The following is a 132,006-nucleotide window of genomic DNA, read 5'->3' on the forward strand; positions in this document are numbered from 1 at the left end:
TTATCACCACTTTTAAGGTCCACAGACATGTAATTCCTCCTTACTTCATCACTCCACAGGGAGCCTGTACTCACACACCCTTAATTTTCGAGGATTATTGTTAACCCACATTCTTTCCCAAGATGTCAGGCCCCTCAGTGACTCACAGTCTATTTTCCACAAGTCCTTGGCCTACTTAGTCCCTCTTCACCTCCTTGATGGACTTTTTACCTATTTTGGATGCAGGGAGATGTCTGTGGAGGGCTCAATTAATAGAGTTCAGTGTCAAAACTAGGCTTTATTAATCCTAAATACAGGTCCTTGGTTTGATGTGACATTGGCAAAGATTCAGTGAGCCCTGCAAAAGGAATATTAAAGCAGGTTCATATGCATCTGGACCATCACTTTTAGATTTTAAGCGGATGAAAGCCATTTCACCACAGTATCTATTTACCACAGCTGAACTGTGCAAATGCATGAGAATTACTGTTCCCTTAAAAATTACCTTAAATTTAAAATGTCTTTTTGCTGAGTGGTTTGCTTGGTGGGAACAATTTAGGACTTGTCTGGAGCTGGAGCCCAAGAGTCATGACACGGCTCTGCTGGACTCTATAGTGGCTCAAAGGCAATGATTCCATCAGCCCTGCACGTAGAGGAGTCGCTCTCAACAGCAGCAAACGGCACAACAATGGAAGCATCAAGGTTCCTCCATCACCCACAACTCTTTCATCAATGTCTCCTCAGGTAGCTGGAAGCTTTCACGGGGAGACCTATCACCAGGAACAAAAACGGCCCTCCAATCACAAGAGGCCGTCGGACTGTTAACTCATTTGTTACCCTTGTGAGCTGGATGATGGAAGGAATTGCTTTTCGTTTCACTTTTCCGAGACAAAATTGCTTTATGCCATTTAAGTAGACGCGCCCTGTCTTTGATAGAAATATCGCCATATTGGGTTTTTTTTGGGTGGGGAGTTCCTTTTTTCTCCCCACACTGCTTTTGATGAATTGTTCTGACAAATGTGTTGAGCACTGCTGCATTCTGAGCTAAAGCTAAACCAGGCGGGACATAGATCACTCCAGCAGCTATTAATCTCTTGGTCGGCAAGAGAAAAATAGATTTTACCATTTTAAACTCACACCAGAACCCGTATGTCATTTTATTAATGCAAATGCCACTTTATAGGTGTATTTAAATACACCTTTGGGTTGTTTTTGGACTGATTTCAATGCTGAATGGCCCAAAGCTTTGGAACTCATAGAGGAAATATCGAGATCGATCCAGTTAAAATCATTGATCGGTCGTGTCAGCTTCGGAACATTTGACAGCATGATACTATAACAACAACTGCTTGACTCAGTGGATGACAAGAGGTCTGGAGGAAGACGAGTGATGCATCCACTGCCGCCACCTCCCCCAGCCCACCCCCGCCATTAACCACGCATCCGCCCACGTCATCAGTACACAAAACCAACACTTATGAGTCACAACAGGAACGGCTCCACAACAGCGCCTGCAGCTCCATTCAAATTATGCTGTTGTTTCTATTTTGAGAGCCTTTGTGGCGCTTCTGTCTTAGCCTAGTAAGGGTTAGTTGTTGAAAACCTGACTGCTTTGTGATGGAAAGCAAATTGGATCCACAAGTGGAACTGTGGATAGCACTTATATATGGCCCTGCCTCTTATTGTGGTGAACCTGTTGCTGCTGTTCAAGAGCAGTTTGTCAGCTCAAAATGCAAAGCAGATTGAAATTTCTATCAAAAGAAGGAAAGAACCTTGAGTTATTTTGTGCCGGATGCTTTTGTGCAGATAAAATATTATTTTACGTCCCCCAAAAAGCTGCAGCTGGTTGGCAATGCCGGCACAGAAATGCGACAAAGCTAAAAACAATCTAACTGCATGTTTGAGGCTAATTACTGAACTAAGATTTGTATAATAATAATGCCTTTGTGTGTTTTGCAAGTGAGCCTCTAATTGGGGATCCAAAGGGACACCCGTGGTGCGTCTACGGGAGGGGCCGCTGTAGCGTGGCAGCTGCATCCGACACTGGTGAAGAGGCTGCTGACCCGCAGGGCCAAGCTCTCTATTTAGCTCCATCACAGCCCTCATCTCTGGCCTCGAGCTTTGGGTGCGAGAGTAGTGAGAGCAGCGCCTCACCGTTTCCATCCCATCCGCAACAAAAAAATGGAATCAAATTTTCAAAAATTGTTCATTTCTTTATGGGAAGTCATTGTCTGCGATGCGTTTCTGATCATTGCGCCCTGCTAATAGAAGCTATTAGTCATCCAAGGGCTGGGGGTTTGACAAAAAGGCTCTTTTTATTTTTTTACATCAGGAACAGCAGCCTGGTCAGAACACATTTTAAAACTAGAAATGGGTAAAGAATTTGAGTCCCAGAGGAAGACAGACATCATGCCTTCATCACTTCCTTTTTGGGTCAGAGTCACGTTTTGATAAGAAATTGATAAGGGCCATTTGTCAGTCCCAGCTGGTGTCCCAGTATCATGGCCAACAGTCATAAATGAAACAGATCCTACACAAACTGTTGTTATTAAGAACAAGGAATAACTTCTCATGTTCAAACTTACATATTATCCCTGTTGAATTCATATTGTATCATTCTGTGATTAAACATGGCTAATATTCCTATTTGTTCATCAGCTTTTCCTATTTTAACCAATGTTCCAAAGCATGGCCACAAATATAAACCACAAGGAATTATTAATGTCTCTAGGGCAGCATCAAAACTCCTGTGGGTAGTGATAAAATTAGGAGGTCATGTCATGGAAAATGTCCACGCTGCTTAGCTTAGCAGTCATCAGGTGCATCAAAACACAGGAAAAACAGTGACGGGGTGGCTAATAAGGCGAGAAAGAAGCCTTTGCGTGTTTGAAAGAAATGGTGTTGCATCAACATTGCACTCGCTGCAACGCTGAGAGGAGCAAAGACAGCAGTCACACACTATCTGGCCCCGTTTGTTACCACAAAAACTGGCTCTGCCGCTGATGAAAGCGAGCAAGCTGCGTTTTATTGTGATTAACACAGAGGCTGGAACCCATCTTTAATAAATCACCCTGCTCGGCTGAACCGGCTGGTGGTAGTGGCGGGGGGATAAATAAAACACCTCACTTCAGGCCAACTGTGTGAATCAACTGGAGCTATTATGGTCATGTATCAGCATTTGTTACAGGAGAGATGATGACTTAAGATTTATAGTTTCATAATTCAGTATTTCAGTGTTTAATGGAAACTGGCGCCCTCTAACAATAATTAAGAGAAGCTTTGGCTAAACTTCGCAGACTTCGCTGCAGTTTATTTAGAAATTAGTCGAATTTTAAAAGCGGTAAGAATATTTTGTTATTCAACCAACCAGAAACGAATGTGATAGTTGAAATCACAAACAGCCGAAACCAAAAGCTTCTGGTTCAGTTCCATCTGGGGCTTTTCTACACGTTCTCCCCGATGTACAGTTTGCAACCACAGTCCAAAAACACGAACATCGGGTTGACTGGAGCCTCTGTGACGGACTGGTTCCCTCTCCCTGATGTAACCAGGGTTGGCATGGCGACCGCTGGGACAGGCTCCAGCGGCCCCATGACCCTAATTAGACACAAGCTGCAGAAAATGGATGGATTATTAATCAGACATATGTGAAGTTATAATTTACCGCGGGGGGTAGTTCCAGTGAGATGTCTTGGTAATGTATCGACTGCTTGGACTGCGAGGGGATTTTGTGTAGGTGATAAATTTCCCCCGACGCACAAACAAGCCATCAGAGCAACAGTGACAGGTGAACCTGACTCGTCTGAGTCACAGTTCTGAGCTGTTTTTGGCATCTACCGTCTCATTTACTCCAACTGGTGCGCACAAAGACACCAAAAGGACCAGCTGGAGCCCAGCTAGATGCTGAGGGCAGGTCAGCGGCAGATCCCCGGGTCAAAGAAGAGGACGGTAGACCTGAGACAATTCAAAACCGCCGCAGTGGCTGAGGGGGCGTCGCTCAGTGGAGCTTTAGAGACCGCAGGTACAGACCAAGGCCACGCTCAGGAGGAGGACACACACCGCGTTCCAACCCCCACGGGGGGAGGGAGGTGGGCTTCTCCATCTCTGTCTATCGCCATCCACCCTGCTGAGACTATTTCTAGAAGGAGCCGTAATGAGATGAGCCAATTAGGTTTACTTCTAAGGGAATCAATTTTCCCATTACTGTAACACATGCTGGGAGACGTGTGAAATGTTAAAGCAGCTTGCTGCCATCACTCACAGCTCAGGTTAATATAGATCCCATGTTCGTTGAACGTTATTAAGGACAAGGAATGCACCACAGCCACCTTCTTGTGCTCCATTCACTCCATTATTCTCTTTCTTCTGCGAGGAACTCCATGATGTTGTCTTCTTGACACCTAAAGTGCCGTGTCTTTAACCACAGACCCCCCAGAAATAGCTGGATAACATGTCGTCTAAGAGTAGCTGAGAAAACACTGTGAAAGTGTGTGACAGAGCTAAAAATGGGATTTTATGTCCTCACAGCCATGGAGCCTGCTTAAATCGCTCACAGTAGCTCAGTTTATGCAACATAAGATGATCTCTAATAAACCACGTTGTGATGTAATGTAAAACTGCTCATTACCCCACAAATGGTGACTTGGGAATCTCGTCAATGGCGGAGACATTTTCCACTCATGTGGCCTCCGGTAGAAGAGCTGATCAGCACTTGTGCGTTCCTCTGTGGTCGGGCTGAAGCTAGGTCCTGGAAGCACATAAACATTCAGTATTGATGCAAAACAAGGGTCAAAATTGATTTTAAATGGAAGTGAATGAATCTAGCAAAGAGAGCCGCTGGATTTGTGGTGACATGTTTTTTTTAAAAAAAACAGCGCATCTATGTGTGAAATTATTACAGATGCAACGAGGTGCTCAAACAGCCAGCTACAAATGTGCAGCAGAAACCTGCAAGCAGCAAAGCGCAAGAAGTCACACCACACAATTTTCACCACAAACGAACACATTCTGGCACGTCTCAAAATACACCAACAAGCCTCCTGCACATACAGGCCGTATTGGGGGAGTCGGAAAATGTGGTGATTTCAAGGCATTCGAGGAAAACGTTATTAAGGAACAAAATGAAGGAATTGTAGGGTTATTTGGGGACTTCTCGGCAAAGAGAAAGGCACACTAGGGTGTTTAATAGTCCTTAAACAGATGGTGCAGTGTATAAACAGGGCTGAAACTCAACCCAACTCTTCACACTGCTTTAATGAAACCTTTCATTTGCAATAATTAACCTCCATTGCTCCCATCATCTGGTACTCCTCCTCCACCTCTCCATCTTCCTCCCTAATCTCATCCCGCGCTCGTGACGGCAGCTGAGAGGAAATTATAATGCTCCCTCGCCGTCCCTCAGACTCACAGCTTTGTCTTCTGGCTTCTGGTCAAACATTTGGCTTTTTCTGCTGACGCCATTAACAGGCGCACATGCAGGACATGCACTCATGCACAGATACCACCGTGCTTCAAGTTCTGGGTGGTATGAATGGATGATCGATTGTCACTGTCTGGTGCTGGGATGACAGCAGAGCACTGCGGCTCATTTGAGGTGTCAAATTGAGTCATTTACTCTCTGTAAAATGACTCATTTGTATAGTTTCATCTTTGAACATGACCTCCTGATTACTATTGCTGAAGTAAATGTGAAGTTTATTTTGATTCTTTCTTTTGCTATAGTAAAAAAGGTACAACTAGGGAAGATGCTTATCCTAACTAAAGCAGGACAAATGCTGCCAGTGTTTTCTTCACTCTTAAATATGGGTCAACTTTTAACTGGCATGTTTTCTATCTTGTTGCTAGCTTTCTATCTTGTTGCTAGCTTAGCATAGCGTCTGGCTCATGTCATCTCTTATTTTTTTTAAAAATGGATACACATTTGAACTTTGGGTGACAATGTTTTACATTTACTAGTTACTTTTTTAAATGATAAAAGTAAAACAAACATTTTTACAATCCCAAAAGGTTTTTTTTTTTTTTTTTTTAACTTAACTGCGGGATACATATAAATATGGTGATCAGGCTAACTTAAAACATCCATCCATCCATCCATCCATCCATCCATCCTCTACCGCTTATCCGGGGTCGGGTCGCGGGGCCAGCAGCCTAAGGAGAGAAGCCCAGACTTCCCTCTCCCCTAACTTCCTTCCTCTTCCCTCTCCCTAACTTTAAACATAATTATAATATATCATTTTGGTTGATGAACATGGAAAAGATTGTGTTTTTAACCAACCTTTAAAAAATTATATGACCGGTCATGTTCAATGTGTAAACGCAGTCTTCAGTTGCCAGGGGTTGTTTATGAAAAATACTCAGTTTAGACTGATTAAATGATTAAACAAAAACACAACAACTTCATTTCGCAAGCGACTTGATTGTTCGTGTAAATAAAAGTATTAGATGTGCCCTGATTTTTTTTTTAAATATCCGTCTTTTAGGCAAAACATCTGTTCGTTTTGTTGACGTTGCTGCGGCGCTTCAGTGGGACCACATGAACGTGCCCTCATCTCAGTTTTGGCAGGACGCTCGCCTCTTATTCCTCCTCCTTTCTTCTCTTCCCGTCTTTCCCTTCTCCGCGTTCACATCTCTCCGCCCATCATAGCGCCGGCGGTGTGGTGCGCACGGCGCACGGCGTGGACTTGGAGATGTCTTGGCAGCGTTACGCACGACGCCAGGATCGAGACAGCCTTCTGTAGAAGAACAGTTTGAAGGCGATCTGGACTTATTATTTAACTGCTTTGTTTTGGGGAAAAGTCGTCCTTGGCAAACTCCTCAAGACGTAGTTCTGATCCTTTTTCAGATGAAACTCAAACCTCCTCGTCGCAGCCTCGGTAGATCTGGATGACTTCTTTTTCCTCGGGTCACCACGACTGGGAGTAATGGGAACGCTGTAAACACAAAGTGGACAGAACGAACTCTACATAACCGTTTTTTTTTAGATCCCTAAAAACAGGATGATACCACCGTCCAACATGATTCAGGACGACAGTGGGGGCAACGAGGAGGAACAGGAGCAGAATGAGACTCCCAAATCTCCGACTGGGAACGCCAGTCAGCAGGAAACCAAGGTAGGCTGATCCAGTTGTTATTTATTGTTCCTGATATGCATAAAACTGTTTTATTTTTTACTTTACACCACAGTTTCTCTGTTAAACTAGACTAAAATATTGCACAGCATTTTGCCACACAGTTAAAAGTCTAAATAATGTCACTACAACTATCCAGATAAACATAATAAAACAACACAATGCAAATTGTGGGAGTGGAACCTACAAACTAGGCATTATATTAGAAAGATATTAAAGATTTATTGGCGTATATGTTTGCAGTTTACAATGAAGTTGGAAAATAGGCTTTGGTAGAGAACCTCAGCTGCCTCGAGCATTTTGCCATCTATCTGGGCCACAAATTGCCATAAATACAGCAATTACCACAGAAATAGTGGATAACATGTCACAACGGTCGCTACTGATGCTCTGAGACACAGGTAGCTTATTTGATCTATTCTCTGTAAAGTTAAAATGAATACATCTGTTCAACCTGTCCTTTTTTCCCAGCTTCCAGTCAGGATGACAGATGATCTCTGTTGCATGTGAACTCTTTCTTTGGCATGTTTGGTCACTGGGATTTTTTAAGGGACTGAATTTCTCACATAACTTCAAAAGCTGCTGCCAAACAGCTCACTTTATCATACAGCTCCAAAATACAACAAGCCGGTGTTTAAGTGTCTCATCCTTCGCACAGACTGGAAGGTAGAATACATGTATTATGGATTATCCCCCAAAGTAAAAGCCATGTTTGTGTTTTTATTCCTCCTTGAAGAATACTGTGAGGCCTGAACTTCACAAGCGCAAGGTGAGCCTCCACTCTTGTGCAAAAACGTAGCATACGACCCAGCCCATCACAGCACTGTACCTGCATGTCCGTGGAGATAAAAGTTGCCCCGAGTTGCAACTTTTATTGCATTTTGGGCCCGATCGTCACCGCCCAGCACTCATATTTTATAGCGTGCACTCTGTTTTCAATGGCCGCAGCACTGACTGTGTATTTGTGGTAATCGTTTGCTTTTGATCACAAAGTGCCGCCTCCGTCGCCCTCCCTGACGTATTGAACACGGCTCTTATAGATTTGGCCCTCGTCAAAACGCAGCATGAACTCCTCCATGCATGGACGCAGTCTTTCACTTTGATGATGTAGAGAAGTCTCTATTGACCACAAGTCCAGCTGTAAAGAAGAATACTGTAGATGAACTGCCAGCAATAGAGTTGTGGATTTTATTGTTATATATCTCTGTAGGGTGGTATAGTCTGTGTGTGCGTGTGTGTGTGACCTTAATGGTAGAGAAAGGATCCACATTGATTTTGTTTCCAGAGTGTCCCACAGAATTGATTGATTTCCACCACAGCAAAGCAACATTGACCAGCGTTCCTGCACAGTTCGTTAAGGCGCCAAGTTGAAAAATAGCCGCAGCTCACGTCGTAAATGTTTCTATACTCACCCCATTTTCTGTCGCTGCCTGTGGCTTTCAGGAAGAAGGCCTCAAAAAGCAGACTACATGACAGAACACCCAAATATGCGTTTATTTCTTTGCTGTCGTGTCTAAGCTGAAGACTTTAGAGGTCATTGTAGGACTTTTTAGAGGCATTGTCATTGTATGTTAAGATTCAGAGGGTTTCAGAGAAAAGGTCACATCAGGAGCTGCCAATGTGGAGTGGAGTGAATAATATTACTGCTAAAAATGAATGAGACTGATAGACTGCGGCACAGCATGGGGGAAGTTGTCAAATCAAAGACCAGGACCATATTATTTTCCAGGTAGGGAACCTTGAAAAAATGTCAACACTGCATGTATTCACCAGAGAAATTGTAATCATTTCCAACCAGGTTTTATGATTTGAGGATTTCTCCCTCTTCCTACTCTGTCTTGCTCAGTTCTACTTCGACTCTTTCTTTCTGGTTTCAGCTGCAGAGGCTCAAGCGCTCCCTGTCCTTCAAGACCAAGAGCATCCGCAGCAAGAGCGCCGACAACTTCTTCCGGAGCAGCAACGACAACAAGACGGAGCTGCTGTCGGACGTGAGCGGCAGCACCGGCCACCTCTGCAGCATCGGGATGGCTCCGCCCCACAACGCCAACCTCCCCATTCCCCCTGTTCCTCCGGCCATCCCCTGCGCGCCTCCTCCCACCTCGCGTTCACAGTCGCGCAACCCGCTGCAGGTAGACTCAGCGGGTCACTGTTTCATGGAGCACATCTTCAAGAAGCCCACGTTCTGCGACGTCTGCAACCACATGATTGTAGGTAGGGTTGAAAATCCTTCAGATTCAGTGGCTGATGAGGCCGTAGCAGATGGGAAGTTGGGCAGCAGTTTCAGGAAAGGCCCATTTTCTTTAAGAGAAATGGAGCAGAATCAAACAGGAAGGAAGGAGCTGCGTTTCATCACGGCTGAGAAATTTCTCACTTTTTTGTTTTTTGCACGAGAGCCAGGTCTCTCCTTATGGCTGCTGGGCCCGTAAATAGCACCTGTTGTGGCGCCACCTCCACCTCTGTCCTCAACAGATGTCCCCATTTAGCCCCATTAACTCTCAGCACTGAGGGAGCGCTTAGTTTTTATCACCACAGATCACGATAGAGCATCACGGTGATGATGGCGATAAAACCAGATGGAATTAGTCTTTAAGGGTTTGACAATCATTGAGCCACTTATTGCACATTCAAGATGGCGTTAAACAGCGTGAATAATCCCCCAGTGTTTTTCGGAGGTTAAAAAAAGCATTTTTAATTGAAAAGACGGTCTTATATGGGTAATTTCCAAAGAGAAATCCAGTATTTAAATATACCCACCCTTCCTGCGGCAGCAACACATTCGTCTCAGGTGTGACTCAACCTGCTGACGAGCAGAATGGGCTGTTGTCACCGAGGTTCTGGGAGGAGGATTGTGCACGCTGCTGCCGTGCCGCTCGTAATGGGTTTTCTGTCCAGGTTGTCACTTTGATGGAAACGTATACATTAATATAAGTTTACTGGAGCTGTCAAACAAAGCTATAAAGTAGTCTGGATTCTTAGCGACATAGGTGTTCCAAGTGTGACGAGTGTCTGTGTCTCAATGTGCACACAAGTAAAACATTTTAATGCATGTTGTTTACACTGGTTCTGGTGTGTGTTCATGGAGGCACATCCTGGAGCCGGAGCTTGGGATAGAACTCCAGCAGCGGGTTAATAATTAAAGTGTGATGTCAGCTTTGTCTGGCCTTCTGATAGTTCCTGTGGTCTGCTCCTCTTGCTGTGCTGCCCTCTTCTTTTGTCCTGTTTTATTGTTTGTGTGTTTGGGTACATGTGGCATATTGAGGGACATGTATTCAATAGCAAAGTGAGGACGTTTTAGGGAATTGGGGAGAATTGGGAGATTTTGGCCTGTCCATCTTCAATGGGCTGTTTAAGGGTTAAGACTTTTAGGTTTTATGGTTACATTTGGCTTTAGGTTAAGGTTAGGATGAAGGTTAGGCTTTTGTGATGCTTAGGGTAAGGGAAGAAGATTTGTCTGTATTGTCTGTGAAAGTCCTCACAAAGATAGAAGGGTGTGTACATGTGTGTGTGTCCAGGGTCAAAGAGCAAAAGCCCGTCTTCATTAAAACTGAACGGTCACTTATAACAAATGACCACATTTTCATCATTTATAGCAGATATTTACTGAGCCTTCAAGGACAATAGGAGCCTTAGCACACATCTACATCTACAAAATTTATATTTATTTGTAAATCATTTAAAGGGCTTATAGGAAAGCTAAAACCCAAACAAGCAAGTTAAGAGGAATTATAGAACACATAAAATAAAACATAATGTCCATAATGCCACTGAAGTAGTCCAGGTGAACCCGTGACAATTATAAATCAATTGTATATTCAGTTATAACACAACAAATCTATACTAAACATACACATCATCAACCTTTGACAGAGAAGAATGAAAACAGTTTTTCCACTGCACTCCTCCATCTGGGCCTTAGCCTATGTAATTCTTAAAAACACAGATTTATTCCCTGCACATGTCAGCCTTTGATCGCAGACGGATCCATAAAAACAGATTTGTTGCACCTATAAGGCAGATTAGGCTTTATTTCTCTAATTATCCAGATGGGGAAATGTGTTTTACAATGTGGGAAGGAAAAAAAAAATCCAAACCTCTGTGGGTGAAGCTAATTAAAGCCTTCCAATAAAGAGCGCTGCTCAGGTCAGTGTTTTGGGGGAGCTTAAGAAGAAAAGGAGGTGGAGGATCTTTTGTCATGGTGGAGGTTATTTGCTCAAGAAAACAAGGAGGCGTGAAGAGCAGCAGCTTAATGGATCAATGTTTAGTTCTTGTGAGGGGAGAACGCTTGCATGGTTAAAGAGTGGGAACGTTAGTGTGGGAAAGAAGAGGAGGTGATGCCAAGAAGGTCTAGAAGTGGAGACTTGGTGGAGTTCTAATGCCTTTTACCCCCCGGCACGGCCGTGATGCCTTCAGGCTCCCCAGTTGGGTCTGAGCCGGAAGGAAAGCACACGGCTGCACCCCTCACCTCTGGAAGAAGAGCTCAAGTTTTTGTCCCCTGTAGTCAACATGGATGGATGGAGCGAATTCAGACAAGCTCATCACTCCGCCCTCAATCCTTCATTTGCTTCCTGAGATGTTCATCTGGAGACGCGGGCAGTAATCTTGCTTTTTTGCTGACCTTAAGAGCGGAGAATAGCTCTCTGGTTGCTCGTGAGGTGGCGTCAGCGGACTTGATTCGCTCTGACCCAAAAATCCTCACGCACGTTGAGCCCGCCGCCACTGTTGTTGATGTGATCCGCGGCTGTCTGACGCGCCTCTCAGATTTCGTCTCACGTTAACGAACGCCGCTCCAGGCCCGTGTCACTGCGACCCAGCACAGCAACACGTGAGCTTAAAATTGGAAATGCAGAGCCAATTAACCAGCCGTTCCTGAGTTTCAGAGCCTCATGGCTCCAGATAGCCGTGACACCAGTTCACATTACACCCTGCTGAGCAACTATTTCCCCCCCTTTTGGACAGATAAATGAGACACGAGAGGCCCTGCACTTGTACACGAGTGCACCTTATCCCACGTACGCTGTCAAGATCAGGGATCAGGTGTTCCGCTTGGTTTCACACTGGTCATACCGCGTTACCTCTCTCCCCCCGAACAGCGGCTCTCCGCTCATCATGCCGTGTCGAGGAGGATCCAGACCCAAATGCTGCGGCTCTGCTCAGCTCAGAGCTCGGTCACCTTAACCGTGATCAGGCTTGACGGAGACCTAGAATGTGTTTTGTTTTGTTTTTCACTATGTGCCCAACAGTCACTCAATAACTCCCATTTCCACCATCACGTGACCTTTGATTAATCAATAAAGAGCCAGAGCGTAGCTGCCAGGCTGCATCTGATACCAGTACTGTGACGCTCTAACATTCTGAGTGTCAGTCGATGCCCCGCTGCTGCCTGCACGTTGGTGACTTTGCTTTTTGACATTATGCTCATCACCTCGAGGTCACGTGACCCCACCTCTGTTTCTACAGCCTTTATTCTGCGGTCGCATCTTTCGCCACACGTCATCTTCTTCCACACACCTGCAGACGTGGTGATTTTTCTGCACTTGTGACGTTGCGTAACTTGCGGCTAACGAGTCAATCCAAAAATTCCACATTTATCCCCGCAGCTGCAGCCGATACATCATAATAATTAAAAAAAAGTCGAGATGCGCTGCACATCTGTAAAGGGTTGGCCTGGTTTCACGTGTTGGAGATGGCTCGATTACAGGCGGTCTGGTCGAAAAGGGCCTCGCAGAAGTGTGTATCGCGTGTCACATTTGCTAAATTGTTCCACAGGCGATGTAATTCTGAATAATATTTTCCATTTCCTCCATCCCTTTTTGTTGGAGTAAATTGCAGTTCGGGCCAGAGTGGATTGAAGTCCAGCTCCTGACGTGAACGTGAACCGTTTTTTCTTTTTTTTCCTGGGTGTTTCAGGTACGACCGCCAAGCATGTGGTGTTCCTGGCAGGGAACACGGCAAAGCACGGCCTCCGCTGCAAAGCCTGCAAAATGAGCCTCCACCACAAATGTGAGAACAGAGTGGGAATGCAGCAGCGCTGCATGGGCAAACTGGTAAGGACGCACAACACGGAATCACACTAAGAAGCACACGGAAGGGGCAGTAGAATGCCTTCGTCGTGAACCTCAGCTTTATAGACACTGATGTCATTAGCAACCAAAATAGGTTGAACCGGCATTCGTTTCCCACCGGAATGTGCTTATTCAGAAATCACAGTCTGCGTGTGAGCCTGCTGTTACATCTGTGGCAGCCATTAATCTCCCTCATCATCGTTATGTCACCTCTCCAACTGTGCGTTAGATAATGCTAATACAGCAGCACTGACCCTTGCTCGCCACGCTGCCATCAGCAGAAACCATTACTGTGTATCAGGATCGATGAGTTCGTTTTTTTTGGGGGGGGGGGGGGGGGGTTGTTTGCTGAGAGTTTGTCAGCGTGTGAAGCCGGAAACATGGATCAACTTCACTTCCGTAGCTGAAACTCTTGCTCTTTCTGTCGTTCACACTCGTCCCACACGGAACAGCGCGAGGCTGGAGCTCCGTCGGGTCATATTAAGCGTGATTTCCAGCCGTTCCCGCCTTGTTCCTCCGCAACGAAACACATATCAGTCAGGTTCCTTTGCTAAATGGAGGAAATACTGGATCAACACGGACGGCTCAGCGCAGCCTTAGCAGCGGTGGCCAGTTATGAAAGGCCTGGGGGATGAAGCTTGGAGATATGGTCTGTTCTCAGGAGTGGAAAATGAGGTTGAGAGGTCAAGAATAAAAAGGAACGTATTCCCCAGCGGAGAACGGCTGCAGTCAGCTAACTCTATACTTGGACACTTGTGCAATGTGCTTGTTGCTCTTGGCTTGAGAACCTTTTAGCGATTAAATTAAGTAATCTTCGGGACCTGTGAGCGCATCAGCACCTCTTCAGTTTGTTTCTAACTGACTGAAAACACCAGGTTGGATTTATAAGACTGTTTAAAATTAGATGCAAGTGATAGATTCATTTAGTTGTAAAATATCAGTTCCGCTCCAAAAACCCCAGGTGCTCTTAAATCACAATGATGTTTTTTCCTGGTGATTTGTGTTGAAGCTCTTGTTTGACTGTCAGATGTTTCCTCTTGATCTGGCGTGAAGCTCTCACAGGCTGTAAACTAGCAAAAAAGAAATGATGTGGCTGAAAAGAACTCATGATTCATTATTATGTTTAAGAGTTCATTTATTATTTCCTGCAGATTCCTTGACACACATCTGCTACAAATCCTACGACACTGTAGTAGGATTTGTGTCATGTTAGATTAGTTCCAAAAACATTAGCTTCCTTTGCATTTTCTGCATGATATTTTGCAGGATTACTTAAGAATCTTGCTCAAACGAGCAGTCGCAGAGCAGCGTTTCCATTTCAGGCGGTTGTCTCAAGCAGCGTTTGTTCTCCAGCAACTATTGCCTCACCCTGTTTTCTCCTCTGCATCTCTCCTCAGCCAAAAGGCTTTCGGCGGTACTACAGCTCTCCATTATTGATCCAGGAACAATACGGCTGCATCAAAGAAGTCATGCCGATCGGTAATAGTAACCGCTTCCGTTCCGTCGCTGCGCTTTATGCCTCAACTCTCAGCATTTGTCTCCATTCTTCCCTGAAGCCTGCGGTAATAAGGTGGACCCTGTTTACGAGGCCCTGAGGTTCGGGACGTCACTGGCACAGAAAGCCAAGAGGGCCAGCGGCTCCGAGTCTCCACACAGAAATTCGGTAAGAAACGATTTAACTATTTAGACGGGAACGCTGAGAAGCATTGGGAATTCGGGATAAAAGTGCATTTTCCTACATCAAGGCTCAGTGTCTTACACACCATCAGAGTCCTCAGTGTGTCGTGTCTTGTCTGCAACAGACCTTGTGCAGCTGATGGTCTAATGAGATAGGGCCACCGCTGGTCTGTAAACACTACCAATAAAGGCAGTCTGGTTCAGCCTGTGATGAAAAGGAAGTGTCAGTGCAAACACTCATGTTACAGCTCTGAAGATGGTCTGGGCTGATTGTACAGCTACCCCCCACACACCTCCCCCCACCTACCCAACCAAAAAGCTGTACGTGCAGTCTTGGTTTGTCCCTGACATCTGAGAGCGCTTTGGTTTCGACCATTTTGTCCTGTCATGTGCAGATATCCTCTGAGTGTGTGTTTGTGGAGGCTCTTAGCTCAGAGACAATGTGATCTCATTAGGGGATCTGATAATAGTTTCCAAATGGCAGCCCAGAAACAACATGTTTGCTCCACTTTCTTTGATTTTGTTTCCTCCAAACAGCAGGTTCATGTGAGAAAAGTGGCAAATTCGAATCATTTTGAAGCGAGACCCGGATTTGTTTGCGGAGAACCGGCCTCGTAAACTGTCTCTCGGAGTTATTATGTATTGTTTATATGTATCCACTTTACCTAAATCTGTCTTCCCAGTTTTATGTGGTCTGTGTAATCTCTGCAGACCAGCGACTTGGACAAAGTTCCAGAGGAAGTCGTGGCTCACAGCAGCCGACAGGAGCTGTCACGGAAACACAGTGATGATGGTGCGTATCTGTGCTGCTCAGCTGAGCGTCCCGATACTAAAACAGACTCCTTTATTTCTATTACTGCCCACAAAAAGAGTCAGAGAAGGTTGCTGTTTCAGTTTCTTTGCTGTCTGTCACTTGTATTTCACGATGCGTTTACTGTCAACACGACACGGTTCAAATGCACTTTGTGGAAATTAAACACACGGCGTCATGTTTGTTTGTGTTTATGCTGACTAACTTTTTCTTCAGTGTTTGCAGTGATAGAGAATGGAACTGAGGATTTTGACCAGGCTGACATAAAAACAGACAGTTTTCAGGTGAGAAATCTGCTCTTCTTCATATTCTTTTCTCTTTCACTTTAATCACACCAGCATGAGGTCAAATGAAAACATATCAGTTCGTGGTATTCATGTATTTATTCCCGACCCTTTGCTGGGTTTGATAATTAAAAAAGATTTATTTTAGGATAAATATAGTCTCTGACTCACCTCCACAGGTTTCCTCATATAAAAACCATCATATGTCCCCCCCCCCCCCCCCCCCCCATCCCCAGCTGTCTTATTTAAAGACAATCTGCTGCTCGTGTTGTTCAAATGTCAAGGCTCCGTCTGTCTTCCCAGCAACTTTGAGGTTGCACTTTCCTCTCTGGAATGTGCACTGACTGAAACGCTTGTTACTGGCGCGAGAACCGGCTCCGTTGGCTGGAAACTCTGTGCGGTTTCTCTGGGTAACTGGGTCCGTCCCGCGTCCACGAGGCCCCTCCCACGTCCACACGGTTGCATTTCCCAGGACTCTGATGGAAATCTTTTCTTCCTGCCGTAACAAATCACGCCGGGCTGACAACCGTGCGCGAACGTGCGGCTCTGAGCTCTGTCTCTCTTCGCTGCAGTGGAGACGCGGAGGTGATGAGGAGATGGGAGGAAAACAGGAAGAGACAAAAAAAAAACCTTCCCACCTGAAGAGCATTCCATCCCCCGAAGAGCAACGTTGAATGTTTCATGTGCCGATTTCAGAATTGCTTGTTCCCATTCGCACAGCGGGATTGTGGGAAAGGTGTCCTCAGCATCAACGTTCTTTGGACATGGCCGCCTTTCCTACGGTCTCCCAGCAGTCCTGTTTAGATTAGCGTGTTTATCTTGATTGTCAACAGTGGAAAAAGACACAGACATTGAAACATACCAAAAATAAATAAATAAATAACCACACGGGCCACACCGACCCACACAAACACAGACTGCTCTCTGCAGAACAGTTCAGTAGTCCGTCCATTTTGGGGGAGAGGCTGAATTGCTGTTATCGGTCTGGCCTGAACACAGCTGGCAGCGGGCTGTTTGTCTGTCCGCCGACAGACCAGGCTGGTGGACGGACAGATGGCGGCTCTGTGGGGTAATGAGCGGAGAGAAGCACTCAAAACACTACTCCTCTGCCAGAGACGGAGCCCCTCCACTTTGAAACGGGGGAGTCAACTGCCCAAACGGGAGCAGGGGCGGCCATGTTCAAATCCCCATCTGTTGGCACAGTTTAGGTTCAGCGTTAAACTACCCGAAATCAACCGAGAGCAAAACAGTGCTGCCAAAACAGTGCCGAGTGAGGAAGCTTCTGCTCGTGCAGATAGTTTATAGATGGCTTTAGCGTCTTTAGCCGGCCCTCCCACCTACACACTCACAATCCACAGCTCTGGACCTCTGGGACACGTGATCTACCTTAAAGCTGTTCAGCAATTATCAAACATGATGACAAGTTGTGTTTGTCGACCTTTCCTCCGGCCTAAGTGACAGCAGTGCTGGACTCCCATTTTCCTTCCAACCCCAGTTCTCTGTCCGATAGATCAGTTAACACGAGAGGCCGTTTTCTTGATGTTGCCCCGACCTTCTACTGAGCTTTTTCACACTCCCCCAGCATCAAGAACCTCTCAAGGCCAGTAAACAGCTCTTAGTTAGCTGAAATGGGATGCACGAGGTTTATGTTTTTGTTTGCAACCTGAGGCAACAGACGCTCTTAAAACCAACTCATCTATCAGCCAGCTCATCTCGCCAGCGGAACTCCGGAGGCCAAAACACCCTTCATCTGTTCTTGTCTCCTTTCTCTGGCTCTTCATTGGAATTAAGAATGATCTGAGGTTTGATAACTCGCTTTTTATAGCCCTTAATGGACTACTGCCGTCTTAGATTTATGAATTAAAGATGCACATGCCCTCTCTCTCTCTCTCACTCCCTCTACACACACACACGGACGGACGGACAGACAGACAGACAGACAGACAGACAGACAGACAGACAGACAGACAGACAGACAGACAGACAGACAGACAGACAGACAGACAGACAGACAGACAGACAGACAGACAGATAGATAGATAGATAGATAGATAGATAGATAGATAGATAGATAGATAGATAGATAGATGTTCTTCTACATTCTACACACTGAGTACCAAAATCTTCAGTCTACCAATAAAGTGGAGACATTTTTGGGAAGTGAGGACATTTTGTGTGTGTGTGTGTGTGTGTGTGTGTGTGTGTGTGTGTGTGTGTGTGTGTGCGTGTGTGTGTGTGTGTGTGGCAAATCCAGCCATATGTGCAGGTGCTGGTATGGTGACACGTCTCCCTCTTAATTACCTGCAGCCATCTTGCCTTATCTCTTTCACACACAAAATCCGGATCCTGTATTTTCCCACTCACCCCCAACAAGAACAGACTGCATAGCAAATTAAGCATCTCCTCGGTCTGTCAGTCCTCGGGAAACGCAGCCTTCTCCTGCGGGTGCTAGTGCCAAAACAACACTCAACGGTGACAAAAATGACATTTGCGTGTGCGCCGGTGCTGCATTTCCTCCTGGAGCGGGTGTTTACCTGTTTTCATGTGTGTCTGCTGTACAGTTGAAGCACCACCAGCTGGACACGGATGTGTTCAAGCTCAACACCTGTGTGGCCCTGCAGAGCTTCTCTGCACAAGAAAGCCATGATCTGGAGATGAGGTGAGTTAAACACACACTCACACCCCTCACAGTTCCAGAAACGGATTAGTTAACCTCACACGAGCATTCCCATTGAGACTACATCCTAAAACAAGGAAGCTAATTAGTTTTTTTCCCCCTTACCTGAGTACTTGACATCGAACATGGTGGCTTCAGCCAGTGTGCATGATGAAAGACCAAAATAAGGGAGGTGGTAATTAACAAGCATCTTAGGGAAAGCTTATTAATATTGACAGGGAGGAGAAAGCTGTTCACCACACACACAACACACACACAAACACAGTTGTATTTCAGACAGTAAATAAACCACCATCTGCTACAAGCTTGCGCACATTTTGAGTTGAGAGCAGCGTACCAATGACAGCCTCTGCGGATGACATTTTAAATCATTGTCATCGGTCCTGCAGGAGAGTCCATGAATGAGTCGTTCATCAGTCACCAATTAGTGTGTTTATATTTATCCCACTGCTCAATGTAGTTTTACAGTGTTTCATGTTTAGTCCATGTCACAAAAAATATTCTGTGTGTGTAGTCCTGGGCATTTTTACTGGAAAGTACGGCAGATGCTTGCGCCTCCGTCTTTGTGGTGGTGTTATCATATCCACTCTAGTTTGAAACTGGTTTTATCCCGTGCTTAGAGCGTGATTGATAGGATGTCATTTGCACCATACTTAGACATGTGCTCCTGGGAAAGAGCAGATTTGTCATGAGTAGTCCTTCAACTTAAGTACCTATTTGTTCCTGGTTCTGTGAGAAATCCTACAAGGGATAAGGACACGAAGACACTAGCTGGCTCCATCACACACACACACACACACACACACACACACACACACACACACACACACACACACACACACACACACACAGGGTTGTGCACAATTTTCTTTGTGGGGGCCAAATCAGCCGCTTATGCTAATTTTTGCCTGGCACTTTACATGCGTTGCGTTTATTTAAATGTTGGTGAATTCAGCTAAAACCAACCGTGTCTCTATTGGAGCCTTTGGCTGAAAACAGGCACTTGTAATCACAGCACATGTGGCGACAGGATAGAATGATTCATGCATTTCCTGGATCGTGAAGAATCACCACAAACAGTGTTTTGGATTACGGACAAGATTATCATATAGCCAGCACAACAAAACTATAAGCAGTGGATGTTATGTTAGGTGGGATGGAAATATGATATGTGCAGATTTTGAGGTTTCCTCAGTTGGTAAAATGTACATAGTGCATATTTCTGAGCAACTGGTTTAACCACATCTCACCACAAGCAGAGAGAGACCAGTGAGTTTTGTTTTCCTGGCTGTTTTAGGGCTGGAGACAGAATCTTGTTGGCTGACGACTCCGATGAGGATTGGTGGAAGGTGGGTACGATCCGAAAACTGAAAAGTCGCAAAAATTCCCTCCAACAGTTAAGTCGGCTTGAACGAAATCAACATGTGAACACGTTTTACGTGTTCTGTTTTTTCCAGGGGGTAATTGAAGACAGGATCGGTTTCTTCCCAGCAGCCTTTGCACATCTGGTGCAGGCTGGAGACCGAGTGTTCAGGTGCAACAGGACGTTCATCGGCTGTAAGGAGCAAGGCCAGATCACTCTGAAGGAGGGGCAGGTACTGTGAGAAGCGATTTCGGGATCTTCAGCTCAGGCCAACACGTAAAGGTCAAATATTATATTAGCGCATCCAAAACAGCCAGAAGGAGGACATCCCGTTCATATTACCCACTCGGCTCTCAGCTCTCCTTCACCTTCATGCGACTCCTCTCATCTGCAGCTCATCCAGCTGCAGGAAGATTTACGCTTAAATGATCACTTCTGCATGTGCAGCTCGGGCTTTGATTCCCACAATGCCTCTCGGGGCATGCGGAGATTCACTTAAGCCTTAAAACAAGGAACCTCAGTGGAGATAAAACCCAGCGGGAAACATTATCTTTCCACGTTTCTCCGCATTTCATTTCCTGACTAACGAACCTGGGGGGGGGGGGGGGGGGGGGGGCGCTCAGAAATAAATAAGCTGTGATGCTGTTGGCCTCAACTCCGTTATTGCTAATGTGAGTTATTACTGACTTGGATTTGTTTTTGATGAATGACCGCGCGTGTTTGTATTTTCCGGACGGAAATGTTTTCCTGAGTTGCATTTCTCCCCCCCCCAGATTTGTGTGAGCAGCGAGTGCGAACGAGGCGGCTTCATCAGAGTGGCGAGTGGAAAGAAGAGCGGTTTCGTGCCCTGTGACGTCCTGGAAGTCATCTGAAAATAAAAGATAAAATTTAAGAATAAGAAAAAAGGGGAGGATGAAGAAGGAAGCCACAGCGATAGCGAAGCTGCAAATTGGCCTCAAGCATCTGGAGGAAGGAGTTTGCCACATTTGGAAGTGCTGAGGTGTTGAAGATGGGATCTTCTTAGTGTCTGATGTTTGTGTCCCCCCTTCAGCTGTTTAATCCTTTTTTTAAAGGCAAAACTCCAGTTTAAGCCAAAGAAAACGAATCTCACACTTATTACAGTTCATATACAGTATTTCACAGTTACGCTACATGTCTTTGATTTTCTTGCTCTTTCCAAGCAGGTACTCAGTATTCTATGGTATCCCAGAGTATCACCATGACAATCTGCCTTTCGAATCTGTCCAAAATCATCTGTGTCTATAGCTGCAGCCAGTAGAGGAACAATCAGACTGCGTCAGACGCAAAATGATGATTCTAGAATAGAAAACTGTCTCTATGTTGCAGAATCTGTTATCTTTTAAGGCTTCAAATATGTTGTTAATTCATTACTCGGCCTCGTTTTCATTGCTTTGTTCCTATAAAACCCGTGAACGTGGCACATACTGAGGACGTGGGTGATGTAATGATAGGGGCTCGTGCCGTATGATGGGACCATGAATGCACCGTGGCGTCTGGATATGATGCGTTTGCATGCTGCCTTTACTGTGAACGTGATGTCAGGACCACATATGCGTTAATGGCCAGGTGTTGCACGGTGGTAGATCTGATGTCGGTCGGAAGGAATGTTCTGCATTTAAACCCAACTGAATGTCCAGTTTATTGTACATACTGTACATGAGAAAATAAAGTTTCTTCTTTATCACAAAACTGGACAGTCTGCTCTGTAAAGATTTATGACATTTACTTTAGAAAACCCTCATATATCTGTAAGCAGGAATGGTTTACTGGACGGATCCCAGTTTGGCAGCAGGGTTTCTGCAGATTCACCAGTCTCTCCTAAGCAGCTGCGTCTCTAAATTGTCGCTGTAGGCGCAGACTATCTATGGAAGTTGAGACAATCGCAAACACTTTGCTATTTATGTGTCTGCCTGCTTTCCTGTTGTGTGTCTTTAATGATACCGTAGTCATCACAGGAAGTCCCTTTCAGACACGCAAGCTAGCGCCACCTGCTGGCAGAAAACATCCATAGCAGCCGAATATGGCAAGGTGTATTATTTATATTATTTTAAAACGCACAATTTTATCAAAAACTTCCACATATTAACTTTTTGATTACATATATTTTGTTGGTATAATGTTCAAACAAAACACAGAAGAAAATACAGCAGCTGACATAACTGGCCGAACATCTTTGGTTTGGTTTTTTAAAAATGTGTCTTCTCAGTAGTTCTTTTTTTTTTACCATAGATTAAGCGAAACAAAGACTTTTTGGATATGAGATTTAATCACTTTGGATGGTTGCAAAAAAAAAAGAAGACACATGAAGCAACATACTCGCACATTCAGTCCACAGCTTTTTATTCTTCTCTTTTCTATTTCCCCATTTTCCCCAACACTGTGCATTATTTTTTTGGCCTTTGCAGCAATGTGGCACATTTTAATTACACAAAACTTCCTGCAGCCTGACAAAATGAACAGTGAGCTTGTAAAAGTCACATATGGGGGAGAATCAAACCAGACTTGACAGAAAATGAACACTAGAGAATTTTTTTAAGCGACCAAATGAAGATTGTTGCTTAAAATTGCATTAAACACATTAAGTAGAACTCACTCGCTACAATCTGCTTGCTAAGAATTACATAATCTCTTCAGATCACTGTCTTTAGAGCATTCCAATAGAATTTTTATTAAAATCACCCTGATTTTAATGCAATGATTTGGGGAAAGAAAACCTGTTGCATTTGTTTTCACCAAGGCTGAACTTCGTCCAAACTGTCCACTCCTGTTGATTGACCAGACCCTCCCATCACTTGTAAACAACCACGTGTTTCTCCCCTCAGGTCAAAGAATGACCTTGTGACCTTTGCTGACCTGTATGATGATGATTCTTCTCTACGGCTGTGCTGCCGCAAGAAAGGGACACCAGCTTCAGGTATCTGGCCAGTCAGGTGGACCGAACACTGTCCTTCTCTGTCCATGTCATCCCAGGACACCTTTCTTTTCTATGACACTGTTTTTAAACTGTGTTGTTAAACTGTGTTTTTAACTTTGTGTTTCTTTTATTATTGGTACATCTGTGAGCACTATGAAGGAAGAATGTTCCCTGTTTTAGTGAAACAGAACTGTCCAAGCAGTCATGTCTTTCATTTTGGTCAAACCGGGTGTTTCACACAGAAACGGACAATACAACTCATTTTAAATCCATCTCCATCTGGTTTATTAGACAGAAAAGCTGCGTTATATAGGCCACGTTTACAGCGTGTGTGTGTGGGGGGGGGGGGGGGGGGGGTGAGTGGGGTGTGAGTGGGGTGTGTGAGTGTTAGTGAGGGGAAGTGTGATAGAGGAAGGAAATGGTGGACCTGCAGCTGTGGTATTCTGCCTTTTCTACAGAATAATAAAGCATATGTTAACGCATATTTGCAAACATCTGAGGGGTTACATTTGTAGAGCAATATCCTCTAAAAGGTTTAATTCGGTTTTTTAGTTGATTTTATCACCTTGGAGTTCCAAGACTACACCCCACATTCAAAGGTTCCCAGGCTGATCTGTCTATGGTCGGCCCTCCTGTTTGGCATGGGATGTTTTGCTGAGGGCAAACCTTTGCTAATTCGCTGACCAAGTATCACTTATGACAAATTGCTGAGCCTACAAACAACAAATAGCAGAAGATATATATAGATAATATATATTATATTATAGATATAATATAAAGAGCCCCAGAAGAAGAGCTGATGAAGAACGTTACTGACGGGCCCAACCATGATTCTCGCCATTATCTCGGCTCTTTTTCTCATCTCCACCAGTAAGAAAGTCATCTTTTCTGACGCCCGTTGCTCACACCTTTTTCTGAGACGTGCTTTGTGTTGCTTTCAGATTTTGCTCATGCCACCCGTAAACCTGCTCACCATACTGAAGCTTTTCCGATGAGGTTGCCAGGTGTTGTGAGGGCGGTGACTGACCACCACTCAGGGGAGGTGAGAAACTGCCGCTCAGATTTCTGCTGAAGTCTCACGCCAGTACTTTTGACCTCGGTGGAGAATCTTCCCTCCTTCCTTTGGGAGAGATCTTAACGGCGCGAGGTGACTGTTGGCAGGTGTTGCGGGATGAGGCCTTCCCAGGCTCCTGCAGGGTTTGCAAGATGATCGTGTCCAAAGTGATTAAGAGCCTGGGCAGCGATCACTCAAGGGTAATGAATATCATTCACTTCAACACCTTCTCTGCAAATCCTTCACCGCTGACGTTCATCATTATATTTCCTTCGCATTCATTTAAAGGCGAAAATCAACAACCTGCTGAACTAGGTCTGCAAGAAGACGGGACCTCTCAGATCTCTGTGTAACAAGGTCCTCTCACGCTTCAAAGACAAACTGATGTCCGCCTTAGAACAGGGCGGACGACCCCAGCAAATTTGTGTCCGCTTAAAATTATGTAGGAGAAAAAGAACCATTTACAAATAAAGGCCGTCTGTCCGAGGGAAAAGCTGACGCTGCATATGTGTCAGTTTGAAAATGCTCTGGAAGGTGTGAAAGGAAGTCGCTTCAAGCCTGGTTTCAGTTAAAAAATGTAACATCGCAACCGTCTCTCTGTGTGTGGCACATTAACAGCTAATTCTATGCGAAGTCATGAAATTCATCTATATGATTATTGCAGACGGCACTGTCGGGAACTTTATTCCATTTGGCATCCACAAGGATTTGACTTTTAGAGGGTTCATTGTTTCAAGTGATATCAGATGGTTGGATATTAACTTTTCAATAGGACTAAAGCACACAGCTGATGTTTGCCTGCGTAGCGTAAGACTGTGTATTTTGTCATGTGCAGAATTAATGGAAACTTTTAGAATGTAAGATTTTACAGCAAAAAAAAAACCCTCTGATTTTCATAAAATAAATATAAAATAAATACAGCAAATCATTAAAAGCAGTGTTTGAATCATTGTTATGGAAACCAACAAAATGTGACAAAAGGTGTTTATTCATGACTGCATGACATGTTAGGGTGAGTATTGGAACTTTAAAGTAACGTGACATGATTTAATAGATGAATTACATATCTAGAATGTTATCCTCCTGTCCATACGTTGAGTTAGATTTTACATTGATGGGAATTTAAACGGAGAGGCTCTCTGATTTCCTGTAACTAGAATGTGACGTTCTTAAGTGGTTCTGTGAAGAAGTGTGAAAACAGTCCCCTCAACATGTTCATTCTTTGCAGCCACAGTGGTTGTGGTGTGAATTTCCATCTGTCTTGGACCCACCTCTTCGCTTCTGCTGCATATAAAAGGTTCTTCACTAACCTGAAAGGCACTCAGAGCTCCAGCAATGGCAACCTCCTCGATCCTGCTTCTGTGCATCCTGGTGACGTGTTCTGGTAGGCTGCAGCGGGACTCAAACCTTTATCTTCCCCTTTAAATCCTAGTTCAAGTGACTATTTGTCTCCTTAGTTTGGACTGTCCAGGCAAGAAATTTAAAGGTCAGCACTGATGACGACGATGAAGACCAGGACGAACTTGCCATAGAAGCTGGCAGGGTGCGTGCTTGCATTGATTTAAAGTTGTTGTTTACAAAGATAACCATTTGACTTTATTGAAGACCCCATATGAGTCAAAGTCGAACCTGGTTGTGCATACACAGGGACGCAGGGAGTGCTCAGATCCACACTGTTAATGTCAAACTGTATACGTGCCTGTGCACAAACATAGTGGGGTTTTCTCCTATTTGTGCTTTTGCCCGTAGCTTCCAGGTGTGTGCTGGGCGTGCAAGTGGGCTTTAAAAAAAGTGAAGATAATCATCGGAAACAACAGCAACTCAGAGGTAAAGTATTGTACACCAAAGGTGCCGAGAGGTGGAGGGTCCTGCTGGAAGGAGCAGCAGTGTGACTTCTTTTGTCCACTTTTCCAGGCCATCAAGGCAAAGCTGATGTCCATCTGCAACCAGATAGGCCTGTTAAAGTCTTTATGCCGCAAATTCGTGACAAAACACCTGGGGGTATTGATCGAAGAACTCACCACCAGCGATGACGTGAGAACCATCTGCGTCAACGTCAAGGCCTGCAAGTGAGTTCATCGCGCTCGGTTCGTGATGATGGAGCACTTTTATACGTCTAAGTACCTATAAACACTTGCAGAGGGTCTCCAGTAACCCTACAGTCCACACCTCAGCCAAAAGAGGACAGATATCCTCACAATTGTGGTCCAACATTGACATTTCAGAGATGAGCAGGCACATGTGCAGGCAAACGTTTGACGTTTGGTTTTGGATAGGGGTTCTACTCTCATCACTTTTATCTCACCCCTGTTTTCTCGAACTGTTTTAGGCCAAAGGAGCTGGAGGAGCTCTTCCAGAGTGGTTTTTCCTCACAGTTAGAGATGAATGAGTACGCCTGAGGGGAGCACATGGGAAAGGATGTCTTCAACTTCCAAGAAAAAGAAAGATCTTTTCCCAGTTTTTTCTTCTTTTTAAAAAAAATATATATTAGCAACCTGTGCCCATGTCTTGCACTTTGCTAGTGAACAATAAATGATCTTGAGCATTGAACCTTTGTGTGTGGAGCGTGTTCATATACTGGAGCTGATTCTGTGGCTTAAAACAACTGGACATAACACACCAGGCAGGTTTTTCTCCTCAGGAAATCTTTCCCATTTCCTAAAAATAGTCAGATAACTAGGAAATACGATCTTGCTGGTGACGATGATTCGCTTTTATATCTACTCAGACAGAAAAAAACAGAACCCCTAATGTGACAGTATGCTGTTGTCGTTACCACAAGAAAGTTTAAATTGGTCAGGCTGGTTTGCCTACACGTCGCAGGGAAGAGAAAATTACATGAATCTCGTTTGAGGCAACTAAATCAACTGAGATCAAATTCAACCTTTTTGTACAAACAGTTCTGACTATTTATGTAAAGTTAAAAGGAATTTAGACGCGACCATTAATGTGTACTGTCATGATGACCCACCCAGTAGCTGTTTCGCCTACTCCTCCACATTCAGGTAAAACATTTGGGGATGGGGGGTATAGGGGGGCACATAAAAGTCCCCTTTCTTTCTGACACTTTCTTCATTTCTTCCTCCAAACTTTGGACTCCTGTCCCACAATGATCTCGTCAAGGTCAAAGCATCCTTCTCTTCTTCCATCTAGTAGATTTCTTTCATTTTTGCCAACGATTGAACTTTTTTCTGGTCTTTCTCAGCTGTCATGTCGATTGTCTTCTTTCACCATGACTAGTGTTGGACCTTTATGTCATTTTTTTAGGCTTTTCCTATGGCAGACTCTAGCTGTTCAATAACGACCAGCATTGGTGGGATTAGGAACAGCGTGCTGAACAGGCATCCAACAGGATGCAGAGAATGGATTATGAGCCACAACTAGCACATATTAAACAAGTATAAAATATATATTATCTCCATGCACCCGTTGGTAAAACAACAGAAGACAGAATTCTAGTCACTTTAATCATTTTTTAATGGAGCAAATCAAAAAAAAATACTGCACCATGATACAAACACATAAATTAGGGTTTACAGATAAAGGACAGATAGTCTATATACACAGGGTACATTGGAAGCATCACCTTTAAGACATCATAATCAGACATGTAGAGCTAATGGAAACATTTTGAAACGTGTGACCCCCCACAGTGTGTTGTGAGTCAGAATTCTCCCCCTCAGGAGGGGGCTGCGGCAGACAACAGCCATTTGCTGTTTTGATCGACGACGTTATGCGTGCTGCCGTTCCAGCTCTGCTTTAAAGCCTGCCGGTCCAGTTTGTTGAGCACCGTACTCACCTCTTCATTGGTGTGCAGGACAGTGAGCAGAAAGTCTTGCGGGGAGAGCAGAGCGCCCTCTTTCTGGAGGGAGAGGCGAGGCAGGAGGCCACACTTCTGGTAGTAACGCTGAGATGCCTGTTCGCACAGCCAGGACACCGTGCACGAGTCGGCCTCACTGGGGCGAAAAATGAAGACACATTCACTGATAAGAAAAGGACTAAAAGGCACAAGCAGTAGCTTATTGAACACATTTTAATCTATTCAGATTAATAAAAGAGGCAACAACCAACCTTTGAGGAACAGGAATGAGGAACACATCTTCCTGAACTCTGACCCTCACTCTGATTGGCGGAGCAAGACACGAAGGCACGGCGGGAGGCTGACAGATATGAGATAAATGCACGTACTAGTGAAACAGCTGGAGGAGAGTAATACAATATATGTGCAGATTAGAATAAAACAGCATCACAGTGGGGTGCGTTACTTTCTTCACTCAACACTGTCTACAAACGTTGAGTCAAGTTGGTTAGGATTCTAATCTGTGATCAGCTCAGTTACAAACTGAAAATGCGTTTAAAAATACTGCTTCAGCTATATTTAACTGGAGAAAAATGCTAAAATTAAATTGTGATAAAAAAAAATCTACAATTGGTGGATACAGGGCATTAAAATGGACTCAGGATCATTTCTCGTTTTCGAGCAGCTTCATTGAGCACGTATCAAGAAATGTGACAGAACTATGACAGATAGAATCAATGGGAAGTTTTCAGATTGTCTAATATATTCTATATAATGCTGTCAGGAGGCCTGAGATCTGAAACATCTGAGGTTGAATTTCTCACTTGAGCACGTATTTGTGGTGAAGTTGCGTTTGGTCTCATGTCGTCCACCTCTGTAAAGATGGGGCTTTGTGGCCTGCTGACTTCACGCCTTCCGAGTCTAACCATTCCATTATAAAATATATATTATCTCCACGCACCCGTTGGTAAAACAACAGAAGACAGAATTCTAGTCACTTTAATCATTTTTTAATGGAGCAAATCAAAAAAAAATACTGCACCATGATACAAACACATAAATTAGGGTTTACAGATAAAGGACAGATAGTCTATATACACAGGGTACATTGGAAGCATCACCTTTAAGACATCATAATCAGACATGTAGAGCTAATGGAAACATTTGAAACGTCTGACCCCCCACAGTGTGTTGTGAGTCAGAATTCTCCCCCTCAGGAGGGGGCTGCGGCAGACAACAGCCATTTGCTGTTTTGATCGACGACGTTATGCGTGCTGCCGTTCCAGCTCTGCTTTAAAGCCTGCCGGTCCAGTTTGTTGAGCGCCTGAGAGCAAAGGCGCAGATCCTGGACCAGCTCTGATAAACCATCCAGAGCTCCAGTGTCCCAGGGGCCGGACACCTGACATCCTGTGACACAAACGGCTCATCAGCACCCACAGTCTGGCTTGCAAGCCCTGCATTTACCTGCTACTCTGCGTTCACATTACGATCACACTTCCTGTAGTAAAAAACTGTCTTTCCTCTATAAGTGTGTCTGTACCTTCAAGGTTTAGAAGGGTCAAAGGTCGAGATGCTTCCTTGAGGTGCGTCAGAATGTTCTGAAGTCCTGCTGATGTAACTTGAGGATTTCCTGATATGTTCAAGCTCACCAAAGTTGGACAAGATGGAAGGCACCTAAAGAAGAAATGGACTAGATTACGCCCAGAGTTCCCAGTATGTATCAAAGCAGGTACGCAGACACACACATACCTGGCCAAGGTGGCAACATTAGCATCTGTCAGCCCGTTAGCTGCCAGGCTCAGGTGGGTTAGAGAACACTTGTCCTGTTGAAAGACAGATTCTTAGTCTCTACTAAAATACAAACATGATAAACCTCAAACATGTTCAACGCTAGATTTGTTAAACCTCAGACTCAAACGGAACATTGGCGTGTAAACCTGTGAGAGTGCAGAGGTGAGGTGTTGCAATGGCAGGAAATCCACAACACCCTGGCACACTGCTGACAGGTCAAGGTGTGTGAGACTGTGTAGGGGCAGAGTCTTCAAGACGAGCTCGAAGCCAGTGGAGCCCAGAGCATTATGGGACAAAGACACCGATCTGAGGAGACCTCTGCCTGAAAGGTCAAATCAAACAGTGGTTCGTGATCCTGTTTTCAACGTGATCTATACATTTCATGAAGGTTAGAGGCTCAGCAATGCAGACAGTCACCTGCCAGGGCGCTGGCGAGCAGCAAGCGATGCTGCTGAAGGAATCGAGCGGTGAGTTGACAGGCCTGCAGCGACAGCTTCACCAGCACCGGGCAGCCCGACAGCAGGCAGGACAGGGCCTCGGACACTCCGTCGCCCAGCGGGTTCATGCTGAGGTTGAGCTCCTCCAAACACTGGAGGGAAAAGGAGGACGAGATTTCATGTGACCAACGTTGGATTACGTTTGAAAACTGGTTCCCAGCTGAGCTTTTTACCGGAAACGCCGATTGGCTCTGTCCCTGTAATGCGCCGACGGCCTTCTCCAGCCCTTCTGCTGTAATGCAACAGGCTGAAATGTCCAGCACCTGCAGACGGGGCATGGTGACGGTCGTGGAGACCAACTCGGGCAGAAGCTCGTCGTCAAGCCGGTTGCCTGAAAGACGCAGCTCGGTGAGGCTGGACTGAAGTTTCAGGGCGCGGAGGAGCGGCCTGAGGGAGGAGGGGCCCAGGCTGAGCCCACACGCAGACACAGAGGAGCTTCCGTGGACCTCACAGAGCCGGGTCACCTGCTTGTTTTCATCTGCAGGGAGATAAAGAGGTGATGCGTCCCTGCACAAGCTCTAATAGTGCGGCTGTTTGAAGTTCTGCGTGTGTTTGGTTCTCACCCACTGCCAGGCTTTGACAGGCTTTCTTGTAGCGTTCGGGGAGAGGAGGAAGATCCCAGGAACAAACTTCAGCCAGAACCTAAAAACATGGAAACGTCACTGTAATTCTCTCCTGGTAAATAACAAACAACGGCAGGGGTGCGGAGCACCGTACTCACCTCTTCATTGGTGTGCAGGACAGTGAGCAGAAGGTCTTGCGGGGAGAGCAGAGCACCCTCTTTCTGGAGGGAGAGGCGAGGCAGGAGGCCACACTTCTGGTAGTAACGCTGAGATGCCTGTTCGCACAGCCAGGACACCGTGCACGAGTCGGCCTCACTGGGGCGAAAAATGAAGACACATTCACTGATAAGAAAAGGACTAAAAGGCACAAGCAGTAGCTTATTGAACACATTTTAATCTATTCAGATTAATAAAAGAGGCAACAACCAACCTTTGAGGAACAGGAATGAGGAACACATCTTCCTGAACTCTGACCCTCACTCTGATTGGCGGAGCAAGACACGAAGGCACGGCGGGAGGCTGACAGATATGAGATAAATGCACGTACTAGTGAAACAGCTGGAGGAGAGTAATACAATATATGTGCAGATTAGAATAAAACAGCATCACAGTGGGGTGCGTTACTTTCTTCACTCAACACTGTCTACAAACGTTGAGTCAAGTTGGTTAGGATTCTAATCTGTGATCAGCTCAGTTACAAACTGAAAATGTGTTTAAAAATACTGCTTCAGCTATATTTAACTGGAGAAAAATGCGAAAATTAAATTGTGATAAAAAAAAAATCTACAATTGGTGGATACAGGGCATTAAAATGGACTCAGGATCATTTCTCGTTTTCGAGCAGCTTCATTGAGCACGTATCAAGAAATGTGACAGAACTATGACAGATAGAATCAATGGGAAGTTTTCAGATTGTCTAATATATTCTATATAATGCTGTGTCAGGAGGCCTGAGATCTGAAACATCTGAGGTTGAATTTCTCACTTGAGCACGTATTTGTGGTGAAGTTGCGTTTGGTCTCATGTCGTCCACCTCTGTAAAGATGGGGCTTTGTGGCCTGCTGACTTCACGCCTTCCGAGTCTAACCATTCCATTATAAAATATATATTATCTCCATGCACCCGTTGGTAAAACAACAGAAGACAGAATTCTAGTCACTTTAATCATTTTTTAATGGAGCAAATCAAAAAAAAATACTGCACCATGATACAAACACATAAATTAGGGTTTACAGATAAAGGACAGATAGTCTATATACACAGGGTACATTGGAAGCATCACCTTTAAGACATCATAATCAGACATGTAGAGCTAATGGAAACATTTTGAAACGTCTGACCCCCCACAGTGTGTTGTGAGTCAGAATTCTCCCCCTCAGGAGGGGGCTGCGGCAGACAACAGCCATTTGCTGTTTTGATCGACGACGTTATGCGTGCTGCCGTTCCAGCTCTGCTTTAAAGCCTGCCGGTCCAGTTTGTTGAGCGCCTGAGAGCAAAGGCGCAGATCCTGGACCAGCTCTGATAAACCATCCAGAGCTCCAGTGTCCCAGGGGCCGGACACCTGACATCCTGTGACACAAACGGCTCATCAGCACCCACAGTCTGGCTTGCAAGCCCTGCATTTACCTGCTACTGCGTTCACATTACGATCACACTTCCTGTAGTAAAAAACTGTCTTTCCTCTATAAGTGTGTCTGTACCTTCAAGGTTTAGAAGGGTCAAAGGTCGAGATGCTTCCTTGAGGTGCGTCAGAATGTTCTGAAGTCCTGCTGATGTAACTTGAGGATTTCCTGATATGTTCAAGCTCACCAAAGTTGGACAAGATGGAAGGCACCTAAAGAAGAAATGGACTAGATTACGCCCAGAGTTCCCAGTATGTATCAAAGCAGGTACGCAGACACACACATACCTGGCCAAGGTGGCAACATTAGCATCTGTCAGCCCGTTAGCTGCCAGGCTCAGGTGGGTTAGAGAACACTTGTCCTGTTGAAAGACAGATTCTTAGTCTCTACTAAAATACAAACATGATAAACCTCAAACATGTTCAACGCTAGATTTGTTAAACCTCAGACTCAAACGGAACATTGGCGTGTAAACCTGTGAGAGTGCAGAGGTGAGGTGTTGCAATGGCAGGAAATCCACAACACCCTGGCACACTGCTGACAGGTCAAGGTGTGTGAGACTGTGTAGGGGCAGAGTCTTCAAGACGAGCTCGAAGCCAGTGGAGCCCAGAGCATTATGGGACAAAGACACCGATCTGAGGAGACCTCTGCCTGAAAGGTCAAATCAAACAGTGGTTCGTGATCCTGTTTTCAACGTGATCTATACATTTCATGAAGGTTAGAGGCTCAGCAATGCAGACAGTCACCTGCCAGGGCGCTGGCGAGCAGCAAGCGATGCTGCTGAAGGAATCGAGCGGTGAGTTGACAGGCCTGCAGCGACAGCTTCACCAGCACCGGGCAGCCCGACAGCAGGCAGGACAGGGCCTCGGACACTCCGTCGCCCAGCGGGTTCATGCTGAGGTTGAGCTCCTCCAAACACTGGAGGGAAAAGGAGGACGAGATTTCATGTGACCAACGTTGGATTACGTTTGAAAACTGGTTCCCAGCTGAGCTTTTTACCGGAAACGCCGATTGGCTCTGTCCCTGTAATGCGCCGACGGCCTTCTCCAGCCCTTCTGCTGTAATGCAACAGGCTGAAATGTCCAGCACCTGCAGACGGGGCATGGTGACGGTCGTGGAGACCAACTCGGGCAGAAGCTCGTCGTCAAGCCGGTTGCCTGAAAGACGCAGCTCGGTGAGGCTGGACTGAAGTTTCAGGGCGCGGAGGAGCGGCCTGAGGGAGGAGGGGCCCAGGCTGAGCCCACACGCAGACACAGAGGAGCTTCCGTGGACCTCACAGAGCCGGGTCACCTGCTTGTTTTCATCTGCAGGGAGATAAAGAGGTGATGCGTCCCTGCACAAGCTCTAATAGTGCGGCTGTTTGAAGTTCTGCGTGTGTTTGGTTCTCACCCACTGCCAGGCTTTGACAGGCTTTCTTGTAGCGTTCGGGGAGAGGAGGAAGATCCCAGGAACAAACTTCAGCCAGAACCTAAAAACATGGAAACGTCACTGTAATTCTCTCCTGGTAAATAACAAACAACGGCAGGGGTGCGGAGCACCGTACTCACCTCTTCATTGGTGTGCAGGACAGTGAGCAGAAGGTCTTGCGGGGAGAGCAGAGCACCCTCTTTCTGGAGGGAGAGGCGAGGCAGGAGGCCACACTTCTGGTAGTAACGCTGAGATGCCTGTTCGCACAGCCAGGACACCGTGCACGAGTCGGCCTCACTGGGGCGAAAAATGAAGACACATTCACTGATAAGAAAAGGACTAAAAGGCACAAGCAGTAGCTTATTGAACACATTTTAATCTATTCAGATTAATAAAAGAGGCAACAACCAACCTTTGAGGAACAGGAATGAGGAACACATCTTCCTGAACTCTGACCCTCACTCTGATTGGCGGAGCAAGACACGAAGGCACGGCGGGAGGCTGACAGATATGAGATAAATGCACGTACTAGTGAAACAGCTGGAGGAGAGTAATACAATATATGTGCAGATTAGAATAAAACAGCATCACGGTGGGGTGCGTTACTTTCTTCACTCAACACTGTCTACAAACGTTGAGTCAAGTTGGTTAGGATTCTAATCTGTGATCAGCTCAGTTACAAACTGAAAATGTGTTTAAAAATACTGCTTCAGCTATATTTAACTGGAGAAAAATGCGAAAATTAAATTGTGATAAAAAAAATCTACAATTGGTGGATACAGGGCATTAAAATGGACTCAGGATCATTTCTCGTTTTCGAGCAGCTTCATTGAGCACGTATCAAGAAATGTGACAGAACTATGACAGATAGAATCAATGGGAAGTTTTCAGATTGTCTTATATATTCTATATAATGCTGTCAGGAGGCCTGAGATCTGAAACATCTGAGGTTGAATTTCTCACTTGAGCACGTATTTGTGGTGAAGTTGCGTTTGGTCTCATGTCGTCCACCTCTGTAAAGATGGGGCTTTGTGGCCTGCTGACTTCACGCCTTCCGAGTCTAACCATTCCATTATAAAATATATATTATCTCCACGCACCCGTTGGTAAAACAACAGAAGACAGAATTCTAGTCACTTTAATCATTTTTTAATGGAGCAAATCAAAAAAAAATACTGCACCATGATACAAACACATAAATTAGGGTTTACAGATAAAGGACAGATAGTCTATATACACAGGGTACATTGGAAGCATCACCTTTAAGACATCATAATCAGACATGTAGAGCTAATGGAAACATTTTGAAACGTCTGACCCCCCACAGTGTGTTGTGAGTCAGAATTCTCCCCCTCAGGAGGGGGCTGCGGCAGACAACAGCCATTTGCTGTTTTGATCGACGACGTTATGCGTGCTGCCGTTCCAGCTCTGCTTTAAAGCCTGCCGGTCCAGTTTGTTGAGCGCCTGAGAGCAAAGGCGCAGATCCTGGACCAGCTCTGATAAACCATCCAGAGCTCCAGTGTCCCAGGGGCCGGACACCTGACATCCTGTGACACAAACGGCTCATCAGCACCCACAGTCTGGCTTGCAAGCCCTGCATTTACCTGCTACTGCGTTCACATTACGATCACACTTCCTGTAGTAAAAAACTGTCTTTCCTCTATAAGTGTGTCTGTACCTTCAAGGTTTAGAAGGGTCAAAGGTCGAGATGCTTCCTTGAGGTGCGTCAGAATGTTCTGAAGTCCTGCTGATGTAACTTGAGGATTTCCTGATATGTTCAAGCTCACCAAAGTTGGACAAGATGGAAGGCACCTAAAGAAGAAATGGACTAGATTACGCCCAGAGTTCCCAGTATGTATCAAAGCAGGTACGCAGACACACACATACCTGGCCAAGGTGGCAACATTAGCATCTGTCAGCCCGTTAGCTGCCAGGCTCAGGTGGGTTAGAGAACACTTGTCCTGTTGAAAGACAGATTCTTAGTCTCTACTAAAATACAAACATGATAAACCTCAAACATGTTCAACGCTAGATTTGTTAAACCTCAGACTCAAACGGAACATTGGCGTGTAAACCTGTGAGAGTGCAGAGGTGAGGTGTTGCAATGGCAGGAAATCCACAACACCCTGGCACACTGCTGACAGGTCAAGGTGTGTGAGACTGTGTAGGGGCAGAGTCTTCAAGACGAGCTCGAAGCCAGTGGAGCCCAGAGCATTATGGGACAAAGACACCGATCTGAGGAGACCTCTGCCTGAAAGGTCAAATCAAACAGTGGTTCGTGATCCTGTTTTCAACGTGATCTATACATTTCATGAAGGTTAGAGGCTCAGCAATGCAGACAGTCACCTGCCAGGGCGCTGGCGAGCAGCAAGCGATGCTGCTGAAGGAATCGAGCGGTGAGTTGACAGGCCTGCAGCGACAGCTTCACCAGCACCGGGCAGCCCGACAGCAGGCAGGACAGGGCCTCGGACACTCCGTCGCCCAGCGGGTTCATGCTGAGGTTGAGCTCCTCCAAACACTGGAGGGAAAAGGAGGACGAGATTTCATGTGACCAACGTTGGATTACGTTTGAAAACTGGTTCCCAGCTGAGCTTTTTACCGGAAACGCCGATTGGCTCTGTCCCTGTAATGCGCCGACGGCCTTCTCCAGCCCTTCTGCTGTAATGCAACAGGCTGAAATGTCCAGCACCTGCAGACGGGGCATGGTGACGGTCGTGGAGACCAACTCGGGCAGAAGCTCGTCGTCAAGCCGGTTGCCTGAAAGACGCAGCTCGGTGAGGCTGGACTGAAGTTTCAGGGCGCGGAGGAGCGGCCTGAGGGAGGAGGGGCCCAGGCTGAGCCCACACGCAGACACAGAGGAGCTTCCGTGGACCTCACAGAGCCGGGTCACCTGCTTGTTTTCATCTGCAGGGAGATAAAGAGGTGATGCGTCCCTGCACAAGCTCTAATAGTGCGGCTGTTTGAAGTTCTGCGTGTGTTTGGTTCTCACCCACTGCCAGGCTTTGACAGGCTTTCTTGTAGCGTTCGGGGAGAGGAGGAAGATCCCAGGAACAAACTTCAGCCAGAACCTAAAAACATGGAAACGTCACTGTAATTCTCTCCTGGTAAATAACAAACAACGGCAGGGGTGCGGAGCACCGTACTCACCTCTTCATTGGTGTGCAGGACAGTGAGCAGAAGGTCTTGCGGGGAGAGCAGAGCGCCCTCTTTCTGGAGGGAGAGGCGAGGCAGGAGGCCACACTTCTGGTAGTAACGCTGAGATGCCTGTTCGCACAGCCAGGACACCGTGCACGAGTCGGCCTCACTGGGGCGAAAAATGAAGACACATTCACTGATAAGAAAAGGACTAAAAGGCACAAGCAGTAGCTTATTGAACACATTTTAATCTATTCAGATTAATAAAAGAGGCAACAACCAACCTTTGAGGAACAGGAATGAGGAACACATCTTCCTGAACTCTGACCCTCACTCTGATTGGCGGAGCAAGACACGAAGGCACGGCGGGAGGCTGACAGATATGAGATAAATGCACGTACTAGTGAAACAGCTGGAGGAGAGTAATACAATATATGTGCAGATTAGAATAAAACAGCATCACAGTGGGGTGCGTTACTTTCTTCACTCAACACTGTCTACAAACGTTGAGTCAAGTTGGTTAGGATTCTAATCTGTGATCAGCTCAGTTACAAACTGAAAATGCGTTTAAAAATACTGCTTCAGCTATATTTAACTGGAGAAAAATGCTAAAATTAAATTGTGATAAAAAAAAAATCTACAATTGGTGGATACAGGGCATTAAAATGGACTCAGGATCATTTCTCGTTTTCGAGCAGCTTCATTGAGCACGTATCAAGAAATGTGACAGAACTATGACAGATAGAATCAATGGGAAGTTTTCAGATTGTCTAATATATTCTATATAATGCTGTGTCAGGAGGCCTGAGATCTGAAACATCTGAGGTTGAATTTCTCACTTGAGCACGTATTTGTGGTGAAGTTGCGTTTGGTCTCATGTCGTCCACCTCTGTAAAGATGGGGCTTTGTGGCCTGCTGACTTCACGCCTTCCGAGTCTAACCATTCCATTATAAAATATATATTATCTCCATGCACCCGTTGGTAAAACAACAGAAGACAGAATTCTAGTCACTTTAATCATTTTTTAATGGAGCAAATCAAAAAAAAATACTGCACCATGATACAAACACATAAATTAGGGTTTACAGATAAAGGACAGATAGTCTATATACACAGGGTACATTGGAAGCATCACCTTTAAGACATCATAATCAGACATGTAGAGCTAATGGAAACATTTTGAAACGTCTGACCCCCCACAGTGTGTTGTGAGTCAGAATTCTCCCCCTCAGGAGGGGGCTGCGGCAGACAACAGCCATTTGCTGTTTTGATCGACGACGTTATGCGTGCTGCCGTTCCAGCTCTGCTTTAAAGCCTGCCGGTCCAGTTTGTTGAGCGCCTGAGAGCAAAGGCGCAGATCCTGGACCAGCTCTGATAAACCATCCAGAGCTCCAGTGTCCCAGGGGCCGGACACCTGACATCCTGTGACACAAACGGCTCATCAGCACCCACAGTCTGGCTTGCAAGCCCTGCATTTACCTGCTACTGCGTTCACATTACGATCACACTTCCTGTAGTAAAAAACTGTCTTTCCTCTATAAGTGTGTCTGTACCTTCAAGGTTTAGAAGGGTCAAAGGTCGAGATGCTTCCTTGAGGTGCGTCAGAATGTTCTGAAGTCCTGCTGATGTAACTTGAGGATTTCCTGATATATTCAAGCTCACCAAAGTTGGACAAGATGGAAGGCACCTAAAGAAGAAATGGACTAGATTACGCCCAGAGTTCCCAGTATGTATCAAAGCAGGTACGCAGACACACACATACCTGGCCAAGGTGGCAACATTAGCATCTGTCAGCCCGTTAGCTGCCAGGCTCAGGTGGGTTAGAGAACACTTGTCCTGTTGAAAGACAGATTCTTAGTCTCTACTAAAATACAAACATGATAAACCTCAAACATGTTCAACGCTAGATTTGTTAAACCTCAGACTCAAACGGAACATTGGCGTGTAAACCTGTGAGAGTGCAGAGGTGAGGTGTTGCAATGGCAGGAAATCCACAACACCCTGGCACACTGCTGACAGGTCAAGGTGTGTGAGACTGTGTAGGGGCAGAGTCTTCAAGACGAGCTCGAAGCCAGTGGAGCCCAGAGCATTATGGGACAAAGACACCGATCTGAGGAGACCTCTGCCTGAAAGGTCAAATCAAACAGTGGTTCGTGATCCTGTTTTCAACGTGATCTATACATTTCATGAAGGTTAGAGGCTCAGCAATGCAGACAGTCACCTGCCAGGGCGCTGGCGAGCAGCAAGCGATGCTGCTGAAGGAATCGAGCGGTGAGTTGACAGGCCTGCAGCGACAGCTTCACCAGCACCGGGCAGCCCGACAGCAGGCAGGACAGGGCCTCGGACACTCCGTCGCCCAGCGGGTTCATGCTGAGGTTGAGCTCCTCCAAACACTGGAGGGAAAAGGAGGACGAGATTTCATGTGACCAACGTTGGATTACGTTTGAAAACTGGTTCCCAGCTGAGCTTTTTACCGGAAACGCCGATTGGCTCTGTCCCTGTAATGCGCCGACGGCCTTCTCCAGCCCTTCTGCTGTAATGCAACAGGCTGAAATGTCCAGCACCTGCAGACGGGGCATGGTGACGGTCGTGGAGACCAACTCGGGCAGAAGCTCGTCGTCAAGCCGGTTGCCTGAAAGACGCAGCTCGGTGAGGCTGGACTGAAGTTTCAGGGCGCGGAGGAGCGGCCTGAGGGAGGAGGGGCCCAGGCTGAGCCCACACGCAGACACAGAGGAGCTTCCGTGGACCTCACAGAGCCGGGTCACCTGCTTGTTTTCATCTGCAGGGAGATAAAGAGGTGATGCGTCCCTGCACAAGCTCTAATAGTGCGGCTGTTTGAAGTTCTGCGTGTGTTTGGTTCTCACCCACTGCCAGGCTTTGACAGGCTTTCTTGTAGCGTTCGGGGAGAGGAGGAAGATCCCAGGAACAAACTTCAGCCAGAACCTAAAAACATGGAAACGTCACTGTAATTCTCTCCTGGTAAATAACAAACAACGGCAGGGGTGCGGAGCACCGTACTCACCTCTTCATTGGTGTGCAGGACAGTGAGCAGAAGGTCTTGCGGGGAGAGCAGAGCACCCTCTTTCTGGAGGGAGAGGCGAGGCAGGAGGCCACACTTCTGGTAGTAACGCTGAGATGCCTGTTCGCACAGCCAGGACACCGTGCACGAGTCGGCCTCACTGGGGCGAAAAATGAAGACACATTCACTGATAAGAAAAGGACTAAAAGGCACAAGCAGTAGCTTATTGAACACATTTTAATCTATTCAGATTAATAAAAGAGGCAACAACCAACCTTTGAGGAACAGGAATGAGGAACACATCTTCCTGAACTCTGACCCTCACTCTGATTGGCGGAGCAAGACACGAAGGCACGGCGGGAGGCTGACAGATATGAGATAAATGCACGTACTAGTGAAACAGCTGGAGGAGAGTAATACAATATATGTGCAGATTAGAATAAAACAGCATCACAGTGGGGTGCGTTACTTTCTTCACTCAACACTGTCTACAAACGTTGAGTCAAGTTGGTTAGGATTCTAATCTGTGATCAGCTCAGTTACAAACTGAAAATGTGTTTAAAAATACTGCTTCAGCTATATTTAACTGGAGAAAAATGCGAAAATTAAATTGTGATAAAAAAAAATCTACAATTGGTGGATACAGGGCATTAAAATGGACTCAGGATCATTTCTCGTTTTCGAGCAGCTTCATTGAGCACGTATCAAGAAATGTGACAGAACTATGACAGATAGAATCAATGGGAAGTTTTCAGATTGTCTTATATATTCTATATAATGCTGTCAGGAGGCCTGAGATCTGAAACATCTGAGGTTGAATTTCTCACTTGAGCACGTATTTGTGGTGAAGTTGCGTTTGGTCTCATGTCGTCCACCTCTGTAAAGATGGGGCTTTGTGGCCTGCTGACTTCACGCCTTCCGAGTCTAACCATTCCATTATAAAATATATATTATCTCCATGCACCCGTTGGTAAAACAACAGAAGACAGAATTCTAGTCACTTTAATCATTTTTTAATGGAGCAAATCAAAAAAAAATACTGCACCATGATACAAACACATAAATTAGGGTTTACAGATAAAGGACAGATAGTCTATATACACAGGGTACATTGGAAGCATCACCTTTAAGACATCATAATCAGACATGTAGAGCTAATGGAAACATTTTGAAACGTCTGACCCCCCACAGTGTGTTGTGAGTCAGAATTCTCCCCCTCAGGAGGGGGCTGCGGCAGACAACAGCCATTTGCTGTTTTGATCGACGACGTTATGCGTGCTGCCGTTCCAGCTCTGCTTTAAAGCCTGCCGGTCCAGTTTGTTGAGCGCCTGAGAGCAAAGGCGCAGATCCTGGACCAGCTCTGATAAACCATCCAGAGCTCCAGTGTCCCAGGGGCCGGACACCTGACATCCTGTGACACAAACGGCTCATCAGCACCCACAGTCTGGCTTGCAAGCCCTGCATTTACCTGCTACTGCGTTCACATTACGATCACACTTCCTGTAGTAAAAAACTGTCTTTCCTCTATAAGTGTGTCTGTACCTTCAAGGTTTAGAAGGGTCAAAGGTCGAGATGCTTCCTTGAGGTGCGTCAGAATGTTCTGAAGTCCTGCTGATGTAACTTGAGGATTTCCTGATATATTCAAGCTCACCAAAGTTGGACAAGATGGAAGGCACCTAAAGAAGAAATGGACTAGATTACGCCCAGAGTTCCCAGTATGTATCAAAGCAGGTACGCAGACACACACATACCTGGCCAAGGTGGCAACATTAGCATCTGTCAGCCCGTTAGCTGCCAGGCTCAGGTGGGTTAGAGAACACTTGTCCTGTTGAAAGACAGATTCTTAGTCTCTACTAAAATACAAACATGATAAACCTCAAACATGTTCAACGCTAGATTTGTTAAACCTCAGACTCAAACGGAACATTGGCGTGTAAACCTGTGAGAGTGCAGAGGTGAGGTGTTGCAATGGCAGGAAATCCACAACACCCTGGCACACTGCTGACAGGTCAAGGTGTGTGAGACTGTGTAGGGGCAGAGTCTTCAAGACGAGCTCGAAGCCAGTGGAGCCCAGAGCATTATGGGACAAAGACACCGATCTGAGGAGACCTCTGCCTGAAAGGTCAAATCAAACAGTGGTTCGTGATCCTGTTTTCAACGTGATCTATACATTTCATGAAGGTTAGAGGCTCAGCAATGCAGACAGTCACCTGCCAGGGCGCTGGCGAGCAGCAAGCGATGCTGCTGAAGGAATCGAGCGGTGAGTTGACAGGCCTGCAGCGACAGCTTCACCAGCACCGGGCAGCCCGACAGCAGGCAGGACAGGGCCTCGGACACTCCGTCGCCCAGCGGGTTCATGCTGAGGTTGAGCTCCTCCAAACACTGGAGGGAAAAGGAGGACGAGATTTCATGTGACCAACGTTGGATTACGTTTGAAAACTGGTTCCCAGCTGAGCTTTTTACCGGAAACGCCGATTGGCTCTGTCCCTGTAATGCGCCGACGGCCTTCTCCAGCCCTTCTGCTGTAATGCAACAGGCTGAAATGTCCAGCACCTGCAGACGGGGCATGGTGACGGTCGTGGAGACCAACTCGGGCAGAAGCTCGTCGTCAAGCCGGTTGCCTGAAAGACGCAGCTCGGTGAGGCTGGACTGAAGTTTCAGGGCGCGGAGGAGCGGCCTGAGGGAGGAGGGGCCCAGGCTGAGCCCACACGCAGACACAGAGGAGCTTCCGTGGACCTCACAGAGCCGGGTCACCTGCTTGTTTTCATCTGCAGGGAGATAAAGAGGTGATGCGTCCCTGCACAAGCTCTAATAGTGCGGCTGTTTGAAGTTCTGCGTGTGTTTGGTTCTCACCCACTGCCAGGCTTTGACAGGCTTTCTTGTAGCGTTCGGGGAGAGGAGGAAGATCCCAGGAACAAACTTCAGCCAGAACCTAAAAACATGGAAACGTCACTGTAATTCTCTCCTGGTAAATAACAAACAACGGCAGGGGTGCGGAGCACCGTACTCACCTCTTCATTGGTGTGCAGGACAGTGAGCAGAAGGTCTTGCGGGGAGAGCAGAGCGCCCTCTTTCTGGAGGGAGAGGCGAGGCAGGAGGCCACACTTCTGGTAGTAACGCTGAGATGCCTGTTCGCACAGCCAGGACACCGTGCACGAGTCGGCCTCACTGGGGCGAAAAATGAAGACACATTCACTGATAAGAAAAGGACTAAAAGGCACAAGCAGTAGCTTATTGAACACATTTTAATCTATTCAGATTAATAAAAGAGGCAACAACCAACCTTTGAGGAACAGGAATGAGGAACACATCTTCCTGAACTCTGACCCTCACTCTGATTGGCGGAGCAAGACACGAAGGCACGGCGGGAGGCTGACAGATATGAGATAAATGCACGTACTAGTGAAACAGCTGGAGGAGAGTAATACAATATATGTGCAGATTAGAATAAAACAGCATCACAGTGGGGTGCGTTACTTTCTTCACTCAACACTGTCTACAAACGTTGAGTCAAGTTGGTTAGGATTCTAATCTGTGATCAGCTCAGTTACAAACTGAAAATGTGTTTAAAAATACTGCTTCAGCTATATTTAACTGGAGAAAAATGCGAAAATTAAATTGTGATAAAAAAAAATCTACAATTGGTGGATACAGGGCATTAAAATGGACTCAGGATCATTTCTCGTTTTCGAGCAGCTTCATTGAGCACGTATCAAGAAATGTGACAGAACTATGACAGATAGAATCAATGGGAAGTTTTCAGATTGTCTTATATATTCTATATAATGCTGTCAGGAGGCCTGAGATCTGAAACATCTGAGGTTGAATTTCTCACTTGAGCACGTATTTGTGGTGAAGTTGCGTTTGGTCTCATGACGTCCACCTCTGTAAAGATGGGGCTTTGTGGCCTGCTGACTTCACGCCTTCCGAGTCTAACCATTCCCGGTATCTGAGTCATTTTGACTTGGTGAGGCTTCACAGAGTTGTTCTTTTGCACAGAGAGACCCCTGCTGGACAAAGAAGTACCTGCAGTACACAGAGAGCGTAAGTACACTAAGATGTTGGACGTATTGGCATAATGAAGAACTCAAATAGAAGCCTGATTACCTCTGGGGACAAAGTCTGAGTGGATGCTCCTGTTTTGACTCCTTGCTGCTGAAGATGAAACAAGGTCCTCCCCTCTCATTTCATTCTGGTCCATACGGATCCTCCTCTTTTTCTTTGGCTGGATTTCTTCCAAATCATCCTCCAGCCAGTCGTCAGCCACGTACTCGTCCTCGGGCACCAGGGCTGAGGTGTTGTTGGATGACAAAGAGGGCGTGCTGGAGAACTGAGGCTGTGTGGGACCCTGAAGTCGAGTTTTGGCGCTTCCCAAGCTTCGGATGGCACTTTGGTACTCCTCTCTTGCAAAGACCGAAGCCACAGAAGGCTCCCTGGTATTTTCTCGAACTGAGTTGGGGGCAGAGTTGGCGTCCGCGTTTGGAGGCAACTCCTTCTGACTGGTTGCGGAGAAACTTTTTCTCGGCCGCACAGGGCGGAGAGGACTGACCGAGCGGCCAGAGTCACTTGAATCAGAGGAACTGCTGTCCTACAAGATTAAAAAAAACACCTAAATAATCTTTTTTTACACCTACTAGAGTTAGAGGATGATTCAAAGACTAAAGAAAACTGAATCTTTTGAAAAAAAATTGAATTCAACAACTTATCGATCTTTTTTTTTACCCCATATAGGACAGCGCTCCCTGTTCCTCTCTGCCTGTGCCGCTGCGTGGAGCCATTGTTCTGCCACCGTTTTGGACTGGCAGGTGCTGGAACTACCTCCGAGATATTCTGCAGCCTGGCTTGGCTCGACGTTCCGTCCCCTCCAGAGGCCGACAGCGGCTCAGAGTTCTCAGCGTCAAACAGCTGACTGTCCTGCAGTGCGTCAAACGGCGTAACTGGAGCCGGGGCAGCAGACACTGTGACAAAGATATGAAAATACAGGCTCAAGAGCAAACTGAGGCTAAAGTAGCGTGACGCTGCAACAGCCTCACCTCCCCCGGCGAGAGCCTTCCTCAGCAGTCTCTCTGTGGTGATGCAGGCCTGTCTGGCCTCCTGGTCCAGCTCTCTCCTGTACGTTCGCTGCCACTGATGAAGAGTGTCTAAGGCAGTGTAGCCCTGGGATTGAAAATAAAACAGTTATTTGTTTCTTCAGGTAGGAAGCAATTGTTCATCCCGCGTTTTTATGGAATTAAATAATCATGGTGGGAAAGAGGTGTAATACGCACCTTGGAGTTATGCAGGGTGACGGAAGCGCCGCGTTCCACTAAGATTTGGGCAACTTTAAAATTTCCACAAGAGAGGGCATCGTGGAGGGGGGTCACTCCCTCACACAAGGGACCGCCGGTATCATTGATGTTGGCGCCGTGATCCAGCAGAACAGCTACTATATCTGGAGGACGATGCAATAAAACAATGCCATATTTATTCATATCCTATGACGCCAGCTTTTAAAGCGAGGAAGAGTGGAAGTAGTCGGTTACCATAGTGACCATGGTTGCTGGCCTCATGAAGAGGAGTCCAGCCACAGTAATCTCTGGGGTTTATAGGATGACCCTGACAGAGACATCATTAAAACAATTCCCATCATTTTCTTAAAATAAAGTAATAAAACAGAAACGGCCTGAACGTGACTAACACAATCGTGGTTAGCTCACCTGCTCTACCAGGTACTGGACCTGCTTCAGGTTTCCATCGATACACGCTCGATGCAGAGACGTCTCGCCCTTCTCGTTCCTTTTGTTCCACTAAAGTAAGAAAAGGCCATAAATGATGGACGTTGTCAAAGGAAAGATTCCAAGGGAAGACTAACAAATGACTCACCCTCCCCGTCTTCCTCCGTCCTGTCACCATCTTATCATAACCCTCCAAATCATCGTCTAGAAACCATGTAGGGAAACACAAAATGAAGCCAAAATTGCATTCTTGACAGCAGAGTGGCCGAATATAATATACCAGATTCCGAGAGGATGACATCGCTGTCGTCCAGCGGTTCACTGTTGTCCATCTCCTCTTCATCGTCCTCGCCGTCACTCCCATCTGGGTTCCAGCCCTCCGCGGCGCACAGCTCCTGCAGTTTGGCCTCCGTGTCTCCAGACACACTCGGACCACGTCGTCTCTGGAACGCCAGCCAGATCCTCAGCGCGCGTTTCTGCATGAGGGAAATTTGGATCAGAGCCTGGGCCGTTTCACCGAGCGCGGCCGTCTTTCACCGACACACACCTGCAGCCGGGCCTGTCCAGACGTCTGAGCACAGTTTGAGGCTTTACTGAAGCTGCTGTGGACATCCTCAAAGGGAAAGCCGCCCTCCTCCTGAGCTGCCGCCACGTTCAGCCAGGTGCTGCACTCCTGATACAACCGACAGCCCCTGTCAGACTTGACGACGCATTGTCGCATAAATAGCGCGTGCGATGCTGGGTAACATTACCTCAGCGGGGCTGCCCTGTCGTAATGCCAGCTCCCGTTTGTAGTGCTCCACTGCTCTGCTGTGCTGCATCAGGTCCGTGTAGGTCTCGGCTAAGGAAACGTGAATGACAGCCAGCTCCCTGGCCGGCTTTCCCAAAGCCTCAGCTCCCTTCAGCTGCAGCACACACACAATCAAGTCCAGCAAACTGAGCGCACAAAAGACATTTGGCTGCACGGACGCGCAGAAATTGGATGTTGCGAATAGTGATGTCAGGATGTTTTGTTTTGTTTTTTGTTTTTTTTGGGGGGGGGGGGGGGTGGTCACGTCGCAGTGGGATTACCATATCTGGGTTGGCAGAGATCAAAAACATGATTAGTTTCGGGTCAGGACAACTGCCATTTATATTACAAATGTGTCTGGACAAGAACATGGAGGAAAGTACAGCAGGAATTAAAGACGGGTCTTTTATGTTCTGACACAGGGACAACGCAGGTCGTTTGTCAGCACATTGTCCATGTTTTTTTTTTTTGACTCGTCTAAAAGACTCTTATGAATGTGCATATATAGACTAGGCCTTACCTGAGCCTGATATGCATCCAGAGCTTTGCTGTAGCAGCCGACTTTACAGTAAAGATCCCCGAGCTGCTCTGCCAGCCCCACGGCCTGATGGGAGCTGAGCCCTGTGGCCTGATCATCCCCAAACTCTTCTTCTAATTTACAGCCACGATCCGCTAAAAAATTCACAGTCAAGTGTAAAATTAATACAAATATTAAGTAAACCTAATTGAAATATTTGACTCTAGACAAAGAGAACTAGTTTACCATATTTGAAGGCTTTTTTCACTGACTGCCTGTCCACAGTCTGCTGAGAACCCAACAATAGAGCCTTTTTCAGAGAACGTCTCGCTGCGACAAAGTCCCCCAGAGACAGCTGAACCTGCAGACGCACAACACGTAGGCACATGAAGCAACAAAATAAAACAAACTGATCGTAAAGCACTTTTGGCTCAGAGGTTTAGAGGGCGATGGCTTACCTTGCCAATGCAATGGAAGCACTCGCTCTCACCAAACTTGTCCTTCATCTTCCTCGCACACTCTTTGGCCTGTTCCAGGCAACGCACGGCATTGGACTTCTGACCGTTCCGGTAGAAGATGTTGCCCAGGTTAAAGTTTGCACGGAAGAGATCCTCCAGCAGCTGACTCTTCCTTTCAAAGGAAGGGAGAAATCACCATTGACTTTCTGAAAGCCTGCTGCCTTCAGGAACGCGCCAAACCTCCTTACTCAGCAATAAAGACGCTCCGTCGGATGAACTCGCTGCAGCGTTTGGGCTCCCCAAGATGGTCACAGACCAAGCCGAGATTTAAAAACAGACGAGCCTTCATCTCACTGATTTCTCGCACCGACACAGTCGCTGTGTTTACAAAAGGAAAAATGACCCATGTCCATGTGCAAGTCACAAACATTATAAAGTTACACAGCCACTGAGGTAACAATTAATCTGACCTTCTAGGCAGTCGTCCACAATGGCCAGACTCTTCCTGAAGGCATCCTCGGCTTGCTCCAAACTGCTCCTGGATTGGTCCGACTCATAACGGAACAGGTAGGTCCGACCAATAGTGGCGAGGGCCCTTTGCTCCTCAGCGTGGTCTCTGACAGAGCGAGCGAGGTCAAGGTGACAGCGCTGGTGCTGAAGAGGAAGAAACACCTCTAAGCCACACACCTAATAAAAATGTTTGTATTCCCAATTACTTCAACTGACTTTCAAAGCAGCCTTAAAGTTGCCCATCTCGGCGTAGCACTCGCCGATCTTGCGATTAGCCACAGCACGGCCAATGACATCGTTGAGCGCCTCGGAGAGCACCAACTCTTGTCTGTGCTCTGAAATAGCAGCCTTATAATCACCTGGTAAACACAGGAAGCACACCAGGCTTAAAATATTATCCTCATTATGATTATCATATAATACCTGGATTGGTGCATAGTGCAAGTGCAGAGTTCTGCTGGTTCCAAAAGGCTCAAGAATAATATTACTTTGGTTCTGAATTTATATCAGGTACATGCACGCAAATCTCCCCTTAGTGTGTAACATTTCAAATGCAGATACGTCACCTTTATGAGTTATTCCTGCCAATTTGCGACCGCTGTGCTTATTGCCAAGATAAATAATAATGAAAACAATTGACATCAGACACTTACCACTTTTGGAGAAGAGCTCTCCCAGCTGGTTGCAGATGTTGGCCTCCTCCTTCAAGTTGCTGCAGTTCTGCGCCTTGCTCTTTGCTTTCTGGAGCTCTGCGGGCCGATCACGTCACGAAGGCATGCACAGAAACCACATATGCAACAGAACCAACGCCGAACGACCTTTAAAATGGTGTTCCTGTATCAATACTTACGTTTGATTTCCCGCGTAGAGCTCATGATAGCTCGGTGCTAGCCAGCGGCTAACGCGACGCTTCAGCTGGGGGAGAACGACGCGGCAGCGCGCTGGACAACGACTACAACGACTGGAAGCACACCAAGCGAACTAAAATGGTGTCTCACTTCATTTCACTGAGTCGGCCCTTCGCCAAACCATCAGTGTCGATCCGATCGCGTTTAATTGTTTATTGAGAGTCAGCACATCTCTCGTAGTTCCTCTGTCAACTTTGCAAAGTCGCGCCAGACGGTGACGCAGACCAATAGCCTGACCTTACCGAGGTAATTGCGCCCTCTATATTTGTCTGTCAGGCAAGAGTTGCAGTTATTGTTCTACCTCGGTTCTGGGCTGACTGTAAAGATCGCCTATTCAAATTAGCCATCAATTTAAAAATGTTAAATTCATGTTGCTTTAAAACAACGAAATTGTGTGAAGACTTTTCTTCTGACCGTATGCAGCCAAGTTATGGCGTCGGCTGTAAACCTGGCAGTCCAAAATTACGGGTTTTATAAAAAGTTAAAAAAAATCCCTGGCTGAACTAAATAAATAAAGAATGAAATAGAGATCTTGATTTTTATTAGTAAAATAATCTACTAATCTGAACATGAAGTTAGTGGATTGAATATTAAAATATAACTGGTTTCAATGTCAACTGGTTTCCAGTTAAATAATCCACAATTATCCAGACATAGTCAGCCTACCAATGTCCAGTGGTCATGCTTAAATCTAATCACCTAGTCTTGTGCAGAACAGAATGTAACAACAGGAAATCATTTTACTGTATTTTATAAAAGACGGATATTAAAGACACATCAGCATCTAATCTGCATCATAATTTACTGTCTCATCAGTTGGAAGAAAAACACTTAACATTGAAGTTGGAATGCTGCAATACAGCAATCAGTAGCATATTACATCTGTAAAATATGCAGATACATTCAATATTCAATATTACAAATTTGAATTAATCACTGGCAATGGAGTTCTGAGTTTTTTTTACAAACTAAAAGCATTAATAGAGAGCTGGAGCAGGTCCAGTCTGTGAAGGCCCATGCCTCCCAACATCAAAAACCTTAGATCCTATTACATCATGTCTCCACATTCTAAGTTCCTTTGGAGGTTTTCCTCAGATGTTCAAGTGCAGATGGACCAGAGAAATCTTGAAGTCAGACTGAACTGCATGTTAGTGTGACAGTACACTCCTACAAATGGAAACTTTAAAATATAATTAGATTCCATCATCTGCACCTCATACCCCCCCCCCCCCCCCCCCCCCCCCATAAATCAAAAACAATGGATCTTAAAAGATTTTGTGTGTTTATTAACACATATTCTACACCCAGGTCAATCTTATTATTGGCGTTTCCTAGCTTATTAGCTCTTTCTTTCTCCTAGTCAGCACGATTAGGTTTAACAGGAGAAAAATAATTTAAAAAAACATACAAACAATCCCAAAGATTACTTACACCACTATTCAGACTGACGTCTGTGCAGCTAACCCAAATTCATGATCTTATAATCCAACTGTTTATTCTGCACCAAAAAAAAAAAAGGGCTGGCACATGCATGGTAGTGATGTCAGTGCTGAGGCGGTTATGATTGGCAGGTGCAGATGGATGACGCGCCACCAGTTAAACTGGTGCAACAAAGACTTTTTTTTTTTTTAAACGATGTCCTGAACTTTGAGATCGAGTTAATGGAGCTGAATCGATGCCGTTTGACACTGAAGCGCGAGTTATTCTCTTATCTTATCTTTAGCCTTCTGAAAATCTGGTTCCTGAACTATCAAATGCAGTCCCACGAGTAAAAGCTAAACCAAAAATATATTTTAAAAAACACCCTCGGCAACAGAATATGTACAGTATCCAAACAGCTTTATTGAAAGCAAAACACTGCAAAAAATAAATATAAAAAGCAGATTTGAACATTTTTCTTTTTGGACATGCTGGTGGATAGGCTGCAGCATCAGACACACATGCACAAATCTTCCTCTCAGCCACCGTGAGTCAGATTCTCTAAACCATTGACCTTACAAATGAGCACGCCGCATCATTGTGAGAATTGGTGTTTCTGGGCGGTGCAAAGTGGAGTAGAGCACAGCAGAGCAGAGAATATCAGAGCACAGCAGCGCACAGAGAGGCAGGCACATCCGCCGCTGGAGGGATCAAATCTGTACCATCTGACACTCAAGGATTTATGGGTTTAGTCAAAATTGCTTTTCCCACTGTGGAGATTAAGCACCGTAGGATGTTTTCCTCTCAGGCCGTAGAATAACCAAGTGTAGCTCCTGTTGTTGCCTCTTTCTTTCCTTTCACCAATTCTTCTGCTGGACAAAGGAGAATGTCTCAGGGAGGCAGAGGGCTCCAAAGTGTGGAGGGGAGAAGATTCTGACTGACAGGAGAGGCTTGCCCTCTGTGGAATGCGAAACATGCAGGTGGATCCTGCGCTAGTGCTCTTTTGTGTCTGGCTCGCCGGTGCAGCCGCTAGGATGGCCCAGTCGCGGGGTCACAAGCTGGAGACCTACACGCAGAGCAGGTAAAGTTGAAGGGCTCCAAAATATTAACAGGAAAATAAAACAAGCACTGGGCTGCATGCTTTTATTTTCTTAATACAATCTAAAGAGCTTTCCATCACAGCCGTTTGCAAAGTTCTAGGTGCTGACAATGTGATCTGTGAATATGTAACTATTTTTGAGGTTTACTTTGCTTTGTCCAGTGTTTCCTGTGTCACCTGTCCACCCTCCCCCCACCAGAAAACAGACTTATTAAAGCAGCAGATTGGAGAGAGCAGAGAGAGAAAGAGAGAGAGAGGGAGACCTAAATCCCTATCTATTTATGTACTATTGGTGAATGCTGTGTTCTCTTGCCCCACAACCACTGGCGTCCAGTTAATGACTGTTCCCCCCCCACTGGTGACGGTTGTGGTCAATGTGGCTCCCAGGTGATTATTTAGGCTAATTGCTGCCTCATTTGTGCATCTACTGCATTAAACGTTTGTGTCAGGATTGAACCAGATTGAAAGCGTGTCCGCACGTGTGTCAGAGTCATTTAAACGGCAAAAAGAATCGCATTCAACCTCATTCATTTTAACATTTTACTTGTGCCCTTTAATCACATCTGAATCACATCTGTCAAAGCTCCTCTGTCACTTTCACTTACAATTTGTAAGAATTGATTAAAACAGCCAAAGATTATAGTTCATGGAACTCCGATAACTGCCCTCAGAAAACAATCTACGAGTGTGTTTGCTTATTCAATAATTCACAATTGTCTGTATTTTATCCATCCAGCTGTCGACAGTCGTGATCAATATTCAGTTTGCGTTCCCCAAAGGGAAAAGTCGGTCCCAGCTTGATTAATTTGAATGATTAATCAGCTGTAGTTCAAGGTCAGGACCTTTAAATAGCTCTAAATTCAGCAAACCTAATGACAAAACTTTCAGGGACACTTGAAAATAAGCAGAAACATGGCTGTTTCTTCCAGTGATTTTAAAAAGAAGCTGTCAGAGTTGGATAATATAGATCGACCTACAGTAACATATACATTTACAGCAACAACCCCCCCCCCCCCCAGCCTTTGGATAGAATGTGTTTTTTCACGTTTGCAAAAGCGTGAAGCAGCAGGCTGATATCTGTAATTATCTTGATGATTCTGGACTGATGGTGAATCTGAGCGACTCTCCATGAAAGCACGGGCGTTTGAAGTAATCATCCCACCCATATGGTGATTAGAATCATCACAAGACAAGAGCCACGGAATCACAATCACCGGCCGCTCCGAGAAGAGGCTTCAATCTGTAACCACACCAGAACAGGCTTGTTATCAAATCTGGCTGTTAGAAGTCCTAACACGTCAGTCGGCAGACACGCGGAGTCTGAGAACACAAATCTGGTATGCAGGAGCCAAACTCTTCTCCCCCGTACTTCTCCTCGCTCCTCTCCTCCTCATCAGTGTGAAATCGTGAAAGCGGCTGGATGCGGCAGGGCGTGGGTTGAGGGAGTTTTTCCACCACTCAGATGTTATTTTTTTCCCCCCTGCTCACTGCCTTCAGGAGGAAAAGCAGAGGCAGATTTGCAAAACATTCCCGCTTACATGAGTATCAGTGGAGGAAGCTATTTGAGAGTATAATTACTGAGTAAACTCGCCGGATGATTCACAGCTTGCTTTTCCCCCCTTTAAGCTCACTTCCTTCGTAATATTGCATGCAAATGTGCAGAGAGATCCAGATGTTTTAATAACATATTTGAATTTAATCTGAAGGCTTTTCAAAAGAAACATGAAACCGAGGAAAACAACTGTTATTTTATATTAAATTGATGCCTAATTCCTCCAACATCCCTGAACCCAAACAGGATCCAGTGCAGGGTGCAAGACGTGTTAATGAACACAAGAGCTAAAACAGACAGTAAACCATGTCTGTTGCCCTCAGCTATTCTCATAAACATAATTTATAACTGTGCTAATTGGTAAAATCAAATGTTAATGAGGACTAAAGCCACATTAAATAACGAAGTTTCAACCCACGCCAGTTACACTCAGATTAACCTTTTTTTTCTGTGCTTGGTTTGTTGCATCGTCCTAAAGGGTCTCACGCCATATCCTCAGCAGCAGGGCTCCAGTGTGACTTCCATCCAATGAAACCTGTACTAGCAGGCGTGTGCTGGTATTCGGCTGCAGAATGGACGCAGGGCCACACAGAGCAGACGAGCTGCTATACGATGTAGGGAGGTTGGGGGGTGGGGGCAAGCATTTCTGCCAAGAGGATTAGAAACCAGCTGCTGGATGGATGCAGACAAACAGTGCCTGTGGCACGGCGGAGCTGCTAACAAACACTCTTCTTATCATATTTATTTTATTCTTTGTGCGGCCCCATCACCCCCCTTGCTCTGGTTCTCTTTGGTACTTCCTTCATGCATATCTGTGGTTGTCACAGGGATTTGGTACTGTCCGTCACAGCACGCTCTACTCTAATAATCCACTTTAGGATATTTGGAATTCTTTTTTTCCCCCCCTCCCTCTGTCTCGCCCGCTATTTCTGCTCTGCTCGTGACCTGAAAAGGCGGTTTGGAACACAAAACTATTGCGTATTAAACAGTGACCCCAGAGGAGATTTAACAGTGTGTGATGTGGACACCAAAAGTGTGGAAACGGCAACCAATTTGACCATTTAATCCACCCGGTTTTGGGGATTAAATTATTAAAGGCTAATTGTTTGAGGCTTGTTTATTTCACTGTCAGTGAATTTGTGATGTAACAACACAACGTCTCTCTCCTCAGATTTAGAAGGGAGGCCAGGATGGATCAGGGCGGCAGTCACAAACCGGGACGGTGAGATTTATATGCTTTGATTCTCTTGGCAGCTTATTTAAGGGCTCATGCCTCGTTCCTCCTCTTCTATTTGGCAGCCCGATCTACAAACGCAGTCCGGACATGACGAAATCTCTGATGACCAAATCCGAGCAGCTGCTGAGAATAGACGACCACGATTTTACTATGAGGCCGGCGTTTGGAGGTCAGAATAAAACCAAACCAGATGTCTAATCTACAGACCTGCAGGATACTGGATCACAGCGTACAAGGCTGCAGCAGTCAGGTTCAGGTCAAAAAGGCGTGGAGGCATTAAGCCCTCAGAGATCTTAATGACACCACCCACGCAAGCTGCGCCGCAGTTTCCAATCGCAGCTCAGTTATTTACATCACACGAGCGTTGATGCACGCTGCATCACTGTATATTGGAGGGATTTGATTCCAGGCTTTTTGTAGCCGAGGAAGGATTAGGCGGTTATAAACGCCAACAAGGCTTTCATGTTTATCAGAAAACTGTAGCTGACTGTAAGATTGTGATCTACAGAGATTTATGGCCTCCTTTAGTGAAAGACACCAACAAACAGTAGTGGGAGCCACCTGTGCCTTTGCTTTTCCATTTGGATTTCAGGTCCTCCGATTCCAGTTGGAGTCGACGTGCAAGTTGAAAGTTTGGACACCATCTCCGAGGTGGACATGGTAGGTTCTGATGTTTTTTTTAATGTTTTCACCTCTTTGTGCTTTAGCAGCATCACTCAAAAATGTGAGTGCAGATGTTGAGGTAAATGTCTTGCGTGCGAACCAGGGACAAATTAACGGGATCAGGAATTTCGAAATTTGGACGCAGTTCAAAAAATAAAAAATAAAAATAATGTTTTTTTTTCATCAATGTATGTGTAATAGTGTGGGTGTTGTGATGGAGGGTGGGGGGGGGGGGGGGGGGGGGTGGTTAAGAATTAAATGCCACATTTGCTCTGAATCCAGAGCCTCCAACCAAAGCTGTGTAAGGAAACCACTTTTCTAAATTCTTTCCACATTCATCCATGATCCTAATAGTGGATCTGGATTAGTTTTCAAACACAGTCTGATGTGCAACATCTGGTGGAATCTAGTGATTGAGGGCCTATTGAGGGACAAAAGCACCCATCTGCATGCAGGAACGCTGAAGCTCGGTCCCTGGGTTCGTGGTCACGTCTCTAAGACCCAGATTACCCAGTTTGGTCGGCTCTGTGAGGAGTCCTGTGCTACTTGGAAGCTTAAATGCAGCAGAACATCTGTGGCTCCAAGTTATTCTGTCAGCATTAAATAATTCAATAACATTAATATTTAAATATTGTGTCATCATACAGAAGCATTAATAATAGCAGATGGTTTGCAGACATTTTAGCTGCATGTACTGACGCAGAACGTCCACACCCTCCCTTCTCCCCTCCGACAGGACTTCACCATGACTCTGTACCTGCGTCACTACTGGAAGGACGAGCGTCTGTCCTTCCAGAGCACCAACAACCAGAGTATGACATTTGACAGCCGTCTGGTGAAGAAGATTTGGGTCCCCGATATGTTCTTTGTCCACTCCAAGCGCTCCTTCATCCACGACACCACCACGGACAACGTGATGCTGAGGGTTTACCCCGATGGCAATGTCCTCTACAGCCTCAGGTACACTCAAAGAGGGAGGAAGACGAGGCTGGAGGTAAAGCATATGATGCCTCAGAGAAAGGACCAGCGGCGTTTCTGTGATTATGTCGCCTTGTCCCGCGGCTTCTGCTGGTTCTTCACTGGCAGACAATGAAAAGAAATCACTCTGAAGAGTCCTTTCTGTGCCCGACAATGCAATCTTTGTACATCAGAGACAAAAACACCAAAACAATCCAAAGCAGAAAGTCGCATTAGAAATTATAAAAGATCAAACCTGGTTTGTTTGGATGGCTTTCACACGCTGAGATGAGAATGAACGCATATTTGTGATTCAGTGATCACAATCAGCAGACAAATGTGGACCGCAGGAGCCCTGTAATCAGCACTGTCGTGCCAGATTTTATTGTCTACGTGTGATGTAGCTGAAGCAGTAGCCTTTAGGTAAACAGGAAAAACTGAGAGAGGAAGAAGGCCAGCAGCGGAGGCTTCCTTGTTCCTCACCGTAATCACCAACGCTGAGAACACCCCCAATTGATTTTTGTAGTTTAATCACCAAATGCCACCAGTGTCCCTTCTATTGAGCAGTGTGTCAAACAGTCACAGCCACAGTTGTGTGTCGTGCAGAGTCACCGTCACTGCCATGTGCAACATGGACCTGAGCCGTTTCCCTCTGGACACCCAGACCTGCTCGCTGGAGATCGAGAGCTGTGAGTAGAAACTTCTTTTAAAAAAAATACATTGTGGAAAGACTCCGGCTTCTACGAAAACGGGACGATAGAGGAAAAAAACGCAGCAGTGATGGGTATAAATTTGCCGAGGGCACGCTCCAGGGTGCATTCCATTATTCTGCCTCAGCCGTCCACCAGTTTGCTCTGTAATTACTGGGAAATATGCTCCCCTGTTTCCTGTGGTTGCAGCACATGTTCAGGCTTCTGCGCTGTTTTTGTTATCCTGCTATTCCAAAGCGTTGCATCAGGAATGTCGGCGTTTTTGTTCCATTTATCAACAGTTGTGCCGCTGCGGGTAGTTTACTCGCTGCAGAGCAGGCGCTGATTTTAAGAGTACAAAAGCTTGACAGAGGAAAACCAGCATTCTTTCCGTCTTCCCGCCTCAGACGCGTACACGGACGACGATCTGATGCTGTACTGGAAGAAAGGCAACGAGTCCCTGAACACAGACGACAGGATATCCCTGTCCCAGTTCCTCATCCAGAAATTTCACACCACCACCAAGCTGGCTTTCTACAGCAGCACAGGTGAGAATATGCAGAGTTTTTTCTTTCTTCAGCTTCCTCCCACATCAGTTCATTGTGTCCCGATAAATCCAGCTAAATTTCTTTCATATGCATGTCCTTGTCGATGTGTCTTCCTTTCAGGCTGGTACAATCGCTTGTACATCCACTTCACTCTGCGGCGCCACATCTTCTTCTTCCTGCTGCAGACCTACTTCCCTGCCACCCTGATGGTCATGCTGTCCTGGGTGTCCTTCTGGATAGACCGCAGGGCCGTGCCCGCCAGGGTGCCGTTAGGTAAGAGTGTCACGAGTGAAGGACACAGGATTTGAAATAATGATGTGATAAACAGCTTCTTTTTTTTTTTTTTTGAAAGGTATCACCACTGTGCTGACCATGTCCACCATCATCACCGGCGTTAACGCCTCCATGCCGAGGGTCTCCTACATCAAGGCGGTGGACATTTACCTCTGGGTCAGTTTTGTCTTCGTCTTCCTGTCGGTGATAGAGTACGCGGCGGTCAACTACCTCTCGACTGTACAGGAGAGGAAAGAGAGGAAGCTGAGGGAGAGAGTAAGTGCCCTATCCTGTGGTATCCTGTGGTCCTTTTTCCCCCAGCTTTTTTTCCCCCTGACTTACTCCTTTTGAAATTAAAGTGGCTGCTTTAGTGCAGCTCATAATTTATTGAAAACTATTTGAATGAATTCTCCTGCACGCGACTCTGCAGAGGGCAGTTTAAACTCCTTATTAAAAACAATAAAAAAAACTAAATCTTTTATCTCCTCAGCTGCCGTGTACATGTGGTATCGGCAACCCGGACGACATGATGATTGACCCCCAGATCACTGGCTACGGGTCAATGGATATAAACACCATGGGGAATTATGGGATGCCAGAGAATGGCGGTCGGCAGGAACGAATGCTGGCCCAGGTGGCACTGAATGACCCGCAGATGGCGAGCCAGATGAAGCCATCCAGAGGCTATGTGAACATTTGGATAGACACCCACGCCATAGACAAGTACTCCAGGGTGGTGTTTCCAGGAGCATACATCCTCTTTAACATCATCTACTGGTCCATCTACTTATAGACACTATTCAGCAGTATGGAGATGGGTGCGTTTGAGAGAAAACTGCTCTTAAGATGCACCGGGACCACTGACAGATTGGTGACATTGCCTTCACGACCCAGCCACTTAAAACGAAAGAGTTTGGGGGATAACAAGGTGAGACGTTCCGTCACTGCAGACACACGGATCTGGATTTTGCTGCAACCTGCTGTACAAGGTGCATTCTTGTGCTGTAAATAGTTCTGAATGCAGTGACAGTTTTCACCTGAAAAAGAGAATTGAGATTTACAGCTCTGAACTGTTCTTTTTTTTCTGGAAATGGACATTAAAAATAGAACAAAACAGTCGCTGACAGACTGAACCACCAATCCTACATTAAAGGGAGAGTTGCATTTGTTTGCTTTCTATCCTAGTGTCAGACAGACCTGCACCCAACTGTTAGATCTGTTTGTTAAATATCAGGCTATGCCAGGTTAGCTTAGCATTGCACAAACACCATGAGCACCTCCAAGGGAAAAATCATTTGAAAGAAAGCAATGTGGAATATGTTTCCAGAAGGACTTTTGCTGTTAGCCGTCGGTTTTCTCCTGGAGTAGAAAAACTATGGCAAAAATTTCTGAGCATCCGAAGTACATTTTAAGATTATTACATAAGCTGGCATCCCCCATGTTTTCAATCTTTGTGCTAATTTTATCCAACTGCCTGCTGTGACTTTATAGTTTTATACAGCTTCAATAATCCTCTTCTTAAGCGAAGGAGATTCCCAAAATGTGGAACTTTTCTTTAAAAATCCGACGTCCCCCATTTATGTTGCAGCACGTTTCAAAAGGTTCAGTATGTATCTTGTGAATCTTGTTTCAATGCTGATGTTTTGCTGTTGATATTTGCAGTGCACATGTGTGACTTTAGAAAGGTTAATGCAACATAATAAGTCTGTTAAAATCTAAATATTATTATTTCATTTTTTTTGGTAAATCCCAAGCAATCAACTTTTTTGAATGTATCCTTTTTTTCTCTGTTTTTTTAAAAAGGTCGCCTCCTCTGTTTGGTGTTTTCAGGCTTCAAGGTCGATTGTCACCTTTTAGTTGCTAGTTCTATTGTCTTTTTCAATTCAGAGAGATGTTACTGTAAAAAAAAATAAAATTAAGATATAATTGTGAGAAATCAATCACAAGGCACGGTTTGTGACATATGAAAATGCCGTGAGCAGAGTTTATATGATTAGAGTTTGTGGCATATAGCAGATGTTGCATGGCTGAATGTTGCTCTGAAATAGCTTCTGCAGATGTCTATTAAATTCACAGGAAAACTAACAAGTGATGTCAGTGGAAGCTCTTGATAAGAGGTTCTGGCGCAGCCTCACTGTGCCAGATTCTCTATCCAGTTTTCTGCTCTCTTACACAGTATATTTAAACGTTGCTGCAGGACAAGATTTCACAGGAATTAAACATTGAACTGCCACCGGCCGCCGCCTTTCTTCTCTGCTGCTCTGTCTGGTTGCAGAACAAAGACTGCATATAAAATCCAAATTTTATTTCAATCCGTCTTCTCACTTTGAAACTATTGTAGATCATACTGATGATTTCTTTACCCTTTTTCATCAAATATGGCAAATCCCACACCGTTACCTCTCCAGAAAACACATCAGCAGGAAAAAAAAAAAAAATCACATCAAAAAGACTCACCTCCTCCCCAACCTCTCGAGGGCAACAAATAATTTTCAAAGCGTTAGAAGGTGAAAGCCTGACCAGAATTTAAAGTACATCAGATCGCCACAGAGCAGCACAAATCTGCCCCAGAGATCTAGTTTCATATTGAATCACTATAAAACCTACTGTGGTGTAAATTATACTTCTCTATGGAAATTTGCTACCAACGTCCAGCCATCTAAGTGTCAAAGATCTCTGTTTTCAGCTTAGCCAGCCTGAAATCCTCCCTCACCTGCGTGAGCAGATCTGGGCTGCAGACCACATCGACAGCGGTCATGGCTAAAGCTTTGGCTGTCCTCAGGGTGAATGACTGGGCCTTTTCAGCTCCTGCCAGGCAAGAAAGGAAAGAAAAACACATAAGCGTCGAGAAAAATTGGCGGGCTGGAAGGAATCACCTGATGCAGCTTTCATAGTTTCCCGACAGACCCGCTGCCCACCTGCTGCTTCTGCGTACTCCTCCGTGTGATTCAATGCGTCTGTGCCGATGTAGAAGAAAGGATGGATACCGGGGATGATGTATGATACATTGCCAAAGTCTGTAGACCCTGCCAGACCATTTCAAAATCTCTGTGATAACATCTCTTTGATGCTTTAGTAAGATGACAGTGGGTTGCACATACCGGAGAATTTGCCTGGTTGCTCTGGAAACTGAATCCCCAAAGCTTTTCCATTATTCTTATATAAGCCTTCCAGAGTCAAGTTAGGCAGGATGTCATAGTAGATATGGCCTGGGTAACTTATTTCCACCTATATGAAACATAAATGCTGCCTCAATCTAAAACTTTAAAAATGCAGCCCAAATCTGAAACAGATGTAACATATGAATAATTTATGACGCAGTATAAAAACCCTGCGGCGTGAATGAATAGTGCTAAAGGAAAAAACAAAACAGCCTGTAAAAAAAGCAGTGAATAATGTAACAACAATACACGACTCGAAGCATCAGAATACGTTAAAAGGGCAACCTTGCATATATTATTACAAATAATGTATGTTCACCCTGTAAGGGGAAACAAAGGGACGACAGGAGCAGGTGAGGTTACCTGGCAGCCGGTGGCTTCGGCAGCTGCCCGAAAACAAGCCTCGACTTTGGCTTTTAGTTCAGGCAGTTCCTTAACCCAGGTCGTACGTACGCAATAGTTCAGCTCAGAGTAGGCGGGGATGACGTTAGACCTCTCTCCTCCATGTTTGATGATGCCTGAAGTGGAAATAAAAAAAACTCTACAGGTGAAAAGAGCCATAAAACACCACCCGTGGTTAAAATATTTTTCGCATATTGCACATGTATAATTAAAGTTGTCTTTGTAGTAAAATAAAGCATAAGTGGCAGATGCTGTTAAGAGATGGCAAAATTACATAGAAATGCATGAATATGTTTTTCTGAACCGTTCGTGACCTTTTTTTATGGCTACAATATATAGAAAACGCAAATGATGATGTTTATGTTCCATATTGTGAGGAATCTTTAGCACTTTATCCAGTAGCTATACACACCAACTTACCCTTTTTATTGCTTGATGCTTTTATTGTTTGCATTTGTTAAGATGACATAAATCCACATGTAAATGGAATCTTGTCAGTGCAAAAAGATGAACACATCTCCTCATCAGGTCTGAATGAGATGGGCTATTGAGGTGAGAAATCTGAACTATTATTCTCCTTCAATAGATTTTTTTCCCCTTAAACTGACCATGAATCCTCCAGTCTGGTCTGAGCTGCTGTCTGAGAACAGATATGTTATTGTAGGCCAGTACAGCAGCATCCAGGGCATTCACTCCCTTCCAAGGGTATGCAGAGGCATGGCATGCCTTCCCACGGTACTTCACAGATATCCTAGTGTGTATTGATAACAAGATGTTAAGGGTGATCTGGGATCAGTAATGTGTTTGAGGACATGCGACGCAAACTCACTCAAGGACTGCAAGGGTGGGCTGCAGCGCAGCGTCTTTCTGAGCTGGGTGAGCCATTAACGCCAGGTCAACGTCAGCAAAGGCTCCTGCCTGAATCAGGTCAATCTTTCCTCCATCAGACTCTTCTGCAGGCGTTCCCAGAACAGTGAGCTAGTGTAGACATTTTCAATTCATGTCAGGGTTACAGCTTGTAAGAAGCAGATTAACACAAAGGAAGATGTGAGTATGAAACTCAGTTGGCACTTAAGCGATCTCCCACTCAATGAAGGACGGTAGAAGATGGATTTGGCATTATAATTCATTTATTTCGATGTTTGCAACATCTAAATCGGTTTTTAGTATTAAACCACGTGTTATTGGTGGTTTATTGGTTATATCAATCTAGGTTTTAGGTGACCTGTTCATTAATGAGACCTATGGAAGTTGCTCCAATTATCTAAAAATTGTGGCATTTCCGCTCTGGTGTTGTGACATTAACTCGTACCTTCACTGCCAAAGGGGGTTCGGTCTGTTCCAATGCAGCTTTCAGTCCCAGAGCCGCGGCAGCTCCAACCTCTGCTATTAAGTTGTGCCCGCAGGCGTGCCCGATGCCCGGCAGCGCGTCATACTCACACAGGAGCGCCACATTCACCACCGGGTTACCCTCCCCGCCGCAGACAGGACCCCAAGTGGCCCGGAACGCGGTCGGCAGCGTGTAGTGTGGTTCCACCGTCCATGACTCCTCCTGGGAGAAGAGGTCGACCAGCCTGTCGTGCGCGCACGTCTCCGCTCCGCCGAGTTCAGGTCGGCTCCAGATGTCCCGGCTTAAATTGTGCAAGTCAACTTTACGCGCGTCGATGCAGCGTCGGACGGAGTCTTTTAACTGTTTCTCCATTTGGAAACTACAACCGGAGACGCCGAAAAATCTGAACAAAATTGCAAACTACAATGTTATTAAGTGCCAGAATCTTTTCTGGGAGGGGGGGGGGGGACAGAAAAATATTTTAAATTCAATCTCAATTAAAAAAAACAAAACACACTGACAGCAACTTCCGGTGGAATGTGCTCTGGAGACGCCCCCACCTGCAGGAAATAGCGGTAAATACAAAATAAAATTTTGTATAATTGAATTTTTATGAATCACAGAAACATAATAATTATAAGTAGTTGGTTGAGTATTTTATGAATACGGGAAAAGATTTTTTTAATGTACAGGATAAATTTGATTATTTTATTTTAGTTCTTTCGTTTGCATCATACATACACTTCCGGTGGTCATTATCTTGATCAGGTTTAACAAAACAATTTATTTTATAAAAGTTTAAAGACTCTAAGTTAGTTACACTCATATCACCTAATAACAACCATTATAACAACTATTGTCCTTATGATCAATCACAATCTCATAGATTTATTTTTATTTTATTTTTATTTTTTGTTAAAACTATTCCTAATTGGTTAAGCACATTTGCATTGCATTTATGTGACTCACCTTGCTCCTCTTTTAGCTGATGAATAAAACTATACATTTTATTTTGAATGTTTTGTTGAATGTGCATTAAACCAAAAGGTTCAGCTGTAAGGTTCAGCAAATAAAGACTGTTGAATGACTGTTCCTTTAATATAAAAGCTGCAGTTCCCTACTGGTTCTGCTTCAGTTTATTGAAAATGGGGAGGAAATGTGATAAAACTAGCTTATTACTGCAACATATGTATCCTTCCTTTGATGGCATGTAAATGAAAAATTCATATGTGCTTTTAATAATTCTTTATTTATAAGAGCCTGTACTGGCTGGGGTTGTGTACGACTGCATTAGGACAAACTAGGCTGTCCGAAGATAAATGAAACTCTGCAGCTGCATTATGTCTGCAGCTTATAACCACTAATCTTTAGTATATCAAAAGCATTCCAAAGTACATGGAATACCTACCAATGCCTGTTATTTGGGAGAATGACATTTATAGCACTATTGTCAAGACCAACTAAAAACCATAAGATTATCATTCTTGTGCTTGTTTTAATCACAGTAAATATTGAGAACAGAGACATGGCAGCTTCTATTTGCCTGATACTACACTAGAGGGACCCAGAGGGACACACTTTGGAAAAGATGTGCACCCACAGATTATTCGATTAAACCTGGAATGCTAATAAAAAGATTCAAGTCGGTAAAAAAAAAACATGTCTACATTATTAATTTACTGCATGTTCCTTTCCTTGTGTCCCATATGTAAACAGTGCTTCACCTTCATCCACTTTCTGCTCTGAAAACAAGGTCATTTAGTACTGAATTAACATGAAGCTCATCATCTGTCATGCATTCGTGTCTGGCTCTATGTGTACGTGTGTGTGTGTGGGGGGGGGGGGTTGGGGGGTTCTTCTTAACCGCTTTTTTTTGTAGGTTAATTGGGGGTCGTTGCCAATCACAGGAGGGGACACGATGAACAGCGCTCAGCAGGCTGACACCATGACAGCCTCCTGTCATGGCCTGTCTGTCAGCTTACTTTACGCACCGCCGAAGATGCTGACACTCTCTATTGTGCATCAATTAAATGACATGGAAAGGTGGCAGCGACGTGTCACTCAGGGATTGCCCCTGTGAGCATGTGTTTCATTTCACATGATTACAGGCAGATTTGGCCTCATGCATTGTTTCCAAAAAGAAAGATCCTTTTTGTTTGTTTGTGTTTGTGTGCGTGTGTGCGTGGGTGTGTAAACATTGGTGTAAAATTGTGGTGATATTGTGATGCATTAAAATCACCTCAGGAAAGGAAGAAACACAACTGACCCACTAATAGATTCCATCTAGCAAAACACATCAAACTCCTCCGTCCTCCAATGACACATGACAACATTTGCGCAGTAAGAAGAATATTTTAGGGTTGAGCCATTACTCATCACCACTAACTGTGGTGAAAGAGTTCTTCTGATAGATGCAGGCAGGTGTCACAACAGCAGGATGAAGGCTGCCAAGACAGCTTCGGTGGAGCTCCGAACATGCTGTGAAACACATTAAGATGTGGAACACCTTCCAATAGCACCAATTTGTGCAGGACAAGCTTAAAAAAACTCATCTGAAATGTGCTGGCACACCTTGTCCAAAATGAGAAAAATAGCTAGAAATATTAAATAATAGTGCTATTGGGAGGTTGTACTGGTTGTTCTGGAGTGCAGGGGGAATATTTTTTATTTTCCAAGCATGATGTTACATCAAAATTTAACCACTTCACACAGAAATCTGAAGTGTAGGATTTGCACATACACACTGCGGGCTGCTTCCTCACGGAGCAGGTTACCCATGGGTCACGGATGAGAAAATTCAACTTTATTGTCTGAGGATGACACACAGGAAAATGAGTTTTATCTGATATACACTTGAAGCACTGCCTGTCGAAGCTGTGAGCCTAATTCTTAAACATGAGGCTCCAAGTGACAGAGAGAGGGGGACAATGTGTCAGTCACGTTTGCTTTGTCCTCATCGCTACTGAACAAACCCATCGCCCTCAGAGGAGCCTCCCAGGCGTGTTTTGGCAGCGCACTGCGATGCAGTTGGTCGTTGCAGAATGTCACCCGCGGGCCTCTGAGATGTGAGCGTGTGGGTGAATGTGCAACTTCACAGTCCTGCTGCAGCCTGTCTTGTCACATCAGTGCACACGATGTGTCTGCGGTCTTCAAGATGGAATATATTAACACTTCAGATGATCAAGCCACTCTGCCCCACAGGAGGGGTTCAAACGTGTGTGTTTGTGTGTGTGTGTGTGTGTGTGTGTGTGTGTGCATGTGTCTCCTTGTATTTGCAACATATTGCTACATTTACCAAAATATTAACTCCACTAGCATTGCGAGGAAACTTTGAAAAACACAACTTTAAAACAGTGAACACAAAAGGTTGAGCTGGGTCAGTTCCCCACAAAGGAAGAAATACTTTATACACAGTGTGTGTGTGTGTGTGTGTGTGTGTTTCAGCAACAAAAAGATTAACTTCTTTTACTCACTGCCCATTGATTTCTTTTCTTTATTTGCAAGCATCAGCTCGCAGATATAAAATCCTAGACTACAGGCAGTGGAAGAGTTTTTCCATTTCAGTTTGCATCAAACATTATTTGTTTGTAATGGCTTGAAGAAAAACTCGATGGCTCGCATTATTACAGAAAGAAAATGAAAGATATGAGAGGAGAAAGCTCTGTTGTCAGTTCAGAGGGAGGGGTTTCTCATAAACCAGGCCCGTTTGCCTGGCTTCGCGTCGAGGTGCAGCGTGCAGGATATTTCCTCGTCTTTCCAGACATTTGCCCTCAGAGGCAGCTCTGCCGTAGTCGTGGCCTTTCTGTGTTTGACAGAGCTGGAAAGGCTGCTGTCTTTATCAATAACGTCAGCCTTCTGTGGCCGGTGGGAGTTCAAATAGCTCAAACCGTCAGCAGGGTGGAGCTGAAGTGCAGACGTGAAATAGGTAGCTGGGCTCAGGGTGGGAATGAATTCCTCATTTGTGTTACATGGAGCAAAAGCTGCTCACCGTGCATCTTTAGTAAACCCAATTCTCATCTAGTCAGAGACTTGTTCAAACCCTCTAGTGAGCTGCTCAGCCTGCTTTCATAGGACTCGTGTGTGTCACAATTGCGATTGAGTTTCCAGCTCTCGAAATGGATTTGCTGCCTTCCTGCTACAACATTAATTTTGGTGTCCTGCCCCCCAGCAGGGCTCAAACCTCGCCCTTTTCTCCTCACAGGATCTCCAGCGCTGCTAAATGCCACAAGCAGACATCATGTAAATAAAGCGTGACTGACGATGAGAAAAAGCACAGTCAGATTTTAAAATGGGTTCAGTGTGGTGATAAAATACTAAAGCAACCGGGCAACTATTTTGCTGTCCCCAAACCTACAGTTGTTGCTTTTTCATGCCGGCTCAGAGGCATTTATCTCCTGCTGTGCGATGGGATGAAAAACAAAGATGGTGGGGTTAATACTGCTGTCTTCTGTTAAATGAAATACACATCAGAAATGCAAGAATCCATCAAAACATACATGTCTAGTGGGGAGTTGTGCATGAGGAAAAATCATTTTAATCAGTCTTTACTGCTATGCTCAAAATGTAATTTATCTGCCATTTATGGGAGAAGGAGCGAGATACTGCGGTTTCCATAACATGGGCCAATTGCCTTAATTGGAGCGGAAGCACTGAATAGAGGGACGCTAATGCTGGCAGCTGCCATCAAATCCAGGAGGAGCCATATGTTTGTGCAGCATCAACATCATATCAGCGTTGACCTTTTCGTCCAGTTCCACGGGCTTCTGTTCCGTCTTTGGTGCGCCCCTTCGTGAGTCAACCCAGGCTTCATGTCACACTCCCAACCTCTCATTTTAAGGGCGCTTCTGCTCTGCTGTTATTTTATCACTTGCTCTAAAATAGTCCTCAAGGTGGCTACATTTCTTTGTCGCATTTACACCCGCTGAACTGTTTTTCCTACCCAGGCTAAGAGCATGCTGGTTCAAGGTAGTCTAGTGAAAAGCTGAAAACCCGAGTAACCCAGAGCAATCCATCAAGAACGTGAGAAATAAGATGTGTAAAAAATAAAGAAAGGCTGGGTAAATCTGTCTCCACACAGCTTTTCATCGACAATGAAAAGAATTCTGTCGGCGCCTTTGATGCATTTGAGCAGACATATTTTCATCTCACCTTCAGAGAAAAATGCATTCTCCTCCTGGTGTTTGCCTGTGCACTCTCTCCGTCTCCGTCTTTCTTTCTGGAGCCAGCTGCCAAGTCGGAGAGAAAGCTCGAGTGTTAATTGGAAGCTCTCCCACAGGAACTCGTCGACATTTTCCTTGTCCAGTGTGTTTATCTGCTAAAACGATTTTCACTGTTCTCGCTGGCCTGTTTTATATTCCACAGAGAGTCCTGTCACCTTTTGGGCTTGAATAATATGTAACCATGACAGAAATAATAATAAAAGCAGCAACAGCACAGCTGGATTTATGTACAACAGACAATTTGATTAACATGAAGCATCATTTTGACAATAAAAGCGTATTGATGAGTTAAATATACGTCAAGGTGACGTTTCTACGTCATTGGACAACAGATATAGTTCAAGAACTGCTGCAACTACACAATCAAAACTTTGCTTAACACATACATTGTTGAATTTACATAGAATACCATTGCATATATAATGTGTGTATGTATGTATTCTCTTTCTATCCTACCCTTTCATACCTCACCTTCTCCTCATGTACCTGGAGGGTTATCAGCAGGAGGTGTAATCAAGGCCCTGTTCAAGGTTTCTTCCTGTTGGGAGGGGGCAGGATCTTCGTCCTGGCCTATGACCTCATCCATGAACATGAAGCTGAGAGACTGTGTGTGAATTCCAAACAATATCTTTCCCTTTGTTTCCTTCAGGCATTGGGAAGCGTGGAGGACACAAAGTCTTCGCCCGCGTGGTCGTTGCATTTGCGCAAACGTCCAGGTATCGCTCTGTTCATTTGACTGCACGCTGAGAGGAGAAGCAGCACATTACCAAAAAGGCTAAACTAGTCCCATGATTGATTTTCATTTTAATATCATGTCAGCAAAGACAGGATTAATATTCCAGACTGAACTCGCTGTAAAATGAAGCTTCCATCCTCACCGCCCCTCATTGTGTTCTTTTATTGACCTGAATCTCATCTATCAAACTCCACTGCCCCGGCACAGTGGAGTGATTCATATTAGAGTGTGTCTATCATAGGAAAATTTAATCAACTTCAGTCGATTTGATTGAGCTTTGCTTCTAATATCTGCCGCGGGGCCCACGGAGTTCATATTTCTGGAGCTGAGGAGTGAAATGTGCACGCGCAACAGTTGAGAGATAAAACGTGTACCCCTGAAATTGCTTTGGGTTAATTAGATCTTGTAAAAGATACTGTCACAAGAAGTTAATCTATTCTTTTCCATGTACTGATGACCTGTTTGATGGGGAACAAACTAACCCTGGTGTGCCTGAGCACAATTCAGAAATCTTTTTTGTTTTTTAGCTCACATGGCCACAACTTGAGAACACGGACCCCCGGAAAGAACGTCCAAGCGGCAGTTATGATAAGTTATCGACCGCTGGCAGAGAGAAGAAGACTGGCAGAAGGAGAGAAACCTGCAAAGAAAGCAGGAGTTGTTTTTTTATCGGGCAGATGGCATTGCTGCCACCTTCTGAACTGTGGCGTGAATCAGACATTACATTCTCCAAAATGTCTTCATGACGAGGACTTGACACCAGTGGAGCTGGGTTGTTTTGCAGAGTGAGTCATACACAAACACTTTAAAGTGGTAATAAATCAGCTTCTGCTGAAAAGGGCAGAAGGTCCATGCAAAACAATCTCATAGAAAGTGTTTTTTTTCTAGCTGCAGCTGAAGCACTCGTCAGCCGTTTGATTACCACCGTGGTCTTAAACAATCAGACAGTCATTATACAGGACGTGGAGACAGGATTGTTCACCACAGGGTGCCGAATAAAAGAGGAAGCAGCACTGTCAGATTAAAAGACCGCTGTGAAAAATACCTCCCACTAAACAGGTCTGGGAAAAAAAATTGTTTCCGATTTAATAATGTCCAGCCGAGACTCTCGTCTCTGTTTATCGACCAGCGTGCGGGACCTTCCCTCCACCCAGGAGGTCTGAACCTTCCGGCTGTGAGGCCACAGCTCCACTTATGAGATAATAATGTAAGAAATGACTAATAATTACTGGTAATGTGCAAAGGTGGGGAACAGTTGGCAAAAGGAGAAATTAAATGCATCCCTGGCAACAAGGCTCGGGTGACTGCACTAAATTCCAAAGCCCTGGTGAAGCCACGGTGCTGTTTTCATGTGCTGTTGCATCTTCTCGTCCATCCATCTGTGTAACACGCTGACACTGTAACAGTTGGCCAAATTCGCACGGTTCTGGATGGATGGGAACTTCACAGAACAACTTGTAACTCATCTAAGTGGTGCATTTTTGATCATAACATGCTCAGATTCCCTCGACACCTACAGCATTTTACATTATTTGTAATGTAATAGAACAATTTTACAAATGTAAATGAGTTTAAAGGGCCAACGTGTCCCCAGAAGAGAAGCTATTGGTTATTATTGTGCTGAGAATGACACATTGTTATTGTTCAGACGCCACATTAATGCGCTCTGTGAAATGAACCTTTCTGATTGAATAGATCTCACTGCTCCAGTCCTTCTCTGAAAGACACTTTGTCTGGACTCTCTTTCACGATTCTCATTTGATGCTGGTAAAAAAAAAAAAAAAGAGAGGTCAACAAATAAAAAAGAAACATACAGAAAGGACAGGGATGACATAAAAATGTTGTTTTTAGCTAACAATGCCCTTTCCCAGCATTGCTACTCCCTTTTCTCTTGTCCCTCATGTTTTTCTTGCACCTGCAATAAAGGAGTGAATAGAATTCAGTGTCATTACATCCAGAGAGGGTCTCCAGATATGGGGAACGGGCCAGCGGAGGTGGCTGTTTGGACTGTAATGACACCTTTACAGCAGGATGGTAATTTATCAATTTAATGTTTTATCTCATTAAAAGTCATTCAAATTCATTTTATCTTAATGGCTTTAAATAAAAACAATGGAACTCTTATATTAGGTTTCTCCTGAACCCCCAGAGCTCATACATCACAAACATAACACAGAGGCAACCTCTGATGCTGCAGACCTTTTAATACTTTCTCTCTTTGTGTCTCTCTGTCTCTCTCTCTTTCTCTAAAACACACACACACACACACACACTTGAGAACAAATTCTGACATGGATGCGTTCAAAGATCGTCAGGAGAAAAATCCAGATAATGTGCATAATTTTTCCACAGAAACAGGTGGTGCCGCGTGACACGTCATTAATCAATCAAACCTCAACAATAAAGTCCTGACTCTGTCGGTCGCGGCCTATGACCTCATCCATGAACATGCAGCCGAGAGTCTGGGGGGTTAGAGGCGGAAAACCGCTGAGCCGAATCTGACAGGACTCCTCACATCAGTCATTTTCTGAGGTGTGGCGGAGGCAAACCAGGGCACCTGCTGTTCCAACGGGACTAAAAGGTTCCTTCTGACAGGCAGCCTTGGCGTTGTGACCAGTGATTAATGATAAACTGGTGATAATCAATGAGACTAAGATGCTGTCGGCTGGAATCCGGAGAGAAAAGCTGTACATAAACCTCAAATTAAAGGAAGTAAACTGATTATTTATACAAATTAACAAATTGTGCTCCATCTTCTTCTTCTTTCCTTCTTGTCTGTCTTCAGGTATCAAAGGGGGATCCCAGTCCAAGCTGGTCCGTTTACGGTACACCCGTTCATCCACCTGCTCCCTGTTGTGCCCGCTGGATCACAAATTTGTGTCCCAATTGTGGGTAATAAGACTGGACCCCCAATCCTGCAGTGTTAGGGTCTCACCAGACCTCAGTGATAGATGGGTTTGGAGGGAGAGCAGACTGGGAGCCTCCCAGGATGTAAACCGCTCCTTTGTGGGGAGGAGCATCAACCACACGTTTGCTGTGTGGTTGAGATGTTCACAGACATTTAATGGAACTCGGTGCCTCTTTGCTTGTGTTCAGAACAGTTTAAAAAGTCAAAAAGCAGAGAAAAAACAGCTCAAATCCGGTCTCTTCTCCCCAGTGAAACTTCACTGTGACGTGTTTCAAGCAAATACCAAAGGTAAAAGAAAAGAAAAGTTAGAGAAAAGCTCTCCTGATAAGCCCAAACAGTAACTAGCAATGAAATACACATGAATCAGCTCCTTTTACACCATCATCCTTTAAACACACACACACACACACACACACACACACACACACACACACACACACACACACACACACACACACCCATGCCGGAGTATAGCCGTTTACACCAGCTGACCTGGTTGTGTTACAGTGAGTGCAGCAGTCTCCATGGCGATGTGCCTGAAACGCTAGCACCGACAGAGGGTCCCCTCAGGTTTTGAGTGAGGAAAAAAGGACGATAATTTAGTTTGCTGCAGGGCATCGATGGTTTTTTAAAAAAAATCTGTAAGCTCCTGCTGTCAAAGGTTGACCGATCAATTATGCAGTATTTACTTTTCTCTTTTTTAGCCAAACAAATGTTTATTGGATTATTTAGACCGGCATGATGGCTGCAGGCTAATGCGTTTCATGGGTCTGTTCCAGCCCAGGTGGTCATGAGAGCTGCAGAGGAGGACCGATGACGCGGATAATCATCAAATCTCGTCTCATTATGTGCTGGTAATTTCTAAATGGGCTTCTTACTGAAAGTACCGATGCACACAGGTGCCGCATTGTCATTTCTCCCTGACGGAAGATGAAGAGTGGAACGGTGTTTGTGTTGATTAGAGCACGCAGCATGATTGTGGAATTATTTTAACTTTCAGAGAAAAACAACAATAACCTCCCTGTCCATTCTCTCCAATATAACAATGGAATAATGTAATTCCACAATACCATTGATATTTTAAATGCCACTGGCCACATATATGCCTTTGACCTTGCATTAATAGGGACATAGTATACAGTAATCTTAACCTCAGGGCCCTCTGAGCCCACTCACATTTGATATTATGTCTACGCCGGCTCATCTGATCTCAAATAAATACAGACATATAAAAACTATAGACACAAACGTTCAGGTCAAACATTAGTAGGTAGGAATTTGGTAAAGAGTTCTAAAATGCTAGGTTACTATATACAATATTTATACAATATACAATATCTATATTTCAGCACTCTGTTGTGTCACCGCTAGGTGGCGCCAAATACCACATGCTGGACTTTTGTTACGTTCTCAATTAATGCACAATAAGGAAAAATGACAACAAAAGGTAGGAGAGCCACTCCTGAAAGCTTTTTCACCATCAAAAGGGCTTTTTCCCTTTTAATTATTCCATTTTGGTTTGTTTCTCTTCAGCCTGATGAGGTCACACACATCCCACTATCATCAGCACTAATGCTTGGTGTGGAATTGATGGTAAAACCCTGGCGGACATCCATCAAGGATATCTAAGTTGAACTGCTCCTCGCTGCTTACTGAAATTGCATCCAGACTGATGGACAATCCGCTCTCAGCTCAGTTGTTTGCAGAAGAAAAGAAGTAATACGAATGAAAAGATGTCAGCTTTTTCACTTTAATGCCATCTCATCAGTGATGGAGATGAGAGAGCATTCTGTTAACTGAGTGCTCATAAAGGGCGAATAACCAATGTGGTGAGAAAAATGAGAAGGATAAGTGCTGTGCTGCCCATGAGCGAAAGCTGCGGCGAGCACACAGGTTTGCAAATACACACCGCTCTTGGAGTTCTTTGAGTCACAAAAAAGGAAAAAAAACCAAATCACTTCTGCGTGACTAGCGGATGTTAAAGGTTTCAGGTTTGTGCATAGGCAATTTAATTAGCAACAATTTAACTGTCTTAATTACAGTTGATTTACTTTGTAATCAGGAGAAAGAACGCCGGCGGTTGATGCATCTGCAGAGCGCTGAATGAAACACAGCATAGTTTGCTGTCTGGATGACAAGATGGGCAGCCAATGTTGAAATCCTTGAAGACAGGTTGCTTCAGGTGGGAGCATGATCCAGATGATCTGCATTAAAGTGCAGCGCACGCTGAATGCTAGCACAATAAGGCAGAGATGTGCTAAAAATAATTCTAATTTCACAGCCCCACTTAGTTCTGACAGAAAAGAGCCATGTGATTATAGGAGACTGCTGGTCTCATGGCAGTCAGGTCCATTTTGGGCCACTCGTTAGCCCTTGTGTGTACTGCAAATGGATTAATATTTGGATCTGGATTTAGAAAAGACACTCAAAGGTGATTCCATGTCAGCTCCCCTCTGGTTTTCAGTGTCTGCTCTGAGGCTCTAGGACTACAGCTGCATCACCTGAAAGCCACGAATTGTGAACCCACTGGAAATTTCAACCTCGTCATAATCCGTGCCTGTAGCATTCAGCTGCATCTGTTTGCACACGTGTGCATTCGCCGCTCCACGGCTACATCCTAGTGATTAGATAGCCTTTAATATGTACATTCGGCATTTTGGGGGGAGATGCTGGTATTTGATTGATGACTGTTCCATTTCAAGGCACTGTTGTACACCTTTGGAGCCTCTCTGCTGTGCCTTAACTCCCCCTACGTGGTAGATCTACCCTGTAAAACTGTTTGGCACTTTACTTCCCCCTGTTTCTTTTTCAGAAGCTGCTGCCCACATGTGAACTCGTGCTGGATGGTGCATTCTTGATGAAGCCAGGTTGTAACTTCTAATTAATGCGGGCCATAATGAGGCACAGAAGGACCATAGCGCTGAGGTGCCTAAAAAAGATACTTGATGAAGAGAACACGTATGCAGGAGACTCGTTAGGGTTTTTTTGGCCCCAAGTGACACTCGACATGAGCCACTTTTCTCTTGCAAAAGCCCCGTTTCTCTAACATGGTCCTGCATTTTGTGATGTTGTCTGCAGAAGCCAAAAAGAAATCATTTCAGCAAGGCAGCTCAAATAGCAATGGACCGTAATTGGTGAAGGATCAATATTAAATGAGCTCGGAGCTGCATTATGGCTCTTTTCAGAGGGACTGTTGCAAAAGATCACTCACTGCAAATCGCTGGCAATATTCCCCACCAATGACGGATGGATGTGAAACAACAGCCGCCTATATAACTGCACAACCCACATGCTGAAAGAGGATTAAGAGGAATTGACAGGTCGCCATTACAGCTGTATGGATGTCTTTTGTCATGGCGGACAGCTTTGTCTCCCTCACTGACGCTTTGGTAAGAAAAACACTGAAATATTGATGATGAATATTATGATGGATATAGACGGCGGATGACTTGGATGGTGGATGCTGCTGTCAAGCCAGAGTCGCTGTGACGCCCGATTCTGATCAGAAGGAAAACAGAAAGAGTGACAGGGCAGACTTCAGTTTTGGAATTCCAGAATCCACAGTCGTTAAAAAGACATTAACCGATGCGATTAGTGTTAAATGGCTGAGGATATTTACCCCCACAAGTTACTAACGCCTCTGCAAATGAACGCACGCGCAAGAAGTTGGACGACTTCAGCCCCCTCTTCTGTTCTCGCCACAACTGGGGGGAGAAGGGCACCACACATGCCTTTTCATTGTTTCCTCTGGATGCTACATCGCCAAATGTCATGCATTTTCCACAGCGAGATACATGTAATTTGGGAGATGGCTCTGCTGGGAGTGCATACTGGAAATAATGGTGCAGCTGCACGGGACAGGAAAAAGGACCCTGTGCAGTGTGTGTGTGTGTGTGTGTGTGTGTTTGTGTGGTGTTTGTGTGTGCATGTGTGTGTGTGCGCGCACAACCACCACAAACAGCAGTTAGCAAACACCAAAAAGAAGAATCAGTTGAATTAAAAATAGCAACAGAAATACAGTGTCAGAACATTTACAGACAAACGATCTTGAATTTACTTTCTTGAATTGCTTGAATAAGTGCACAGACCCCGAAGAAGAAACAGCAGATTCGGATTGTAGAGAACCTTCATTATTACAATGCAAACCTGCAGTGCAGTGCAACATCCTAATAAACATACAATAAACAAAGGTTCAGTTCATATTTTATCACCGTTATGTGTCACTGATGCATAAGCTTGATAGTGTTTCCGATCCAGTTCATCCCTGAGCAGTAAACTATCTTGCTACTGTCTCAGTGTAATGAGGTGACAGATGTAAGGTGTGTTGAGTGTAATCAACAGCTTTGTCATGAAAAACAGCCCTGATCTGTGTTGATTGCTTCTATTGTAAGATCAAGATTTGCTTTTTATGACTAGTTCGGGCACTGCTGCTGCCTTTTGTAATACGCTGCCTGCAGCAGCAGCAGCAGAAGCTTCAGTATAAATAGGTGTGGATGGATGCGCCTCCAACACCTCCAACCACGTGACAGCAGCGCACAAAAAGCTGCGTGAGAGCCGCCGCACGCCCGCACAAACACGCGCTCTCCGGCGGCTGCGTGTCGGACTTTATTCTGTGTCTCCCGCAGACGTTTGGGAAATAAAAAAAAACATCAGCATTGATGATTATTTTACATTAGTTTTTGCCTCTTTTACGCGGAGTTACTTAAGAGGGTGAAAACAACAACAAGCTGTTGTTCCCTAAATTCATTAATATCATCACTTCAATATTTGTCGACATGGATCGAGGAGCGATGATTGCGCAAAGAAGATTGAGGTGGGTTTATTTATTAAGTCTATTAATTCGATTAATCTTCCTGATGTTTATTTTCTAAATCAGTATTTAACCCAAATATTAAGTTTTCTTGTTCCCTGGTCTTTTCAAACTATATCTTATCGACCATTTACTTTGAGGAATATTGAATATGTCATTTTTAGCAAGAAAGACATGATCATTAGACAAGCAGCCTCTCCCTTGATGCCTAATTAATCCAATGATTATTGAGGAAAACTCGGCTTAATGCTTAATGATCTCCTTTAATTAATAAGATAGGCTGTCTGTCCTACATACTTAATGCAATGATTTCCCCCGAGGCTGCACAGGTTTGTCATCAACTGTTTGGCTTCCCACTATTGTCTGGGATGCATCTGCTCATGTCAGCTGGCTGATGCACGGATCTCACCAGCATCTCCCAGCAACAAATTCATTTTCCACCCTATTAATCACTAATAATCGATGCTGCTTGATGCGTAGATATGAATGATTTGTGTTAACATGTGTTCTTTACCCCGTTGTGTGTTCGCAGGGGCCCTTTGGCAAGGGTCTGATGCTGTTTCACCTCTGCATAGAACCTCCATACAGACAGCCATGAAGTTGGCTCTGCACAGGATAGCAGGCGCCACCATGGCGGCGCTGACGACAGAAGTGCAATACCTGGGCTCCAACGACGCCAGCTACGAGGATCCCCAGGCGGACGCAGCTCTGATGAAGAGCAGGTTCAACTTCGAGAAACCTTACTCAGCGAGCAGCTCCCTCCACAGACTCATCCCTGGAAATAAAGAGCTGATCTACGGCGGCCTATCCACCATTTTACCCACCAATGCGTCAGATTTTCCACTGAGTAATGGCAGCGGAGAGGCCACCCAGTGTGGGGAGGACATCGTGGACAACATGGAGTGTTTCATGATCCTTACCCCTGCACAGCAGCTTGTGATTGTCATCCTGGCCATCACGCTCGGGACATTCACGGTGCTCGAGAACTTTGTGGTGCTGTGCGTGATCCTCCACTCGCACACCCTTCGATCCCGCCCCTCTTACCACTTCATTGGCAGCCTGGCCGTGGCCGACCTGATCGGCAGCATCATATTCGTGTACAGCTTCCTGGACTTCCACGTCCTCCACAGGAAAGACAGCCCCAGTATTTTCCTCTTCAAACTGGCAGGGGTCATCGCCTCCTTCACGGCCTCCGTGGGCAGCCTGTTTCTCACTGCCATCGACCGCTACGTGTCCATCCACAGGCCCATGGCGTACAAGCGCATCATCACCAAGACCAAAGCGGTCATCGCCTTCAGCGTGATGTGGGCCATCTCCATCGCGTTCTCATTGCTGCCGCTGCTGGGGTGGAACTGCAAGCGCCTCCACTCCGTCTGCTCAGACATATTTCCCCTAATTGACGAGAAGTACCTAATGTTCTGGATCGGCATGACGACCGTTTTGCTGCTGTTCATTATCTACGCCTACATGTTCATCCTCTGGAAATCCCACCACCACGCTGTCCGCATGCTGAGCCGCAGCTCTCAGAGGAGCATCATCGTCTACACCTCGGAGGGGACTAAAGTGCAGACTGTGAGGCCCGAGCAGGCTCGAATGGACCTGCGTCTGGCTAAAACCCTGGTGCTGATCCTGGTGGCCCTCATCATCTGCTGGGGCCCTCTGCTAGCCATCATGGTCTATGACCTCTTTGGGAGGGTGAACGACTTCATCAAGACTGTGTTCGCCTTTTGCAGCATGCTGTGCCTGCTCAACTCCACCATCAACCCCGTCATCTACGCCATGAGGAGCAAAGACCTGCGCAGGGCCTTCGTCAACATCTGCCACATTTGTCGGGGAACAACGCAGTCTCTGGACAGCAGTGCTGAGAGCGACTGGAACAGCAGGAGCGTGAGGAGCACAGGAGGCAGGGCGGGGAAAGACCGATCTGTCGGTGGAAAGCCTCAAGTAAAAGTAGCCCAGGTTACTGTTTCTGGAGTGACTGACTCTTCTCCTGCAGAGGCGGTGTGAAGGGTCAGCTGCCCTGATCTGATTTAACTCTAAAGATACTGTCAAACAGCCCTGATCGGCTGAGCGCTCTATTACTGTGAGAGGTGCCAAATGTGACCGAGCGAACGAGCTGAAAAACAAGGTTTTGGTGTTGTGAATCATACATTTGTCATCTAACTGTATCTGACTGCATGGTGGAGTGTAATCATGGTTCTGTTTCATCTCTTAAAATTGTGTCTTATTTGCACAGAATGACTATACCAATTTAATTATATTACGAACTCCAGTTTTCTTATTGAAGCCTATGTCCTGCCTTGTTTCTTGTCAAGATGGTGCACATAATTTTGCAGACCTCAGTACTAAAAGGGTTTTTGTCCTTTTCATTTATTTTTGGCTCATGAAAACATTGTGATTGCATTCCAACATCAAACTGCCTGTAATTTCATGGTCAACACACTGCTTTATAGAAGCATCATCAATCAATTATTTACTCATTTGTGAGAACAGAATTGACTGTTTTTGTGTTATTTCACTCTATTCATTGTATTTTCTAATGTGAGTGTTTTCAAAATGGTGAACCACTACTTTGAATTATGAATGACTTATTGATCAAATAAAATCTTGAGTTTTTGGTAATATGAGAATGTAACAACAAATGTGATGCATCAAATGTCCCACTCTGTGATTGAATAAACACATGAAATTTGTTAGTTTTTATCAATGTCAACAGAATCCACCATCAGGTTACCGCATCGATGTACTGTATAGTTGATCGAGCAAATACATTAATTTTGGGTAACACTGCCCTCTTGTGGATATCATGGAACCAATTCTAAATGACATAATTAAGTTTGACATCGAAAATTGTATTGAGACAAAGACGTGAAACTCATTTTTAGCTGATTGATACGGACATCGTAAATCTGTATTTAGTGTATATCCACTAGTGTACTATCCACTATAGTCTCGGAACTACTACATAGCCCAGAATGCCTTGCGATTATCTCATGTGACGTAAAGGAACAGGAAAAACCGTCAACTTGTATCAATAACAAGCAGCTAGGTTACAGTTGCTAACTCTATCTGCGAGTAGACACTTGGCCCACTCATCAAGTTTGGAGAAGAAACTTCTTAGAAACACAAATTTGACAAAATCGGACACGTCGGCAATCCTGTATAAGGTGAGAAACAGCTGTCTTATACCACCGGAGCCACCACGGTAGCTAAAGCTAACGTTAGCGGTATTTTCCTTTTTAATTCTCACTAGCAAGCATGGCTAACATTAGCTTTCCAGTATTGATTTAAAGCCTCAGTTGCGTAGTATGCTCAGCAGCGGTGGTAACCGGCTTTCTCCGAACCTTTCACGCTCCGACCATTAGAAACAAAGAATCACCTTTAACAGTTTTGTCAAATAACCGACAATTAACTTGATTCATTTCTTGTTTCGGTATACTGCATCTTTTATTTTAAACCAAAAAAAAAAGTCATGGCGTGTGGTGCCACCCTGAAGCGGACTATGGATTTCGATCCGCTGATGAGTCCTACTTCCCCGAAAAGACGAAGATGCGTCCCCGTGTCCACTTCGTCCCCATCTCCTCGGAAATATCTTCGCATGGAACCATCGCCATTCGGCGAATTCTCGTCCACCATTAGTGCGGGTAAAATGCTACTAATGTCACAAATTCGGCCTGCTTTGGTAACAGCCATTAGCAACATGTTGTCACATTGCAAAGGAGAAATGCGTGCTAAAGTTGATCCACAGTCTAAATTCTCTTTTGTTCCACCAGAACAAATCCTTCAAAGCATCAAGCAAGAGTACAAACGCATTCAAAAGAGGAAGCATCTAGATGGAGGATACCTCCAGTCAGACTGCAGCTATTCCCCAGAGTCCCCATCCCAGTCGTCTAGTATGCATATTTCAAGCATGTCCGGTTGGTTCCCTCACACCAAAAAGTGTCCCAGGACTTTAGTCATTGCCACCTTGTAGCTGTGATATCATTGTTCCGTCCTTGTTTCTTTTGTGCACAGGAGCATCCTCTGGAGGAGTTTCACCCACTAGAAAAGAACAGCCATTATTCACCCTCAGACAAGTTGGAATTATTTGTGAGCGTCTGCTCAAAGAAAGGGAAGAGAAGGTGCGAGAGGAATACGAGGAAACCATGACTTCAAAACTGGCAGGTTGGTACACAGTGGAGCATGGATATTGACAGGTAGTCTGTGGACCAACAATCCACTGCTTCGATTGAATGTATTATAAGTGTCCTGTACCAAAAGCATGAATAAATCCAGGTTTCCTTTCAACTCCAGAACAATACGACACCTTTGTCAAGTTCACCCACGATCAGTTAATGCGGCGATTTGGGGAGCAACCTGCAAGCTGTAAGACTTCTTCTAAAATTGAACATACTTCCACATTAGTGATGGATCTTGAGGTGGCTTTTTCTGCCTTCCTTTTCTCCAGATGTTTCCTGAGTGTGGCACTGAAATCTCTGCAAGAAGGCCTCCTCCTGCTCACGATTGCGCGGCGTCTCGAGGGCATAAAAACAAAGTCATCGTCGTAAGAGATTCAGTTTAGCTTGTTGAAACTTTAACTGTGCCATTTTTGTCTTTGGGCAAGGGTTTGTATGCTGTTGTCAGTTGTTACCACTCTCTTGTAAGCAAATAGGTGCTTCCTGATGTAAATTAATGGACCATATCTCTACCAGTGGCCTATGTTCCTCCTGCTGTACGTATATCTACAGTTATCTCAGTTTTGTAATGAATCCCACCACGCCAAGCTCCGTCAGTTTATTTTTTGTTATTTGTAAATATAAAAGGGTTGAAAGGTTTAAGTTTGCTGGTCAATCTGAGAGGACATTAAAGAACTGAGGCTTGGTAGAGAAAAATCATGTATTGCTTTTAAATTGAGCGTTTAATGAGCCTTTTACTTTTGTTTTCCCCTCCTCTCCAGTGTTTTATTTATTTTAATTTTTGTTTCACTTTAAAACAAATGTACTTATTGCTCAAAAGAATAAAAATCTCAGTTGATGTGTGGTTGTGTGTTTCCTGCCAGAAAGTCTGTCGATGCATATTTGCCTCTTCTGAATAAATTCCACGTTTGTCCGCTGTGGACATTAAACATGACCTCAGCACATATTTCATTAACGGTTCATTAACTGAAGCGCAGCCATTGCTGGATGGATCTGGACTGTCAGCAGCCTCCCCAGGTGAGTCGGGCCACATGGTCGGTTTTCTGCTTTGTGGACTTGACGAAGCCCAGAAACTCGAGTTCTGAGACGGCCCGGATGAATCGAGCGCTGCAGCGGGAGTTGAGGAACGCCCCGTCTCTCAAGTGGGTTGTTTCTTTGGTTCGATGGCAGAAAAGCTGAGAAAGGATACTGCTTGATTTCATCCACTTGGCCCAAACCGTCCGCGTCGGCGCCCTCTGCGGATGTCACCACAGTAGCATAGGCCTGAAAACAAACACGTCAGCTCCGGGTCCACTCTGATAACGGCGATCTATTGAACCTCCTTGCTCGATAAAACCCCCCCGTGCAAGAGAGGCAGGAGTTCAAAATATTGTCAAACATCAGGTAAACTCACTTCCAGCCAGTCGTAGAGGTTAATGAGTCTGCCGCACTCCAGGTGGAGCTTGTAGGCGATGCAGATGTCAGGAGCAGCACTGGAGACTGAGCCACCCTCCGTTTTCAGGCTCTCATTCTGCAGGACCAGACAAGATTTTAATAAGACTAAAAGCAGTGGGACACTCGGGACTTCTCTTCACGCCAACACCCCCATGGTGAGTGTACCTGCAGGTAATAGTAAGGGCTGCTGAGCGCGGCCTGTATGGACATGCGCGGCGTGGCGTTGAGGTGGCGCCTCACGGTGGCAGACGAGCTGTAGTAACAAACCTCATACAGCGTCTGAGCCTCAGGGGGGGACAGGTGATTCCTGGGGGGGGGGGGGGGGTGGCATTAGATTGAGTGCTTTTAACAGACTCATGTGTATGAAAATGAAAAGCTACTTACTTCACTAAACTATCGATAAACTCCAGAACTTCATTTCGCAGCAGCTCAAACGGACTCAGTTTTTTGGCCCTGCGAGACTCGTTCATCTCCAGGAGGGTCTGCAGGAAGACAAAAACTGTTACCGCAACGGTGAGGTTGCACCTCTTCGCTGGAATGATAAAGGACCTTTTGCAGCTGAAACAGATCGGTTTTCTTTTGAAGGTCCCTCACAGGAGAGGTGACTGGGTCTTCCACGGGGGCTTCTGGAGCTATTGAAACAAGTTTAAAAATTAAAAAAACAAAAAAAAACAAAAAAACATCAGCTTCTGTCACATCATTTTTGATAAAATGGTTCAAAATCATTCCACACACAGCACCTGTTTTTCCACTTCCCACACACCCTTTCAGACCAAACCTCATAACAACCGACAGAGCAGCTGATCCTGGCGGCTTAGCAAACATGAATCATCGCTTATCAACGTTCAGCCTGCTGCGGTTCATCCCTCCAACATGCCCGACCTTCCCTGTCACGTCTCACCGTCCATCTGCTGAAACTTGGCGAGCAGCTCTCTGAGCCGAACGCGAGCTTTCTTCATCTCTTTGGATTTGACCGACTCCAGGCTGTTCGCACACTTCTGCAGCGAAGCCATCAGCTCGTCTTTAGCCAGCATTCTGAGGAGAATAAATGGACAAATGGCTCATTTAGGGGTAATTTATCAAAACCATAACCGGCACCCATCTTGGGTGCGTCAGCGACATCTACCAGCAGGAGGAGCATGTCTCCAAACATCCCTGGAGGCGTTTTAAGGTACATTCTTTTTAATCAATCCACAGACTTACTTGAGAAGCTTCATGGCCATCTGGTACTCCTCATTCTCCCACACATTCTTCTCCATACAGATTAAATGCAGCTCTCTGACCTGTTCAAAACAAAATCCATTTATTTGGTGAATGAGTTCCCATTTTCGTTAAAAAAAACCCACTTCTTGCAGTAACAAATTTGAACCCTGCCTGTTTTCCGAGAGGGTATCGAGGTAAAGAAGACGTCAGGGCGTGAAGGCACCTCAGGGTAGGATAATAATTCTTGTGATATTTACAAAGGTCTTTGAGAAGCTTCTGACACACTTCCTAAAAACAGGCAGAAAGAAAGCATTCCCTTATGTCTCTGTCACCTGTAGGTTATTATTAAAATAAACCAGTCTACCTTCAAGTGAGCATCATCTCTCAACAAACTCTCTTGTTCCTGAGATTCCTGCTTCTCAACATACCTGGAAAAAATATGCACAACATTTGTTTTGGAAGGGCTAGTTTTAGGTTTGAAACAGTAAAACAATGCCATCTCAACAGAGTAAATATTAAATAAATATTATCTGCCAAGCACCTCTTGAATGATGGCAAGGTCCTGATTCTCTCCAGGTCTTTGCAGCCAAGCTGCGTAGCGTTCCGCAGAGCCTCCTGCTTCTCACAGCACAGCACGCTGAGCGGCTGAGAGTGGAAGTGCTCCAGCAGGGCCAGCTGTGGTGAGACAGGAAAAAAGCCTGTGATTGTGCACAACCGACAGGATTTAGCTGAAAACTATCTGGAAGCCGCTTTGTACCTGAACACCCTTGATGAAGTTCCTCACTGAGAAGTCATGGTAGAGGAAGATGCTGATCAGCACCTGCATCACTTTAGCATTGAGCTTAAATGGGAAGTGATGCGTCAGGATTAACTGGGGGAGGAAAAGAGGTTTTTTTCTTAAGGGAGATTTGCAGGTTTTGCTGCTTTTGGGACCTCAAGGACACAATGAGAAGTTATTATGAGGTAAACAAGTTTGGAACTAAAAGAAAAGTGTGTGAGGATTAAACATTCAAGGCACATATTAAACCACTTCTCTCCCCCTCCAGCTGACTTTACCAACAAAAAGTTGTCCAACATGTTACCTGGGCAACTGGCTTTTAGGAGAAATGAAAGATATTTCAAACGTTTTGTCTTAAACACACCCACGTGTCAGTCAGCAAGCCTGACCCTGTACTTGTAGTTTCTACTACTGCAATATCACCTTGTCTATCACTGTGGCCAAGTGCTGCGTGCAGGTCAGGGACTGGAAGAGTTCTATACACAACAGGGAGGAAACCGAGTGAGGCAGCATGTGTTGGATGGTGCTGGGTGAGGTGGCAATCCCGAAGATGAACATCAGCGGAAGACGCTCAATGTAGCGGCTGTGGAGTAAAGAACAGACATTCTCAACATCCATCCAAACAAGCACATAAACCATGACTGGGGGTTTACCTGCAGATGAGTATGAAATCTTGAAGAACTTTGGGACTGAAAGCTTCCAAATCCTTGAAAATAATTACAACCGGCGGCTGCTGTTGACCATCTCCGCCAGGAGAGCTGCGCTTTTTTCCAGGTGTGCCGTTGCTGGATTTCTGTAATTTGAGAACGTGTCCATGGTGACGGTAATCGGACCCCTTTGGTGCTGCTGGCTGCACGAACACAAGCCGCGCTACGCCGCCTCACCTTTGTCTGGCAGCTGTACCAATCACAGAGCGCACCCAGGGAGCAGTGAACCCTCCCGTGGTGCTGAGTAGAAGTCTGCTTAGCCTCCTCCTCCTCTTCGTCATCATCCTCCACAGTCACAACAGTGTCCATTAGCCTTTCCAGGACCCTCTTCATTAACTGCTTTAATGCTAAAACAAGATCACATGTACGTGGGGATGTTGGTGACGCGCGACACAGAAGTTGCTGAGAAGGCAAATGACCTCTCACCTCCACACTCTTTGGCCTGCACAGAGGCCACAAACGGACTGACCGACTGCTGGAGGAGTTCAGACAAACTCTGAAAAGTCATGTCATGATCCGGGACATTCACACCTGAGGAGGGTCACAACAGTAGAATAGATCAGGATTCACGGTCCCCTTAAATGCCAAAGGCGTCACAAACATAACGCTGCATAGATCAAACTGCCAGCGTACCCAGAACCAGAGCCGCTGTGGGAATCTCACTGGCCCTCATCTGGGAGGTCCAGTCGCTGTGTTGACGAGTCGAAGAACACTTCCTGGTGAAGTCCAGCAAGCTGTCCAAGATTTTTCTGTAGAGTTCATCCTGTAAAACCTTACATACAAAACCCATTGTTATTCAAGCAATCTGAAACCTACCAAATGTTTCATGGCTGGTTTTTGATATCTCAAACCAGTAGGTTTAACTTTTATTGAATTTGACAAGTAGATGACACTCAGGCTGAGAACATTAACACCACAGAAGGGCCAAAAACTTGCAGTGATAAGATTTATCTTACCTCCGTTTCTGCTTTAATTTTGTCCCACAGATCCTGACACAGTTTAAATCGCGTCTCACTGTTTTTTGCCCCTTCACAGCCTTGAGTAAAATGATCCTCTGTGCAGAAATATACATAGAGTAGGGTCCTTTAAAACACTCATCCTCCCGTCAATATAATCGCAACTTACCCAAACTCAGTGTCCTTTTCTTCTTGGCACTCGGCTTGAAAACAAAGCAGCCCTGAAATCGGTGTAAGCGTGTTTCAGTGACAGGTAATACCCGATGAGTTGCTAATTATGTTTTGGTTTTTGTAATGAGATCTACCTGTGTATACTCGGTGAGGTGTGCCGTTTGTTTATTTCAATTTGAACATAAACATGCAAGTTAGCACTAAATCTAAATAGAAGGAAGTACCATGAACACGTTACCTTTGACACGGATGACGTGGACATAGCAGCACCCAAGGTAGATTTTCCGAAGACGCGTTTATTTTGTGTTCATGCTAAACTACAAAATAATGGGCCAAATTATGCGTCTCGCATGGAACAACGGAGCCGCAACTTCCCGCCAGTGTGACGTTTACGGAAGAGGCTGGGTTCGATGACGCAACACGTTTATAAAAGGCGTTTTAGTACTTCGATTAATATTAGCCCAACGGTTATTACAAAACGCAATGCATATCCCAACACAACTGAAATTATTAATTATAAAGTGGATAACTCGAAGTCCACTGATACATTTATTCGCAATTACAATTTTACGGCACCGTCTCTTGAAACATTGCTGCTCTTGAACACCCCCACCCGTCTCAATATCAATTTACACAGGCTGCTTTCCTGTTGATTTGAATTACAATAAATATTACAGACATGCAAAAACATGCATATCTTCGCACTATTGTAGAAAATATTTTATATGAATGTTTCATTTACATTAGAGTTTGGTTGCGGCTAACTTAATAGATGGCAAGGTTTATTTTATTGAGCCTATGCCAATTACCTGTGAAGTGATGCAAGAATGATATAAAGCCCTCTTGTCCGCAAATAGACAATAAATTATTATATTAAAATATTAAAAAACACAGATGATGCAGTCTTTTAAAAAAGGACCAGTATTATTTTATTGAACACTGTGGAAGACATGTAAATATTACAGATAGGTCTACTAGTGTTTAAAAAGGATGAAATAAATACAAACAGAACTTGAAAATCCCATAGGGATATATAAAATCGTTTTTCTTTAAAAGTCTCCATTTAGCAAAAGAAAAAAAAAAAAACATCTTCAGTACTAAGCATAAATACAAACATGGTTCTAAAATCTATGCCCTATAGATTACCTGGTTATCATAACTAACATACATACTTAAAATCATCCAAGACGTGTTTTAAGTACAAAATAGGCCATTTCATCATGAACTGTGACTGTGACTGTTAAAAGTTGAAAAGCCGATGCATCAACAGACAAACCCTTTCTGCAGCATAACATCTCAAATCCTGAGTGAGATCTAGTTAAAAACAAAACACTGGGCTACGATCCGCTATAGAACCACTTCTTAATTATGACTAGGGGCTTCATGTCTTGTAGCTGCTTTAGCAAAAGATCAGCACCGTCTGAAAATGTTTTATCTATGACAATCTTGACATTGTTCGCTGATTTGAGATTGACAGGATTTCTGAAGTCGACGAGAATTTCACATTCGGCAATTTTACCTCTGATAGACTTCTGTTTGTGAGTCAGTTGTCTTTTGGGCGGCAACTCGGCACCAGATTTATCGTTAAATTTGCGCTTGGAAGGTTGTGTTGACTCGGAGGCTTCCAAGAACTTAAGAAAAGAGTCTTCAAGTCCTAAAGGTTTAAAAGATACGGGTGTAACTCCGTCTTCACGTTGTTCTTGGGCTGTGGGGGTGCCAGGATTTGAGTTCTCTCTCGAGGTCGTGACACCGGCGCGATTCCTCAGGGTCTGCATCCTCTCTGCACACGCTGGTGTTGGGTGGGCAGGTTTTTTGGGGCGGCCTCTTTTCGCTCCTCCTTCTATCCCATTGGAAGATCGAGACTCCGCACTATCGTCGTTAGACAGCTTGCCATCTTCTTGTTCCACCCTGCTGCTATCCGACAGGGGCTCCTCCGAGTTTTCCTCCCCAGGCTTTTCCCCGTCCTCTGCCTCGGTCTCCTCAGAAGATGAGCTCGTTGCCCCTTCTGTTTTGTTTGAATCTTTGAATCTCGCACGTGGGAACTTTTTGCAGAATATGAACTGGCTCCTCTGATCTTCAATGTATCGTTCTGTGAGGCCATGGGTGGTGTAATGCTTAAATATATTCCTTTCAGCAAACTCCACTGCGTCACAGCCTATTATCATGCACGGGTACTGTAGGGAAGACTTCTTGGTGCACATGGCCGACGCCTCCTCGTGGGTCTTTAGCGTAGGCTTCCCGAAGCTGGTCCAGTGTTCAATGGACTTCCCATCTTTCTTTTTAGTGTTTTTCTTCTTCAGTTTCAACTTACTTTCCATGTTCTCCTTCCCATCGGTGACGCTTGTGAAGAGCCCTACTGACTTAGTTCTTCTCCCGTCGGTTCTTTTTGGATCGTAAACGTAGTTGTGTTTTTTTATCAGGTGACGGAGGAGGTTAGATTTAGTGGAATAAACGCGGTCACACTCGTCATACTCGCACTTAAAAGTCCTGTCAACGGAGCCGCTCTCGGAGATGGCGATTTCCTTGTGAAAGTTTTTGATGTGCTCTATGTATTTGTCGACAGAGTTGAAGGGGAGCGCACACTCAGCCTGATCACAGTGGAAAGTCCCTATGTCCATGCTAGCCATCATCGCCGTGGCTTTGTCACGGGTAAACTTGTGAAGTAAGAGGTAATGCTGCACTAGCCTTGTGACTCCCATGAAAACCCTGGAACAGTCTTTCACCTGACATCTGACCTCGTCGTCTTTGTCTGGGCTCTGGTTGTTTTCCGGCACGCTCGTCACGCTCGCCACTTCAGGCTCCACCTCGTGCTTAATGGGGGGAAGCGCCGCCTGATGCATGGCCCTGTAGTGGAGGATCAGATTCTGCTGGATGGTGAAGGCAGCGGAGCACCCTTCGTGAACGCAGCGGTAGGGCCTGTACGGGCTGAAGCCGTTGTCCGTCTCACACATTTTCAGACTCAACCTTTTCTGGGCTCTCTCTCTTTTCTGGGATTCATCCTTGGTCGGTGTGTTTTTAGAACTGCCAGGCTTGTCTGGGGAGGAGGATGCAGATGCAGGGATGGACTTTGGCTCATTTGCTTTGTTTGGTGATTCATCCGTTTGGCCTTGCTGCAGGGCTGCGTTCACGGTCGGGCTTAATGTCTCATGAATTTCGTATTTTTGCATTAGATCTGGAGTGTTGTGTACCACTGCAACTTGTGGGTTTTCTGGGGCTGAAGGAGGAACCTCACCAAACAAATTAGCAGTCAAGTTGTTAGGAGGTGACGGTAGTTGAGTCACAGTTGTGGCCTCGGGATTCAAGTCCTGGTTACCTGCTTCGTTTTGTGAGTTTATCTGAACAGTTTCTGGATTGTTGTCAGCGGCTGCCTGCTGGGCGATTGAAATGTCAAGTGGTTCTTGCTTTATAGCAGGTAATGCTGCTGCAGACTGCGTGGCGGGGCTGCTGTTGGAATCAGCGGTTGCCTGGCTAACCACCGTGCCATCTTTATTTAACCGAAAGGCACGCCTGTTTCGTGCACTAATCTTAAGCTTCTGGATTTCTGCCTTCGACAACCGATGCACTTTCTCGTAGTGAATCCTCAAGCCCGTTGTTCGAGTGAACGTCTTCGGGCAGATCTGGCAGGGGTAGGGGGACAGCTTGGATGGGGTCCTTTTTAACTCTTCTATCATCTCATTCGTGTAATCGTGCATCTTGGTCAAGTGTCTGAATAATGCCTCCTTTGTCATGAAGGAGTAATCGCAATCCTCCTGATCACACCTGAAAGGTTTGTGCACCTTCTCAGTGGGCTTGTCATCACCTTTAGTCAGCAGCTTGCTTTTGTCTGGAACAGCGGTTGTGGCACCATGACTGACGGTCTGCCCTAACGCCAGAGCGCTCCTCATCTTTTCTTGGGCAGCCTCAATCAAATCTAACCTTTGAAATGCGTGTGATATTTCCACCAAGTGATCCTCCTGATGAGATACTGCTAGGGCTGGATTAGCTGCATCTGCCTGCTTCTCTTGTTGGGTTTCAGGGGGAACAGTCGCAGGTTTGGGAAAGTCTGTTATATTGGTATTTTGCGGCTCCTGTTTTAACTGCGTGGGTGCGTTCAAAGGAGTCAGACTGCAAGATTCTTGTGAGAAATCGCCGTTTGGCATGAACATCGCACCGTTTGTGTCGGGGACGTGGGGGTCGTTCAGAAAATCAAGGAAAGACGTCGGCAGATCGGCCGTCAAGTCGATTTCATCCACAGGTCTGCACTGGGAACGTTTGGACAAGTGACCGCCGAGAGACTTGGTGCTCGCAAACTCCCTGAAGCATCTCCGACAGATGACTTTCCCATCCTTAATGATGGCTGGCCATTTGGTCCTCTTGCTCATTCTGCTGCGTTTGGCGTTCTGCGTGTCGGGGTCAACGCCTTTGTCCTCTGGAGTGTTCATCTCACAGTCAGCATTGGAACAGTCCTCTTCATAGGGGAATTCTGGGTGAGAGACACTGGTTGGCTCCGCAGTGTCCATTGGTTCGTAGGGAGTAGATACACTGTCTGTTTTAACTGTTTCTTCTGCAGCTTTTAAAGCCACCTGTGCTTCTCTGCTCAGGCATTTCATGTGAATATCAACTGGTGCGGCCTCTGCCGGACTGGAGTTTTCTTGCTGATCATACTGAGCGTGGTAATTTCCCTCCGGGAGACTGTCAATAGTTGATATATTAGGCGCACTATCCTGGCTTGTCATATTTTCATTACTCTTTCTCAACTCTACGCTGTCTGCGCTGCCCTCAGGAGGCATTATTCCATACTGATGATGACCTCCGTTATGCATCTGTCCGCCATTGTCGAGCATCAAAGAGCTGGACACATACTGAGACATCAAACTTGAATCTGAAGGTGTGTGTGACACGCTGGGGCCATGCATAGCTGCCATTGAAGGATCTCTATCGGATTGCAGAGGTGCTGTGGTTTGATAGGGGTCTGCCTGCCACTGAGGGTAGCTCCGGGAGGGATATTCATTCATATTGAAGGCATCTGAATAGCAGTTATTAACAGGAGGTGCGGACCATGACTGGGCCATGTCTGACTGCATTATTCCGCCGGCATTGTTTGAGCTTCCCCATGCTGGGTACAGTGAAGGGTTCACCATTGGAGTGATAGGCACAGGCTCCATTGATCCAGGATAACACTGGGCTGGTGAGGATGAACATTCCGCTGGATAATCCATTTGCTGCATCCCGGGTTTTTTGCATAGTATTCCTGGCTGATTTGGAGGTCTGTTTCCTGTGTTCTCAGGCTGGAAGGGGAGACCTGGCCCTCTTGATGCTTTTTTGCTGGTAATTTTGGCCACTCTGTTGTATTTCTTTGCCAATTTCCAGTCCTCAAATATTTCGGGGTGTTGCTTTTTCACGTGTCTAGATAAACTTTTGTTCGTGCTGTACGCGCGCGTGCAGTCGTTAAACGGGCAGCAGTGCTGATTCTCCTCGCCGCCAGCAGTCACAGGTGTGTTGGAAGGATAACCTTGCAGCGAGGAAGGAATTTCCGTCTTGACTTTTTCAGGATTTACTGCTTGTATAACTGCTTTGGGAGCGTCGTTGCCTTGGATATAATTAAGTCCCTCTCTCTGTTGGCTTGCCACAGCATTCGGGGCAGTAGGCATGTGTGTGTAAACTGGGGTGATCTCGACATGCGCGGGAAGGTTTTGGGGCGGCTGAGGAGCCTCGGGCGCTGGGGCCGCATCGTTTTGTGCTAATGCCGCTTCTGGTGGCGCCGACGCCACGTCGATTGGCACTGGAGTGGGGTTGGTCAGGGGAGTGTAGCATTTGTCCGGCTCATCTAGCGCCTGATCGGAACAATTCAGCATGCTCTCAATTGAGTGTTTCACTCTCACGGGACAACCGTCTTTGGCCATCTCCTCTGATGTGCACGGCGATGCTGTTGCCCTCGATGCCTCCTTCATTTCAGCATCTGTGTTAATCCTTTCAAGGCTCAGCGTGGTCTCAAGCGGTGATTGTACTTTTGGAGTGGCAGGAGGGTTTTCATTAGTCAGGGGTAGACTGTTCACTGCGTAACTTATGTTGTGAATCTCTTGGTGAGACAGGTACTGAGACTGCGAATGGAATACCTTGCCACAGTTATCCGTCTGACAGGTGTAGGTAAGATAATGCTGCGCCTCGTGATCGTACAACAAGTAGGCCTCGTTAAAAACTTGGCCACAGTTGGGGAACATGCACTGGGCCTTAAACTCGGGATGCGTTTTTCTATGCATGAGAAGTTCAGAATTAGAGTTAAAACTAGCTTTGCAATCCAGCTGTATGCAGATGTAGGGTTTGGTGCCACAGTGTATTTGCAAGTGATCGTTAAGGTGTCTGACATTGACAAATTGCCGTCTGCAGTACTGGCACACTACTTTCTGTTTCTGGATCTCCAAAAATCTCGTGGCCTCTTCGTCGTCCTTGTGAGATCTGACGTGAGCCATGAGGTTACGGAAAAACTTGAAAGCCTTGGAGCAGTTTTTGACAGGACAGAAACAGTCTTGACTCATGTTGGCATCTGATGTGGTTTGTTCTGGTTTAATCTGAGATTCCACTTTGAAAGGGGTAGTGACAGCAACTTTTGGGTTTTTTGATGGACTTTTAGGGGACTGAGGTGGTTTGGTTACCTTCCTAGCAGCTTTCATGGCAGCTAGTCTCTCTTTGCAGGATTGCTTAACATGTGATGCTACATGTGGTTCTAAAACCTCCCTACTTTCAAAGCTGTCTGCACAAATCGGGCAGAGATACATGCCGTCCTTGAAATGCTTCTGTGCGTGGCGAACAATTCTATGACCCAGGAACTCCTTGTCACACAAGACACAATACTGCATGTAGGCTCGCCAGTTTCTGAAACGGGCTGACACAAAACCTTGCTCCCGGAGCTTCTTAGCTTCTCTGTTCTTCTCCCTTTCATCTGTGATTTCATTGAGTTCATTTGTAGTGGTTAGCAGGAAATCCTCCAGATCTCTGTATTCAGGAAGCTTTCCAAGCGCTGTTTCGACTTCCTGTTCATCTGTGTCATTAAAAGTGTCAATGGATGACACAATAGCTGCCTCCTCCCCCATCAGTGCCAAGCAGTTGCGTTTCAGCGTTTTCCAGTCCCAGAACTCGGGGTCAAAAGGCCACTGTGTCTTCAAGGCCAACAGTAACTCGCAGCGCAACGAGTTGGGCACTGGTAGACTCCCGTCCTCCTCGGGCTTTTGGTCAGGTTCATTGTACAGTGACTCAACGGCATAGTACGAGTCAATAGCGGGCTGCAGGAGGAATTCGGTAAGCTGGCATGCACGCTTGACCTCTAGATCGGTCGGTAAGAGGCAGGAAATGGTCTTGCAGATGGTAGACTTGGTGTCCTTATGGTCAGGGGAGGTCATTTTCAAAGCCTGAATGCACATTTCCACACACACGGGAAGCCCCAGCTCTCCAACCTAGGGGAATAAAACAGTTACTATGGAATCTTCCGGTAAGTTCCCTTACAGGAGTCTTCGTGTCGTCAACAGTGGCGCTTAACCTTATCAGAAGCTAGTTCGTAATTAATCATCCTCACCTCGTTTTGGATCACCTTGATGAGAAACAGAATATGACAGACGCTTCCACAGAGCAGAGCCATCTCTTTGCTCTTCCCAAGAAACGTGTCGGCCGATGACTCCAAACGCATCAGCAGCTTACTCCAGAACAGCGTGAGTTCCCTGAAAAATAAAATCACAGCAGCTGAACGTTACCACGGCCAGAGCTGAACTAAGGCCCCGTGTAAACGACATCGTTTTGGGTCCCCTTCCATGGAAGCGCCTGAAAGAGGAGCGAGACGAAACCAGGCTCCAAAGTGGAGCATTTGGAATACGCCACCACATTCATGGTGGGATAAACGCAGGTCGGAGCCTTTTCAGTGATTTTGAGCAAGCGCACAAGACCACAAAGGTGAATTGCGCAATACTGTTTTCTGTTGCGTCCAAAACAAAAATATTACAGAGTCCTACTGTAAAAATGAGAGGTTGGGATCAGTCAACACAATAATTCTGCTTCAGCTGACTAAAATAGCCTAAATGTTATCCAGTCTTCCCGCTTTTAAACTGTTTTTCCCTTTTGTGCTTGCTCCCATTACAGAAAACGTTCAACTTGTTACCTAACAATGAAATCTTTTTTTCCCAATGAAAAGCACAACTCACCAGGCACAGTAAACATCTCCTTGCAGAAGCTGCCTCTTGAGAAAGGCAGAACACAAGCTCAGCGCTCCTTTCTCGTCTCCCTCGGACTCTAAATTGCAGATCATTTCGAGAGCATCTTTGCAGTCCACTGATGAAATCTATTAGGGGAGGCAGGGAGAACGAAATAACGAGCCCATTTAAATCAGATCATGTGGAATGTAAATGCATATTTTTGGCTCTTCAAATCGGTTTTAAATCCATTAGTTGTGCCTTTACATGATTTTATAATGCAACTTTGAAGGTTTTTCTTTCAGTTTGCAGACGGTATATTATTGATAAAATGATTTGTGGGCTCCAGAAACCTGTTTTATTTCATACCTCTTCCATCAGCTGCTCCTGACTTTTCGTCATGCAGATGCAAACCAAGTAGGTCTGTTTAAAGTTTCCTTTTCCTTCATATCCCGGGTACTCGGAGCACACCTTGGCCAGAATGGCAGCTTTGTCAACGCTTTCCACTTTGATCAGGTGCTTTATTCGCATGGTGAGAAGTGCTGGACCTTCCAACTCAAGATACTCATGAACTGGACAACAGAGGAGCAACAAAGGGGAAACTATAAATGAGACAGTTCTTGCACACGGGTGGGATTTCTGATCACCATAACAGTAATGTCAAGGAAAGACTGACCTTGTTCAATATGAGGGATTTGATTGGATAAGATGCTGCTTAGTGTGGCGTTTGACCAGACGCCATCCTGCTGTGCCAGAAATGAGAGAAGGAGAAGCTGTGTGCTCCCGCTTTCTTGCAAGAGGCCGTGTGCCAACTGTAAAAGCAGATAAATATGTGCTAAATAGCGCAACAGCCTCTGCAAGGAGAACCTGCAGAATCGCTTCTGTCATCGATTTTTCAATGATTTTTCATTGCCAGTGGATGCAAAGATAAGCCTCAAGGGATCGGATCTTAACAAGCCTAATGATACTGACCTTCATGGAGGTCTGAAACTCCTCCCATAAGGCACCAGGGACATGCTGGGGCAGTAAGAGCAACAGCTCCGCACAGCTCCTGCACAGTCAACACAGTCATTTGGTAAATATACATTTAGGTCAAGGATCCGTGCACACGTTACACTCCCCAAACAAGAACAACATCAGCGGGGCGGTGGAGCTTCATCTGCTGTCTCCTCAGTCTGTGTGCAAAAATCATCCAGTAAAAGTGCTCAATCTATATTTCTATGATGGTTTCTTTGTTTCCTGACATGTATTAAGTGTCATTTGTGAAATGTTTACAAAGGGGGGGAAAACCAAAACTTGGAGATGTTGTACAATTCACAGCTCAACTCATCACCATCTGACTGAGAATCCCAGTCAGGGTTTCGTACTCACAGTGCTAACTTTTCAAGTAGGAGTGGCGCGTTTTCACATTCGGAGGCGAGATGGGAGACAGCCTTGGCGAAGCTGACGATGGCGACAGTGTAGACCTCCAGCAAAGGCAGTGGATCCTCATCAGTTTTCCAAAGGCTAGCGTGTTCCACTAGCACCTGGAAAACATCGCGACACCCCATCAGTATACTTCAGCTACCGTCAAAAGCTTTGGAGCATTTTTAAAGGTTTTTTAATGTCTAATGCTTTACATAAACATCTTGAGGCCTTTCTTAACAATAAACTAAAATGTGTTCACACTAGTGTTTTTATTGTGACTTTTGGGGATTTTTATGTGTCATTTTTCCTACCATAGAATAATACCACAATACTTAAGTACTTAACTTAAGTAAATGCTGACATTTAATTAAGAACAAACATTCTCTACAACTGAACTACTATTGAGCCAACACAAAAGAGAGATCTGTGCATATAGACATATATACACATTATGCTCAGCTGATTCTACAAATCAATGCTGTTTACCTAAACCAAGGCCTGAACAGCAAAACGAATAATTCACAAACGTTTCACCACCTGGTGGGAGGGAATTAATGCATATTCACGCCTAATGTAAACAAGCAAATTCAAGCTTTGCAGCATTTTTTTTAGTGTTTACCGTTCAGCCATATTTTAACAACCCTGCAGCAGCAAATCCCCATCTCTGAAATGTCCCTCTGTGTATCTATTTCACACAAAAGCCTTTTTATTGATCAGCGTCGCCCTGAAAAACTTCACTCATTCATTCATTCATTGTTACATTGCTACAAAGGAGAGAAAAAAATCTGCATCGTGGCTTTTCTGCACGCAATAAGCTGCAGCCCACCCGAGTGTAGACCCAAAAACTTCAGCGCTGCATGGGGTCCCTCCTGGACACATGAATCCCCCTACAAACTTTTACTATTTCAGTGAAACTGCGGTGATCGAGGAGGTTTCGGGGAGGTATCGAGTCGACCGACCCCTCGCATGCTGCTGAACTGATCAGGACAAATTAATGAGGGGAGGTGTAATGGAGTCACTGACCACAGCCACACTTTCCATTTTATTTTCTCTATTCTCTCTTTTTTTTAAAAAAAAAGAAAAGATCTGCAGCCACATCGCCAACACTGACACCGAATCACCATTTCATGCCATTCCTGCTCAAACTGCTGGAAAAGGGCTTGTGCGCTGATGTGGTTGGCTGGATTAATTGATGCACAAGGCCCGGGCCAGCACCTTGGAAAAATCATTGATCTTTCCGTGCGATAAAAGCGGCTCCATGAAGTCAGCCCTTTAACGCCGGACGAAAACTTTAATAGGCGTTGTTACACGGTCGTAGCATTCGAACCTTTCCAGGGAAGGCGAATCGGGTGCACGTCGGTGCAAACGCCTGGTAAAATCTCGCTAACGTAGCTATCCATTTTTGCACAGCATGACCACTGCACAGGACAGGGGGACCCTGCATACCAGCTAGCAACATCCATCTGCTATTAGCCATCTGGCCTGGAAAATACGGTTAATAAATGCGTAATTACCACTCATTGCCCTCTCCCCTGCCTGCGTGCACTGTTTTACTTTGGAAATACGCATAAATCGCGAACACATATTGCAGAGATAGTGCCTGAAAAGCGCCAGCGGGGTTTTTTCCCCATCTTAAATGCCAGGCTGCTAGCAAGGCAGCTAGCTCCTTAGCTACATTGTTGTAGCAAACGTAGACGCGCATCCTCGGCCAGGAAGCTAGAGGGGCTGCAGGCTGCCCCGGGATGAGCAGCAGAAGAACGGGCAAACCTGGCAAAAGTCCTGGCAGAAACGCAGCGAGGCTTCCAGCGGAGACAGCGAGCTCTCTTTCAAAGTCGTGGTCAAGCCCTGGAACCGCTCTCGGAGCTCCCCGATAGCATTCCGTGTGTCATATTCCTTCTCTGTCTCCCCCTCCGCCATCTTCACAACAATCACGACCGCGTACGCACAGATGTTACGCTGCCAGACTCGCACACGCACGCGCACGCAGGGGGGAAGGGAAAGCACACTGTGTGCTCCGCATACCCATTCCCAACCTGTCAACAAAATCTAATAGAAATGGTGATATATATGTGTAAATATATTTTATATTTTGGGGGGAAAAGACCGTGCACGATTAAAAAAAAAATTGCACTCGTGCACAAGTGCAGGTGAGCGAACCCGCTGAGAGCTGATCCGAGGCGGGCAGGAGTTCTGTGTTTCCCCCTGGTCCATCCATGCAGCTCCAGGTCAGCTATGACCTCCAGGCAATAAGCACCAGGAGCTCATCCACCTTCCAAAAGCAAAACCAGGCAAACTAATCCATCTCCGCCCTCCGTGACACATTATTTGTTTTGTTATTTTCCTGGCCTGGTCATGCTTTTTAAAGTCAAGGACACTTAAGCCGAGCAGATGTTCACAAACGGGGGTGATTATTTTGGCTCACCTGAAGGCAGCTAACAGCACACTGTTAAACAGGTCAGCACACTGTCCTTCCAAATTGATTGCACCGAACACGATGTAGAAGGTATTTCTTTTGAATAAAGCTTCCTTTGTGGCCTTCTCCTCACGTCAGAGGCTTCGAGTGTGTATGTGTTACATTTTAGGACCTATTTATAACAGCCTCCACCTCCATGTTCATCCTCTCCATCCCCGTTCCCAAATAATCGGACATCTATCGATGTTCACATTTTAATTGCTTTTCAATCTACAGTTAATCTGTTGCATCTAGCCACGCACAATAATAATAATAATCTTAAACACTGAGTCACAGAACAGACCTGGCGACGCAGGAAATTACATTTTATAACAGCTTGTGCAGATGAAAAGAAAGAGCTCAAGGCCAGGATGAACACTGAAGAGCGGTCTCCATCTTCCAGCTGTCAAATCTTGTGATAGTAGCAGGTGCTGCAGTGGCACTCGGTGTGGTTCCTCACCTTTATGCCGGCTACCTCCGTCTGAAAGAGGAACAGAGACGCAGGAGTGAACAGGAGCGTCGGGAAGGAGGCAGAAACGGTAGGTTTTAATGTCTTCCGAGGTGAACGGGGCGTTGAGCTCATGCAGACGTTGTCGGCGGCACCTGGTAGCTCTGCTTGGCGACGCAGCACGTTGCCTCGGAGGTGATGTTCTTCGGGATGGTCATGGTGGTCATGGCCTTTAGAGGCGTCGGGTACGCTCTGGAGAAGCAGCAGCCCATGCACTGGTAGATGGGACGATCCCTGGAGAAGCCGCTGTTCTTCGTCAGCGTGCACTCCTCACAGCCCACTGGGGAGAGAGCATCCAGAGTTTAAACTCAAAGGTCATTGAGCAGAGGCGCAAAGGTCAAAGGCGCAATTCATTCTAGGAATCTTCTGTGGAAATCTTACTGTTTGATTTGGGAAAGTTGGGGTAAGAGTCAGCTACATACAGAAGGAAAGACAAGAGAAGAAGAACCGCTCCGGCTGATTTGGCCGAGCCCATTGCTGTCACCTAGTACAGAGGCAAAAGACAGGGGGTCAAAGCCCGTTTCATCATAGCCACAGGAAGTCAAAAGACGGACCGTCACCTTGTTGAGCGAAGATTCTCCCTTCATTTTCCGTCTGCGGGACACCTGTGTTTAGTTTTCCGGAGTTCGGCCTCCCTCCGGGTCATTTATACCGCCGTCTTGCCGGCCTGTGACGACTTTCCGAGCCAAGCCTACTGATGTTATCGCCGTCCACGCCGACTTTCCGCTTCGTGACCTTTCCCTTTATGCAGCAAATAATAACAAAAGCAGCGGAAAGTCAATATCAATCTCCTCACGTCCTGACTATGGATGCTGAAGTTAATCCGCAGGCTTTTGTCACCAAGTAACTGCGGCTTTGTCATTTGTCATGACGAAGGATGTGAAGGGTTTGCTGACAGTGGCCCAAGTGTGTTCTGGAATATCTTCAGGGATTTCTTCAGGTTCGGAATCCCAAACCTTTGTAAAAATCCTTGTTTTACAAAGTGCTTCTTTAGCCTCCCGTGACCTGGCCTCACATTTCGGGTTATACTACCACAGCAGTGGTTATACTCTAATGCTGCTTATTTGCTGGAAATCAAGAAAAATCCATTAATAAAGAGCTCTTATGAGGTTAAAACAGGGAAAAGCCCCAAACTCTGGGATTTAGCTTCTTAGATGTTAACATTTGTTGTCTTTTTGCATGACCAGCAGGTGCTTGGAGGTCATTTTAGTAAAATATTTGTTCTGAATAAATTCAGGGACATGAGATGTTGCCCACCTCTTTAACAGCCGGGACGAATATAAACCCATTCTTGCCTGCCTGCAACACCTTAAGGAAAATACTTAAAAGGAAGCTCAAAAGAGCTTTTTTGGAGTATCTATATACCTGTATACAAATCTATGTTTGCTTTTTGTGGCTGTGTTGATCATTGACTTCAAAATGAGCCACGAAGAACATGTGCTAAAGTTATGTTATGATGTTTAAAGCTATTTGTGAGGTCTGTGGCATCGTTTTTTTTTTTTCAACAACTCTTCCAAAGGAAACAAACTGTTTGAGAATTCACTGATAAACACGAATAAACAGAAGACAGTGTTCCGGACTGTGTCCTATTATTTTAACCACTGACACGGAACACTGTTCCCTCTTTTCTATGTAGTTTTGAGTTAACTGCTGATTCTTGTCCATATTGCGGTGATTTGCCTGGCCATGATGTGCATGTTTGGGGCATGACAAATATTTTAAAGGTTGTTCATTAAAACCCAAAAGCGGTTTTATTGTCCTGCTCCACAGATTCCTCATTCAAAAACGAATGGAAGGGCACCGAGCTTCTCGTGTTCTGCATGTAACAGAGCCCACATGCAAGGACGCCCTCTTTATAAAGTATTGATCTGGCTGCATGAGGACGAGAGGCTGAAAGCCACGGTTATGTGGGAAGCCACAGCTGCAGAAAACCCAGGCTTTCATGAACAACCTTGTTGAAGCACTATAGTGAGATGCATTTGAAGGACCTGAGGGTGGGGTTTTAAGGTCACTCCTGGTCATAGTGACCCCAAAATCATTGCCTTTGGTTGTGATTTGTGAAGTTTTATTATTGTGTGCTGCACACAGTCCATGTTCAACAGTTTGGTTTTGATTTGGTTGGATGCCATAAAGTAAATTCAAATCAAACCAACACCTGAACATACGAAGCTGCAAAGCAACCAGATTATATGGAAGTGTCATCATTTTTTTTTTTAAAAGACGCAATTTTCTACTACTAATTAATAGAACGTTCCGTTTGAATGTGTCTCTCTGTATGGGAGGGGGGGAGTCTGCTCAAAACGCATTTTGTTTTGTTTACTCGCTGAATTTGGAAGTCTTTTGTTCATGCTGCGATATCTACGCCAACAGCGACACCGTGCGGCGGAAAGTCGGAACTAACCTCGCTCCCTGCATTAAATTAGGCAGCGAGTTCAAATCTTGCTCAGGGACACTCGGGCGACGTGGACATGCGTTTTTATAAGTGGGAGGCCATTCCCACCCACATTTTAACGGAGGATATGTGCAGATGTTGCAAATGCATTCATGATGAATCGAGCATTGCATACACTAACAACCCAGTTGTCCTACGTTAAACATCCTCTTTATCTCTCGAAAGGGGCATCGGATGGGGCGTTTTATGCGGATCACAGGCTGTATAATCACAAAAGGCTGTCCGTAGCTAATAATTAGGATGGATGCTGGAGCTGACCCGCCGCTCTATAACGCATACAAGGCGAGCCCGTGCGGGGCTGTCCAAGAAACCCCATCGACGAGACAAAACTCGAGGCGTGAACGTGGCAGCCATTTTACATCATCAAGAGTGAATGACTGGAGCCGGATCAGTGCCGGGAGTTTTACACTTTTCCTGTCTTTTTAAAATCACATTTATCTTCCTTAATTACCAACACCATACACGTTGGTGAGCCAGCGGCAGGTAGGGCGAATGCTATCGATCGGTCACGTCATTGTTGCCTCCTTGAGTAAAAAGTCTGAGTCGTGTGCTGCTGTTCTAAACAATGTGGAAACTGGTGGTGGTTGGGAGCGAGTTCCCCAGACCGGCTTTTTGAAAATGGACTCTTCCTATATGGCGGCACGTTGACAAACCACGCATTTAGCAGGCTAGACCTCTAGCTTTCAAGGCCTGGTTGTAGTTGACTTAATTTCGTAGCCGTGCTTCAGTAATAAGTAATGCTCGTGTCGGCAAATGACTAACAATGGCCTCAATGTAATTCCCTTCGAATTAGCAATGCTAGCCCGAGCTAACCTATTTTGACAGATCGTGGAATTGACATGTTCATTGTCATCATATGCTAACCGAGTCAGCTCTTCTAGCAAGAATAATCGACCCGGTGTTGCTACTGCACCGTTTGACAGCCGCACTCCCATCAAACCTCCAAATAAGAGGTGCACACGTAGGAATGGTGTACGGTCTGTTATGTTATTGTCTTTTAGGTTCACCGTTAGCACGATAGCTATAACATTAGCTGCGCAAGCTAGCCTGCTAGCTAGCCTCAACGTGTGCGAGTCAGTCCCTCCCAGCTTAGATCTAACCTTATCCTTAACCTCAGACACGAAAATATACCCGAGGGTACGTGACTTTGTGTGCAAGATCTTCGTTTAATCCCCCCCACCTCATTTATTCATGTAAGAAATTAAGTGCTCAAGCACTAAAAACGCAGGAGAACTTATTTAACCACAGAAAACACGTGCTTTCCAATATAAGCTTGATTAGCAGGCATTGCTGGATACAATTTGCTGCATTGTAATTTAAGACAGCGACGACAACCGAGTTAACTTTAAGCAAAACGCTCGTCGTTTTGCCAAATTCAACAGTATGAAGGGAGGTTTTTTTTTTAATGATATAGATTTATGCTTTGGAAGTTGGTCCCACGGTTTCTTTGGATTCGCGCATGTTAAGATTAGATCGATGGTTCGTTGGACTTTCCACGTTCCTCTCACGATAATAGCTGTCAAAGTGTCAAGAAAGAACTGCTAATGGGTCCGCTAACGGGGTCAGCCACCGGAAACCGGGAGTCACTCTCCATTGGAACACGTGTTTCAACTATCTAGCTTGTGCTGAAGTCAGCAATGGGAAAGTAAGCTAACGTGTAATTTAGAGAGCAGTGCAGACCAGGGTTCCTGTCCAGCTATGTCAGAAGGCCGTGAGAGCGGTGCTGTAAGGTGAACTTAGTGCACTAACCTGGAGCAAGGAAGAGCAAACCGACACACCTTTGTAAAGCCAGTATGTTTGTGTGCTTTAACACTTGATGTCATTTATGTGGGCAATTCCTTTTCTTTTTTCTTTTTTGCATCGCTAACGCTAAATGACCGAAATCCACATTTTCCCGTTGATGCACGTTTCCATGAGAAGTCTGAGACGTTCCACTCTTCTGAACAAATCCCAGGTCTTCCCCTTGATCCGAGATTAATTTGGCTCATTGCATTTGCACAGATTTCTGGAGACATGGCCACAGAACATATTAATGGAAATGGTCCAGAAGACCCAATGGACACCTCTGCTGCAGTTACCCATTCTGAACACTTCCAGACTTTATTAGAAGCTGGTTTACCACAGAAAGTTGCTGAAAAACTAGATGAAATTTACATAGCAGGTAAGGCACAGTGAATATACTTGCATATTGAAATATGCAATTTTCTCTGTTTATCAATTTCTTGCATGTATTGTCACATTATCACCTTTTTGGAATGGGGGAATATAAGCAACTTTTTGTGGTTTCCTACCAAAATGGGTACTGCAGTGTGAAATATGTATCATAGAATATGACCCCACACAAGTGTATAAATGTAACCGTGATGGTCTGATCTTTGCCGTCCCATTTTCACCCTGAGTATTTATGACGTTCATCTCAGAGCTGTTGGAGTAGACACACCAGCCACACCACCTGCTGCTTGGTTAGAAGACCACTAAATAATACGGAAGAAGCACCAGAGACACAATCGGGGTCATTTTAGGACGTTCAGTCACACCTCGGAAAATCGCGGCCTGGCCTTTTCAACCAGATGGGGCGAGACTAGAAACAATGAGGGCAGCTGTCTGGTGCGGGGCAGTCTGGGACAGGTGATGGCCCTTCCACAGAGGAGACTGTAGATCAGCTCATTCAAATCTCCCACAGTGTAGACGGGGGTACAGGCATATCGAGTTGCACTGCCACATCTGTTGTGATTAGTTGTGCAACACTGTGCTGGTTGGGGAGCAAAGTGCTCTTTGACCACAGAATACAGTTCAATTAGGTCAGGGCTGCAAGCAGCTTCCCCCCTTTCACAGAAATAACTCTAATTTATTGGCCTCACGCAATTTGAAAGATTTCAGGCGAGGCGGCACAATGGCTGCTATTATAATCTCAGCCGTGGTTGTGATGATGTCGAGCATGTTTAATCCCGTAACTCAGCAGTTGTGCTCTGTCGCCCGCCTTCAGGTCTGGTGTCACACAGTGACTTAGATGATCGAGCCATCGAGGCGCTGAAAGAGTTCAACGAGGAGGGCGCTCTGCAAGTTCTTTTGCAATTTAAGGACAGTGACCTCTCACATGTTCAGGTGCGTCCGCGCCGCCGCCGCCTTCACAACGACGTGGATTAAAGAGCACTTGACTTCCACGTGGAGTCTGCATGAACTTAATTTGACGTTTGTCTCTTTTGGAACCATGTGCAGCACTTTTGCACACCAGAACCACATCATGTTTTAATCATTGTTTCATACTGCTGCGCTATTTTCTGCCTTTAGAACAAAAGTGCCTTTCTTTGTGGTGTGATGAAGACATACAGGCAGAGAGAGAAACAAGGGACCAAAGTGTCAGACACTAGTAAAGGACCAGATGAAGCCAAAATCAAAGTAAGAAACGTACATCTGAGGGCGCCATTTGTTTAATTTCCAAAGCGACGACGCCGTCTGATAGAAATGAGGTCATTTTTTTGGTTGTACGGTGTCCAATCACAGGCTTTGCTGGAGAGGACTGGCTACACACTTGATGTGACAACGGGCCAGAGGAAGTATGGCGGTCCCCCACCTGAAGCTGTTCATTCAGGGGCTCAGCCAACCATCGGTACAGAGGTAAAGACGAGCAGTTCCCAGCAGGTGTTGAGGATTTAGACATCCGCGTGATGACACTCTTACCACTGTAGTAACTCTTGTTACTTTGATAGTTTACCGCTAAGAGCTGATGGAAACGTATTCAACTGACATCCAGCTGGAGTTCTTCTCTCCAGTTGAAATTGAGACGTCTTCATGCTCCCCTCTGTCAGATATTTGTCGGCAAAATACCCAGAGACCTGTTTGAGGATGAGCTGGTTCCGCTCTTTGAGAAAGCCGGGCCCATCTGGGACCTGCGACTGATGATGGATCCACTCAGCGGCCTGAACAGAGGCTACGCCTTTGTCACTTTCTGCACTAAAGAAGCTGCACAGCAGGCGGTGAAATTGGTAGGAGTTTGATCTATCACCAGTCCAGACACAGCACAAGTCCCCCTTTTCTCCGCTCGGCACCCCTCCCAGGGCAACACGTTGTTCCAATCCTTATTTACCCAATAGTAAATAAAGCTTTTCTTCTTCTCCTCCACTTTTCCTCCAGTGCAACAACAATGAAATCCGGCCTGGTAAACACATCGGTGTTTGCATCTCTGTGGCCAATAACAGACTGTTTGTGGGCTCCATCCCCAAGAGTAAAACAAAAGAGCAGATTATCGAGGAGTTCTCAAAAGTCACAGGTGAGTTAGCAGCTGCTCTGGATTTCAGTAGATCCCCCCCCCCCCCTTCCTGCATTGACCACCTGATCACGGAATCTGTTTGTGTCCAAATGATGACCTCATGACTATACTGGAGTGACTGGTTTCACCATGACAGTTTACCGCTAAGATCTGACCGGACACTAAATGCAACAAGTCGTTGAGCCAGAATCATCTCGTGGTCGGGTTGAGTTAAAAGTGACCTTAAAGGAAATCTGTGACTGACTGTGTTCTCTGATGTCTCCACAGAGGGTCTAAACGATGTCATATTGTACCTCCAGCCAGTCGACAAAAAGAAGAACCGGGGCTTTTGCTTCTTGGAGTATGAAGATCACAAAACAGCAGCTCAGGCCCGCCGCCGGCTGATGAGCGGCAAGGTCAAGGTCTGGGGGAACCTGGTCACCGTCGAGTGGGCTGATCCCCTCGAGGACCCGGACCCAGAGGTCATGGCCAAGGTCAGAATAGGGCCGAGGGCGACCACCCTGGCTATTTAAGTCTGTATCTGCTTTCCGCTGACCCTGAATTTTCTCTGGCCGTCACCAGGTCAAGGTGTTGTTCGTGAGGAACCTGGCGAGCAGCGTCACGGAGGAATTACTGGAGAAGGCCTTCAGTCAGTTCGGCAAGCTGGAGCGAGTGAAGAAACTCAAAGATTACGCCTTCATCCACTTTGAGGAAAGAGATGGTGCAGTGAAGGTATGGAGAGGGAGAAAAGCCGGTCACTTCTGATGGCCAGTTGCTGGCGCTCTAAAACATGTCATCATCTCCCCCCCCCCCCCCCACCAGGCTCTGGCTGATCTGAATGGCAAAGACCTGGAGGGCGAGCACATTGAAATAGTTTTTGCCAAGCCTCCTGATCAGAAGAGGAAAGAGCGCAAAGCTCAGAGGCAAGCTGCTAAAACACACATGTAAGAGCCGTAACCTTTGACCTTTTAGCCAACACGATCGAACCAGATCCCACGTTCACGTCGAATTTTCCACTCTTTCAGGTATGATGAATACTATTATTACGGCCCCCCTCACATGCCCCCACCCTCGAGAGGCAGAGGCAGGGGAGCGCGCGGGGGCTACGCCTACCCTCCCGATTATTACGGCTATGAAGATTATTACAGTTACTACGGATACGACTACCACAATTACCGCGGCGGCTACGACGACCCCTACTACGTCTACGACGACTTCCAGGGAACTGGGAGAGGACGAGGAAGGGGGGGACTCCGCGGCGCCGCCAGTCAAAACAAGGGCCGAGGCGCCGCACCACCCAGGGGCCGATTGGGTTTCTCCCAGCGAGGCCCTGGAACGAGCAGCAGAGGCAAGTCAAAACGCAAAGTTTTGCTATTTAAAGGCAGCACATTTAACCGATGGATCACACAGTGTTGATTATTGTTTTTGTTTTTGTTTTTTTTAAAGGTGGACAGCTTTTCTAATCAATCTTTGCTCTCCTTGGCAGCAGGGAAGCGGGGTCGAGGGCGGTCCTGACCTGTCACAGTGGATACTGACTTGATGTGTGGGGTTACACCATAAGCTGCAATGGATGTTATGGAAAAAAAAAAAAAAAGCAAAAAAAAAAAAAGCCCAACAACATGGTCCAATGATATTCCAGCCTTACAGAAGAAGCATCTCCCCTATACGTTTATTCCCACTTATATCTGGAACTCTCGCCCTATATTTAAAAAAAAAAAAAAAAAAGAAAGAAAAGCTAACAAAAGTTGACTGGAGGATTCTGAATACTCGCCACCGCCCGTTTGCCCCAAACTCTCGTAAGCAAGCCCTCGTATGCAGGGTTTTATGAATTGCCCTTACAATCTCCCCCTTCCCTGTCCCTGAACATGCCATTTTTTAAAAATGATTTTTGAAGAATTTGCACTTTTTAAGTTCTTAGGTTTGAAGTGGCTCAAAGGAGCTTGATGCTATTGTATATTTTTGTGCTAATCGCAATTTTTATTGTTGGAATATCCATGTTAATCTTAATTGTTTGATCTGGATGTTTGACAGAACATTTGCAGGTTTTTAGGGTGTACCCACCTGGCATGAATAAGTCAGGCATTCCAGGAAAGTGGTTCTTTTCAGAACTTGTCTTTTAAAGGGTTGGTTGACTACCTCAGTACAGAGGACTAAACTACCCGGCCTGTACTGTAAATAGGGAAACTATATTGATGAAAGCAGGGCTTGTTTTTTATACAAAATATGCACAAGAGCTGCAGTGTAAAAACAATGTACTTAATGTAATATAGTCATTTCAGCTGCAGCTCTGACACTGCAAACAGTCAAACTGGGCATGCAAAACAATCTCATGTGATGAGTCCGAACAAGCCCTGCCTTTATCCTATTTTGAACTGAATTAGCCGCCTTGCTTCTTCAGAGTATGTAGTTACTGGTTGTATAGTTTTGTTTTTTTTCTTTTCTCGGATAAAACGTTACTTTTGTAAAGGCTTCAACATCACGGGCAACAAACTGCCTTGAATTTGGGAAGAAAAAAAAAAAGAAAAAGCCCTGCAGTGTCCCTTTTTTACCATTGTTTTAATCCAGTGGTTGGTTTTTATATGGTTAAGATGCTTTTTCGACACCTGAATCATGTAAGATGCTACCAGTCAGTCCTGAATCATGTCGAACGATCCCTTCTCGGCTCCTAGAGGCCTCAACCAGGTGGAACTTTACAGCTAAACTTGACAGGTGACTGAATTGCCATATTTAAGCCCACCGGTGAGCTCGTGCGCCCTATGGCGGCCGCCACGCTTCGGCGAGGGATCGTCCCACAGTGGTAGAGGGGATACTGCAGTGAAGGATTTCTGTTTCCAGGTATAGCAAAAAGAAGGAAACTGCTCTTCAATCCCAGTTTTCTATACAGTTAACTCCCTCAGTAAAATCATAACAACCACCTTTTGGAAAAAAAAATGTTAGCAGTTTTAAACTATTGTTGGTGGCCAACAACATTTTTTGCATTCCTGCAAATAAATTGTTTTATACTGTAAAATGGAGGTGAGTGTAACTTATTTTTGTAATAAAGTTTTTGATTTCTATCCGTGTCCTCCTCTTTGGATAAAAAGCTGAGATGGAGACGGGCTGGAGGCGGTTTTATTGTATTAATCAAAACGACCATTGGGTAAACAATTCCAGATATTGTGCAGAAATTAATGGTAACCAGTAGCTGCAAGAACCACAAAAATAAACCAAAAAGGTTGATGTACAGCTTCAGTAAAAACACGTGCATCTCAAACACATCATTACAAAATATTTTATAAATTTAAAATATTTAAGACCGTCCAAAGAAAACAGCAGCAGCCATAAATGAACATGGAAAAGAAAATAGATGAAATGAACTTGATGGGTTAGTCACTATACCAGTGGAAGCTTGGACTGTCTCAAGGCACTTTAACTCATAGACAATGTTTAAGTCATTCTTAAAAGCAATAAAACTTGAAGTAACTTTAAGAATCTACATTTGTGTATATAAAACTGTCCAATAATCACAATATTATTAAACCTAAACTACAAATTTTACAGTGTTTTGCATGAAGAAGACAAACTTGACAGAACTATTCAAACCCAGGTAACATGACTGTTCAGAAAACCTTCTGACCATAGTGCAGCTGTAGAATAGATGTTCTTAAGCTTCAATAACGTCTTGACAAAATAGCCTTTTTTTATCCTCCAAATCAAATCTCATCCTCAAAAATTTTAGTGAACAAAGTTAACAAATATCGGCTTCTAATTTTGAGAGCATCAGTCTTTAAAAAAAGTTGGGAAGAGACAACATTCCTGTGTTACTAATACTCTCAAATCTTTATTACATTTACTGTGTAAAAAAAAAAATCATAGCTGACAATTCATAATCTCAAGTCAACTGGCCAATGCATGAGTAGAGATTTTAGAATCTATAATAAAAAGTGCAATTGACCTTAAATGATCAATAACTGCTCTATCCCTGTTTGGTTTTGGTATTAAGGTAATTATACCTTGCTTCGTTGTTACAAGTGTGTTGCCATACACAAGAGCAATTCTCTAATATCATCTCAGAACTGACAGAAGTCAGTTCTAAGTCCCTCCGGGGCTGGTGATTTACCCAAAGCCATTTTCTTTTCAGCTGTATCATCTCTCCTACTTTTAAATCCCATTGATGAATATACATTTTGGTAGAATCTAAATATTTCTTCTAAATTGGGCACCATTGCATTAGAAGCATTCGGAGTACTGATTGCATTTCTCCCCTGTACAAAAGTTCAAATCTGTGCATCTCAAAGGTCGCGAGTTCAACACCTTGTCGATGCACTTCCGGTTACGAGCGGTCCAATCTGAGGGAAAACCACTTTAATCATCGCATTGTTCTACAGCCGGGCCGCATTTTCTTGGTTATTATTCGGCAATGGGTCATATATAAAAATGAAATTAGGGGATTGGTTGCCATCCACGGCGCCGCCGCACAGCGGAGGTGACATCACGCCTCTACCCGGACAGAAGCCCCCCTCAGCCGGCAGAGATGCCAGAACACCGCGGCCATTAGCCGAACGTTCCCCGCGTTGGGAGACAGCTGTCGTGGTTTCACCTGTAATCCCGCAGCTGTGAGCCACGCCGTCCGCTCCGATCCTTCACGCAATCCCTCTTTCCTCTTGAAAATACATTTCAAATTTCGCTTGCGCGCTAACGCGAAAAATGACCCATTTCACCCTCCGTAGTGTGGAATCATAACAGCGCAGCTGCTCGGGGAGGCAGCAGTAGCATTAGGGCGTTTTACTTCAGTGGCCTTCGGGCTGTTATTGGGGGTGTCCGTGTTTTACACTAAGATGACCGCGCTTGTTCCCCGCCACGGCGCCTGAAATGGGATGGATCTGGGTGTGTTTTCAGAAAATACGGCGCAGAATGAGGCTCGAACGCTTCAGAGAGCTGGGGAGACAGTATCCAGTCTTCTGCTTTCTCCTGCTGGTCCTGCTGTTCTCCACCGTGCTTTTAAACAGGTCCCCCCCCCCCCACACACACACATACACACACACACACACAATGTGCCTGCCTGAGTTTTTAAATTGTCTTACAGCATATTTATTTCCACAGATATATCCACATCATAATGGTGTTTTGGTCCTTCCTGGCTGGAGTGGTCACCTTCTACTGCTCTCTGGGTCCCGAGTCTCTGCTTCCAAACATCTTTGTCTCCATCAAACCAAAGCCGAAGGTAGGTGTGGTGCTGCTGAATGCATTTGCAACAATGGCAATATATCTACAAGCTCAGGGTAACTTATTTCCTTTGCCCTGTAGTCATACCAGCAGGAGCTGTTTCCACTGGGCCACAGCTGTGCCGTCTGTGGAAAGATCAAGTGCAAAAGACACAGGTGAGACTCCTGCTCATCTCAGTATGAGCAGCGCTGCAGGAAGCCCCAGCGTTGTGTCCAGTTGTGTCCAAATGTCCAGTTTTCCCACCTATTTACAAAAAGGAAACATTGTTCAGTATAAGTGATACACCGGCTGAGAAAAACCTTCCCTTTTAATATTCATTTTACTACCATTTCCTTGCAGAGTTGAAACCTTTCTGTGTCTATAATGTAAATTCACACAATGTATCCCTTTATTTACAGGTGGTAGTTTAGTATTTATACACAGTTCTTCCGAATTCCTAATCTGCAACAGCTTCTCTGTCAACTGATTGAGGGCTCTTTGTTTTGTTTTTTATCATACTTTTTTCTCCTTACTCTTTTTAAGTGTCCTCCATTTAAAGGAGGAGAAAGACAAGTGTATATACTGCATCAGCATATTCTTTGTGAATTAAACACTGTAATATCTTAAATGTTTCAAATTGAAAGGGTTTAAAATAAAAAAGCCTCATAGATCTGCTCTGTTTGATTCAACATATGCTCCCTCTCCTACTAACACATACAGGGATGGGCAAATCCAGTCCTCGAGGGCCGTATCCAAGCCAGACGTTCTGTCCTACACTCACCTGGGGTTCCATTTACCTGGTGAAAGCGTTTCCTGCCTGGTAGGATGTAAATCCCGGCTTGAATGCAACCCTCCACGAATGGATTTGACCTCCTCTGATGGGCAAGTCCAATCCATGAAGGCTGGAATCCAGCCAGGTTTTGCATCCTACCAGGGAGAAACCGCTTTCACCAGGTAAATGGAACCCCAGGTGAGTGTTTACCTGTAGGACAGAAAGTCTGGCTTGGATACGGCCCTCGAGGACTGGATTTGCCCATCCCTGTTATAGAATAACACAGGGTTCCACAGCGCCACCTAGCGTTTGTATTTGACTCTCTTTCCCCACTTTGCAGACCAACATTACTACTGGAAAAGTACCAACCCTGGCTTGACCTAAAAATCCCTTCTAAAGTGGATGCATCTCTTTCAGAGGTAATATGCACACACCAACACGACAATAACAGCAGTATCATTGATTTTTACTATGTTCTCCATTTTTCTAAAGATTCTGGAGCTGGTTTTGGAAAATTTTGTGTATCCCTGGTACAGGTAAGCATGCTTTCCTGTATTTTTATTTGAGTAGTGTAGAATAAAGGATGACAGAAGTGTGTTTTTGTTCTCAGAGACATCACCGATGACGAGGCGTTTGTGGATGAACTGAGGGTGACGCTGCGATTCTTTGCTGCTGTTTTAGTCCGCCGAACCCAGAAGGTGATAAGTCAGAATATCTGGGGTCACATTAGATTGTTGTTACATTCTTCTATCTCTGTCTCAGGTGGATGTGGCGTCCCTCATCACTAAAAAGCTTCTTAAAGTTTCCATGAAGCACATTGAAATCATTAGCAAAGCAAGACAAAAAGGTACGGACTCCCTTTTTAAAACGTTTTAGCTTAAAAAAAAAAAAGGAAGCCCAACAAAACTTTCTTTCTATAGTAAAGAACGCGGAGCAGCTCCAACAAGCTGCCCTGGAGGAATATGGCCCCGACCTCCACATCGCCCTGCGCAGTCGCAGAGATGAGCTCCTCTACCTCAGGAAGCTGACCGAGATGCTCTTCCCCCACATTCTGCCCCCGAAGGCTACAGACTGCAGGTAAGGGACTTCTGCTCCTTATGGCTCGCCATCTTTAGCCCTTCCCTCCTCCCCTCCTCCCCTCCTCCTCTCCCCCCCTCCTCCCCTCCTCCCCTCCTCCTCTCCTCTGGGAAGAGTTCTGACAGCATTCGTAGATAAGCATCACTCTCATTTCCTGCTGCTTTATCTCCTCACTCCTCTTAGATCTCTTACTCTCCTGATAAGAGAAGTCTTGGCTGGTTCTGTCTTTCTTCCTTCACTGGACTACTTGGCTGATCCTGTGAGTGTAGACGCGTTCAAGTCAACGTTAATCTTCAGATTTCTGACCCCCTAAGTGTGATCGGCTGTTGCTTCTGAGCATCAGGTCGCACCTTGATGGGTAAACTCCGCCCTCTGTACAGGCAGAGTTGTTAGAAATTTGAATTTTATAACTGCACGTATTATTCTTATTGAAGTGCAGCTGGTCCTTATGTCCTCTGTGTGTTTGTCTGACTGCTCTGCTGAACTTTCAGGACACCGTCAATCATTTACTCTTGATATTCATGGACAACTCGCCTGTAAGTCTATGATAAAACTGCACCTGATGTGCACGTTCCCTCGGGTTTAAACGTATGACTGAAGCGATGTTTGTTCCTCCAGCCTGAAGAAGCGACAGAACCCTCCTCAGCCTTGGTTCCTTTCCTGCAAAAGTACTCTGACACGCGCAGCAAAAAGCCGTCTGTAAGCGTTTTCAGGTTCTGTCCCTGGTGTCCCTCCGTAGCTTCTTTTTAAATCTGCACCCTGTCTTCTTTCTTCAGGTGCTGAAGCTGGAATTGAAGGAAATCAGGGAACAGCAGGACCTTCTGTTCCGTTTCATGAACTTCCTGAAGCAGGAAGGGGCCGTCCACGTGCTTCAGTTCTGCCTGGCAGTCGGTAAGGGCAGCCCAAACATTTGCATTTCTTGAACACAAACCTTGGCTTCATAAAATGCCCCGTATAAATCTGCACGTTCTGAAGTTTAACCACGTTTGTTGCAGCTACGCGACAGCCACTCGGTAGGTTTACATGCACAGATTAATCAAGCTATGCTTAAAACTAGATTTTGGCGCCTCTTTGGAATTTGTTCCTTGTCCCAGTTTACATGCAACAGAGAAAATCGCATAACTGACAGGAAGATATCCCCCTCCTCAACACTAGGTGGCGACATGCGTCTGCTCAGCGGGTTAATAAGTCTTCTGGTTGACTTATGCCATCGCCTAATAAACGACACCCGTTAGGGGGCAGATGGGTATTTGCAGGAAGATGGATAATGTTATAGCTTTCTTAGATGTTTTTGTTCCGGGGCCACGCGGGGAGTGCGACAGACACACTTGCGTTGTCTAGTTTCACTCCGATTAAATCATATACATCCCAAAATAAACTGATTTCAAGCAACTGTTCCTTTTTTCAAGTGTCCTGTAAATGTAGAGTGTGAACTCATGATGGAGAAGCTGTTAATTATCAATAAAGAAACGGGCGACCCGTGTGACCTTTGTCTTCTCAGAGGAGTTCAACGATCGGATCCTGTGCCCGGAGCTGTCCGACTCCCAGAAGATGATGCTCCACGAAGAACTGAGGAAGATCTATGAGACCTACTGCTTGGAGGAGAGCATCGACAAGATCCGCTTCGATCCTTTCATAGTGGAGGAAATCCGCAACAGTACGCGGCAGGCGCCTTCTCTGCCTTTGCTGCGTGTGCTTGCCGGTAAAGAGGCTGATTCTTGCTTGACTTTGCAGTTGCGGAGGGGCCGTATCCACAGGTGGTGAGGCTGCAGACCATGAGGTGTTTGTTCGAGGCCTACGAGCACGTCCTCTCCCTCCTGGAGAATGTTTTCGCGCCCATGTTTTGTCACAGCGACGAGGTCAGTTTGCCTCTCTTAGATGTGAGCAGTGATGTGATCTAGTGAGTGATTTAAGACAAAAAGACCCATGCAGCGCCGTCCGTCTGTCTTCTGTACGTGCCTGCCTCTGGTTTCTGTTCCTGCTGCGTTTGCATTCATTTATTCATTCGTTTTTACAGTACTTCCGCCAGCTTCTCCGAGGGGCAGAGTCCCCCGCCAGGAGCTCCAGGATGAGCAGGTAGGTTCTGTGCCAAATAAAAGCTGCATTGATCCATTAATATTGAATGCTGGGGCCAAAATTTGATAATGTAACAATGTTTTTTAATGTTTTTCATGATATAAAGTTCATGTTTGTCTTAATGGAGTTGAGAACGATCTACATTAGCATTAAGACTAGCATTTGTTTCATGAAACCCGGCCTAAAAAAAGTTTGGTTAGGACCGAACTGTGATGTTTTCTGTCACGGGGTGTGGTGCGTCTGTGGCCACGGGGCCCTGCCACTAACTCCTTGTGCATATTGTTCCAGAAATAGCCTCAGTCTGGATGACATTCGGTGAGTATATGGCATCAGTGTACTGATCCAACCGGTGCCTGACTGAGCAGTGCCACTGCACGCCGATTCAAACGCCATCCTTCGCTGACTGGTCTTATGAGGGAACGTGACGCTGCCTTTTTTAAAACGCTCACAGCCCCCGCAATCAGGGCTTTGTCTCCATAAGCGCTAGCTGAAGATGTGACGATGGCGTAGCATTCGGATGCTAATTCAGCTCCAGTTGGGGTTTTAATCTGCTGGCGCCGCAGATGCAAATGAGGATTAGACAAGCAACGATAACCAATTTTAAAATTGAAGCGCATGTCTTCATTAATCAAATGTTAATCAAAGGAACAAAGCAACTTTTCGTTGTGCAAGTTTTTCCACGTATCGTTTCTGAGGGTTAGGCATGAGGGGAAACTTCTTAGAAGAAATCGTTTTGAGGTTGAGGTCGAGCAACACGGATATCCGCGCTTCTACTGACAGTCCATTTTATGACAAGTGACCAACAGCGAGCCTCAGCTCCTTCCATTTAGTCAAACCAGTAACTTCCCTTCCCACTCTGCCCGTGTCTCCACCCTTCCCTTCATCTCTGTCACGCCTCCACCGTGCTGTGTTTGTCTGATTCAATGACCACCATACTGCCTGTCCTGGTATGATCCACGGTTCGCTTCCTCCTCTTGCCTGTGGGGGGGCCATGTGACCCCCATTCTGCCTTTAGTTCCTGCGACTGGAGCCCCGAGTCCCCATCCTCGCTGTTCACCGCCTGTGGCAGCTCTTCACCTGCATCTTTTAGCTCCCTCCATGCCCAGCCCACGCTCACAACTTTCCCATACGGCTCACTATCCCACCGCCACTCATCACCCAAGTAAGTCAGGGTCCATTCACGTGTCACCGCTCACCCAGTGTGATGTCATGCTGTATTCCCTACCCCCCAGTCCAGCCCAGACACCTGCATGATGGGCCCTGATGCATGGATCCCTTTTTTCTGTCCCTCATGTCGTGAGTGCTAAAGCCCCATCTGTTGCATTCACTGGTGTGTTTAATTTGGGGCTCAGCAACATTACCGTCAGTCATTGATTTATTTCATGTTGCCATGCACCGGTGATGGTGCACCAGTAATGACATCACTCTATTCTGGAATTTTGTTGCTTTTGTACCGGAACAATATCAAAACGTATTAGCTGATATCCCTCGCGCTCAGTCTAATATTTTCCTCCAAAGTAAAAAAACATTGTGACGTCACGTACACTAGTACTTCACGGCACATTCTTTCTTACGCCGAAGACCATCGCTTCGTTTGACCTCAGTGTTGAACCCAGGCATTTCAGTGTGAGATGGCTGTGATGTGACAGTGTGTCTGCTTTTTGCTTCTCCTCCAGCAGTTTTCATACAGATGCTTGGTTATTTCCTCAGCCCCCCTCCTGCTCATTCCCCCGCGGTTCCTGTTTGTCACGTTCCTTTAGAAGTCTTATATGTTCCGTCGCGCATCCACGTCATTGTCCGGCTCTTTGCCCGCAGGAACACGTCGAAGAGGGGCGAGTCCTTCGGGATCAGCCGCATCGGCAGCAAAATCAAAGGAGTGTTCAAGAGCACGACCATGGAGGGTGCGATGCTGCCGTCCTCCGGCCTGGTGGAGGGAGAGGATGACTTGGTGAGAGGGACTGTCGCGCAACCTGTTGAAATCGGAAGCACTCCTCTTAGTCACCACATGGGGGCGTTGCCGCGCAGAGTGACCCTCGATGAGCGTCCCCACACACAGAGGAATAAAACCTTCCATTGGTTCCCAGAATGTTGAACTCAGATGTTCCGTACAGTCAGACAACACTGGGAATATATCCAGAAGCATATGTGGTTCTCAAGTCAGTATTTATTATTCTTAAGGGGAAAAAGTGTATTTTTTGAGCTATTTTTGTCTGAAAAGAATACTTGTACATGCTCATCATCCATGGTGTTCAGCAGAGTTTAGGACTTTTATTTTAAACTGTTGTGAATAAGAACGCTTTAACTTTGGGGGAAAAAAAACTAACTCCACTCAAATGTAAGCTGTCTCGCCTGCTATTCAAGGTGGAGGAAGCCATGATGGTGCTGGAGGATGATTCCCCCATGGAGGCAGCATCCAGCCCCACCACTCCACGAAACCTGTTGGCCTGGAACATCACCATCCCATACATCGATTTCTTCGACGACGACGTGAAGCGGGAGAGGATCCCCGTGTTCTGCATCGATGTAGAGCGCAACGACCGGAAAGCAGGTGAGGTGAAGGACCCGACCTGCTGCCATCAGAGGCAGGAAGCGGTTCTTCTGCTTCGCTGCCTGATGGTTTTACATAATATGGGCAAGAAGTTACATGCACGACACTGTAGGAGTGGTAATGATTGGCAGACATCTCTGGGAATATTTGGACAGACGAGAAACAGATGGAAAAGCTTAAACGTGCCAGAGTTGTTGAAATGAACCTGAATACGCGTCGTCGTCTGTTTCCTTCTCAGCTGTGTTCATTCTAAGCTAATTTAGGTTAGAAAAAACTGACCCCAGACATCAAAAGAAGTGACTCCACGTATAATTAGAGTCCTGTCCAACTGGAAGAACTTTTCCCGTCTTTTCCGTTTCTCCAAACGCTCCTCCCAGCAACAGAATACATATTTCCTCTCCCTTGTTTTGCTCCATGAGTTACCGATACCAAACAGTTTACTGCTTCTTTCTGAAAACGCGCAATTATTTCAGTAATGGAAAAAGAACCTCAGGAGATGGGACTGGTTTAATGCCAGCAAGTGAGAACTCACAAATGTGTCCCTGGTGATATTCTGGAGCTAAGCAGATACTTTGGGGAGGATTCAAATTCATATAAATCTGAATAAAGGAGTAAACTCTGCTGGAGTGCTGCAGCGTTTCAACATGTCTCTTACGTAAAGTGAAAACGGGCTGCAAATACGTCTCACTGATGCCGTTAATTTGAGACGAACTATTGCTTTTGTGTGTCTGCAGTGGGGCATGAGACCGAGCACTGGTCGGTCTACAGGAGGTACCTGGAGTTCTATGTCCTCGAGTCAAAGCTGACAGAGTTTCATGGTAAGTTCTCTACGTCAGCAGTTTTTTAAATTTCCGTTTTTAAAATCCCAGTTCACACAGAAGGGAGCAACATCCGGACTCACCAGCAGAACATTACCTCCATACGTCATGCCGTTTTTATGGCTTATATAGGAGTCACACAATGTGTGTGTGTGGTGGGGGTGTGTGTAGGGGCCAGTGAATTATTTTCCCTCATCCTATCACCCTCTGCAGGCTCGTTTCCAGACACGCAGCTGCCATCAAAGAGAATCATCGGCCCCAAGAATTACGAGTTCCTGACGTCGAAGCGCGAGGAGTTCCAGGAGTATCTTCAGGTAGGGCTCCTTGGTACAGTCTCGAATGTGGCGCATTTATTCTCAGAGGACGGAGGGACCGCTTCCATAAAATTGCCAATTGTTAAAGGAATTTTGTTGTCCAGGAGGGGTCCCAAAAGACTCTGACAAATTCTATCCATTTGGTAATTATGAGGCGGAACATGGAAAACAAAGGGCAGCTCGGGAGTTGTTCAAGGCCACTTGTTTGAGTCAAGACATGCTGAAATGCATTTCCTCTCCAGAAACTTCTGCAGCACCCGGAGCTGAGCAACAGCCAGCTGCTGGCCGACTTTCTGTCCCCCAACAGCACCGAGTCTCAGTTCCTGGACAGGATGCTGCCTGACGTGAACCTGGGTACAGTAAGAGTGTGTCGGATTGATGTGATGGATTGGGTCGGGGGCGGCCAAACCTCTCCAGCGGGGTGCAGAGATGTTTGCGCAGCCCGACCTTGGGTTTGAGTGAAAAGATGGTGATGGTGAGTTGTTGGGAAGCAATAAATCAATGAGATAAAATATTTATGTTTTGCAGGGAAAATCATTAAATCGGTGCCCAGCAAACTGATAAAAGAGGTGAGTCATGCACTGCTGGGGTGTGTGTGCATGCAGGGCCTTGTGGGTGGTGTCTTAGCAACAGTGCAATGTTTTATTAGCGTTTCCAAGTGATGCTTTTCCTTCATCAGAAAGGGCAACATCTGGAGCCTTTCATCCAGTCGTTCTTCAACTCCTGCGAATCCCCCAAACCCAAGCCCAGCCGCCCTGAGCTCACCATCCTCAGCCCTACCTCGGAAAATGACAAAAAGGTTAGGGGTTCTTTCTCATGGTCATCAGACTCTCCGGGGCTTTTCCTCCGCTGCCTGGCTTCCCATCAGAAGCTCAAAATTTAGTTTGGCATTTATTTACGCTGGAGGGCGGCCAGTCATGCTTTCCAGGTCAAAGAAGAAAATGACTGATCTGATGACTGTTTTCTTTCAAAAGAGTTCCAGTGAAATGATCCGCATTTTATTTTAAATTTTTGAATTGTGGAACAGCGAAAAAGCCGTTTCGCAAATTTGTTCCGGCAGCACGAACAGCGCCCCCTAACGGCACCACTGCGGACTTTAAATACAGACTTTACGTTTCCTATAGCAACAGAAACGTATCTGCAAGGTTTATTCAGCCTTCTGTTTCTTTTAACTTGCATTATTGACGTCTGCACGACACTTTCTACTTAACACTAATTATGCGGGGTTTAATTAAAAAGTATTAAGCAAATTATACACAATTATACACAGTACATAACGTACGCAGAACATAAACCAGTTTTTGCTGTGCGCACTCACTGCCTTATCACTCTTTTAAAACTGATGTCTTCAAGTATTACTCAAACATCTGCAGGGACCTTAGATGCCCTCAACCTGAATCACCGTCCCACAGTCCCTGACAGTGATAAATGGAACGAGCAGCTAGGCTCTCTATCTGTTCCTGGATAAGTCCCATCCGTGTCAAAGGTCTTGGTAATTAAATCAGTAAGTCCTCACCCAGGCGGGACTCATCAGGCTCGCGTTGTGTAACAGGACATCCTGTTGCCAGTAAAACTTAGGTGTAAAACGAGGTTTGTGGCATGGTTCTTCGCACACAGATCTCATCTGGCCGGAACCTTTCTGGGAAGTAAAAGGACTTTAAAAGGAGTCACCTTCTGGGCTTCAGGACATCTGTTCCACACAGGGGGGTCGACTTTCTGTCCTGCATTTACAAAAACCATTTAAACTCTCTGCACGAGACATAAACTCCACTCATTCGCAATAACCCGAGTGTGTTTTTAAACCATCAAATATGAGAAGAAAATGACACGGTGCTCCGTCCTTGTCTCCCAGCTCTTCAATGAGCTCTTCAAAAACAACGCCAACCGGTCAGAAATGGCCGAGAAGAGACACAACCAGAATTACTTCATGGAAATGACCACTGTGGACGGGGTGTACGACTACTTGATGTATGTGGGTAAGTCCCGCCCACTGCTTATGCACTATTCTACTCACCACCGGTAGATGTTCTCTTTCTTATTCAGTGTCCTGTGATGCTAAAACCACTGCAGTCAAGAATCAGTCTGACATTTATTCAGAATTTAAGATTGATTGATTTATTTTTTTAACACAGAAGAACTTCCTCACTGAATTCATACCGCGCCCCCGCTCTTGTTTGTCCTAACCCATGTAAACAGAGAGTATCTTTTAATCCCATCGTTCCACTGCTGGCAGAGACCTTGAATGCGTGGTGGAAACAGGCAGGGAATAAGAAAGTCTCCAGACATTTTTACTGCGCATTTGAGTTACATGGTGCTGTAAAATGAACTTGTAATATACATTCTTTAAGCGTGCATACGTTTTTATGAAATCACTGAAGCTCTTCATGTCCTCAGGCTCGTTTCCTGTATTTTTCCCACTCCCTCCAGGACTCTGTTTTTTTTCCCCCAATGGATCCCCATCATCGTGATCACTTCTCCAGATCCATTACATATATATTGACTCTTTCCCCCTCTCGCTGTCTGCAGCCAGAGTCGTCTTCCACATCCCTGACTGGCTGCACCACCTGTTGATGACGGGCAGGATCCTGTTCAAAAACACCCTGGAAGCCTACACAGACCACTGCCTGCACTACAAACTCAACCAGGTGGTGCAGGAGCACCGGCTGGTGTCCCTCATCACCCTGCTCAGAGGTAAAAAGAAAAGCGTTAGGAAAAAAAGAACGCTGCCTCTGAAATGGCCACGGAAACGATCCAGTCGCTCTGCATCTTTATGCTCCCAGACAACGTCTTCTGCGAGAGCAGTCCGCCGCGTTCGCTCGAAGAGAAGCAGATGAGGGCGAAGAGGACGTTTGAGGAGATGATGTCTTACATTCCAGGTATACAAGTCTGCTGTTCCTACCCCAGATTACTGTCCGCCTCCCACCCGAGAATCAAGCCGCGCAGCGCACGTCAGCGGGAGATTTCTATAGCCATTTATCTTTCAGACTTCCTGGGGAAATGTATGGGAGAAGAGGCCAAGTATGAAGGAATACGTCTCCTCTTTGATGGATTGCAGCAGCCGATTCTGAACAAACAGGTACGAAGGTACAAGGACAAACTCGCGAATGTTTGTTCACCTCTGACCCCCTGCTGGGAAAGGGAGGACAAAGATACTAAACAGCACTTTGCTTTTTTGTTCTCCCTCCTCTCACGCAGTTGACGTATGTGCTGTTGGACATCGCCATTCAAGAGCTTTTCCCCGAGCTGAACAGGGTAACACTGATGCCCTCTGCGTTTCCATCGATCTAATCCTTTATTTTAGCCCTATTTTTTTGCGTAACAATGGTAGGAAATGGACAGGGATTGTGCATCTTTACGCCTGCTTCTTCCACCCTTCACCCGACGTTCCTGTGTAGTTATTTTTAGCTTATCGTTCCGAACCTTATGAACTTAAATAGCTCAAGGATTCATTCGAGGGAAACCAGGGGGATGATTGTTAGAGCGCATAAGGCTTTTGTTGTTCTTCTTCAGGGGCAGAAGGAGGCTGCCGCTGCCGTGGCTCCGTGGATGTGAAACAGCCCATTACAGCAGCCTGAAGCGTTGCTCTGTGATTAAAGCCTGCTCAGCTAACACCTGTGCTTCTCTTGTTTTGTGCCAACCACTTTTTAAAATGTGTACATAAATGATTGGCAACTGGATTCATTCTGTAACAAATATATGTATAAAATATTTGCAGTGTGTTTGTGGTAATTCAGTGCAAACCTTCCTAATATATATACACACACACACATATATATGGAAATTCAATTTGAGCTTTAGAAAGTGTCTCTAACACCAGCCTGCCCTCTAGTTCTGAAGGTATGTGGGCATCTGTCCATGTTCTGGAGGAGGTTTCAGTTTTATCAGTCTTGGACGAGCTTTAGAGGATCAGAGACGGACATAAGAGCGGCAGCAGCAGCAGCAGCACGCCGAGGCTGTGGGCTGCAGAGGAGGCCGAGCCCCTGACTGTGATCCGGCCCTCCACTGCTGGATATACGCGCTTCTGCTGCGAGATATATTTAGAGAACACAGAAATGTCCAAGTCACCTGAAAGAGAGGAGTCAGAGCGTAAGAATCTTGGCGTTTTCCAGGATACGCTGCTGAACGTGATGCTGTTCTATAAAGACTTGGCATCACTTTAGGCTGATATCCCCTTGTGTTTGTGTCTTTTTGACCTCGGCCCTCTTGAAGTCAGTGTCATTAATTATTATTTTAGGCAAATCTGTACTTCCAGGGTGTAAATGCCAAGATTTAAACCATCTTCACTGATTTCAAACAAAACACTGTTTGAAATTCCCAAATCGATCCTGGAATGACCCTATTGTCCTTCAAACATCTCTTTTCTGCTCTCGATAAAATCTCCCGCGATTTACTTCTCCAAAGTGCGTCCGTTTCATTAAAGACACAACTTAGAGCAATTAACCATCCTGGTTTTTACTTCCCATCTACAGGAACTACAATCTAAAACTGGCTTGCACAGGCAACTCCCACATGGTTATTTTTTGTGGTGGGTCATGCTGACAGCTTTTCGGAGCAGCACAGGCTGACATAACTGCGCGGTTATTGACCAGAGATGGCTGCACTGATGGAGCTTGAGTTTAGAGAGCAAATTACAGGACCAGCATCTGAAACGTGGCATTCATCCTAAATAAACAACCCCCAGTCTGAGTTTTTCTCCGCTGCTTCTTCTCTTCCTTCCTTCCTTATTCATTATTGTTGGTTCTCTCTTTTCCAAAGGCTGACTTTTCAATTGTTTTCTTTCTTTTTTTTTTGATGACCCTTGAACCTGATCCAGATAAAAAGCTCTGTCTGGGTGACACATCCTTTCTGTTAACAGATGTGTTGGGGTCAGGGGTGAGTTTCTCTATGAATATGCCCTAATCCTCACATGCTTATGTGACATTTGCAGCTGGAGTGAATCTGGAGGTGAAATGTTTGTGTGGTTTTTATGTTGAGGCGTGGCTCCATTTATGAAAACTGCAGGCAATAGAGCAAAAATCAAATTATAAGTGATCATTTTTTTCTATATTTTTATATTTAATAATGTTAAAAGTCCCTAAAAATGCTCAGATAAATAAATAATTGAATGTGATGTTATTCTGCTGTGCTGTAATGTGAATGAGGGCCAGCTCTGACTTCATAGGAAATTTCAAAATAAGTAAAACTGATTGATTTGCTCCTGGCTGTTGCTCCAGATTCTATCGTCATGACAATGAGCATTAACTCTGGAGTTATTTCAGACCATTAGATTAGAATTTGTTAAACACCACCGCTCACCTGTGTTATGCTTCAGTAACTCCTCCTTGATCATGCTGAAACCGTCACCACCGTCCACCAGATATGACGGCATGGTCACCTTGTACGTCCTCTCCGGGTCTATGGGCTCATATTTGGGTACGCGGCACTCAGTGCAAAGTGCCGACAGAGACGTGACGCGTTGGTTCACTGGTTTGGACAGGTCGTACTTGACATGGAAGCCTGCAAAAGTCCAAAAATAAAATAACCAAGGTTTTTTCTATGTAGATGATAATGTAATGCTGGTTATAGGCTCGGCCAAGTCTTTCTTTATGTAACTCTAAGCTAACTGGTTGCAAATGTATTGGCAATTAAGCTAAAGAGTGTTACTGTGGAAGACCCAAGAATAAAAGGAAAAACTTGGCAGGATGAAGAGAGAGCCAGAAAACAGACCTGAGACTTGCAGAAACTCTCCTGACATGCTTCCAAATCTGTGGACGGCATGTTCGAACGCCTTCTTCACCGTTGACCCTTTTATCTGCACCAAGTCAACAGTCCCTCCGAACGGCAAGACAGTGAGGACGTCCTCCATAGTTATGGAGCCTAAAGATAATGGCAAATACCACGATGACGAGAAGCAGGGACTTGTCTTGCAGTCGTGGACAAACATTTACCGTTCTTGTAGCGCTCATCGATGGGAGCCCGTATGGCTCCGCTGTTCAGCATACAAAGGCTCACGTGGTTCCACTGCAGCTCGCTGGAGAATTTGATGTTGTGGTCGATCTGCAACAAGGAAAACAGTGAACCTGACCTTGGCAGGCTAATGGCTAACCCTAGTTTTCCCAGCTAAACCATCTGAAGAGCAAGGTTTTCGGACTACGGTAAAGGATGAACTCTGATTGTCGTTACCATGCCATCGCAGATCAGGTTGCCGAGGTTACACTCCCGAAATCGGCACTCTTCAAACGTGCCGTTGAGATAAACTAAGGTTTGCCCGACATACTGTGAGGAGTACTGAGCCAGGTCTTTCTTCCACCTGTTGACCTCAGCCAGGACGTCCGGATCTGAGAGTCAGAATGAGGGTTATGAAAACACAAGAAGAACTCGTGATTGCACTGTTGATGAATTGAGCGGAGCAGATGGGCCCACCCTGAGGGACGCTGCTGTCCAGTAGGATTGGGTTTCCTGCAGCCTTGATTACTTTTCCAGCATCGTCAAATGTGACCCTCAAGTAACCGAGGTATTTTCCAAAGGCAAAAGCTTGGACCACCGGGACGTTTCTCCCATCGTCAGACCTCACTATAAAAGGATAAGGACCTACAGGCACTTCAGTGGACGGGGCTTTTCCTGCAGAGACACATGTGCCTGTGTAGTGCTGCCGAGCATTTCATCTTATCTAAAATTCAGCTATTTACACAAATACCAGTATAAAGGAAGGTGTTGGTGTGTCCTCCGATGACGACGTCAACCCCTCTCACTCGCTTGGCGATCTGCTGATCCACATCAAAGCCGGAGTGACCCAAGGCGATGATCTTATCATAACCCAGGGTTTCCAGTTTGTCCACCTGGACCTGGAGCGCCTCCACTTCCTCGTTAAATTTAAGATGTGGGCCTGAAACACGAAAAAAGTAGAAATAAAATCCACCTCTGCCTCAAGGGGAATTAAGGGTTTACCTGGCATAGATAGGAAGGGGGTCTCGGCGGTGGTGTAGCCCACCACGGCCACCTTCTCTGAGCCCACGTTGAGGACCGTGTAGGGCTGGAGGAAACCGCTGAGCTTTGCAGCCAGACTCTGGTCAGGTTGGATGTTCGCACTCACCACAGAACAGTTCACATTCTGGAGGAAAGGCAGGAGTCCCTCCACCCCATTATCAAACTCATGGTTCCCTAAAGCCTTAAACACAGAAGAATCAAATCAGACAGATTCCAAACTGAGAAGCGCCTAATAACCCTTAAAAAGACACACAAAGACACTTAAATAGTCGTTTACCATCGCATTATAACCAAGTTTATTCATAAAGTGCGCGGCTTCTGCGCCTTTGTAGTAGTTAAACCAAACCGTCCCCTGAAATTGGTCCCCAGCGTCCAGGAACAAAACGTTCTTTTCCTTTTTGCGGATCTCCGACACTTTGGTGAACCTCCGGGCGACCCCCGCGAAACAGGGACCCCTGGATGAGCACTTTCCCAAGTCCTCGCTGGTCTCCTCGATCCGCGCATGGTTGTCGTTGGTGTGAAGCAGCGTCAGCTCGAAGGTCCAAACTGGCCCCGCCAGTAGAGAGATGCAGACCCAGAGAGCGCACCGGCGCGACCACACGCTCATCTCGAGGCTGCGCGTAAAAACGCACTGGTGTCCCGAGGACTGTGCGGAGACGAAGGAGGCGTGGGCTTTTGCTCCGGTGATGCGCGGCGCTATACACTGGGGTCGAATCAAGATTCCATGGAAGTTTTTATGTTAGCAACTTTACACTGGCATAAAAACCGTCCCGGGAAACAACGTTTGGAGCCAGAAGGAGCTCAGCGCGTTCACGCCATTAGAATCATATTCTTGTTGTTGCCTTTAACAGCAACACTAATAAAATAATCACATACTGGGACACTAATATCAAATACAAGGAATGGGTTCTCCCATATGAATAAAACTGTCATTAAATGGGATTATTATTTCAATACGCGAGTCATTATCGCCCAAAATGGAATGTTGATCGCAGTAAAGGGTTTAACTTTGGAGATATATCATTCTTAACTTATAAAAGTGGAAGCTAAAGGTCTAACCAGAGAGATGCATTGGACGGTCCGCGATGAAGCGCTGCTCTCTCCTGATCTGGTTCCTCTCCCTGCAGCACCTCTCAGCGGTGACACGATAAAGCAAGTCATTCAAAAGCTGCGGCAGCCGAAAGATGCCGTTACTCCCCAAGGGGTCGTGTTTGTCCTGAGCTGTACTGCTGCAACAAATGCAGCAGAAATAAAACCTTTCACCCCTTATTTTAAAGTTTCACGGGGGTGGCTTTATTTATTTATTTTTCGGTTTAAACTTTAAAGGAGATGCAGCTAAAAATATCTGACCTGTTTGGAAGTCCAGAGAGGGAGAGAGGGAGGTAAAGAGACCACAGAGATGGGCAGATTGACACACGCAACTGAAAAATGACCAAATAATACACAGAACCCAAACGGATCAATGGCGGTGTTGGGGTTGCCCTGGGGAGTTGGCACTGAAATGAATGATGCTTAGCAGTGCTTTCGTGATGCGTTTTGGGGGGGTTTTCTGCCTCAAAAAATACCCCAAATAGCTGATTCTTCTTTAGCTTCATCACCATCCTCGCATACAGATATTAAAAACATAAATCACTGGAATACCTGCAGTCAAAAGCACAAGAACACTTAAATGGTAGTTCTTTTATACATAGTGGGTTTGTTTATTTATTTATAACATCTCGAAGACACATTATACGCATGAACCTTTGCAATAATGACTCCAAGTCTCTTTCCAGTCCTTCCTCTAAATGCTATAATAAATTCATTTATATGGCGACTCGTTACTGTGAATATGTCACTAATTTCAGGTGAATTCTTCACTGTTACATCTGTGGACAGAATCATTTTAAACTACTGGTACAAATGTAGGGGAAAAAAACGAGACATGAGTTATATAAACCTGGTGCTAAATATCAACTATATAAAGAACACGTTTAGATTTAAAGGCAGCAGGGGTTATTTTCAGGCCAAACCTTTGTAATATTTCCTCACGTGATCTGGAACAGGAAAAGAAACCTAATATAAAAGCTGGCATTTGTAGAAAAAGGTGTCCCCATATTTAAATCTAAGTCTAGTTTCTTCACAACTTTCTGAACTTCTCGGTCTCTCTTATGAAGCTGTAAAACGCTGTTTGGTGTCCCCATCCAGAGAACCAACAGTAGATTGTTATTAGCTGGCAGCGTTTATCTTTAGAGCCGGGGAGGCTGCTAATGGGTGCGCGGGGTGCAGTCTGACACGGAGGTTGACACACTTAGACAGATGGTGTTGTACTGATCTCCTTGTCCTCTGCCTCCTCCTGTTTAGTGCCCCGCTGGGGGGGCGCGAAGGGTTTTACTCTGCAGACCCTTGCTGTCATAACATCACCTTTCATCAAAGAAATGGCCTCCCTGAAACAGCAGCTGCGGATTTAAGGTTTTCATTACACAACTAATGATGTTTCTCATCATTGATCCACAACCTGGTGTTGACAGGGGCGTCGGGGATGCTCCTTCCGGTGACGTGAGAAGGCTTTTGCACCACCAGCAGTGATGTAGGTGTGTCCTGTAGGTGATTGTGTGTGTGTGTGTGTTCGCACATTTGCCCACTGAAGATCAGAGGCACCTCCTCACTCTCAATCTTCACACATCCACCATTCAACCCAGAAATGCCCACGCTTCACACCTCCAGGCTCAAGTCTCGCCTCACACTTCACACTGCATAATTAACTGTGAGCTGTAAAAAGAAACCAAAATCCAGATGTCAGGAAGTGCAGCCGTTTATGTTTCACAGTTGTGGTCTTCAACCCAGTACGGGCCACAATCCACCGGGGTTTTTAGCCCAACCAGGCAGGAACCTCCTTTCACCTGGGATCCTAGTTTCATATAAACCTGGGCGGGACATAAAACCCAGCTGGACTGGGTTGAGACCCGTGTTTTATAGAATTTACTTATACGTCGATAGTATCCTGCAGTAGGCATCGCTCTTCTCTTCCTCTACTAGAACCCCTCCAACAGATGCTGTATCAATAAAGTTGAGTTGATAAACTATGCAATATGTAGCAAGCATTAATAGTTAAGTCTTAATGAATGAAGTGTAGTATCTGACCCGTTCTATGCAGGCTTTACGTCTGTAAGGCCTTAATGTGTTTAACAGCCAACCTAAGCACCATATTAGGACATCCTCCACATGTGTGTCCGGTGTCTTCTTCCTTTAGGTAATAGGAGCTGTTAAAAGACAACACTGGAGCCTGTGGGCCCCTGGTGGTTCTCACTAGGAGGATGTATAGCATGAAGCATCTTCACTATTCCCTTTTTTGGTCATAACTGAACACCATACCATTGGGTTGACCATACGGTATAGCGTGAGGTCATCAGAAAAGAATGTGTTTACTGGACTCTATAAGAAGGAGGTATCGAGGTAGACACCCCGGAGTTCTTCACCATCGGGACCTCGAGACCTCCCTCGGACAAACTGCAGTGTTCGATTGATGCCTGACTGTTCTCTCCAATAAACATCTTTGATAATCAAGTCGGTGTCTGCGAAGTTTCCTTCCTCATCAACACATCTCGGCTACCACCAGGAGAAGATTCACAACAGAAGACAAAATCTCCTATCTTATTTTGTCCATTGTGAGCTACTGTATTTGTGGCACAAGATTCCCGCACCTATTGGGTGGTCCACCCCAATCTTTATAATAATCTCTCAGGCCTGTGATGATTCTGCTACAGTAAATATATAAACCATATGTCAGTGTGAGATACAGTAGTACCGGATATTTGCAGTATTCCACTCTAAATACTGGGAGTTCTCAGAAGTGCTGATAAGCCTCGCTGCTGCCTGCAGTCAGCTTCTGACCCTGGTGTCACTCAGTGGAACTGGAGACTCCAACTGGTGCCAAAAAAGGACCAGTCAGCACTTTTTACTGACCACTAAGCGTGTTTTCTCAAACCCGTGTTTTTTTTCTTTTTCTGCTCCAAATACGATTCTGCGCTTCGCTCTGAATTCATTCTCCTCTTTCCCAACATGGAAGACACACACACACACATGCGCGAGCCCACACACACGTGCATGTTCTGTGTGAGGGTCCAAGTCCTGCAATAACTTCTCTCCATGACGCCCCCCCCCCCCCCAAATCATCACTAGAGCAGAAAGAACCAGCTGTAAGCCTCAGAGAGCTGACTGGCGCAGCAGAAGAGACCATATGTTATCAGACTGGGCAGACTGGGACAACTTCAGTGGGGAGGGGTCCTGCAATTTAAGGTGTCCTAAATTTGAGTGTTCCTTTGTGCACTGACACATTGTTAGAGTTGCTCTATTTCAATGTAACAAGTCATTTATTGGTCGTGCGAGCAAACCCAGAGTGCCCACATTACCCATAATGCCCTCTGAGAGCCGGAGAAAAGGGCAAGGGGCTCTTTTCTTTTTCTTAACTCCACAGAATTCCAACCTTATTGATGTCCAGTCAACAATGACTTTACCATCAACACGAGCCAGGGGCATCTATTAACCCCGTCTGGGTCTGGAGGTTGTTGATCAGCTGCACCCGCAGGGCAGAACTGTAGCTAATCAGCTGCTAATCTATAGGGACTCATTCCTCTGAGTCAGTTGGGTGATTGACACCAGATGGTCGACACGACTAGTTGGGTTTCATGGTTCTTGTGTGTGTGGCTGTGCGTTATTTTCCTCAAACGGTTTTGTTTTTCTAAATTTCTACCTCAACGTCTCAGTGACTCCTGAATTTTGGCATTTGGTGAATAGTTTCTTTTCCCAGACTCCTCTCAGATCTCCATCAGAGCCATGCTCTTGCTAATTTCCCTGGTGGACACCCCCTAAAGGGATCAATAAAGTTATCTTGAATCTTGAATCTTGAATGCTCAATTTGTGTGATGTCTTGTGTTAGTTTCACAGTGCAATGAAATTACTCATAGATGTAGCAGGGGTCACAACGACCTTTCTGACCTTCAAACAGCCTCAGAAATTTGAGTTTATTACTATGGAGCTAACAGTACAAAATCTAATCTGGATACAAAAAAGGTTTTATTTGGGCTTGAAATTCCAATGATCATTTTATCTTCCAATAATATTTTGATAGTGGTGCAAAGGCAAACTTCAGTGATGATGATGTGTACTCATTTAATATTTTACCATCTTTATGGGCCACAGATGGACAAACAAACCACAGATTTACATGCGTTTTCTGTTCTGGCCCTCCACAGATGTAACGTTCTAGTTAATATTTATTGGTGATTAAATTTATTGGGCTATAAAATCCTATCTAAGTGTTGTATATTTAATTTTATGACAGGATTATTAAAAACTAGACCTTAGACCACTGAAGACATCTTAACATTTCTAGTTAAATGCACATTTTTAAACATACCCATCAGGCAACAGGCTGTAACGTGGACTCTCCTGATTAAAATCCCAGCAGCGACGCGGCTGCGATGCCTGAGATACTTTTAGGATTTGGGTTACAAACATGGCCTCTCAGCTCGGGCCATAAACGCTCAGATAAGATAAGGAGTTTTGAGTAGGTGGACAGGGAGGGTCTAATCTCATAACAACAAGGGATCTGCCCTGATTTACAGTTGCCCTATTTGGTTCGCTACAGCTGTCATTGAACAAGGACAGAAATAAACGGCCACAATAACTGAAAGGTCACCCTGAAATAAAAAGTAAAAGTGTTAAAAGTGTTCTTGATGAAGTGTAATTAAACCACCTCCTAATTTCCCAGCGAGGTAATTTCACCTTTCCTGTTTGGCTCGCACTTCACAGCGGCAACAAAAAGCCTCTCAAGCCACTTCAGCACGGAGCCAATTAAACAGAGAAAATAAAAATTCATCTGTAATGGAACTCGACCCGTGGCCAGCGTCAGAATAAAAAGCCGCTAAAGGATTGCTTTGTGTCTTTTTAGCGTTAACATCTTTAGGTTTAGGGTGGGATCTGGTTGAGCTCTGGAGCCAGCCTTTTTATTCACTATTATCAGTTTTTATCGTTTCATCAAAGATGACTTTCATCAAAACCTCTCTGAATATTTTACTTCCTGTTTATTTTATCATTCACGTTCAGCAAACAGAAAAGAAAAAACGATTAAGGATCCACATCGGCCTGTGATTGGACGTGTTGCAGCGTGTTGACTTAACCTAGCTCGATACCTTATTACCCACCCAAAAATAGTTTTTTTAGCAGCAGTATGAAATTGGATGTAGGCGGCTGAGGCGCTGTGCTGCGTGATGAGGGGAGATAACGGAGAAGCTGCCCCGGATGCTGCTGCTGCTGAACTGGGTCGCTCACAAAGCCCTTCGCTTCTGGCTTGTAAACCGCTTCATTTTCAGCTGCAGCTCAGCCAGAGCAGCATTTATTTTGAGTGGACACCCAAAAGCACCGGGCCTTGACCAAGAATGGCATCAGAGGTTACTGCGGTGACTGAAAACCGACTCTCTGAAGGAAGGAATTCCTGCGTTTGTCATAGCCTGAAAGGAAAGGAACCTTTAAAGCAACGTTAAGTGACGTTTCATCAATCTGGAGGTTCCACTGCAACGGAAATCCAGTTCACTCAGAACAAAGTGCACCGCGACGGAAGACATAAAGCACTGCTGGTATAAATGCACTTTTTCAAATATTTACCTGAGCACCGTGCAGGCACCGCGCCCGCGCCTCGATGTGAAAAGCTTTTACCGTTTCTTGTAAATTCAGCTTAATGCGCATGACATGAGCACTTACCAAACACAATCAATGTGCTCCCGGTGGGACGGCGGCAACGTTCGTCTGGTCGCCCGAGGGCAGAGGATCAGAGGATTCGTGATGCCGACCTCGGACCACATCAAACACTTACCGACTTTTGGGACCGCCAAAGGTTGGTTCTGTCACCAGTGAGCAACTTCAAACAAAGTCTCGGATGAATAATCTCCGTATTCTTCATATTTATGGTTTTTGGTGGTAACAACTTTGCGTTTGACTGGTTTTTCAGAGCTACAGAGGAGTGTCCTTCATGTTGAGGGCTGCAGCTGAAACTTCTAAAGCGATTAAACCATCTTTTAACCTGATCCACAGAACACCAAGGCCGAGCTGGAGTTAAATTATAAATGATGTGTCAAGAACAAGGAGCACACACCAACACTAGATCTACTTCCTGACAAGTGGTTTGGATCCTGATTCACAAGGCTGAAGATTAATATTTAATATTAAAGCATTTCAATGGGCCCAGTGCAGCCTGGCTAAACTTGGGAGCTAAAACAATGAATCAGTTTTACAGCTCTGCTGGCGCTGACCCAGTGTTAACAACGGTGGCGGCTGATTTCAGCTGCTGCCAAGTTGCTCTTCATCAGGTGAAGCGCTTCTAGAATGTCGGAAGTAGCTCCAGAAATCGTTTACAATGAAATTATTGTTGATATTTCAAGATGGAGGATGTTACATATTAAAGTCTGTCATTAGACCCTCGCCAGTGTTGGATCTTCTGTGAAAGCATGGCAGTGGATTTATTTTTTTAATCGCCTTTAAAAGCCTTATGAGTTTTTACGTTTCCTTCCCGGGATAAAACAGGAAAGCATCTCAGTTGGTTGACTGCAGTAACAGACCACAAGCTCCGCCTCCACTGGTCAAACTGAAACCATGAGTTGGTTTTTGAATATGAGAAGCTTTATCAAGCTACTAGATGGAGGGTGCTGTTTGGTGAAACGAGAGGACACATGAAGTAAAGATCTACACCTCACTGCTGCAGGGCAAACACCCAGCTCACCTCTCCAGCAAACCCGACTCCCCTCAGCACCAACCCTCTCTGAAACCGACGGTTCTCTGAGCCCTCTTCACCGGCTCACAGCCCCCCGACAAGTCCACTTTCATTCCCATCAATAACCCCCCTAAACACGTTTCCACCCCTTCA

The 132,006-nt window shown here is 45.4% G+C and overlaps 18 protein-coding genes and 1 long non-coding RNA gene across 35 annotated transcripts; 8 read left to right on the forward strand and 11 right to left on the reverse strand.

The window, feature by feature from the left end:
- The first annotated feature begins 6,483 nt into the window (after nucleotides 1-6,483).
- stac (SH3 and cysteine rich domain) lies at nucleotides 6,484-21,690 on the forward strand. Of its 2 annotated transcripts, XM_029832912.1 has the most exons (12): nucleotides 6,488-7,088; nucleotides 7,843-7,875; nucleotides 8,984-9,317; nucleotides 13,014-13,150; nucleotides 14,566-14,647; nucleotides 14,725-14,831; nucleotides 15,557-15,638; nucleotides 15,873-15,940; nucleotides 18,502-18,599; nucleotides 19,915-19,966; nucleotides 20,075-20,212; nucleotides 20,754-21,690. In XM_029832912.1, exons 1-12 carry the CDS (start codon nucleotides 6,975-6,977, stop codon nucleotides 20,850-20,852), a joined length of 1,344 nt encoding a protein of 447 aa, XP_029688772.1. In that variant the 5' UTR covers nucleotides 6,488-6,974; the 3' UTR covers nucleotides 20,853-21,690. The 2 variants fall into 2 exon arrangements, with proteins under 2 accessions (XP_029688773.1, XP_029688772.1); XM_029832913.1 differs by lacking the exon at nucleotides 7,843-7,875 and having other exon boundaries at nucleotides 6,484-7,088.
- Nucleotides 21,691-25,198: 3,508 nt separating this feature from the next.
- On the forward strand, nucleotides 25,199-26,519 carry gnly (granulysin). The gene is made up of 5 exons (XM_003962706.3): nucleotides 25,199-25,353; nucleotides 25,427-25,512; nucleotides 25,719-25,796; nucleotides 25,884-26,038; nucleotides 26,299-26,519. Exons 1-5 carry the CDS (start codon nucleotides 25,305-25,307, stop codon nucleotides 26,366-26,368), a joined length of 438 nt encoding a protein of 145 aa, XP_003962755.1. The 5' UTR covers nucleotides 25,199-25,304; the 3' UTR covers nucleotides 26,369-26,519.
- A 1,129-nt stretch (nucleotides 26,520-27,648) lies between these two features.
- On the reverse strand, nucleotides 27,649-28,697 carry LOC115248849 (tonsoku-like protein). Its single transcript, XM_029832721.1, has 3 exons — nucleotides 28,593-28,697; nucleotides 28,041-28,129; nucleotides 27,649-27,925 (listed from the first exon to the last, which is right to left on the reverse strand). The coding sequence occupies exons 1-3, from the start codon at nucleotides 28,695-28,697 to the stop codon at nucleotides 27,649-27,651; spliced, it is 471 nt and encodes a 156-aa protein (XP_029688581.1).
- Nucleotides 28,698-28,762: 65 nt separating this feature from the next.
- LOC115248852 (tonsoku-like protein) lies at nucleotides 28,763-31,726 on the reverse strand. Its single transcript, XM_029832728.1, has 10 exons — nucleotides 31,605-31,726; nucleotides 31,050-31,138; nucleotides 30,778-30,934; nucleotides 30,620-30,698; nucleotides 30,230-30,534; nucleotides 29,977-30,148; nucleotides 29,706-29,881; nucleotides 29,518-29,591; nucleotides 29,309-29,442; nucleotides 28,763-29,175 (listed from the first exon to the last, which is right to left on the reverse strand). The coding sequence occupies exons 1-10, from the start codon at nucleotides 31,707-31,709 to the stop codon at nucleotides 28,982-28,984; spliced, it is 1,485 nt and encodes a 494-aa protein (XP_029688588.1). The 5' UTR covers nucleotides 31,710-31,726; the 3' UTR covers nucleotides 28,763-28,981.
- A 48-nt stretch (nucleotides 31,727-31,774) lies between these two features.
- On the reverse strand, nucleotides 31,775-34,737 carry LOC115248854 (tonsoku-like protein). The gene is made up of 10 exons (XM_029832731.1): nucleotides 34,612-34,737; nucleotides 34,061-34,149; nucleotides 33,789-33,945; nucleotides 33,631-33,709; nucleotides 33,241-33,545; nucleotides 32,988-33,159; nucleotides 32,717-32,892; nucleotides 32,529-32,602; nucleotides 32,320-32,453; nucleotides 31,775-32,188 (listed from the first exon to the last, which is right to left on the reverse strand). Exons 1-10 carry the CDS (start codon nucleotides 34,714-34,716, stop codon nucleotides 31,995-31,997), a joined length of 1,485 nt encoding a protein of 494 aa, XP_029688591.1. The 5' UTR covers nucleotides 34,717-34,737; the 3' UTR covers nucleotides 31,775-31,994.
- Nucleotides 34,738-34,781: 44 nt separating this feature from the next.
- LOC115248853 (tonsoku-like protein) lies at nucleotides 34,782-37,743 on the reverse strand. Its single transcript, XM_029832729.1, has 10 exons — nucleotides 37,623-37,743; nucleotides 37,068-37,156; nucleotides 36,796-36,952; nucleotides 36,638-36,716; nucleotides 36,248-36,552; nucleotides 35,995-36,166; nucleotides 35,724-35,899; nucleotides 35,536-35,609; nucleotides 35,327-35,460; nucleotides 34,782-35,195 (listed from the first exon to the last, which is right to left on the reverse strand). Exons 1-10 carry the CDS (start codon nucleotides 37,725-37,727, stop codon nucleotides 35,002-35,004), a joined length of 1,485 nt encoding a protein of 494 aa, XP_029688589.1. The 5' UTR covers nucleotides 37,728-37,743; the 3' UTR covers nucleotides 34,782-35,001.
- A 49-nt stretch (nucleotides 37,744-37,792) lies between these two features.
- LOC115248855 (tonsoku-like protein) lies at nucleotides 37,793-40,752 on the reverse strand. Its single transcript, XM_029832732.1, has 10 exons — nucleotides 40,631-40,752; nucleotides 40,079-40,167; nucleotides 39,807-39,963; nucleotides 39,649-39,727; nucleotides 39,259-39,563; nucleotides 39,006-39,177; nucleotides 38,735-38,910; nucleotides 38,547-38,620; nucleotides 38,338-38,471; nucleotides 37,793-38,206 (listed from the first exon to the last, which is right to left on the reverse strand). The coding sequence occupies exons 1-10, from the start codon at nucleotides 40,733-40,735 to the stop codon at nucleotides 38,013-38,015; spliced, it is 1,485 nt and encodes a 494-aa protein (XP_029688592.1). The 5' UTR covers nucleotides 40,736-40,752; the 3' UTR covers nucleotides 37,793-38,012.
- A 48-nt stretch (nucleotides 40,753-40,800) lies between these two features.
- tonsl (tonsoku-like, DNA repair protein) lies at nucleotides 40,801-48,923 on the reverse strand. The gene is made up of 28 exons (XM_011617984.2): nucleotides 48,643-48,923; nucleotides 48,446-48,541; nucleotides 48,009-48,151; nucleotides 47,753-47,936; nucleotides 47,531-47,660; nucleotides 47,283-47,454; nucleotides 47,071-47,185; nucleotides 46,828-46,979; nucleotides 46,270-46,422; nucleotides 46,065-46,190; nucleotides 45,798-45,993; nucleotides 45,666-45,721; nucleotides 45,500-45,589; nucleotides 45,326-45,398; nucleotides 45,071-45,234; nucleotides 44,837-44,960; nucleotides 44,526-44,761; nucleotides 43,911-44,391; nucleotides 43,639-43,829; nucleotides 43,087-43,175; nucleotides 42,815-42,971; nucleotides 42,657-42,735; nucleotides 42,267-42,571; nucleotides 42,014-42,185; nucleotides 41,743-41,918; nucleotides 41,555-41,628; nucleotides 41,346-41,479; nucleotides 40,801-41,214 (listed from the first exon to the last, which is right to left on the reverse strand). Exons 1-28 carry the CDS (start codon nucleotides 48,665-48,667, stop codon nucleotides 41,021-41,023), a joined length of 4,287 nt encoding a protein of 1,428 aa, XP_011616286.2. The 5' UTR covers nucleotides 48,668-48,923; the 3' UTR covers nucleotides 40,801-41,020.
- Nucleotides 48,924-50,614: 1,691 nt separating this feature from the next.
- On the reverse strand, nucleotides 50,615-62,511 carry LOC101066861 (peptidase M20 domain-containing protein 2). 3 transcript variants are annotated; one of them, XM_029832911.1, is made up of 8 exons: nucleotides 62,013-62,511; nucleotides 61,530-61,678; nucleotides 61,309-61,451; nucleotides 60,662-60,816; nucleotides 60,239-60,365; nucleotides 60,056-60,163; nucleotides 59,851-59,945; nucleotides 50,615-51,185 (listed from the first exon to the last, which is right to left on the reverse strand). In XM_029832911.1, exons 1-8 carry the CDS (start codon nucleotides 62,400-62,402, stop codon nucleotides 51,171-51,173), a joined length of 1,182 nt encoding a protein of 393 aa, XP_029688771.1. In that variant the 5' UTR covers nucleotides 62,403-62,511; the 3' UTR covers nucleotides 50,615-51,170. The 3 variants fall into 3 exon arrangements, with proteins under 3 accessions (XP_029688771.1, XP_011616281.2, XP_011616278.2); XM_011617979.2 differs by lacking the exon at nucleotides 50,615-51,185 and adding an exon at nucleotides 58,921-59,034; XM_011617976.2 differs by lacking the exon at nucleotides 50,615-51,185 and having other exon boundaries at nucleotides 59,039-59,945.
- On the forward strand, nucleotides 51,050-58,427 carry LOC101075576 (gamma-aminobutyric acid receptor subunit rho-1). Its single transcript, XM_029832910.1, has 10 exons — nucleotides 51,050-51,200; nucleotides 53,942-53,992; nucleotides 54,070-54,176; nucleotides 54,600-54,667; nucleotides 55,407-55,630; nucleotides 56,234-56,316; nucleotides 56,724-56,864; nucleotides 56,985-57,137; nucleotides 57,217-57,413; nucleotides 57,628-58,427. Exons 1-10 carry the CDS (start codon nucleotides 51,085-51,087, stop codon nucleotides 57,928-57,930), a joined length of 1,443 nt encoding a protein of 480 aa, XP_029688770.1. The 5' UTR covers nucleotides 51,050-51,084; the 3' UTR covers nucleotides 57,931-58,427.
- Nucleotides 62,512-71,507: 8,996 nt separating the features above from the next.
- Nucleotides 71,508-72,821, forward strand: LOC115248830 (uncharacterized). 2 transcript variants are annotated; one of them, XR_003887579.1, is made up of 3 exons: nucleotides 71,508-71,747; nucleotides 72,243-72,340; nucleotides 72,427-72,821. It is a non-coding gene; the product is annotated as an uncharacterized lncRNA (long non-coding RNA). The 2 variants fall into 2 exon arrangements; XR_003887578.1 differs by having other exon boundaries at nucleotides 72,265-72,340.
- A 2,641-nt stretch (nucleotides 72,822-75,462) lies between these two features.
- On the forward strand, nucleotides 75,463-78,388 carry LOC101066637 (cannabinoid receptor type 1B). The gene is made up of 2 exons (XM_003962704.2): nucleotides 75,463-75,706; nucleotides 76,236-78,388. Exon 2 carries the CDS (start codon nucleotides 76,298-76,300, stop codon nucleotides 77,708-77,710), a length of 1,413 nt encoding a protein of 470 aa, XP_003962753.2. The 5' UTR covers nucleotides 75,463-75,706; nucleotides 76,236-76,297; the 3' UTR covers nucleotides 77,711-78,388.
- Nucleotides 78,389-78,692: 304 nt separating this feature from the next.
- Nucleotides 78,693-80,582, forward strand: LOC101066411 (akirin-2-like). Of its 3 annotated transcripts, none has more exons than XM_029832847.1 (6): nucleotides 78,707-78,870; nucleotides 79,174-79,347; nucleotides 79,477-79,596; nucleotides 79,718-79,867; nucleotides 79,997-80,068; nucleotides 80,151-80,582. In XM_029832847.1, exons 2-6 carry the CDS (start codon nucleotides 79,176-79,178, stop codon nucleotides 80,159-80,161), a joined length of 525 nt encoding a protein of 174 aa, XP_029688707.1. In that variant the 5' UTR covers nucleotides 78,707-78,870; nucleotides 79,174-79,175; the 3' UTR covers nucleotides 80,162-80,582. The 3 variants fall into 3 exon arrangements, with proteins under 3 accessions (XP_029688706.1, XP_029688707.1, XP_003962752.1); XM_003962703.3 differs by having other exon boundaries at nucleotides 78,709-78,870; nucleotides 79,477-79,620; XM_029832846.1 differs by having other exon boundaries at nucleotides 78,693-78,870; nucleotides 79,174-79,596.
- On the reverse strand, nucleotides 80,561-85,535 carry orc3 (origin recognition complex, subunit 3). The gene is made up of 20 exons (XM_003962493.3): nucleotides 85,366-85,535; nucleotides 85,126-85,177; nucleotides 84,957-85,054; nucleotides 84,634-84,772; nucleotides 84,427-84,531; nucleotides 84,178-84,347; nucleotides 83,947-84,086; nucleotides 83,717-83,876; nucleotides 83,273-83,386; nucleotides 83,057-83,190; nucleotides 82,880-82,943; nucleotides 82,687-82,803; nucleotides 82,516-82,595; nucleotides 82,214-82,347; nucleotides 81,862-81,944; nucleotides 81,697-81,794; nucleotides 81,478-81,619; nucleotides 81,272-81,388; nucleotides 81,068-81,141; nucleotides 80,561-80,985 (listed from the first exon to the last, which is right to left on the reverse strand). Exons 1-20 carry the CDS (start codon nucleotides 85,387-85,389, stop codon nucleotides 80,880-80,882), a joined length of 2,151 nt encoding a protein of 716 aa, XP_003962542.1. The 5' UTR covers nucleotides 85,390-85,535; the 3' UTR covers nucleotides 80,561-80,879.
- Nucleotides 85,536-86,032: 497 nt separating this feature from the next.
- On the reverse strand, nucleotides 86,033-96,637 carry znf292a (zinc finger protein 292a). The gene is made up of 8 exons (XM_003962702.3): nucleotides 96,458-96,637; nucleotides 94,655-94,809; nucleotides 94,256-94,334; nucleotides 93,960-94,095; nucleotides 93,653-93,855; nucleotides 93,296-93,432; nucleotides 92,677-92,818; nucleotides 86,033-92,557 (listed from the first exon to the last, which is right to left on the reverse strand). The coding sequence occupies exons 1-8, from the start codon at nucleotides 96,605-96,607 to the stop codon at nucleotides 86,465-86,467; spliced, it is 7,095 nt and encodes a 2,364-aa protein (XP_003962751.2). The 5' UTR covers nucleotides 96,608-96,637; the 3' UTR covers nucleotides 86,033-86,464.
- A 708-nt stretch (nucleotides 96,638-97,345) lies between these two features.
- Nucleotides 97,346-98,567, reverse strand: cga (glycoprotein hormones, alpha polypeptide). Its single transcript, XM_029826977.1, has 5 exons — nucleotides 98,491-98,567; nucleotides 98,211-98,391; nucleotides 98,032-98,134; nucleotides 97,746-97,930; nucleotides 97,346-97,623 (listed from the first exon to the last, which is right to left on the reverse strand). Exons 2-5 carry the CDS (start codon nucleotides 98,235-98,237, stop codon nucleotides 97,549-97,551), a joined length of 390 nt encoding a protein of 129 aa, XP_029682837.1. The 5' UTR covers nucleotides 98,238-98,391; nucleotides 98,491-98,567; the 3' UTR covers nucleotides 97,346-97,548.
- A 1,861-nt stretch (nucleotides 98,568-100,428) lies between these two features.
- LOC101074915 (heterogeneous nuclear ribonucleoprotein Q) lies at nucleotides 100,429-107,407 on the forward strand. Of its 4 annotated transcripts, none has more exons than XM_003962491.3 (12): nucleotides 100,429-100,585; nucleotides 102,104-102,263; nucleotides 103,089-103,207; nucleotides 103,394-103,501; nucleotides 103,607-103,720; nucleotides 103,912-104,088; nucleotides 104,237-104,372; nucleotides 104,640-104,845; nucleotides 104,934-105,083; nucleotides 105,174-105,295; nucleotides 105,377-105,699; nucleotides 105,798-107,407. In XM_003962491.3, exons 2-12 carry the CDS (start codon nucleotides 102,116-102,118, stop codon nucleotides 105,812-105,814), a joined length of 1,620 nt encoding a protein of 539 aa, XP_003962540.1. In that variant the 5' UTR covers nucleotides 100,429-100,585; nucleotides 102,104-102,115; the 3' UTR covers nucleotides 105,815-107,407. The 4 variants fall into 4 exon arrangements, with proteins under 4 accessions (XP_003962540.1, XP_029682814.1, XP_011616233.1 ...); XM_029826954.1 differs by having other exon boundaries at nucleotides 105,838-107,407; XM_011617931.2 differs by having other exon boundaries at nucleotides 105,841-107,407.
- A 1,421-nt stretch (nucleotides 107,408-108,828) lies between these two features.
- LOC101065960 (sorting nexin-14) lies at nucleotides 108,829-120,850 on the forward strand. 8 transcript variants are annotated; one of them, XM_029826918.1, is made up of 30 exons: nucleotides 108,834-109,339; nucleotides 109,434-109,554; nucleotides 109,638-109,711; nucleotides 110,648-110,726; nucleotides 110,800-110,843; nucleotides 110,918-111,005; nucleotides 111,070-111,154; nucleotides 111,228-111,384; nucleotides 111,568-111,643; nucleotides 111,876-111,920; nucleotides 112,003-112,083; nucleotides 112,161-112,275; nucleotides 112,886-113,041; nucleotides 113,119-113,243; nucleotides 113,402-113,460; nucleotides 113,749-113,775; nucleotides 114,476-114,622; nucleotides 115,276-115,408; nucleotides 115,822-116,008; nucleotides 116,743-116,826; nucleotides 117,040-117,140; nucleotides 117,383-117,494; nucleotides 117,669-117,709; nucleotides 117,820-117,939; nucleotides 118,993-119,116; nucleotides 119,667-119,831; nucleotides 119,921-120,016; nucleotides 120,125-120,216; nucleotides 120,336-120,392; nucleotides 120,651-120,850. In XM_029826918.1, the coding sequence occupies exons 1-30, from the start codon at nucleotides 109,203-109,205 to the stop codon at nucleotides 120,690-120,692; spliced, it is 2,970 nt and encodes a 989-aa protein (XP_029682778.1). In that variant the 5' UTR covers nucleotides 108,834-109,202; the 3' UTR covers nucleotides 120,693-120,850. The 8 variants fall into 8 exon arrangements, with proteins under 8 accessions (XP_029682792.1, XP_029682767.1, XP_029682770.1 ...); XM_029826907.1 differs by having other exon boundaries at nucleotides 108,831-109,339; nucleotides 119,921-120,216; XM_029826941.1 differs by lacking the exon at nucleotides 114,476-114,622 and having other exon boundaries at nucleotides 108,835-109,339.
- On the reverse strand, nucleotides 119,233-124,786 carry LOC101065733 (5'-nucleotidase). Its single transcript, XM_003962701.3, has 9 exons — nucleotides 124,384-124,786; nucleotides 124,068-124,287; nucleotides 123,817-124,005; nucleotides 123,543-123,740; nucleotides 123,303-123,457; nucleotides 123,068-123,176; nucleotides 122,847-122,996; nucleotides 122,436-122,636; nucleotides 119,233-121,205 (listed from the first exon to the last, which is right to left on the reverse strand). Exons 1-9 carry the CDS (start codon nucleotides 124,711-124,713, stop codon nucleotides 121,039-121,041), a joined length of 1,719 nt encoding a protein of 572 aa, XP_003962750.3. The 5' UTR covers nucleotides 124,714-124,786; the 3' UTR covers nucleotides 119,233-121,038.
- Nucleotides 124,787-132,006: the final 7,220 nt, after the last annotated feature.

Source organism: Takifugu rubripes, chromosome 2 (assembly GCF_901000725.2).
Source record: "Takifugu rubripes chromosome 2, fTakRub1.2, whole genome shotgun sequence".
Classification (NCBI taxonomy): Eukaryota; Metazoa; Chordata; class Actinopteri; order Tetraodontiformes; family Tetraodontidae; genus Takifugu; species Takifugu rubripes.

Excerpts from the sequence above, each read along its gene's own strand:
- stac (XM_029832912.1), top strand. The coding sequence starts at position 6,975 with ATGATACCACCGTCCAACATGATTCAGGACGACAGTGGGGGCAACGAG. Across the intron at positions 14,832-15,556 it reads AGTCTCCACACAGAAATTCG|ACCAGCGACTTGGACAAAGT; the intron begins GTAAGAAACGAT and ends TAATCTCTGCAG. Across the intron at positions 15,941-18,501 it reads TAAAAACAGACAGTTTTCAG|TTGAAGCACCACCAGCTGGA; the intron begins GTGAGAAATCTG and ends TCTGCTGTACAG.
- gnly (XM_003962706.3), top strand. The coding sequence starts at position 25,305 with ATGGCAACCTCCTCGATCCTGCTTCTGTGCATCCTGGTGACGTGTTCT. Across the intron at positions 25,354-25,426 it reads CATCCTGGTGACGTGTTCTG|TTTGGACTGTCCAGGCAAGA; the intron begins GTAGGCTGCAGC and ends TTGTCTCCTTAG. Across the intron at positions 25,513-25,718 it reads TTGCCATAGAAGCTGGCAGG|CTTCCAGGTGTGTGCTGGGC; the intron begins GTGCGTGCTTGC and ends TTTTGCCCGTAG.
- LOC115248849 (XM_029832721.1), bottom strand. The coding sequence starts at position 28,697 with ATGGTTAGACTCGGAAGGCGTGAAGTCAGCAGGCCACAAAGCCCCATC. Across the intron at positions 28,130-28,592 it reads CACCACAAATACGTGCTCAA|CCTCCCGCCGTGCCTTCGTG; the intron begins GTGAGAAATTCA and ends CATATCTGTCAG. Across the intron at positions 27,926-28,040 it reads CTCATTCCTGTTCCTCAAAG|TGAGGCCGACTCGTGCACGG; the intron begins GTTGGTTGTTGC and ends TTTTCGCCCCAG.
- LOC115248852 (XM_029832728.1), bottom strand. The coding sequence starts at position 31,709 with ATGGTTAGACTCGGAAGGCGTGAAGTCAGCAGGCCACAAAGCCCCATC. Across the intron at positions 29,882-29,976 it reads GCTCGCCAGCGCCCTGGCAG|GCAGAGGTCTCCTCAGATCG; the intron begins GTGACTGTCTGC and ends TTGACCTTTCAG. Across the intron at positions 29,592-29,705 it reads TCACCTCTGCACTCTCACAG|GACAAGTGTTCTCTAACCCA; the intron begins GTTTACACGCCA and ends GTCTTTCAACAG.
- LOC115248854 (XM_029832731.1), bottom strand. The coding sequence starts at position 34,716 with ATGGTTAGACTCGGAAGGCGTGAAGTCAGCAGGCCACAAAGCCCCATC. Across the intron at positions 33,710-33,788 it reads TCCTGCACACCAATGAAGAG|GTTCTGGCTGAAGTTTGTTC; the intron begins GTGAGTACGGTG and ends CCATGTTTTTAG. Across the intron at positions 32,893-32,987 it reads GCTCGCCAGCGCCCTGGCAG|GCAGAGGTCTCCTCAGATCG; the intron begins GTGACTGTCTGC and ends TTGACCTTTCAG.
- LOC115248853 (XM_029832729.1), bottom strand. The coding sequence starts at position 37,727 with ATGGTTAGACTCGGAAGGCGTGAAGTCAGCAGGCCACAAAGCCCCATC. Across the intron at positions 35,900-35,994 it reads GCTCGCCAGCGCCCTGGCAG|GCAGAGGTCTCCTCAGATCG; the intron begins GTGACTGTCTGC and ends TTGACCTTTCAG. Across the intron at positions 35,610-35,723 it reads TCACCTCTGCACTCTCACAG|GACAAGTGTTCTCTAACCCA; the intron begins GTTTACACGCCA and ends GTCTTTCAACAG.
- LOC115248855 (XM_029832732.1), bottom strand. The coding sequence starts at position 40,735 with ATGGTTAGACTCGGAAGGCGTGAAGTCAGCAGGCCACAAAGCCCCATC. Across the intron at positions 39,964-40,078 it reads CTCATTCCTGTTCCTCAAAG|TGAGGCCGACTCGTGCACGG; the intron begins GTTGGTTGTTGC and ends TTTTCGCCCCAG. Across the intron at positions 39,178-39,258 it reads AGAGCCAATCGGCGTTTCCG|TGTTTGGAGGAGCTCAACCT; the intron begins GTAAAAAGCTCA and ends TTTTCCCTCCAG.
- tonsl (XM_011617984.2), bottom strand. The coding sequence starts at position 48,667 with ATGAGCTCTACGCGGGAAATCAAAC. Across the intron at positions 45,590-45,665 it reads GACGGAGGAAGACGGGGAGG|TGGAACAAAAGGAACGAGAA; the intron begins GTGAGTCATTTG and ends TTCTTACTTTAG. Across the intron at positions 44,961-45,070 it reads TCACCCTGCATAACTCCAAG|GGCTACACTGCCTTAGACAC; the intron begins GTGCGTATTACA and ends TTTCAATCCCAG.
- LOC101075576 (XM_029832910.1), top strand. The coding sequence starts at position 51,085 with ATGCGAAACATGCAGGTGGATCCTGCGCTAGTGCTCTTTTGTGTCTGG. Across the intron at positions 56,865-56,984 it reads GGCTTTCTACAGCAGCACAG|GCTGGTACAATCGCTTGTAC; the intron begins GTGAGAATATGC and ends TCTTCCTTTCAG. Across the intron at positions 57,414-57,627 it reads AGAGGAAGCTGAGGGAGAGA|CTGCCGTGTACATGTGGTAT; the intron begins GTAAGTGCCCTA and ends TTATCTCCTCAG.
- LOC101066861 (XM_011617976.2), bottom strand. The coding sequence starts at position 62,402 with ATGGAGAAACAGTTAAAAGACTCCGTCCGACGCTGCATCGACGCGCGT. Across the intron at positions 60,817-61,308 it reads ACCAGACTGGAGGATTCATG|GCATCATCAAACATGGAGGA; the intron begins GTCAGTTTAAGG and ends TTTCCACTTCAG. Across the intron at positions 59,946-60,055 it reads GGAGTACGCAGAAGCAGCAG|GAGCTGAAAAGGCCCAGTCA; the intron begins GTGGGCAGCGGG and ends CTTGCCTGGCAG.
- LOC101066637 (XM_003962704.2), top strand. The coding sequence starts at position 76,298 with ATGAAGTTGGCTCTGCACAGGATAGCAGGCGCCACCATGGCGGCGCTG.
- LOC101066411 (XM_029832846.1), top strand. The coding sequence starts at position 79,176 with ATGGCGTGTGGTGCCACCCTGAAGCGGACTATGGATTTCGATCCGCTG. Across the intron at positions 79,597-79,717 it reads GTCCCCATCCCAGTCGTCTA|GAGCATCCTCTGGAGGAGTT; the intron begins GTATGCATATTT and ends TTTTGTGCACAG. Across the intron at positions 79,868-79,996 it reads CATGACTTCAAAACTGGCAG|AACAATACGACACCTTTGTC; the intron begins GTTGGTACACAG and ends TTTCAACTCCAG.
- orc3 (XM_003962493.3), bottom strand. The coding sequence starts at position 85,389 with ATGTCCACGTCATCCGTGTCAAAG. Across the intron at positions 82,804-82,879 it reads GAGATGATGCTCACTTGAAG|GAAGTGTGTCAGAAGCTTCT; the intron begins GTAGACTGGTTT and ends GCCTGTTTTTAG. Across the intron at positions 81,389-81,477 it reads GCCCTTACTATTACCTGCAG|AATGAGAGCCTGAAAACGGA; the intron begins GTACACTCACCA and ends CTGGTCCTGCAG.
- znf292a (XM_003962702.3), bottom strand. The coding sequence starts at position 96,607 with ATGGCGGAGGGGGAGACAGAGAAGGAATATGACACACGGAATGCTATC. Across the intron at positions 94,810-96,457 it reads TCTGCCAGGACTTTTGCCAG|GTGCTAGTGGAACACGCTAG; the intron begins GTTTGCCCGTTC and ends GATGTTTTCCAG. Across the intron at positions 93,433-93,652 it reads AGGAGCAGCTGATGGAAGAG|ATTTCATCAGTGGACTGCAA; the intron begins GTATGAAATAAA and ends CTCCCCTAATAG.
- cga (XM_029826977.1), bottom strand. The coding sequence starts at position 98,237 with ATGAAGGGAGAATCTTCGCTCAACAAG. Across the intron at positions 98,135-98,210 it reads GAGAATCTTCGCTCAACAAG|GTGACAGCAATGGGCTCGGC; the intron begins GTGACGGTCCGT and ends CCTCTGTACTAG. Across the intron at positions 97,931-98,031 it reads CAACTTTCCCAAATCAAACA|TGGGCTGTGAGGAGTGCACG; the intron begins GTAAGATTTCCA and ends CTCTCTCCCCAG.
- LOC101074915 (XM_029826954.1), top strand. The coding sequence starts at position 102,116 with ATGGCCACAGAACATATTAATGGAAATGGTCCAGAAGACCCAATGGAC. Across the intron at positions 102,264-103,088 it reads AGATGAAATTTACATAGCAG|GTCTGGTGTCACACAGTGAC; the intron begins GTAAGGCACAGT and ends GCCCGCCTTCAG. Across the intron at positions 104,373-104,639 it reads GGAGTTCTCAAAAGTCACAG|AGGGTCTAAACGATGTCATA; the intron begins GTGAGTTAGCAG and ends ATGTCTCCACAG.
- LOC101065960 (XM_029826907.1), top strand. The coding sequence starts at position 109,203 with ATGGGATGGATCTGGGTGTGTTTTCAGAAAATACGGCGCAGAATGAGG. Across the intron at positions 109,555-109,637 it reads CCATCAAACCAAAGCCGAAG|TCATACCAGCAGGAGCTGTT; the intron begins GTAGGTGTGGTG and ends TTTGCCCTGTAG. Across the intron at positions 114,623-115,275 it reads CACCGCCACTCATCACCCAA|GAACACGTCGAAGAGGGGCG; the intron begins GTAAGTCAGGGT and ends CTTTGCCCGCAG.
- LOC101065733 (XM_003962701.3), bottom strand. The coding sequence starts at position 124,713 with ATGAGCGTGTGGTCGCGCCGGTGCGCTCTCTGGGTCTGCATCTCTCTA. Across the intron at positions 123,458-123,542 it reads GGACAGCAGCGTCCCTCAGG|ATCCGGACGTCCTGGCTGAG; the intron begins GTGGGCCCATCT and ends TCTGACTCTCAG. Across the intron at positions 122,637-122,846 it reads AGAGTTTCTGCAAGTCTCAG|GCTTCCATGTCAAGTACGAC; the intron begins GTCTGTTTTCTG and ends GGACTTTTGCAG.